Raw genomic sequence first — 144,179 nt, 5'->3', positions numbered from 1 at the left:
ATGAGAGATGTCTCGTTTTGTATATGAATGAGAGATGTCTTGTTTTGTATATGAATGGGAGATGTCTCGTTTTGTATATGAATGAGAGATGTCTCGTTATGTATATGAATGGGAGATGTCTCGTTTTGTATATGAATGAGAGATGTCTCGTTATGTTTATAAATGGGAGATGTCTCGTTATGTATATGAATGGGAGATGTCTCGTTATGTATATGAATGGGAGATATCTCGTTATGTATATGAATGGGAGATGTCTGGTTTTGTATATGAATAGGAGATGTCTCGTTAGGTATATGAATGGGAGATGTCTGGTTTTGTATATGAATTGGAGATGTCTCGTTATGTATATGAATGGGAGATGTCTGGTTTTGTATATGAATTGGAGATATCTCGTTATGTTTATGAATAGAAGATGTCTCGTTATGTATATGAATGGGAGATGTCTCGTTTTGTATATGAATGGGAGATGTCTCGTTATGTACATGAATGGGAGATGTCTCGTTTTGTATATGAATGGGAGATGTCTCGTTTTGTATATGAATGAGAGATGTCTCGTTTTGTATATGAATGGGAGATGTCTCGTTTTGTATATGATTGGGAGATGTCTCGTTTTGTATATGAATGGGAGATGTCTCGTTTTGTATATGAATGAGAGATGTCTCGTTATGTATATGAATGAGAGATGTCTCGTTTTGTATATGAATGGGAGATGTCTCGTTTTGTATATGAATGAGAGATGTCTCGTTTTGTATATGAATGGGAGATGTCTCGTTTTGTATATGAATGAGAGATGTCTCGTTTTGTATATGAATGGGAGATGTCTCGTTTTGTATATGAATGAGAGATGTCTTGTTTTGTATATGAATGGGAGATGTCTCGTTTTGTATATGAATGAGAGATGTCTTGTTATGTATATGAATGGGAAATGTCTCGTTTTGTATATGAATGAGAGATGTCTCGTTATGTTTATAAATGGGAGATGTCTCGTTATGTATATGAATGGGAGATGTCTCGTTATGTATATGAATGGGAGATATCTCGTTATGTATATGAATGGGAGATGTCTGGTTTTGTATATGAATAGGAGATGTCTCGTTAGGTATATGAATGGGAGATGTCTGGTTTTGTATATGAATTGGAGATGTCTCGTTATGTATATGAATGAGAGATGTCTCGTTTTGTATATGAATGGAAGATGTCTCGTTATGTATATGAATGGGAGATGTCTCGTTATGTATATGAATGGTAGATGTCTCGTTATGTATATGAATGGTAGATGTCTCGTTATGTATATGAATGGTAGATGTCTCGTTATGTATATGAATAGGAGATGTCTCGTTATGTATATGAATGATAGATATCTCGTTATGTATATGAATGGTAGATGTCTCGTTATGTATATGAATAGGAGATGTCTCGTTATGTATATGAATAGGAGATGTCTCGTTATGTATATGAATGATAGATATCTCGTTATGTATATGAATAGTAGATGTCTCGTTATGTATATGGGAGATCATTCACTATGTATGAATAGTAAATGTTTCATTATGTACATCAATAGAAGATAATCCATTATTAATAAAAGATTATTCATTGTGAATGAGATTATTCATTAAGTAAACTAGAAGAAAATTATCCATTATGCATATTAATAAGAAATGTTCCATTATGTACGAATAAAATATTACAGGGAGATGTTCCCTTATGTATATGATCCATTAGTCCATAGTGATTATCCATTCTGTATAAATAGGATAAGATTTTTTATGCATATCAACAGTATAAGATTCTTTATGTATATGGATAGGAGATAATCCATCATGAATATTTATAGGAAACGTTCAATTCGAATAGGATATACTGTAATCATTTATGTATATGGATATATGATCCATTTTTTATATGAAAAGGAGATGTTCCATTACAATTTATGCATATGAATATTAGATGTTCCATTGTGTATGATTAAGATATGTATATGAATAGGAGATTATTCATTATGTATATGAATAGGAGATGTTCTATGACGTTCACGATTCATTTACAGTTGGGTGACGATCCAACATCGATATCGATACAAAATTGTTATGTATCGTTTATATTAGGACACTATTGCTTCTACACTTAATGTTTTAATCAAAATATAGTGTCTTGTATGTTACAGATATTGTCCTTTTTGCACCACTTAAATATTCAACGAAGCAAATCAAAATAAACATTTTAAAAACATCAGAAGCGTTGTTGCCATTCTTACGTAATCAGTGTATTGATAAGTTTGGATAAAGTTTGCCTGGAAAACTTGCTTCAGAGTACCTCACACGAAACAAACCTTATCATTGCGCACCTGGGCCATGGAATGCCATGATCACAGGTGCACTCTGGGATATCAGGGACCCACAATTTAGGGGTCACATACAGAACGCTAGAAGGACCATGCCAGTTAAACGGGGTAGCGAGTAAGGTCACGGAAACATGTGATTTTATCTGCGAACATGCTAGATTCCAAGGCATATGTTTCATTCATGGCAAAACGAATAAAAAAATCAATAGTTTTCGTTCCAAAGCACGACTGCATGTTTTCCAAAACAACCAATCTTTGTGAAGATGCAACTATTTACTGTGTTGCACGGTTTTCACGTGCAAGATTAAAGTTACATGGTATTTACGGATCAATTCTTGTAAACGTATATCACAAATCTGAATAAATTTATATAAGACAAATAAGACAAATGTCTTGAAATCAAGAACACATGTTTGAGAACTTAATCAGTGGTAAATGAGTGAGATTTGAGTGAAAAGTTTTAAATATTATGTTAAATCACGAATTACGTCATGTTTTATTCGTTTATTCGTTATTTCTAATTTTACATACTATTCAACAGTTGGCACTTTCAAATTCACAGCCGGACAAATACATATAGCAAATTTAACAAGGTAATAAACATATTTAAAGTTGTCACTTCCTGTACACTTTGACATTATATTCTTCTGGCGACATGGCCTAGTGGTTAACGCGTTGGCCTAGTTATCCAAAGATCGCTATCCGCATGAATTAAAACCCCATCAGCGACAAGCCGAGCAAAAAACGTTACAAACACCCGGTGTTACGCTCATTGCTCAGTACTGGTTGGTTCCAGAAACTTATTCAAAAGTGTGTCTATCTGCTTTGAGCTTCCTACACAATCGAACTCAATTAATACTGTATTCAATATATTCTTGTATTGAATGAAAGTGGATTGCCGATTTGTCTACAATGGGCACATTTTTCAGAAGTATTTCAAATTTTGATAAATACAATAGAGATTTATCACGCGGATATTCTTATTCAATACCAATTGATATAAAAAAAACGATAAAGTTTAAGTGATTTAGAATGAACATGTACATGTATATGATGATGATTAATACTATTTTGTTCTAGAACAAATATATAACATATATAAATATATGTAATATCGGACTATGTATCTTACACTTGTGACATATATCTATATGTAATTATTTCAGGTATGTTGTGATGTCTGGCATAAAGTACTATCAACGTTATTATTTATTGTATTGCAAACCAATTTTCTTTAAACGCCTTTTGTATGAGTAGAACATATTTTAATGATGTAGAATTCATATTAAACTGTAAATTATTTGTTATCTTCATGTAACAAATTGCATTAACGTAAACGATGGCAACAAACGATAACCTTGATTCTATTTCATTATAAAAATTATCATTAATGATAAATATAAACACGTAATTGTGACGTTATCATCACACTGTGTATATTGCACGTGATAAATATGCAGAAAAGGATAAGCATATATACGTAGTGGAAAGACGCTTGCAGACAATTCCAAGTTTTTTCTTTCCTTGTATCATAGTTTTGGGACCTTTATGTTGAAAAAGTGTCAGAGTTAAATCGTATACATAACATGACAGTGCAGGAAACTGGAAGTGCAGGTATCAGTTACCCGCACTCCAGATAATGCCGTTGATTGGTTTCATTTTTGCTGGGTGATTACTTATTGCTGACGGCAGAAAAGGGAAGGGGCAGAAATATTTATATACAAAATGCTGTTCATTGGTTTTTTTTCTGGGGTTTCATATTATGACACAGGGAACGTTGCTGTCATGCTACGCCCCCTCGTACAAATCAGATAGCCTCGTGTTTCGGTGCTCTTTCTATTACTTAAAATGTATTTTCACTACCACAAAACAATTGTGCTTTAAGTTTCTGCATTATTTCACCTTGAAATTAATTGTACAAAAATGGTAATTGAATTGCAACAAATTTTTGGAAACGTAACAGTTTTGGCTTAACTAACAATTACATATATTTGGTTTGAATTTCATTATTTATTTAAAAATGAGTATGTTTTCAAGACAGTGTATCAGATATTAAGAAATGGATTAACCGTGTCCTCTGATCCTGGAAATGGGAAACATTTAGTAGTAATCAGCCTAAGAAAAAGTGTAATATATCTTCACTGCATTTTCTTTGGCGGATATTCTTTTAAATATCATACAAGTGCGTAAATCAAGTTCGGCAACTTCGCAATAATCAAAAGAATCAATAATCGGCAAAAGATTTTACCCACGTGACCAGGCCAATATCAGCAGACACGGTCCATTGTTTGCACATGGACTGTCGCTTTTAGCCAGTACTTATTTTGAAAAAAGTTTGTCCATATTGAAAGATGGACATGTCCACTAACGGTAATTAGCATGGTAAAGGTTCAATATTTTAAGGTTTAAAAAGTAAAAAAATGCATTTTTTTAATACAATCTAAACACAAATGCATTTCTATTTTTTTTAAATCTTTCTTTGATCCGCTGCCAATGGTATAACCGAATACATGTACATGTATCTACATTATTTAAATGGAAAATAAATATTCTACAAATATCAAAACAATTTTGCTCCCGAAATATATTTAGAAACAAATTACTTTCAATAAAACATGTAACAAATCATTCAAATTTATAAATTAATGGCTATAAAATTCAAGAGTTAAATTACATGCACATCATATGTAAAATGTACATACAAACTTGCGGAAAGCTTTTTAAACGCAAAACTACGCTAATAAGAATCATTGGGGAAATGACATTTTCCACATTGCTGTTGTTTTTGTCGAACAAGAGACTTGTTCTCAGATGTAGCTATAAACAATGGACCATTTATGTCAAAATACCTAGAACAGGTCTATGTCTTTCTACATTCTTAATGGATGAACATAATTTATTATGACTGTCAAAGAATGCCTCAAACATGGCAGATTTTGTAACTTTAATGCTTGGGAAAATATTTTGGTTTCTTGGATGAAACGGGTTTGCGTAAAGCAATATTTTGACCAAACAAACGAATAGAAAAATAACTAACTGAGTTTTTGCATCGATAATTATGATGAAATATTATGGATCATGTTATATGTGATTTCTTTTAGTTAAATTTACAGCAGTCGCCTCTTTAAAACCTTTTTTTCTTCTTTTCATGTTCACAAAATGCTAAGAAATATTCACTGTCATTTAACGCAAAGTTAAACCTGTTGGAACCAAAAGCGGTTATAGTCTCTACAACCAGTATACAGTACGTACGTGTATTCTAACCAGACTCTATAATGGTGGTACCTCATTTTTGTATTTTGTAACTTTAAACGGACTTCTCCAGATTCAAAGTAAGGCAATTTCGTTACGAAAATTCATCAGGTTAAGAATGAATCTTGAAGAATTTGGTCAATCTTGTTTATGTGAGAGTTTTTAAAACAATATTAGAGAATGCAATAAGCCGTTAACTGACTGATTTAACGTTTGCTTCTCAAAGGTTCCACAATTTCATAAATGGCGTTTCATAAATCATCAATTAATTACAACGTGCATGGTTCTGATAAAACTATGGCATGAATTATGAATAAATTCCGTTCCAATTTTCGAGACACCTTGTGCTCGTCATAAATATAACTTCTGGGCGTAAAGAAAGCCATTTCTTGACGTTGTTTGAAAGCCGCGCAAAGCATCATGGTTGATTGGCAAAGACATGCGCAGATAACAGGTTATTTAGTGAATTAACGCGCTGGAAAAATGTGTTATGAATGACTAACATAATGACAATTTTAATTCTTAACTTAATTTCAATTGTGTAGAAAACTGCAAGTTCTCGTATGTCACGTGACTTCGTGTATAACTTTATACTTTTTTCCAAAGAATTAACTTAAATTGACATTATGCCCATCCAAATGTAAAAATAACTTTACATTTGGCATAAATGTGTTCAATTTGCAAAAATAGTCAATAATCCACGTGAAACAAGGATATTTCTATAAATAACGTTTTGAATGTATAGGTAACGCTAAATTTTTAAAGAGTTGGGAAGTCTTTTAAGTAATTTTGGTAGTTTTTTTATAGTTTAACCTACACATTTTCATTATCAATTATTGATCTATCACCATTATAATAGTAAATTTCTTGAAATAACTATATTACTTATTCAACACAGCCTGACTGCGAAAAATGAGCACAGTGTCTCTTTAAGGGCAAAGTTGAACTTTGATTTAAGTATATTTCATTGCAAAAGAAAAAAAAAAGAAAAAAGAAAAACAAACTTATACATAGTACATGTAAAGACAGTTACAATACAATAATATAACATATTTGGCCACAAGTTCTCTCAACATTAGCAACAAGTCTTCCAGTATGCAATAAGTTACAAGAACACACATGTATTTTACAAGAATGACTATCTGTTAGATAGAAGAAACAAAACACACACACATAATTATAAATATAGTACTTTACTTTTAAAAAATGATTTTTGGTAAGAAAGAACAATAAAAAAATGGTTGGTTGAACTATTTATAGAATGAACCTATTACCACGTTTCTTTACATAAGGCTTTCACCTTTTGTTCAACACGTGAGCAATTTATCAATTTTATCATAAATTGCTATTTACTAGACATCGTTTTGGATTAGTAAATTAAAAGGCATTTGCGACACGTGAATATAAACGTTCATAATTACGTCCCAGACGGTCTCTGCTCTATATCTCTAACATACTAAATGCACGGCCCTATCTCACCACGGCCATAATGATAATGTACGGCTTCAACAGGTGGACTGATTAAGACTAATTTTCTTTTACTGCATTAATTAGCTTTATTTCTGTTCTTTTATGTTCCGTGGGAGTCGGCTGCTAGAAAAATAAAAGTTTTTTAACCAAAGTTGTCTTGGTTAAATTTACAGAGTTTATACAGGCTTAACGAGTGGTATCCGTCACGAAAGCAAGGTGTCGTAATCTCAGCACAATTTACACAAGATACATTACCGTCCAGTTAGCTCAATAGATATGTAAAGCGTTAGCTTGCGAATCGGGGGACCCGGGTTCGATTCTTGGATTGCGCAGGTCATTTTCGCTGTGATTGATCATGAGAACATTTCTATGGTCATTCTCATTGTACCTCTGCTCTGGTATGTGCAGAAGTTATCAGTTCCTTGTGAAAGTGAAGGCACAAGAACTACCATGTCCAGGAACGATGCGGCGGCTGAACTGTGATCAGGTGAAGTCAAAGTGCTAACTGCTGTCATTTTAGGGTAAACTGCCAACACAAACATCACAAGTTCTCTTTCAAACGCCAACTTGGTGGTCAAGGAATATAATGGCACAGGTACAAAACGGTCACATTGATAAAGTCGCCTTCAAAGAAGTCCGTCGTTGAATATTTTCAGTATTTTCTTTTTTAAATATTTTTTTTTTAATTATTATTATAAAAAAGAAAAGAAAATGCCACCCTTATTCAAATTATAATATATTTTGATACAATCATGTCAAAAATTATACAATTGCATACTACAGGTGCTTAATAAAATAGTTTTATATTTGTTCAATTCCTATGTAAAATTTTCTGCAGAAAGAAATGATTATATATATTTGATAAAGCCTTATCTAAAACAAAAATGAAACATTACAATAATTATATTTTAATTATATTTGTTTTATTTTGAGTTGTTTGTTCAACATGGTTTGGATTGCTAGCATTTAACAACAATTCAATTCAATTTTTATTAAGCAATCGGCATAAATATGCATTTGGCCAGTTAACTAATAAACATATTTTTTTTCAAAGAAAATGACGACCAAGTAAAATACAATGCAAGTACAATAACATTATATAATTTCTTGTTTACATCACGATCTTCTTTTTTTTTATATCGAAATTGCCACTATATAAAAACCAGAAAGATAATTCGAGAACAATTTGTGCCTCCTGTCAGTCAAAGTGTAATTTTTCACTTCCGGTACAAGAAGTTATCTGAGTAATCGCCCTTGTTATCGATTTTTATCGAGTATTGTTACACTTTATCGATAATTGTGTTGCAAAAACGATAAACTCCGATAAAACCGTTTGCAGGTTAATTAATTAATTTGCATTACCAGGTTTAAGATCATGGGAAATTGGAATTCTTAGTTTTTACTTCTTTATGCTCTACGAATTAATTTTGATAAAAATATATACTTTGGATTAATTTTAGGAAAAATGCCAAAGTTTGCAGGGAAAAAAAAGCAAAGATGGGTAAATGAACAAAGGCAATTACCTAGATATGGAGTTTATTCTCATCGTAAAATTTACGTTATGGGACATTGACTTTATGAGCTTTTTTAACATGTTGACATTGAGTTTACCTGTTGACATAACATGTTTGTTTTTATTAGTGTTGCTGAAAGGCGCAGTCAATTTAAGACATATTAAACAAAAATGACTAAATTGTATTGTTAAATAACCCGGAAGAATGGTGGGTGTAGGGGTTCAAAACCCAAAAATAGCACAGTTTATTAATACATTAAATATAAAAGATATTTTTCATTCAAAGTGAAATTGTACATATAATTTAGAGTTAAAGTGTATAAAGTTATTTATCTGCTGACTGTACTTGAATAATTCAAAAATACCCGGAATGAATAAAATATAACAAATTGATAATCTCACGTATGTATTAATTTAATAGTAGATTTACATTGTACATTGTTGAGGGCCTCATGGAAGATTGATATGTTGTTCAAATGAGTTCTCTCGTTAAATAACGTCCTTTATTATTATTATTATTATTATTATTATTATTATTATTATATTATTATTTAAACAGTTCAAATAGTCTTAAAGTCACTTAACTGGGAAGGTCCTATAGATGATTATATTTTGTTATCTGAAATCATTCAAATTTAAGTTATTAAATAAACTTACAATTCACCGATATTGATAATACCAAATGTGAAATATACATGTATATAGTTATGATTGCAGACAAAAAAAAAATAGATATTCTATCCGGTGTTTTGTTAAATGTCATCAGCATTAATACTTAAATATATGTACACATATATGTCTGAATAAAAGTAATATATTACAGGAAAAAATACAGGTAGGAAAAAATCAAAACAAGTATTTTTATACATGTATAATTATGTACATTTGAGAGCGAACGAAAAACAAATCTAATTTGCAAAATATATTTGTTTATTATAACAATCGCAAGAAAAAAATGTAACAATAACGATATGGCAATAAAAACGTGATCATGAGAATGAAAATGTTAGTGAAGATATGAATTATGTATTATAGATAAATGATAATTAGCTTTACAACCAATGGTCATTTTTTAATGTTTTGCACGATTTTAACGTGTAATACATAGTATGAAAGGTGTTTTTTCTGCCATTTTTTGCGGTATATTTTTACACCACAGAACGTGCTAAATCCTGATATACACAAACAATTGGAGGACATAAATCTCCGCACATAATTCACATGTCAGAATAGCCTGATAAGCCCGGCGTTTTTGATCAACTCAGGCACTATTTTATGCTCATTTATTGTGGTAAATTCTCCCCCCTAGATAAGACAAAAATTGCATTAACGTAGATGTATATTACTTTTCATTTTTTTGCAAAGCCAAACTTGTTATTAGTAAAGTGTATCGCACGATTGGAAAATGCCCTAATAACACCTTCTCATGTATTCTAAACATACAAGTCGACAACAATGTTTTTAAAAATTGAAATTATGGTTATGTATCAATAAAAATAATAAATGATCATTTTGGTTATAGTTGGGTGTCAAAAAACAACAACAAAAAAAAAAACAAAAACCCCAAAAAACAAAAAACATTTTATTTATTATGTTCAATTTATTAAGTTATACGCATTTTTATTTATTAATATGTTTTGTTTTGTGAATGGTGATACATTGTATATCGATGAAGGTCATGCGAGATTCTTATAACCTGAAGAAAATAGGGTTAAACGTGAAATTACTTGAGATAGAATCTAAATATAGCAAAATGTAAAGAAAGTGAACTTTGACTTCCATACAAAATTCTAATCCACTATAACTGTACTAATTGAAAGTAAATGAGGGTCCAAGAGTAAAATTTTGGAAACTGTGACAGGGCACACACAAAATATTAAAAGCTATCATAACATTTTTTCGACTGAACATGTTTTTAATCTAACCATAGTTGCTGTCAAATTTGAGTATAAAATAAAGAGTGGCACTTGTAACAAAAAAGTAATATGTGAACTTGTGGAATGTTCTTCAGTATTTTAAGTGTTTTTATACTTAAAAACTATTTTGTTTCCTTTTACGAACGCAGTCGCTTATTTTGTCATCAATTTCTATATGTAGATTGACTGTGACATATATTATCGAAAAATCAACTTAGTTATCGCCGACTTAGGACCGTCCAAGATTAAGTACGATTACCCGAGATAACGCGAGATTATGAAAAGCCCGTATGTACTCGCTAAAAGTCAGCGTTCAATAGCGTTCAGACTTTGATATCTAAATCTGTTTGTTTTACTGATTTCATATCAAAATTATGCCAGATTCAGTCTGTACCCTTGATAACCCAAGCATAAGTTTTTGTTTCTTTCTTAAATACGTTTCTTATTTTGTATCCACCGTAATCTTCGTGGGGCTGCCCGCTTTTTGTTCGTTCTGATTACACATGAAAGTCAAATTGATAAGTTTTTACCTATATGAAATTAATTTTGCGCTGCTGTTTTCTGTATTCAAAGAAGGTTTGAACTTGTTTTCTGGCAGGCAAAAGCACGCAGATTTTTTTCTTTTTATAAGTGGAACACTTTAAACAAAGAATATTTAAATAACAGTTTGTGGGCGGTATATATATTAATTCAACATTTATAAAGGGGCGGTGACATAAATAGGGGGACACTATTATCAACAGAAATTAGCAATGTTAAAGAACTTAATTATATTATGGAAGTTTTAGTTTTTTTACAAAGACAAAAACAGGTACATTTCCACTACTTAAAGGTTGTATCATCATACAAACCACATAATCAATTGATCTATGAAATGAAATGGTGGGGGTAAGAATGTAAGTTTTTGTTCTTTAAGGGGACTAATACCATAAAAGGCTCTTTATTATAAAGTTATATAATAAAAAACGATAATGTTTTACACGGAAAATAAGGATACAATGCAATAGCTTCAGGTTTGCATGTGATTCGATACTTATCTTCATGCCACACAATATTATGCTTATGTGTTTAAAGCGTAAAAAAACGTAACAACATTACGAGCCTATACCAGCATTTGTTATAATGCCAAGTGTTTTTTTGTACTTGTATCTAGTTATAGTACCTGTTTGAATATAGAAATTATCTTTGAATAAATAACATACTATGCCAGCTAAATCCATTCGACATCAAATGTATAATTCATAAAGTATCGCGAAGTGTTCTGATTTAATTCAAGCACAGCTTAAAAGTCGTGATTTAAATTATTTGGCTATATAACACTTCTTTGACTGAAAATTAAAAGACAAGTAATTGTTTTCAAGTCAACTTTAACGTGCCCCAAGACGCTAAATGACCTTTCTAATTAATTTTACCCCTTGTTAAATTGAGGCACTGGTGCGGGCACGAGACATTTGCGATAAGGACGTTACGGAAAATAAAACTTGAATGTCAATCAAATTCGGTTTGATAAAGTTGGCGTTACGCGGCGTTTAAATTACTAAAACACCGGATGACGGATTTAGTTACATGATAAATTTAACATGACATTTCGGCCAATAGATGTCGCAGTAGCAAGACAGTGACTCCTGCGAGTTCCTATCGCTTGCTTCTCCATTAGAAAACCAGGAAAGACAAATTAAAATACAATCTAATCTAGTAGTGGAACTGTTTCCTTTCCTTTAGATACAATATGTGCCGTTCACACAAAGTGTATGATTTTTTTCACGTCAAATTAACACGTCAATGGCTGTTACGTCAACAATATCAATTAAGGAAGTTAAAAGTGCGTACATGTTAACCATTCGTATTTTTCCCAACCACGCGTGTACATTCATCGTGACATCGTATTAAAATGTGAATAAATTCCATATTCCTTTGCTACGATTTAATAAGAATAGTAGCAACAATTAGGCAAGTTTATTGTATGGTTGCACAGTATAGGGACATCGAAAATATATATATGAAAATATAATTAACATCTTTATGATCTTTTTTTTTAGAAAAACATCTTGAACTTAAGATTTTTTTTGTCAAACCATACATAGATTTTAAAATGTTCATTTAAGTCTATTTTTTATTTATTTTTGTAGAAACTGTAAATTATTACATATTCTAAAAGCATTGTACAATATACAAAACATCACACTATATCTGTAAATGAAATATTTATTTTTACCTTTTTTGTTTATACTTGTAAACGTTTTAAATGAGATTTATAAAACATAAAAATAAATATGTCGGCGTCCTCCTTTGAGATAGAATCAATGGAGCAAGTTAAATAGCGATAATTGAATGATATATTACGTAGCTTAATTTGCAGACGACATGTTAACGTTTATTTTCAAGAGTATATTTATAAATAAACTGTCTTTTAGTGAACATAACGGTATCGCAAGATGCCTTTCTTATCTTCATAAAGAAAACTTTTTTAAATGATTAAAATCTCCAGGCATCATCCGCAAGAAGAATTATCGACTAGGATATATCTCTCCATCGGGCTGGGCTTATCGGGAAGTATTTAAACCATGCTGCCTGTACACACGATTTTCATTACATAATCTTGCGTTTTAGTCAACATGGTGAAATGCAACAGTCTTGTTGATTTGTTATCTGATTAGAAATGATAAAATGATTGAAGATTATCTCTAAAAAAACGTTCTTCCGTTCCCCCGGGGAAAAAATCATGGGAATGAATTTCTGTTCTTCCCAAAAACCCCGGCCAAAGGGAAAACCGGGCAAAATGTAAAAAGGACAGATACTTCCTTTTTGAGCTCTTGGGTTTTTTGAAAAAAAATTTTAGATATTCTAGACTTCATTTCTTAAACGGATAGTTGTGATCAAGTCCTTCTAAGTTTCATAGTTATGATATTAAGCAATCTTATTTCATCATCGATATTCATTTCGTCAGAGTTAGGAAAAAGTCCGGAGAAAAAAATGTTGCCTTCCCTTCGAGTATTAGATTTCAAATTCGGGGCAATTTCACTGCTCATGTAATGTAATTATACCATTAATTCTTTAAAATTTCAATCACCTGGCTTTTTACTGAATTTCACGGGTAACTTGTTTCTTAAGACACCGTGTTACTGGTAAAGCGTTTCTGCTACATGGATATACATTTGCAGACGGCCGTCTGGGTTTCGCCTCATTTGTTGCATCAAATAAATTCGGGATAAAATTCAAATTTCAACGTTTTCTGCACATTCTTGCGAGAAACTCACCTGAATCTTCGCCATTTTTCTGAAAATTTGCCAACATCCTTCTTGACTACTTTCGCGCATGATTTAAAATCACGTGACCCTTAGTCGCCCGGATGGAATTTCAAAGCGTCCATGAGAAACAGAAGCTAAGCACAATTTCTGGATTCCCTAAGCAGACACATTTGGTATATGATGTCAAAATGTGTTCGGCAAGAGATAAAAAAATATTTTCTTTTAAATAAATTTGTTACATTTATTTCTATTTATCATAATGTAGATTTATCAGCATTTCCGACAGTATGAACAATATGTTTGTTTCTAAGCAAAGAAAAGCTGCTGGAATGTAGATTACGTATGAAGGTTTTGATGACTTCTCCCCGGCGACCTTCCAGTGCCTTTATCGGGACAATTCTCTGGCCTATTACATTAGATATGTTTTTTCAAGACTTTTAATGTTATTCTAAATAGGAAGAATATCGTATTATCGCACAGCAAATAGGTAAAGATAAGCACTCCCCAGATATATTTGATAAAACCATTGAACAAGCAGAGCGAAACTGTGAATGGATTTCGCACATGCTGCGCGCGCCGGTTAAACGCACGTGCAACGCACGAGCGGAGTGAGAAATCATTGGTCCAGAACTCTGATAACATTCGCAGAAAATGTCTTATCCTTAGAGGCCATCTTTAGAGTGTAAATACATGATTGAAATAGAATGAGCCTGCAATAATGAATTTCTTTATCTCAAGGGACAATGAAAGTAGATGAATGAAACCAGTGTTTTGCGCGCATTTATCAGAATTCCATGTGAGCTATTTAATATAAATTATGTGACCTATTTTCATTCGCCACGAAGACTGTAAGCAAACGTCCACTTTATACTCGAAATTAAATGGATTATTACCACAGGCGTTCGGCACATTTGCCATGCCAAAAATGGTCTAATTATCAATTACTATCCAGATATAAAATATATACATATATAGTAAACGGGTGCGGGATAGTAATTTTGTTCTTGATGATCAAGGGGTGATTATTTTATGATAATCTGGCCATTATTGGCATAGCAAATGTGCCAAACGCCTGTGATTATAACAAGAAATGTTTTCTCTTTTTGCATCAATCTTAACTATCTAGAAGCTTTATTCTTTAGAGGTCTGAGATCTAGCTCGTAATATTTCGGACAAAGAGTTGTCATTGGTCATTAAATGGTTATTTTTATTTGAGGTAGGCCTCTCGAACAAGTAATGTGTTGTTTCCCTCTGCAGATAAAGGCGTCAGTACCTTTTTGTTTACTGTCACTCATAAAGCATATGATCACATCAGTTTTAAAATGCCGCATAAATTGAATTAAAAAAAAAGTTTCGGATTTCTTGAAAATATTATTTCGCTTGGTATTTTCTCTTCATACAGAAATCTAAGAGTGTTATGCGAATTTCTGGCAGCTACAAACCAGCTCCTGTTTGGATCTATCAAATTCCAATATAAATAACTAATTTGACACATTGATTACAATCAAATGCATAAACGTGCCGCCATTTTGGATTCAGCTGTTCTCACGTGACTGATTTATGTGTCACGTGAATAAATTTATTGTGTGGCGGACTAATTTCACTAAATGTCGCTGATTCCTTGCACGCGGTATTCTTGTGCTATTTATTCAACAGTAGTCTAATTATTTCAATAAAACCTGATATCAGCAGTAAAAGAAATTCCGCAAGCCTACCCTGTCACCGTATATCAAGAATTATATGCGTTAACTATAGAAGTTTTTTGTGACATTTGATTTGTTAATATATTAGTTTTTTCTTGAAAGCTGAACATCGTGTAAGACCGTCAGACGTTGATAAAAGAATTACTTACATTGAAAGTTTATGGATTATAGCAAGAAGTGTATATACATCATCAGTAAGAATTTCAGATTTATTGAAGTGCAATAGAGTAAACATGGGCAATTCTTGGAAACGGAGATTCTGAAAAACATAATCAAAGTACTGCAAGTACTGATGAAATGCAATTTTCAAAATACAATGATTATTTAGAGCAGGGTCTTTCAAATATTTGAAAGACTATGTTTAGAGATATCTTTTAGTTCTTTCATTGAAGGATTTTTTCTTTGAAGGACAGGTTCGAATGAAGCCTTTCAGAAAAGCTTTTCGTTCCTACATTCTGGCCCCACCCCTCTGACATTGAATATGTTACGCTAAGCGACGGACTAATCAGGGGAAGTAAATGCACGAATAGTTAGAATTCTAGGTGACGCGTTCTGTATTTCTATTCGACGCATATAAAAGATGCTTTTTTGTATTTTAACAAACGCGAAAAACATGCTCTTTTTATAATATCAATTACTTTGAACATTTTGTTTTTCGTTTTGTTCTAATTTACTTAAATAATATCGAATTATATTTTTACCGCGTATGGATGTTGTTGTTCTTTGAGAAACGACGACATCAGTCATATACCGGACTATTTTTAACTGGAAGTAACTTTAATATATGTGCAGATACATTTGTGAAGACTAAAATATTTATATTAATATGGGTAAGTGTATAGATTTTAATGGCTATAAAATGTATGTAGATAATTTTGTGAACATAATTATAAATGTGTAAAAATATATGCCTGACTAGACTGTTTCGATCAATATGTGTAGATTCATATGTAAAGGTCCATATGCGAAGATCCATATATTTTGGATCCATATGCATATAATCCTATGAGTCGATACATTTATTTATGTAGAAACACAACACATGTATGTGTAGATATTCATATCAATGTGCGTTCTCCCTTAACATGTATGACTTTGATGGAAAATTTATTTATTTACTGAAACAAAACCCTTTCTGGCCAATAAAATGCTAGTACATAAACTTAATTCCTTTGTACAAAAATTGACACAAAATTTATACAAAAGTATGGACATGTAGTTACAATACATTAAACAATACGTTCTTCTCCTTTGTTTCAAATAAAAGCTAAAATAGTGAAACACATTTTTGCCAAATTTTTGTTTGAGTCATTTTAAGTTAAAGGTTATTAAAATTTCCAAAAATCTCTGGTCAACATTTGCATGTTTCATTATAGATTACTACAGGAGAAGGCTTTTTAAAATTATCTTTCACTTCAGCCTCTTTTTCATTTTTCAAAACCACTTGGTAGTAATATTCACAAATATCACTTGCAAGCAATGAAAATAATTTGCTCTGTAATAGTTAGTTAGGGAAATATGAAAATTTCATTCTTAATGCCATATATGTTAAAAGCTGTCTGTTTATTAAAGCGACCTTAACTAATACCATGTTTAATACACGTATCCTAATTTTGTCAAGGCTTTTCATCATATTCACGGAATATTTTAAAAAATGCACTGACTGAATAGTGGACAGTACATACGATGATCAGACATCACGGATGTTCGAGGTAATGTTGGGCTGCATTGGTGGCATGGGTAGAATCTGTTGCCGCTAGCAGGCAAAACGTTAATGCCATTAGCGTTTAAGTTGCCTATTTGTTGTAGCGACCTTAAAAGAGAACAAGGCTTTTCGCATGCTTTGTTGGAGGAGTGTTGTAGAACCCGACCAATCGCGAGTATTTACAAGACTAGTTTTGAAGAAACTCTATGTGAAAACTTATATGTTTGAAATCTTTTTCGGAACGTTGAATTGATGAAATAATCTATATTTTTAACCATCACAACGCCTGTCAATCAGGACTTTCATTTGTGCTAAACAATTATTTCTATATGTTGATGCGACTCCATATCAATGAATAACAAATTTGTTGACTATTTAAAGAAAACAGTTTGCTTCCTATTAACAAAAACTTAAATTTCGTTTACGAAGGAAAATTTCAGGCGTTTCTATAAACAATGCAGAATCATCGCTCCACGTGTGTAGGTTTATTTTCTTTCGCGTAATAACTTCCGATCTTTATCACCGCCTTATCACAACATTCCAAGTTAATAGCCACTTTACTCCCAGCGGGTATAATATCCTAACGCGGTATAAAATTCTTATTTATGTAGGGGTCGTGTGCTTAATAACTAAATCATTTATTGAAAATAATAATAAAAACATAATAGACAGACTGTTATGATACTTGCGAAGTTTAGATTTGAAAAAATAGAATATTCCCGCCGCCCTCCCCTGCCAACATTGCGGTTAGGGAGTATTTTAAACATGCTTAATTGTTTTGCTGATATACACCAATTCTTGAGCAATGCAACAAAAACCTTTATAGCAACTAAGTTTGCAACATTTTTCTTTTCACAGAAGATTCCCGGACTGGTCACTGCAAAACGTGACGGTCAAATAACAGGAAATGGCAAGTCAAGTACTTGCTGGTCACGTGATATTCCGTTTCTTTGCTATCTGTGTAATATATAGTCGCCCATACAATCGTAGACAATACGTTAACGTATTTTTAATTGGACTAGTACATGTATTCAATAAAATTAAAAAAACATAAAAAACAACAAAAGAAACAAAAAAAAAAACAACAACAACAAAAAAAAAAAACAAAAAAAAAAAAAAAAAAAAACAAAACAAAGGAAAACGTTAATCGCAGCTGTCGGTGTTTTTCAGACTCATTCAGAATACATATACATATATACATACATATGCATATATTGAGACGTAAATGTATCGTTGCCTTATTACTTTTAAAGCAAATACAATTTGAAATATCATTTAAATGTCATTGACTGACAGTTTGCCGAATGTTCCCGGAACGTTACAAATTGTTGACGATTATACTGCTTACTTCTTCACATGTACTCTTGATATTGTGAAAGACTAGCCATAGACATGATTTCTGAAGAATAAAATGCACAGCAGTGTCGACTAGTGTCCTGAACTCTTTGGTAAAGTGCAACTATATGCACCGTAAGTTTGTGGCACTGGTACAAAATCTACTTGCGTACATCAGTATCATTCAGTGAATGACTGGATGCAAAATCAATGAATCACCTTTTGGTAAATTATAACCTTTAAGGACAATAATGATGACATGTACAAGTTTCGTACTCAGTGCCTGAACGGGCGCATTGGCCCTTATTAAGCCTAGAATACACAAATACATACTTTAATATACATACACACATGCACTCGTACATAAACACATTAAGGCCATGACGCAAGGTTCTACGGTAGTACTGCGTGACATGATTAATGTCTTACTAAAAAAAGTTTACATTTGTTCCGAAAACATCTAATTCTGATGACGTGCATTAATTTATTTTTGTATACGTAAACCTCTTTTTTTCTGTGAAAGTTTAGATTAATTTAGTTGGCGGCGTGGGAGGGTTGACAAGAACTATGACATTCATCTTAAATGTCACTTCACGATCAGAACTATTTATTTGTAGATTTTGTCGTAAAAATCGTAAATATCAATGTCCTACTTTTTTCCTACTGCTTGTTAAATTATTAATGGGTGTGTTAAGCGATTTTTGTTTTAATTAAGTAGTTTATATTGAAAATTGACACTGGAGAAATACCACGTGACAACGTGACGTCATACATGAGCAAAGCACCTCTCTTCCCCTCGGTACGTGCTCGTTGTTGAGAAGATCCACTGCAACGAGTAAGACTGCAAGTTTACATGGGGTAGCGTTCAAGGTGGCACGACTTAGTGTGTATGAAGTTAGCTGCCGGTGTCTTGACTTATGCCGATGGGATTGACCCTAAATTTGACAGAGACGGAGAGGAAGGGTACTTGGGTGCCTAGTACGAAGAGACGACTTGAACGGTGGCGCATTTTGCCAGCATAAACAGCCCTTTTCAGGGCGAAGCTCCTTTCATTATTGTCTATTGTTACTGTACGTTTAGGTGCTCGTTGACCGCTGTGCAGAGACCTACTTTCGACACGAAGTTTATTTCTCCGGAAATTGCACATGGTTCATACTCGGCAGCGAACTTGCTTTTGTGCCTTAATGTCCTCTTAATGATGGTCTCAAATTAAGCATAGACTACATACATACTTTCGAAATAAATGTAAATGAAACAATTTTCTAAGAGTTTTCTAACAGCGTTAGATTAAAATTTTCTAAAGTTTATCATGTGAATTAATTACATTAAATATATAGATTTGAAATTATTTCAAAATATCAATGACCTGTCCACTTCAATCCCACCTTTCTAATAATAAAGTATTTTATGCTGTAACATAATCACGTGACATCGTGTCAAACTGGCATGCGCAATGGTTCATTTCCTAAGCAACAAAATGTTTAGCAATGATTTATTACGTGACCGTTAAATCAACACATCCGTGAGATTCACTAGCGTAATTTATGCATTTCCGGTCAGTCAGTAGCCCTCGGTTCGGTAAATTCAGCATTTCTGAAATGTTTCGGTCTCATGAAAATGTCGTTCAGATGTCAATGTCGTTTTCTCTGGCAATGGGGCATGGAGGCATGGCATGATTAAAAGCTGACGTAAAGATAAACAAGATTTAACGCTCGTCATTACTGGTAAACACCGGGCGAAAATTTTTCACTTACATGCTAGAAAAAAATTACAGTGTAATATTTTACTATTTACTTTTTGTTCCTGCCTATTGCTTTTTTTTCGCATTTTTGATCTTTTGTTTGCATTTTGCTTTAGACGAGATTTCCAATAAGCTTCTGAGTCCATCCGCATGTCTGCCCTTCTGTTCGTCCACCCGTATGTCTGTCCTTTTGTCCACCTGTATGTCAGTTTATATGTTCGTGGCCTTTTTGTCCACGAGGTATGTATGACATTCTTTTCGTTCCCCTGTATGTCTTGACATCTTTCTGTACACCCTTATATTTTTCCTTCTCGTCGCGCACCGTAAAATAATTTTTTATGTCATTTATGTCATTCTGTTCGTCCATCTGTATGTCTCCCCGTCTGTTCATTTACCTTGTTCGTCAACCCATATAATTGTTCTTATGTTTCCTTATCCGTTTGCAAGCCTGGTTGGTCCGTTTGAATATACTTTCGTTTGCCCGTAACTCTGTCCTTCTGTCCGTCAGCACGTACGCATGCCATTATATGTCCACTTGCTGGTCTGTTTTTCTGCTAATTCCTGTCTATGATTGTCATTGTGTTTTTCTATCCTTATGCAAGTCCTGGTGGTCCGCACGTTTATTTCTACTTAAGAAATCATGAGCCTTTAAGTATGTCTTTCTGTTCGTCCGTCTGTGTGTCTTTTTATACTTTTCGTTCGTATGTCTATCCAAAGTGTAAGAATAATGCCAAGAAAAAAATTACCTTGTATATAATTGATCCATATATCAATTTCAATTAATTGACTATAAACATTTCTTACTGTGTGATGTATTTTTTTGGATTGATTTTCTTTTAATATCTAAAATGACCCTCAGGCACATTATGAGATCTGAGTATAACCAACAACTCTTTGGTAACAAGCTGGATAGCTTCCCCAAACAAAATAATCCAAAATCCCCAACGGGATTCGAACTGATAGCGGTGTATTGTGTATTTTAAAACCCGACTGTATGTAACGTTCAATTGTCTAATGTATGTGAATTTTGTAAAAAGTAAAATGCTAAATTATGTTGTTTTTTTTTGCAGACATATGTTCGTTCTCTTCTAATTTGTTTTATTAAGCCCGGTTTTAGTCACCATGAATTCGGTATGTCTCTTAAACCACATAAATTATTCCTCGTTTACTTACTAATGTAATGTGCATAATTAACAAATACCTTAATGTCAAAACGTTATCCTCTCAAAGGTTATAGGTTACATTAACTTAACTGAACTTAATTTAAGCTTGATTGGATAATTATTTCTCCCGCAACGAAGAAATTGGTTAATTGCTTCTCCCTGCGAGGGAGGCGGGGCGATGCGCATGTCTTGCGCGCATGTAATGCTAATAATCGTAAATCTCGGGAATTAGTGTCACCGCGAGGTAATTCGAGATTTTGGCGTGAAAGCGGTTTATGTTTATGTTCGATCGTGTTTTTGTAGAAGGTGTTGCGATTCTTCCACCAACTCGATCTGTGGGTCACAAGCCATGATGTTGTTGTTGTTTTTTGTTATTGTTTGTATGTGTTTAATTTAATGCCAGATTCACATAATTATGTATGTAAAAAATATTCAACATACATACATGTATATATCAATGAAAATATGCTTGTTAAATGACATTACATACTATATAAATCTAGCTTACCGGCTGCAACTAAATTTTAGAATGCGACCAAAACAGATCAAAATCAAGCTGCATATTTGTACCTTCTGAATAATGTTTGATCTCAGAACTTATTTTGAAATTACTCATTAGATGATGGTTGGTTTTGTTTAGATTGAAAGATGGACAAGTCCATTTCAGATATCTTCGGACACAGGTAGGATTGCTTCTATTGTGTCAACTTTGAAATCTTTGTCTGAAAACTGCTTCAAACTAAAATTGTATTTATGACCTTACTTTTGCAATGATTTGTGTGATTCTAAACTTGAACAGATTGCTGTCGACCAAGAAAAATTTTTCAGGTAAAAAGCAATTACACTTTTTCAAAGACATTTTCAATCTAAAATTAATGTTAAAGCAAAACAATGTCATCGAAAATTAGAAAATATTATTTATATATGTTCATGGTGTGCGTTTCGTGTGCGTGTTTGAGGTGATGGGGTGGGTTGGGGTGGAGTGGGTGGGGTGGGGAAGAGAATTAAGAGATAAGCAAGAACTTGTATGACGGTATAATAATACCAGGCTCAAACTTTAAAAATAATATTTATGTATCGTCATTATTTAAACATATTTTTTTATTTGAGATCGATTATAATACAAGTTCTTGCAACTTATATTATCCACGTTAGTCCTATTTATGGAACTGATCGTAAATGAACTTTAAAGGACTCTTTTCATAAAAGAGCGTTTGGTGTTCTCTATGTGGTCTAAACGCTTGATCCTTATGCCACGCAAAACATTGCGATCTTTGCTGATATTACAACAGAATGTGGTTGATCCATTTCCAAAAATAGCATTTTATCATTACCCTCGGATACATTAACATGTTTCAGTTTTTTTAGAGTAATTATTCATTTTCTTTCTTAATACTTGTATATCATCATAATTTTTTACAATTGGAATAATTTTATGTATGGATTTAATGAAAGGCAAATGGTATCACTAATTGGACATGGCACTCGGGTAATTTTATACTCTAACACCGCCCTTCTAGGCGTGGGCAAAGAAATAGAGAAACATGTTTACTGTTTATATTAATGACACGGTTATAAATTCCGAATTTCTTACCACAGAAACCTGTTAACAGTTAGAAAAGAAATTTGAGAAAAAGAAATCTGCATTCGGGGAAACGCATTAGGCGTGTGACGAAACCTATGAACATGTGAGACAACCCTGCACTCTGGCCGACCTCGTCTTTAACGGACGTCATTTTATATATCTTATCTTTAAACAGTGATGTTTTTTTCGTTTAATAAAATTTAATACCACATTGACAGGGCGACATATTGGCTTCTCCACCAAGACTTAATACAACGCAATGACACCCAGATAAAGCGGTAAATAGCGTGTCTTAGTTAGAGATACATGTATATGTATATACTTTTGTACACAGGTTATCGGCGTGGGACCAAGCCCTACCCCTAAGGTACCACCCCCAGGACCCTCTATACTACCCAAATATACTTCAATACATTCAAAATACATGTCAATACAAAATCAAACAATTCTATCAAAAAATATAATACTGATACTATAAACATAGATTTTAAAGGGAGAGTTACATACCTTTACATAGTTTATAGTATCAATATTATATTTTTTGATAGAGAATTGTTTGATTTTGTATTGACATGTAATTTGAATGTATTGAAGTATATTTGGGTAGTATAGATGGTCCTGGGGGTGGTACCTTAGGGGTAGGGCTTGGTCCCACGCCGATAACCTGTGCTTTTGTACAGCGGTTAAATTTTTTCTTTACTATTACAAGGGGGTGGGGGGGGGCGTGGTGGAAGAAGAAGAAAAAAAAACAACAAAAAAACGAAAGTCAGGAAAGTTAAATTTCATTTTTATTGAGAACTCATTTTCCGCATTTGTCGTGTAAAAACATTTGAGATTTGGTACAAATATCAAAACACTATAAAAGACAAAGAGATACAAATGAACGAACATGCATCAAATTATTTACCTGTTATGCCAATGTAATTTCCTTCTATTATAGAAAAAGCTTGAGCCACGACGGCCTACTTTTTATAACAAAAATATTTCGTGCAGAAAAATAGTAATGTAAATACAAATGATAATAAAATTATGTGGAGATTTTGTTTAAAAGTACTGCAGTATAATTATATGGTTTAGAATAAGAAATAAAGTATTGTTACAAATCATATTAAAATTGGTATAATTATGTTTAACAGAATGTGAAATTGGTCGTTATGGCTCTTTAATGTAATGGTAACAAAACAAATATTTGATACATTATAGTATCAGTTACTGGGGCTTTTACATCTGGCATCATTATTTATACATTTTATCAATAAAGAATATATTATCATTTATCTACTGGAAACGATATTTCCATAATTAATTTATGAAAATCTTTGTTAATTTTTTCTCGAAAATATATACACCAGTGAAGATTAATTGAAAAATGCACTATGCATTTTATTCACTTTAAATTCTATCTACTTATCTAGGCTATGAAAATGTTTTCTATTTACACTAAATGGCACTTAACATCACGGTCCATAAACACAAACGCACTTTTAAACATAGTTAATGCTGAAATACACATATCAATCATAAATAGGAGCTCTTTTTAAGTAGCTACAATGCCCATATTTAGTCCAGCGTTCTGACTTGCTGCATATAGTTGCTGCGCATGCGCACTCAAATGCTGATAGTGTCCATCTTTGTCAATGTTGTCTCCTAATGCTTTAGGTGGTGTCAGTGTAAGAAAAGACGATGAATAACCGTTGTGAGCTTCTTTTGGACTTTCACGATCTGATTTTACAGAAACAGGATATGACGTCATTTGATGCATTCTTCCGGAACCGGAAATAGAGTCATCGACAACGCTTTCTCTTGGCCCACTGTTTTCCTGGGGTGGAGACACAGTCGTACGCTTTTCTACAAGTGAAAATATATAATTAGCTATGATTCAGGACAATATTGTAGTACTATATTAAAAAAATAATAATAATGCTTAAGCAGATCACTTGGTCTCCCTTTTTCAAGATTGCAAAGCAAGAAACCAATAGAAAAAAGTATGGCAAAAGTTTTCGTTTCAATTTCTTTGGATTTTTAACACGTACAGCATTCAATTTTTTTTCTCCAAAAAATCAGTAATTACAAAACACTTTCTGAATAATTTCTAAATAAAAATCTTCATATAAACTTACCACTTGGTTCGGATTTGACGGTGTTGTTGTTGTCAGAATTGTTGCTATTTCCAGCTGACTTCAGGTTCTTTGGTTTACGTTTTCTAGTCTGAATACCGTCTTTCTTCATTGCCAGAGGTCGGTTTACCTGCATTCACAAAAAATATAATAGTTTTACACCTTTAACCACTTGATCAGTGACGGCATTTTTACCTTAACAAAAATCGAAATTAAAAAAAAAAAAATTGGTTGTTTATAACTAATTCCTAATACATTTTGTATTGGCTATAAGAAATTCCGGATATAACGTACCGACTGGTTCGCTATAACCGAGTTTTAATGTAACACCTCTAACTCCCTGACCACTGACGACAACTCTGACTTGTCAATGATACAAGTTAAGCATGGCCAGAAATCTTCACAGAGAAGTCCGACATGATTTTATACAATTGTTGTCAAAACAACATTCTGATGTTGAAATCCCTTGAATTCACAATGTACAGTATCAAATTTTATTGATTTTGAAGAAAAAAAAGAACCCCTTAAAACTGTTCAGAAAAATAACCCGGATATATAAATGCAATGAGTTACTTTTCTGACATCGAAAAACAACATTTTGATAAAAAAAAGTGTGTGCTTGTTTGAAGGTAGAGTGTACGATATTTTGGCTTATTTTTCTGTCCATTAAAAGTTGTTTAACTTAAAGCTACAGTAAGGAATAATAACAACTATTGATTTACAGAAGCAAATGATCCAGTTACCTCAAAGTAAAAAAACAACAACAACCAAGAACTGAGCCGTAGAAATTGTATATATCTTACATGAGCTGCCCAGAATGTATCATATAAATTTTTAAGTGTTGAGTTATATGACTTGGATATAAAAACGTAAGCAGAAATGAGTGATTTACAACGTGATGTCAGGATGAAAAATGGCGGCATCACTTCGAGACAGTTTGCCGATAACACCCGCTGATTTTTATAACATAAAAACACAACTTTTTGAATAATGATACATATAAAAAAGCTGATGTTTTGCTCTGTATAATTACATACTATATTCGAACTTTGCACTTTTTTTTCAATTTTTCAAGAAGCCTTAGATTAGTAATAAATGAACAGTTCACAGAGATCAGGTATTAAGGTGGGTTCAAACGGACAGTACAGTATTCTAGCTGTTTTTAACGTTTATATGCTATTAATTTTGTTCTTGAACTTGCAAATGTGTCTATTTCAGAAATACCCTTTTCACATTTAATTAACAAAGAAATATATGCGTATGTATTTGTATTATAGATTGATAGACATACCCCGTGAAGTTTGTAGTAGAGCCCACAAGCGTTACATACTGGTTCACCCTCACTGTTGCGACGCCATAACGTCGTCGTCGTTGTATGACAGTTGGCACAAGCTAGACCGACCCGTCGGGAGGCACTCTGTGAGGAATTGAAATTGATATTTAAGTAAATGAAGAAAATCTATCAAAACAATGATGTCATGTAAAAATCACGAGATTTGAAAGAGTACCCTGCATTCTTCTTTGAACATTGGAAAATGTATACATGTTGACAAATGAACTTTTCTTGGAAATTTCACGATTTAATTTTATTCTTCGTTTCTTAAAATGTGTTGCTTATTTTAAATGTTTTTCTTTCTTCAAGTTTTCATAACCATTGCCATAACTTTACAAGTTAAGAAAATTCGATGATCTTCGTTTGCTTCCGTAAGACTAGGAATTGTATAGCTTGTGGTATTCAAACAATTATTTGTTTAAACAGAGACCTTGCAAATAAAAAACAAATTGCCTTAATTTAAAATTGACTTGGCTCTGATTCAGAGTTTAAAGAACTTGACTTTAAAAAAACAACAACATATTTTAGAACCTACTTTTCCTCTATTTATAAACTGTCCATTATTCATCCACGGGCCCATGCCGGTCATATAAGGGTGGGTGGGGTAAAATGATTGGTAGTCGCCGTCACTCTACAACAGAAAGAGGTAAAACAGATTGTTAGTCATTCAAACAGTTAAAAAGAAGGATTTCGAGACAGATAAACAGAGAAATTAGTTAAATTCTACGGTATACTACAGCTACAGTGATTTTTTTTATAATTTTTTGCTTAAATTCGAATGTTGCCAACAATTTATATACATATATATACACAGTATAGAAAAAAAGGACACACATTAACTGTTAGCCTGCTAGCGGTAACTGATTCTACCCATTTGGTCAGTGCATACCAAGTTCAGCCTCTTGGCCGTCTGATCATAATCTGCACTGTTCGCTATTCAGGCCATACTTATTTTGAGAATTTTCCAATAATGATGGTTATTGTCCAGATTGAAATATAGACAAATCCATGTTAGACATATTGTGTGGTAACGGGTTAAATCATTAGTCTTTATTACAATATTAACAGTTAGATAAATGCATAATATGTTTATTTTAACTGGTAGCGTGTCTGTGCCTTCTCTTACAAAAGGGTACCATGCAGTCAACTTACATTATGTGCGCAATAAAGTACATTTACAAAAGAGTAAGTTTTCTTTTCTTTCATATTAACTCATAGGTCACATATAGGTAAAAAAGAAAATCTGACATTAATTCCAGTGTTTCATTTATGAAAATGTGCACTTAATATTGAGTATATATATCTTGTCTAAATCATTTCATCTTTCATTAATTCAAGTTGCATCCGAAATGAAAATAAAAAGATAAAAATCTGACACGCGATTAAAATACGCGCTGAAAGTGAGTAATAAATATCTATTAAAGTAGGATAGAGGTTTTTAGAGACTATAAAGTAGGGTAGTGGTTTTCTTAAAAAATAAAAACATACTAAATACTGTATCTAAATTCACAGACGATGTTGAATATCTGATTTAGATAAAGTTTTCTGATAATTTAACTAATTTGAATATTGAATCAGAGCCAAAATTGAGGACTAAATCAATTAATTTCAACACAGAGTTTACCATTTCTATATTATGTGAACTGCGACGAACTTAAATACATTTTAAAGTCTAAATGCTTTAATGTGCAATCGTTTGACTACTCCTTTAAACCAATTTTATTTTATTTCAGGATGTAAAAGCATGGTTTCATTTAACATTTTACAACAGTATCGTTTAATTGTTTAAAAAAAGAGTCTTCAATTTAATGCAAGTGTAATTTGCTAGAAGATTTAATAAAAACATTTTCCCATAGCGTTTGGGAATGCCTATCAACAGTTCTAGTTAAAGAAAATGCATCATGTGTGAAGCAAGCGGTAGTAATTCGTAATTAAACGTTCTATTTTTCTCATAATCTAAGCAAAATTTCGTTTTTTTCTTTAATTCACTAATTGGTTGGTATTGAATAATGCACTTACAAGTCTTTTCTGTGGTTTAAGTAGGGGCCGATTTAGACCTCCGTTCATTTTATGATACAATCCACAGGCATTGCAAAGATAGTGTCCGGTTCCGTCACGGCGCCAGAGAGGTGTGGATATAGCCCCGCAGTTCACGCACTCACGTGCTTCGATGTCAGCGAAATATTCTTGTCCGTCTGCAAATATAGAAAAAAAGAGTTGTAAAATATCTCAGCTCCACATATGTTCAATGTCCCTATTTTAATGTTATCTCTTCTGACTTATTTTAAGTTTTTATTTTCGCAGTTAATAAGAGGTTGGTCTTCTAGCTTGTTCCTTAGGATACAAAAATAATCACTTTTCTAATGATTCGAGACTTAAACTTCATTTGATTTCCATAAATTATCTTAAATACAGTCTGAATACTTTCGATGTCTTTAATTTGATAAACTTCGCAATTTAAGCTTTGCTTTCAATAATTTTAAAAACTTTTATTTTTTCAAGTAAGATTGTGAGTTTTTGTTTTTGTAAATATTTTTTTATTTTAAAATCCTTCAATTCTTAACAGATCTTGTTTAATCATAACTTACCGGCTCCGATCCTATGAAGTCCCTGTTGAATGGCCATACTCCATGGTGAGATATCGGCGCCCATGTAGGAAGGGTACGGGTTTGGACGGGCGATTCCCCCGGTAGATGGATATGCCATGCCTTCAGCACGAGATGTTGGTGAAGTGGAGTTCTGTGCTGGGTCAAATGAAAATGGCTTTGTTAAAGGAGAAACATTCCCTGAACCGTGTGCGTGACTATATCCAAGATCTGAATGCTGCATTCCCCAAAACGAGGCTGAAGAAGCTTGATTACCGTTGCTAAGATACTGCATGGACGGAAGTACGGATCTTGATCCCGGTACATACATTGAACTAGAATATCCAAGGTTATTTGTTGTCTGTGGGTCCTGGTAGGACGGTGATGAGGTGGGTGGAGTTGACATTGCTGGTACTGAAGGTTGAAACATGGTAGGTGAACCAGAATTCAAGTCCTGGACTGGTTCCGGTTTTGTGTAAAGTTTCTCGTAATTGTCGTCTGCTTCCGTTTTCTGAAGGTACTGATTCTCGTCCTGATCTGGTACTTTATACAACATAATCACAGTCGTTGTTCACTATATAAATCTAAAACTACAACACTAGCGTTAGATTAGTAAAATCTTAACTTTCACTTTTTTTACGTAATCCAAATTGCACACAAGACTCAAATTACTTTTTAGTGTATTTTTTCCTTCTTCTAGGAGAGCACTTTGTTTATCAACGTTATCGCTCAAACAGTTTATCTGAAATGATAAGGAAAATTTTATTTTCATACGTTTTATCACAAAGATGAAATGGCTTTGGATTCTGTCTAAAACCACGTGATACAAGTCATCCAATCAAATCCGATAACTTTGCATATTTTCTGTTGCGTCATCACACTGGCAAGTCACGTGGTGTTCCGCTTAATCAAACTGACCGTATCTGATCCGGATCAATTAACGGTAACATCAAAGGCATTAGTGGATGCAAATTATATAATTGCGTTTATGTTAATATATTGATTAACCCGAAAAGAAATATTTCGTCGCAAATATTAGTTCATATTTCAGACATTCACCTGAGTATTTTTCTTTGTGTCTTTTTCTTTAATATATCAAATATATGCATGTATAGCAATGGCCATTTACTTTTATCCCTCTTTCATTAAACGATAACTTTGTATTACCTTAAAGTGATTGAATTAAGTGAATAAATTAACTCGATCGTATCTATTGACTTAAGTTATTGACTAATTCATGCGCAAGAACATGCCTCGGTTGATTCAAAATAATAAAAAAAACCCCAAATGATACAATATAAATCTATTTCATTAAAGAAAAAAAAACAACAACATAAAAACAAATAAACAAACCAAAAGACATTCTGATTTACTTGAAAATGAAAGAAAGAAAGAAAGAAAGAAAGAATAGAAAGAAAGAAAGAAAGAAAGAAAGAAAGAAAGAAAAGAAAGAAAGAAAGAAAGAAAGAAAGAAAGAAAGAAAGAAAGAAAGAAAAGACGCTCAAATGACTCTTTTAACCCAGAAACGTACACAACGTAAAACAACAAACAAACAAAAAATCGGCTGCTGATGAGACAAGGTTTATAAAAAAAAGACAATTTAGTTAATAAAGAAATGTTACACATTCTAAATCATTTTGTAAAGTAAAATAAAGATGCAGCTTAATTGCAAAGCATGCAATATTAATAATGATTTCAAAAAGATCAATATGTATTGCTTAGATGCGAATTGACCTCATATACATTTTGATTATATCATATAATATTATATCATAAAATAATGAATTCAATATACATACAAGATAATAAGCTATAAAGACAAAACAACTAAAACGAAGATATAGGAATAAATTCTTAAAAAAAAACAACATTTATAAAGATAAATAAATAAAGATATTTGTATTTGAATTTTCAAGAAGACTAAATGACAAAAACGCCTTATCAAAAGAACCGCTTAGTTGTGTTGAGTAGACCAAAACGTACGGTAGATGGTATTAGCCGAATTACTGATCTTAAAAGGTGAGAAATCCGATTATGGTCACGTGCAAACATAAAAGAAACAAGCCGACATAAGACAATGGCTTCGTAATCTTCCAACCATTGTTTGTCTAATTGTTGTGAAAATATTTATTTTATGTATTTATTGAGTAGGGAAATCCACCGTTACGTCTTCGTTTGCCAAAAATTGATTGTAAGAAAAATGTATTCCTACTCAGAAGAAAAAAATGTCATCATATCTTGTCTCATTTTTTTTAAAATTATTATTTTTTTTTTTTTCTAGATATTTTTTCATTTTATTTTTTATTATTTTATATTTCATTTCATTTATTTTATAAAAATAATACTGCCTTACAGGTATGCAATGCTTAATAAAACGTTGTTGTTGTATTCTAGATTCATAAAAAATATGAAAATTCTAAAAAAAAAAAAAGAATTATATTCTTTAAAAAAATGAAGAGAAAGAAACGTCCATGTTAAAGATATCTAAGCATGAATTGTCATTTAAATTGTTTGTAGGCGTATAAACGAGAATTCTAGTCAAAATTCGAAACTGCGCCTCTAAAAAATCAAGATTAACGAGGATTTAGATATTAAATTGAGATATGATGTTGTTTTCTAAACTTCATGAACGATCTGATGTATCAAATTACTATAAATTATAGACCTTGCCTTCAATTTGACTCCAAAACAAAGAAAGAAATTGCTTCTTGTTTCAATACTACGCCCCACGTGCACGTATGCATCATGCACGCGTCAATCGTGCATGCAACCTGAAAGATACACTAGTAGATAGTAATGCCTCGTTCCAAATATTTTCGCAGATAGAGATGTAACATGGCACAAAAAACTGCAGACCATTTTTTTCCGTTTTTTTCCTGGATTTCCCCACTCTTTGTGAATGTGAAAATGATAAGATCTTGTGAATGGGAAGACTTGGTGTGAAGTTTTAGTGCACAAGTCAATCAATTAATTCCAAGACATACAATTTACAAATTAAAATTAGTTTTAAATCTTCTTGAGTTAAAGAACCGCTTGTATGTTTAAGCTGGCTTAAGGTTAACTATATTTTGCTTAAAAAGGATTTTAAACGCATTTTAGCTCTTGTTTGGTGTCAAAGGACATCCACAGGTTTTTTTTGACATCACGGGACTCGAAATATTCTTTTGAGATAAATGTTCCATTTGATGTAGGTCTAGACCAATAACTTGAGTACAAATTTTCAGGTTTTTACAGAAAACTATTCTAATTGCGAAATATGTTCCAAAATTGAAAATCGTTGCAACGCTTTCACTTAAATCTAGCTAAGAACTGCACGAACATACCCTTTTCAATATATATCTGGGTGTATTTCTTTCTTATATTTCTCATATCTTTCTGTTGTAAGTGTCCCAGGTGATCTGTGTAAGAAATTCAAATTTGAGCCGCGTCACGACAAAACCAACATAATGGGTTTGCGACCAGCATGGATCCAGACCAGCCTGCGCATCCGCGCAGTCTGATCAGGATCCATGCTGTTCGCTTTACCAACCCTATTAAAAGTTGAGAAACTGATAGCGAACAGCATGTATCGCGGTTTGCGGGCGAAAAAGGTTTTGCGTCACGGCTCTTTGTTGATTTACCATTGGACTAGTCGCAAATGACAACTATTGTTAAAAGTTTATTTTCGTGAGAAGGCTCTACTTTTAATACAAAAAATAAAAAACGGGATTTAATATTCTGATTCATTTATTTCTTAAAAATAAAATTTACATTGTTCGGACAAATTTCGACATTAAAAATAAATTCAACCGCATTCTACAAGTTATACAATTCTATCAAATGTCGGATTCGGCTAACTGTGACACTCGACGAGATGTCTTACGATGAAACGTCATGGAAGCAACATTTACGTTTACAAAATCTCAGATATATACACAAGTTAGCTTCATGACAAAATGGACTAAAGGTTTGGAATAAGCTCTGCAAAACAAGTTTAATTGAATTCTTAACAAAATACTTTACATCTAATCAGCAGAATCTAGTTTGAATTTCACCTTTAAATATATGAGTGCCACAAAATATAAGTTAGGGAGCTTAGATATGCGCAAGTTGAACATTCATGTTTTAGATAAATTTTGAATTACGGGGATTTAACAATTTTCTAGGAAAAAATAAAACCCACTTAATGATATATTCTTTTAATATCACTTCTCATGGGTATTAAAATGTCAGTTCAGATAACATTATCCCCTGCTTTTCTTACATTCGCTAGGTCAATGAGGTCGACAGATTTAAGCCTGCATAATTCAGCCAGCCGTTTGTAAGATTCTTTAAAATAAATGTTCACAGTTCCATAAAGTGAATGGGGAATAGGGAAAACAAAACTCCACCGAACACTAAAAAAAAGTACTCGTACATTTTACAAGGTGGACAATTATCCACTTTTCCACTCTGTGGTTATGGAATAATATTTATATGCTTAAATATGTAGAGATTGAATAAATTTATATGAATATTAAAAATTAAAATTGAAATACATACATGGGTTGATGGATTGGTGGAGTAAAGGGTTGGATAATAATAATAATAATAATAATAATAATAATAATAATAATAATAATAATAATAATAATAATAATAATAATAATAATGATAATAATAATAATAATAATACAAGATTTCGCTGAATATTTTCAAAAGACTCTTGACTCAGCTACACTTTATTTCATTCTACAAGCATGACAGGACTTTTTTCCTCCAAAATTTAGAATTCGTGATGGCACACAGACGCTTGATTGATGTAAAACAAGCACCTGTTAACACTGAATCTTAATTAAGCCGTCAAAACTTGTACAAGTGTACACTGAACAGTAGTGACGGGCCCTGAAATCTGAACAGTTTTAGATACAATGATAAAGGCAGGGTATATAACTATTTTATGACATTTATTAACAATTATGTCACGAGTAGAAATATGATATACTTTACATACTAATCTGTAGATACATTCCGTAACAGAATTCCGCAAAAATAACTATCTAGTATATTACGTATATTACATGTATTCACAAATACGACTAAGGCCCGTAGCTTCGTGTAAATTTATATGTAGGCCAACTTCGAAGCGGAGGGGATGGGGGACATGAAGGACAAGCACCGCAGCAATTTCCGTATGCTTTGGATTGTTAGAGATGCGTTACTGTTGGAAATCTCATGTAGGCCCTCTCATGTAAACCAAAATATTTTTCTATATTTTAAAAAAAAAGGTCGGAAGCGGTCTAGCGGCTTACGTGCAAATTTAAGACGCTTCGCAACTACCAATTTTGATATGATAATGTTGTTTCTATATAATGAAATAAAATAAGAAATGTCTAAGAATTGATACCGTTTACCATATAAAAAAGAGAACTCAATATAATGCCATAGTTAAGACAATATTAATATAGTAATTTCACAGCACATTATTGATATATGAGTGCTAGTATTCAAATTAAATGTGGAGCGGTAATTTCTCTTTCTTCCTAAAAAATTATTACAGCTACACAAGATAACTTCATTAAGCAATTCTTTCCAGGGCATCAAGTTTCTAAAAATATTCTGAACAATGTCGACATTTCTTACGTTTTGCACTGGTCAATGAACATTCTGTGCTAGTTCTGACCAAACAAATACCTTAGATCTGACACTGAGCTCATAAAATGAGCCGCGTCACGACAAAACCAACATAATGGGTTTGCGACCAGCATGGATCCAGACAAGCCTGCGCATCCGCGCAGTCTGATCAGGATCCACGCTGTTCGCTTACCAACTCTATTACAAGTAGAGAAACCGATAGCGAACAGCATGGATCCTGATCAGACTGCGCGGATGCGCAGGCTGGTCTGGATCCATGCTGATCGCAAACCCACTATGTTGGTTTTGTCGTGACGCGGCTCAAATGTCTTCTTTACCTCGAACCCAGAATTGTACACATGCGTTTCTTTCAACGTAGCAGATCGTGACTGCACGACGATTTTAATTGCTTTTATTCCATGACTTTAAACTTGAGATTGTTTTTTTTCTGGTATTTAAAGACCTGTCTTAGATCAATCTTGTTTCACACTGTGACCATCATTCTTACACTTCAACATTTTGACGTAGATTTTATCCACCATTTAAAAACAATTATTGGACTAAGTTTGGATTGTATAGCGTGCAAAACTGATTTTCCGTAGAACAAAGACTCTATTTTACATTCATAAATTTCCGCTTCGAATTTGATTTTATAATTAATGACATGGTAATTTCAATTTTACATTTTTTATATAAATAATTGAATTTAGAATGCCAACATTATCAGGGGTTTGCCAGGTTGTTGAAGGGGGAAAACAACAACAGCCTTTGACCTATATTAGACAAACGATATAAATATTCATATTATGGATATATCGACATAATTATATTACAATTTCAAATTACAAATGTATTGATATTCGCAAATTCATATATTTTATAAAACCATTTTTTTATCTAGAATTCTATATATTCCATGCTTTTTACAAAGCAATTATTACCTCCACTGGCCACCATTTTGAGGGTCATTTCGGGGCATGATTTCCGATGTATTTCAATTACGCTTAATATAAGATAAAAAACTTTCATAATTATATCATCTTCATAAGTTCTGATAAATATTTTACATATTGGTGATATAATAATACAACTCTTCAAAATAAAAAAAAAGAATTTGACAGTTTAATTATATCAGCTGTTTATATTGATATTCTCATACCTTGTCTATAGATTATTGACCCCCTAAATGGCTGCTTGTTTTGGCAAGGGAGGTAAATATTGTAAAAAATGTGAACTACATGTATCTCAACTCTAAAACGGCTGATATCAACTGCAGCAGACGACCCTTGATCGCGGAAATAATAATAATATTACCAACTGCGCAATTACATTCTACAAAGCCGCATTACATCAAGAAATGGCGCAGGAATATACAGAATGCCAACAGGTGCTCCATGAGTTACGTGTAAATCTCATTTTCTCTGCAAATTGCTTCTGTTTCAAATGCAAACCAGTTTACTCAGGGGACTGAGCATACAAGAAATGATGGGGCCCTGGAGGAGCATTATTAATTTTTCACCAAGAAAGAAGCGCTCACACACCATGCATGCATGCCTCTGTGGCTAAATTAACTTCATACAATATAAATACCATCACATTTATTGTGTATGCAATATAAATGGTGAAGTTTACAGATACGGCGGAAGAAGACAACTGTGGGAATATCTATCTTATTGAAGCATCCATGGACTTTTTTAAACAATAACTTAAACGTTCAAAATAAGTTGAATGGCAAATGCTCACATATATGTTGGAAACTGCAATGAAACACCAAACCCAAAAACCTTTTGAAAAGTAAAAATGATATCTTTCATTCATTCATTCATTCATTCATTCATTCATTCATTCATTCATTCATTCATTCATTCATTCATTCATTCATTATTTTTTTATTGGGGTCGGGGTTGGATTTATTTATTTATTTATTGAGGTTGGGTTGGATGGGGTTTAAACGGAGGAATTTACCTAATAAGCCGCCAGAAATGATTTCGATGTTTAGAGTTATTGTTTGTCGGATGAATATTCATGGCGGGGAATTATCAAATTATTAAAATTTGTTTTTTTATCATTATATTATAACTGTGTTCTTGGAATTATATCCAGAGATAAAAAGTCACGTTATATAAGCTCTTTTTTAAATTTCCCAAAGATATAATCACCGTAACGGTAATGTATTGACAATCTCGGATTATTTGAGATTACACGAGATTACGCGAGGTTAGGAAAGATAAAGAAATACATGGAGCATTGTTTATAAATATTTATCCTGGAATTAACATAGATGTATGTCAAAATGATGAAAGGTTAATCCATTGTTTTAAGTATATTTCAAACATTAAAACATGGCGGTTTATACTGACAGGTGCCCGATAGACCACACGAAGTAAATAAACTGAGAATTTTTTTACGAGTTTATTTTTCTGTTGCTTTTTTTCTGATTTTTATTTATAAAAAATATGTATAAAATATTAAATAGCATGAGAAAAAATCCTGACAATGAATTTCGGCCTAACATTTTAACATCAAACAACTCTTTCTTGTACGTTCATAATTCATACTCACTTCGGACTGACCATTAAAGAAATGTTTAGATGTATTTGAAAGTTGTCTAAATGAACAAATTATATTTAATATTTAGTTATTTTCTGACTAATAAATGTTTACTGATATAAATATGACATATGGAATAAATTGCACTCTTCCAAGTACGACACCGGACGATTAATGAATGCTACGAGTTTTCAATTTTTACATTTTTTTTACATTCAATAAATCGATCTTTTTTTCCTATTTGATTATTTTTAGACAAACTTCAGACATATGAGACGGATATGGTACGTTTTTTGACGCTAAACTTTCAAAAATAGACATTAACTGCAGTCTATAATAAGAAATTTCATGAGAAATAAATTATTCGGTGGTTTACCAGGCGTGTTTTCTTTGCAGTTTTCTGTCATTAGCGAGAACTGTAACCAGCGACCATGTACAAACAATTCCTAGAAAACAATGCCACCATCTGGAGCAATAGGTGCAATTTAACTCCGTACGTTCATTTGTATAAATATTTATTTAGCAGTAACTTAAGCGGCCCCATGAGTGGCGCTCAAGATTGGCACTTCTCGGCGCGATATCGGAACGTCTCGGCTTTCACCGTTTAGTGTCAAATAATTGTCAAGATTTTGTTAATATTCTTTTTTTTCCTTCTATACTTAATTTTAAATGATGAAGTTAATATAGTTTAGATTTTTGGCTAGTTTAAACGAATGTTAGAATGATGTGTTTCAAAACGATTTTCCGACAAATATCGCAATTCGAAGGCATTATATAAACTTTGCAAACTGACTGGAACTTCGGACGCATTCAAAAGAAATATAACACTGATTTCTTAAATCAATAAAAACTTTTTTTGAGTGAAAACGTGTGGATGGTGATGTGTAGAATAAAACAAATCATTTTGCATTAAAAAAGAAAGAAAGAAAGAAAGAAAGAAAGAAAGAAAGAAAGAAAGAAAAAAGTCAGATAAGATCATTAGAAGCATGGGTTGCTGGTCCATAGCAAGGTGTAAGGTTAATTTACATCTACATGAAACGTCTTTGTTTATTCAGCGTTTGAAGAAAACACCAAAAGTAACTGTAAATTAATCCATAAGCTTGTTAAGCCCAACTGACACACCGGAAGAAATGCAAATAGACGCGTAACCGTCTAATTGATAGGAAATTCTAGCTAATTGGCCCAATCATTACTGCTAAACACTTGTAATTGTATCTTTTATGTATAAACTAAACCCCCATGTCTTTATGATGCACCCCTCTTGCTTACTGATAACAATTTGTGTCAGGTTTGTTTGGCTCAAGAGGTTTCCACGAGATTTCTAAACGTTTTTATTGAATGATGTGCCTTATTTGCGTCCTTACTATTTCGCAACGACTGTTTTAGTACTGGAAAATCCAAACTAAAAAAGTTTACTCCTTTTAAATTTTTAATATAATTGTCTGTCTACTAGTATACTGTCGATACCATTTAAATTATTGAAATTTTATATTCTTGAATGAATGAATGAAAGAAAGAAAGAAAGAAAGATAGATAGAAAGAAAGAAAGAAAGAAAGAATGAATGAATGAATGAATGAATGAATGAATGAATGAATGAAAGGATGACTGAATGAAAGAAAAATGAATAAATGATTGATTGAATGAACGAACGAACAATTGATTGATTGATTGATTGAATGAACGGACAAACGGTTGGATGAATGAATGAATAAATGAACGAACGAAAAAAAAATGAATAAATAAATGAATAAACGAACGATCGAGCGGACGAACAAGAGAATGAATGAATGGATGTATGAATGAATGAATGAATGAACGAACGAACGAACGAACGAACGAACGAACGAACGAACGAACGAACGATCTAACTAACGAACGAGTGAATGAATAAATGAACGAACGAGCGAATGAATGAATGAATAAATATATGAATGAATGAATGAATAAATGAAGGAAGGAAGGAACCAACAAACGAGTAAATAAAAAATTTACAGTGTAAATGAATAAATAAATAAATAAATAAATAAATGAATAAATATATAATGAATAAATAAACAAATAAATTTATATAGTATTGAGGATTGAATTGTATTGAATATTGATTATGTATTGCTCATTGCTTTAACTTCGATCAATTAACAAAGCACAAGAAAATTGTACAGAATTTCTTACAGTTGGGGTGATGATATTTGTCATGTCATATTTTTGCACGAATTTCGCGTGTTTTACTTAAATGCGCTCTAGCTAACTTTAACCTGGTCTGAGGTCAACAAACGATGTTTTTATTTTAGGCCTTAAACTGGTTTATTGTAACATAGGTCAGTTATCGCGAAATCTCAGAATCCGTGAGATTTGCAGGTGGCACGGTGATAGGGATCTATTCTGCTCATATGTAGATGTTACGATAAAGTAATAAGCGATTTATTGCCCTCACTGAGTAGAGTTAAGGAAACATCAAAGGCCCTATGTAGATCCATTCACAAGAAACAGTCACATTTTACCTTAGAAATCCAGATTGATATATGTTTATGGCCAGAATTTGATCGGCATACGCCCGTGCAGAACAAAATTCGAAAATGACATTAACTGTTATCGAATAAAAAATAATAAAAATCATCATGGTCTTTATCAAGTTCAAGAGTCTTACTTTCAAATTTTGATCTCGTTACTTCATTTTTTAAGGGTTCGCTTTTTTAATTTGCGTTTATAATGCGAGAGAAAGTCAACTGAGAAAAAAATGTTAATGAAAAAACAACAACAACAAACAACAAAACAAAACTCAACAACAACAAAAAGCTGCGTTTCAAACGTTATATTTGTTGAAATGTTTTTTATTAGATTGTCACAGTCATTTTTAGGTTTTTTTTTAATTGTAATTTTGTCAGAAGTTATATCATTCTTATACTTAAGGAAGGCGCAACAAATTAAAGAAAATGTTTTAAAGACTTTTGCCAGAAACCGTGTATAAATTTCAGTTGTAACATATATCCTCAAGTTTTTCAATCTACTTTTAACACCATATATCATACATATTCAGATTTGGACATCTTTTGCGTACAAAATTACACACTAATTGATTTGATGTTAAAGTTGTGATATCTTTATTTTATCAATATAATTAAGCATTCTCAGTTACATAAAAAATAAGAAAGATGAAGTTAAGTTTTTTCCCCTAAGTTTAGATACAAGTAATCATGGAAATACAGACCACTTTGACATGTCCGTATCGTTATCATCATATTTTTCCTTAACTTTATCACTTTACTCACTTACTTTCCTTTCTACAATAAATTAATTCCATTCCAGAATTGATCATGCAGATATAAGTCACTCGGAATATTTTATTACATGCATAATTAAAGAAAACAAAAGCATTTTACTCACCTTGATAATAATTTTCCATCAAATCGTTTTTATTTTCGCTTAGAAGTTTCTTATTACAATAAAGTCTGTAAATTCTTTCCTTTATCTTGCCCATTCAATGTATTTTGATAAAATCTTGGCTAAAAGACTTTCTGAGTACGAAGAGCTGATTTTTGATAAAACTTGCAGATTAGTCTACCGTTTTCTAAACCGACTGCACGGTTTAATCAGAATGATATCACGGAAATATCAGGCGTTCTTATCTTATTTCAATTTATTCAGAGATTTTCAGGAATCATTTTAGCCTAAGGTACCGCCTTACAGCCAATAATCCAATAGCATAGACGACAGATGTAACAGCGGCGAACGAAAGTGAGACTGATTCACGCGCTGGAGGTTTTAGCACCGCCCACTTCGGATAATATTTCCCGGCAAAGCCGTCATTTCGTATTGTTTATTTTGGAACCAACGGTGGAATGTTTTTGTAAATAAACTCAAGAAATTTAAGATGATTTGTAAATTGTGTGGCCAAACAACTTAGGTACTTTATGAGCAATTAAGTAAAGAAGGTGTATTTAATTGACATGTGCGTAAACTTCTAAATGTCCGCATTGTACGTTGCTTTCCCTGTAGATAGAAAAAATGAACTGTAATAAAACGGATGAAATTGGAATTTGTCAAAGAAAAATAAAATGTACGGCATTACACTTTACATGTATATATATATTTTTTTTAATAACAAACGCAATTGAAATATTGCCACTAGTTAAATTCTTGTTAAATTTCACTGTAAAAACAGCAACTTGTTTGGGCTGTGACAAAATAAAAAAAACCCAACAACAACATGAAATTCCTCGTGCGCAACAGACGTTTGCTTTTAATTGCAACCTTGCGTGCAAGCACATACATGTAATTAAGTTAATTTGAGATTTACTTAGACCTATTTCTATTTAGATAAAAAAAATTACATGCCTATTTTGTAGCGATTAACTGGGATAAAAACTTGAAATTTCAGGGCTAATTAACATAACGTTATTCATTGTTGAAAAGGACAGTGGGTGACCACACGCACCAAGAAATGATGCACTAGTTGTCTGAACCCTTTGACTTGTGTTTAGAGAACAAGTAGATTTGAACCATGTTTCTAAAACGAAAGCACTGGGTGTCAGAATACCATACTGTTTTTATTAGGAATAATTCGGTCAAAAATTAAAGATATACTATGCTCAAATTTGATATTTGGAAATATTGATACTTGCTACACAGAATCTTTGTATAAATAAAATAAACATGTTTTGCCTTTACACATAGTAGATATGTTGTGTTTAAAATTCAACACATAATATGTGGTCAAAATATGAATATATAGTGTCATTTAAAAAACTGGCAGTTTTTATTTAAGGAATGACCAACTTTACTTGACCTGTAATAGGGAATGCAGCTATCTAATATATTATTATACAGTAGGAATTTCATAGATTTCAATACATTTCTGTGATTAGATATCTTAGTCAAGGATGAGCATAGTAGAAATCTATATCTTTAAAAAAAATAGTTCGTGAATAAAATAAGTTTGAAACAAAGATATAAAGTGAGGAACACGCTATACCCTTTGTACAATTATAGTTTGACCAGAGTAAGACATTTTTTAAACATTACAATCTGAATGAATATCATATGCATTTAGGAGGAAAAAGCAAGCATAAATGATCATAAGAATAAATGTGTTGATAGTATATAGACCTTCCATTTAGGGGCCTATGTTCAGAAAACTACAGAATTTGAAACGGAAGTGATGTAAATATCAATCTAGGTTATAAAATGACGTAATTTGAAATATTTAAAATAAGATTATTAAACGCAAGGGAATGAGCGTCTTTTCACTAACTTTCAGCACTCAATGAATTCTCATTACATTTTCATTTCAAGCATGCAATCATTTCTTTCATGTAGCCTCGTTTCAACTAACATGAACGCGTTTATTCCCCGGCGCCATATTGTTACGCCATTGCACGCGCTAGATTACGTCACAAAACGCTATCATGTTGAACGAATGAATTGAGCGTGAAGTTATATTCGACGTTTGATAGTTTTCTTACAAATTAGTCTGTAAGATAGTTTTATTTTATATGAGATCTTATTGCCGTTTTATCCCTTACTTGAAATTAAAGTCCACGTAGTGTCACTTCCGGAAATAGTATAAATCTAAATTTGAATTCTAATTTTATTTGAATAGAAAGGTGCATTATATCTAAATCTATGTAAGTTTACTTAAAACACGTTATACTTAGTACTAATTTCATTAGTAATAAAGATTTTCATTAAAAAAACAACAACAACAACAAAAATGTCTAATCGTTTGAATGTGAAAGGTGTCAAGGCATTTATTTTTGACTAAGATTAATGGACAGAGAGAGAAAGTTCTAACATTTCAACTAAATCCTGATTGTAATTTATATGTAATAATTTTGAAATAGATAATGTTTAAACCAAATGACTGTAGAGTCCTTTTACTTTTAGAATATTCAGTTACACGTGCTATATAATAGCTTCACGAAATATCACTGTATAGTCTGTAAAACTGACTCTATTATGTGAAACAATACAAAAGTACATAATCCAATAATTTTTATTATCAAATATCTTAAGTGGTTGTTTTTTTTATTATTTTTTTTCTAAAATTTTTAAGAATTTCATGTCTAAATCAAACCTTATTTCCGAAAATAATCAATTCTTTAGAGTTCTGATTACATATGGATAAACCAAACAAGAATATCTTTCATAAACTATGCTCAATACAATGCAATTCAATACAATACAATACAATACAATACAATACAATACAATACAATACAATGTACAATACAATTCAATACAATACAATGTACAATACAATACAATGTACAATACAACACAATGCAATGCAATACAATACAATACAATACAATACACAACACAATATAATGTACAATACAATACAATACAATACAATACAATACACAGCACAATACAATACAATAAAATGTACAATATGATACAATATAATATTATCTCGGTCTCACAAGGAACGTATAATTCATGCTCTGGCCTCTACAAGTATATTGGACATACAATTTACATATAATAAAAGCATGAAACAAGTTTCAGTTAAAAAAAGAATGCTTCAAAATTGGTTTATATGAAAGCCATAAAAGCAAATGACGATTACACTTATTACTATTTTGTTACAGAACATTTTATTTTGTTTAATATTGTTTTAATATTTATGTGTGTTAAATAACAGATAACCTTTTCAAAAACCGACCATAAGATTATAGAAACAATACAATTTTACTGTTGATAAATTATATAAGAATATTTCAAAAGATAATTGAAATATAAAAAAAATATATTTTTAAAAATGAAGAGTACAACTGGATTTTTTCTTGCAAGATCTGTTCACCATTTAGTGAAGGCCTGGGTCAATAAATTGATTTCAAAAATTTAGATCAATCCCTCGCTAATCCGTTTTTTGATCAGAGTGGAAAAAATAGTTTAATTCTGCAAAGTTGCCCTTTAAATGAAAAAGCGTTTAAACGTCTTTGATTCAGATCGGGTAAAGAAATATATATTTCTTATCTTTTAACATATAATTTCCAGTTTTAAGTGCCCCAGTTGATCTTAAGTTCTTTTTAACATAAATACAAATGAAAATCATAAAACATATTTATTAAATTTGCATCTTTATTAAAAAGAACACCGTCAACACCCTGATTCCAATGTTTAACACAAAAAGTTGAAAACGCACACAAGTTGAAATATTTATGTTAGTTATTTTAAAATGAAAACATTAAAACATAAGATTTTTCATTTTTATCACTATTAAAACATATGTAAGTATAATATCTTTTTTTATATAACATTACAATATAATGTCCCATAAAGCCACGGACCACCGGTGTTTTCCGCGTGCATTTAACCTTTCAACAGCCCACTTGAAAAGGCATTCGTCTTAGCACATTTAACTCCAAGCTTAATCGCTTTATCTTAAAAAATTCCAAACAAGACGTCAACATTAAAGTAAACACATCGGAACGGGACCTGAGCGTTTCTAAATAATACATTTTGTATCTTGTATAAAATCTGTGATGATCCAAAGTTTTTGTTGTGTATCGGGACACCAGTCGTCTTGCCGACATCCTGCACATAAATTTCATGGGTTTGGACTTGGTAAAGTGTAAGATGTGAGTTTGATTTTCGTCGGATGGTTGGTCTTGGTAATAACAAGAATTAGTCACAAATCGTACAACCATTACTCTTGTCTGTATATGCTTTGTTTATTCAATTCTTTTGAAATGATTACATATAATGTTGACAGACAGCAGGAACAATTTGAATTTTTTTATTGACATTTGACAAACTGTTGCATATCATAATCTGAATAACTTTACTTAGCTCTGAGATGATGAGTTACAAAAATTACATATATATACAAAATGCATAACACGTTACTAGAAATGTATGTGTGCCTGTCGGTCTGTACGTACACCTGTCCGGGACACATTCAAGACTGCATAATAGACAGTTCCGCTGTAATCACAATGTATGTGACATATTGTTCTGTTTCATCAGACTAGATTTACGGTTATAAAGAAAAACAACAAACAACAATAACAACAATCAACCTGAAATAATAAAGGAAACCCGCATAAGCTATATTCATAAGCACGTCAAATTACAACTTGAACAACTTCGGTTAGAATATTTTGTTTTGTTTCTTATATATCTACGTATATTGAACATTTAAGTGTACATTTTTTTTCTTTGCCGTCTCTTATATCAGCCGAATTACTTAAATCATATAAAATGTATATGAAAAACAACAACAACAACAAACACTTTTACTTATTATGACAACTGAGAGAAAACGGAAAATTGTTAAAGAAATGAGAATATTTCATAACTAGGAAGTATTTTATAACCAATACAATGTACTTTTCATGTTCGTTTGTCTTTAACCCCCCCATTTGCATTATTTTAATATGCACATGAAATAATTTGAAAATGAAAACAATTTTGCTTCCTACTTTTTATGGTCAGTGTACTTGTTACTGTGTGGTACTCATTATTTATATACAGTTTTTCCCCGAAATTTGCACTAATAACGGTTCCTTTAAAATACCGCTGGCATTTTGTTTGAGAAATTTATGAAAATTCAGTGGTATGGTAACAATAACACACACTCTTTCCAAATCTCCTTTTTTAATCACAAAATTTATGGTACATGAGAAAAGTATGTAAAAAAACGCTTTCTTCGTTGAACATTTTTTTTTATCTAAGTGTAATTTTAAATTATTTTACAAAAATAGAATTAAAAAAAAGAAATGTTTTGCACCTTCATTGAAAAGATAAGGATCACAGGGAAGTCCCAGAGCTCCGTGAAGAGGTACCACTTCAGTACAACACCGCCAGTTTATGGGCTTATCAGCTGAATCGCTCGTATCGTTCTATCAACTGTAGACCATGATAAGAAAGATCAAAATGATAACATCATTCATAGCGTGCTCCTAACTCGCAGCTGCTTTAATTATTTCGTTTTATTAACAAGTTGTGTCACTTTACGCAACAGGGTGTCGTGACTTTACGAAATCATATTTCAAACGAACTCTTTTAACTTAAATTTTGTTTTTCTTTCTATTTTTTATTTTCTTGGAAAAAAAGTTAAATTGATGGTCCGTCTGTAGAAAGGTTTTTAGTGGGGGAGGAATGCTTTGAAGTTAGAATAAAATGGATGTTTAGACAGTAAGTTGGACAGTTTATGTCATATTTAACAGTTTCTTTAAAGGTTCTATGGATAATGAAGAAATAATGGCGACTTCTTTTTACATGTTTACTTAAAGCACTATTTTTACCCGATTTTTTTTTACTTATAACTTTGAATTTTGTATATTACATGAATTGTAAAAGCCAAGAAACAAATTATTTACGGATATATTAGATGCAAATTAAGGTACAAGTTGTACTAGTACATTATAAGGAATAAGAATATTTCACGTAATATAAAAAACAGGGAATCAAACGAACGAATGGACCGAAACGAAAATCAAATTAATCGAACCAAATAAAGTCAAATCAAAAGAAAAGAAAAAAATCATTTAGCCCTCAGTGTCTCTTGCTTTTGAAAAAAAGTACAATTTCTTGAAGGTGCTTTATATTACGATTGCAAAAACGAAAACTTTTGACTGCATTAGTTTTAGGCTTCATAACTAGAAAATCGTGGCTGCTGCCCGAAATTTTTTTTGTGAAATGGTGAAGAAATTTTATTCCCTAAAACTAATCGAAGAACTCTTGTAAATACATATTATGAGGCATGGTCGTGGCCCCAGAATAGATCGAACCCACGATCTTTTGATTGAGAGTAAGACAACGACAATGTCACCCTTTCAACACCTCTTATAGTTTGATAATTTGTTGCAGACTGTGATTGTTGGTTTGTTCAATTCTAGGCGGTGCCAAACCAGAAACCTAAGACTAGTTTATTTTATTTAGAAATTATTATGACATACTTAAGCACATATTTGGAAGCACTCGCGTGGTTCGTGCATTACATACAAAAGCCATTCCTTTCCTTTAAAGACGGATATAAACTCTTATATAAAGACAAAAAAAAGAAATGAAGTGTACAGCATTCCATTCGGCAACTAAAGGGATGTAACTCCAATAAACAGTGGTTCAGAGAAAACCTAAGTTATCCCTAATTTTTAAGGATATAATGTGAAAGTGAATTTACAAACACTGAGACCTTCCATGCCCTAGGATTTTTAAACTAGTACGTTTAGAAATGCAAATAAAAGATAAATATCTCAATTAATTGGCCTTGAGCATTATTTAAACATTATATTATTTTAATAGAACGCGTTTTTGAGCTTTGCTGAACATGGTCAAAGGGGAGTAATGAATGAATGAAATGCATTATTGGAAGCAAAGGTTACGCCCCTTAGACAATGCTAGTGGATGGGACGGTGGTTGGATTTTTTTTTGGGGGGGGGGGGGGTATCTACTACGGTAAATATCTTTTCATGAATTTATTCAATTTTACGTTATTCTACAATACTGTAATAAAACATAGTAAATAACAAAATTTATGTTTCCAAGAGTGAGACGGAGGTTATAAGTTTGTTTGTTTGTCACATCGACACAGTATAGGTCATTTGGCGACGTTCCAGCTTTACTGGTGGATGAAGACCTCAAGTGCCCCTCCGTGCATTATTTCAGGCACGAACGGGCACCTGAGTAGAAGCACTGACGTTCCGTAAGCTAGCTGGATAGCTTCCTCACATGAAAGAATCCAAAGTCCCTGTCGGGATTCGAACCCACAGCGGTGAGGGGCCAGTGGAGGTTATAAGCAAAGAACAAAACGTGTATTAGGTACATAAATTTATTTAATTAGAATTTAATATATGAAATAAGATTACACAAGTAGTCATTCTTGCAATGTTCGTAAGTATTTATTTCCTGTCTTTTTTAACTAAATAAAAACCAACACTGTGTTGAATGTGACTCACGATGTTGCCGTGCCAACAATATGACTAGCCTTCAGCTGAAATAATAAATAAATAAATAAATAAATAAATAAATAAATAAATAAATAAATAAATAAATAAATAAATACCATGTTATAAGAATGGAATTAGAATATTATGATAGACTTTAATTTGTACGAAAGGTGTGTTTGATAGAATCATCGTTAATTAATATAAAATGGCTCTATAAAGTTGACCGGGTTAATTCCTATCCGTACTGACGTGAAATCAAGAGTTATTGCAACAAGACATACGTGTTTTAATATTGTTAAGCAAATTTTAAATTCAAAAGAACAATATTTTAAATTATCCTAAAGAGAATGTTAATCTTCATTTCAATGTGGCTTTGTTTCATATATGACTCTTTTTGAAAAAAAAAATCAGATTCAAAGAACATACTATATTAAACTTAAATACATCTGAATCTTGAATTAAAGTTACAGTAAATTTGTGCTATTTAAAAACACAATTTTATATTGAATTATATGAAAATAATTGTAGAGGTAACTTACGTCATCATCTTTATCATAGAGGTATGTTTTGACTTCACTTCCGGTTCCCCACGTGTATACATCAGTGGCAACAAAATCAGTTGCTGTAGCATTTTCGGACCATTTGTTAGCAACGATCTGAAATTCACCGTGTTGAAAAGTTCATATCCTTCTACATTTTCAAAATTAACCCCCAATACAACGAAATGCCATGGAATTGTTTTTCAGTGAATATATATACAATAAGGAAAACAAAAAGCATTATTTTTAAAGAGGTCCATAGTAGCAGTAGCAATTGTAAACAATACCATCTTGGTTTTAGGAAATTTGTTAAGAAACTATCTGTGAGAAACTTCATCAATATCAAAATGGATTCGTACATTTGATATCTTCAACTCAGTCAGAAAAGCAATGTCACCAACTTTGTGCCTCGTTTATTTTAAACAACAGTAGTACATCTGATTCCATGTATGGCTACTTTGGTACCATATATTGAAGAATTGGTATCATATAATGTGATAATCAACTTATATATTCCTACTTCGGTTCCATACATTGATAAATTGGTTTCATATATTGTCAAATGAATTAATATATTAATAATTTGGTTTCATATAAGGATATCTAGTTCCATAAATGACTACTTTGGTACAATATATTGAAGAATTCGTATCATATTGAGAAAATAAAATTATATATTGCTACCTTGATTTCATACACTGACGGTATGGTTTCATATATTGTAACTGTGGATTAATATAATGGCTTCCAGTTTCTAAATGGTTTGGTCAAGACATTTAAGCTTATGGTTTTTATTCAAAACCTCTTAACAGTGACCACATGGAACTTAACATTTGTTTTTTTTAAAGCCACACTTTAACATAAAGTGACAATATATTCAGTTTCTCATTGTCAAGACGGGTTGAATTAGTAAAATATTTCAATAGTCAATAGATTTGTAATTATAATGGTAAGTGACCAGTAATTGATAATGAAAATGTTAACGATACAATATACGATACTACCTAAATTATAGAAAGACTGCCATGTAGGAGCACATTTGTCTCGGAGCACATTTGTCTTACGTAAGACAAATGCGGTCGCATTTGTCCCACATGAGACAAATGGGACCTCAAATGTCTACCCCAAAAAACTCATTTGTGTGACAAATGTGCTCCGATCAAGTTTTTTAAGGGACAAGAAAGCACATTTGTCTCATGTTTTTTAAGGGACAAGAAAGCACATTTGTCTCATGTCATTTTTTATGAATTATTTGTCACATTATTCCCACGGCAGAAATTCTTTTTTTAGAATCGAGGTTCGTCGTTTTACCTCATGTCAAGTGTAATCATCAATAGGTTTGCTTATGCTTTCTTTATGAAAACCTAATGTGAACTATTAATCATAATATCTCGAATTCAAGTATTTGATTGGCTTAACCTGAATGCGTACACTAAATCCCGTTCACGATGGTACAATGGTGACAGCGCGATGGCACGATGGTACGTTGATGAAAACGCGATGGTGCGATGGTGAAAACATAATGGTACGAACGTGAAACAACGACTGTACGATGGTGAAACAACGATTGTACGATGGTGAAACAACGAAGGTTCGATGGTGAAATCGTAATAGTACTATGGTTAAAGACGATGTTACGATGGTGAAAATACGATGGTAATAATAATAATAATAATAATAATATCTTTATTTAAAGAAGGTTACACATTAAGAACATACAATAACAATCATATATATCTTATTTCCAAAGTGGCCTTCTGAAAAAGAAAACAACAACAACAACAACAACAACAACAACAACAACAGGACATTCATAGGTAGAAAAATGAATGTATAATATGTAATTTTTAGAATAATACAACTCATATACTTTCGACAGGCACTCAACAATTTTTGTTTAAACATATATGTATATTGCATCATTTGTTCGTTCGTTCATTCGTTCGTTCATATATTTATTCAATCATTCATTCACTCACTCATTCATTCATTTGAACATCAAGATATGCTTTGTATTTTTCTTTAAAACATTTAAGGTTATTAACATTACGAATATTTAAAGGTATATTGTTCCAAATGTTCATGCCATAATAAGAAAATGTGTCTTTAATATAATTTGTTTTAGGTCTTGTCCATTTAATACAATATCTTTCCGTGACCTAGATTTTAAGTTATATATTTTGTTGTCGGATAAAGTCATCAGTTCTGTCATATACGTCGGTGCCATGTTATTTAAAGTTTTAAAAACAAGCACCGCCGTGTGGTATTTACATCTGTCAAGGAACGGTAACCAATTAAGAGTTTCGAATAGATTTGTTGACGGAGATCTTTGAGGTTGCTGTAAAATGATTTTAGCAATTCGTTTTTGTAACTTACAAACATTACGATATGATGAAACTGCGATGGCATGATGATGAAAACGCGATATTATTTTCTCTATCGTGTCATCGTATCATCGTGATTTAACCATCGTGCCATCGTGTTTTAATCATCGTACCATCGTACCGTCTCAATTTCACCTTTGTACCATTGTGCATAGCTGTTCAGGGAGACAAAAATGTTACTTATGTCCAAACGAACACCGTAATCGGTTGATATTGAATGATACAATATCGTGACTCGTTTCGCATCTCGCCGAAATCTCGCGTCTCGCTTCGCATCTCGTTCGTCGACGCGAGGCAAGAAATTGATTCCAGGTCATATACCGCTAAGTAGTATTCAATTTATAGTCTACATAAAATCACTTAAAGGCCCATTATGCCTGAGAAATGCTTTTATTTGTATTCCTCAAAAGCTTTGTATTTTTGGTATATTTTTATAGCTCCAAAAAGTTACTCATTGGCTAATTACCTGAAACATTTTTTCAACTGCTGCTTTTTTGCAGTACAGTTGAAGTGATTTAGAATAATGTAATGAAGTCAAAATACCACTTTGTTTACTTTTTGCTACTTTTATGACGCATTATTTCACATTTATCGCGAATTTCTTTAGGTTACAAGCATCTAACTTCCTCAGAAATCATTATTTGAATATTAATAAATTCATACTTGCTCTATCTAAAGAAGTAAAAATCTATTCATTTCTGAAATCTTGTGGTAGGGATACTTCGACATTGCGAGATCTCGTGTTACAATATCGTGCCTCGCTTCGTGTCTCATCGGAATGTCTCGTCTCGCCCGATTCTGAGTGGCCCGATATTCTATAATTATGGCATTACCCGGATTATTTTAGGAACTCATGCACGTTGTAAGTGCTTTTTCAACGGCGGATCTGAAAGCCGTAATTTTTACATACATACATTTTTTATTAAAATAAAAAACGTGTGTAATGGTCTTCTTATTTTCTTCCATTGATCATTTAAGGGCCTCCGTGGCCGAGTGATTTCAAAAAACCACTTGTCCCTAACCGCTGTAGGTTCGATATATACACGGGGCGTCGAACTATTCATGCGAGGTTCCCGGTCAGGGTCCAAATCCGGAATACATATCCGCGTGCGCACGTCATAAATATCGCGTGCGCACGTAATAGTGTCGCGTGGCCACGTTAAAGCTATCGTGTACGCACGTAATAAATTAGAAAATTGTATGTCCCCTTTATGCCACCGTAGATACTACCTTGTTTTTGCTTAGAGTATTTCTAGTGCCATAAATCATTTATAAAACTTTAAGCATTGAAAACAAACGTATCACAATTAATAACGATTAGAATAGACTTGCTGCATATGTATTTAGGTTCTGGATGCTGCACTTGTAGAAATTTTCATTGTGACATGCAGAACGGGGAAATTCTTTAATTTAATATAGGACTCCTATGCAGAGGCAGGAAGTTTTTGACTGACCGGAAATGACCTTAAAACGGTATTATAAATACAGAAAACACAGAACAATGGCTGGTAGCCGGTATACAGGTGGACATAATTAATACCTTTTAAGAATTTTATGGAAAAATGTGAGACAAATGTGCTTCGAGTGTCCTTTCTTTTGTGTGTCGAACACATCTGTCTCATTTCCAATTTGTCGCAAATATGAATGTTTACGAACACATCGGTCACACTTCGTGAGACAAATGTGCTCCGAGACAAATGTGCTCCTACACTGCCACGTTCTTTACAAGAATTGAGCGCGAATGACACATTTTGAAGATATTTATAGAAATTTCTGATGGTCACGTGGATTATTATTTTTTTTTCATCGTAAAATATAAAATTGAACACATTTATGACAGAATGTCAAATTATTATTTTTATTACTGACCATTTACACCTGCATGGACATAATTTCACTTTAATGTTTGAATTTGAATAAAGGCGTTTAAAGCAGCATGCCTTCAGATTTATGCTATTTTTTAAATGAAAATTTTCAAAATGTATTAAAAGTAAAATATTGTCATGCAAACAAAGAAAGTTATTTACAAATTGCAAACGGCACTTAAAATCCATGTAAATTACCAAAAATAGGTCAGAAAATGCAGTAATAGCTAATACTGCGTTAGTCACGCAATAGAAATATGGTGATATATACAATGTACTGCAAAATCAGTTACTGTTTGCATAATTATAGAATGAATGTAAATTATTTCTTGAATTTTGAATATGTTTACTTTTCTTTGAATCTTAGTTCCTTTTTCTCAAGTTTGATTTTCGTGAAATATTTTGGCTCGTCTGGAGGCATGTAGCTTTAAAGTGGATTGGTTTATAGTGGGAACATTTTCTGTAATTATTTCAAGTATTGATAAAAAAAACAATAGAAATGTATCATTTGGATATACTTATAAAATGTTGCTTGAAAAACTTGTCGGTGAAGTGATGTGAAATTTACATTTATATCATGAATTATAATATTTTGGTCTAGAACATTTTATTATCCGCAATATAAATATCTGAAATACCCTATCATGTATCTCACACTAGGTATAATTCTTCGTTTGTTATAATGTCTACTACTAAATACTAGAGACATTATTTATTGTATTACAGATCTACTTTTATAGACCAATTTACTTTAAAATTATGTTTTCCATTTATGACACATGTACTGTTAAGACAACGGAACAGACACGGAAGTGAATCAAGTAAGCTTCGAGATTTCTACATAAATATGTTAACAATGTATATCGGGAAATGATTACCTTTCTCTTATGATGTGGAGCGATGGAACAAAATTCAAACATGTATGGTTCACGAAGGCGACCGTCAATCTTCTGTTGTATTTTCCAGCCATTCAGATATTCCTGTTAAATAAAAAAATAATGAAACAATTATCATGACTGTCGTCTACGGTGGCATAAAGGTGACATGTTTGTGTTTTCACTTATCTCGTGCGCATGAGATACTATGTCGTGGCCACGAGATAGTTAAGTCGTGGTATCGAGATAATATGTCGAGGCCACGAGTTACTAAGTCGTGGCCAAGAGATAATTAAGTCGTGGGCATGAGATGCTATATCGTGGGCACGAGATGCTATGTCGTGGCCACGAGATACTATGTCTTGGCCACGAGTAACTAAATCGTAGGCACTAGATAAATAAGTCGTGGGAACGAGATACTATGTCGTGGCCACGAGTTACTAAGTCATGGGCACGAGATAATTTAGTCGTGGGAACGAGATACTATGTCGTGGCCACGAGTTACTAAGTTACGAGTTACTATAGAACATGTCTAGTTAATTAGGAAAATTCATATAAATGGTGTAATCTGATTGGTTATTTATTTCGTTCCCAAGACTTCGTATCTCGTGGCCACGACATAGTGTCTCGTGCGCACGAGATAAATAAAAACACAAAACTGTGACTAGTCGTCTGCTGAAACTTTGTGTATTTGTAACAAATTACCATTTGTTATAAGAAAATTGCAAAATTACTACTGAGAAATCGTGCATATTAAGTAATCTAAAATAGGTTATCATTTTGTCCTAGAAATTATTTATATTTTCACTACCATATAATAATCTTCTAGACAGATTTATGTGGTCTAGACTGGTTTATAAAGTCGTCCGGTAAGCTCAATAGGTAGAGCGTTTGACTGTGAATCGGGCGACATGGGCTCGATTCCCGAACGGTGCAGTGATTGATCACGTTATTACTGGTTAACTTGACGGCCTGCCAGGAACGATGCGGTGACTGAACTGTGCACTGGTAAATTCAATGTTGCTTACTGCCGTGATCTGGAGTGAAAACTACCAACATCACCAATATATAAATATACTTACCCTCTCATCCGAGATATTTTCCAGAATTATAAATTCACCTTCAGGTTGAATACCGGCTATCACAAACGGTCCCTGTGATGATGACTCCACATAGATACTGGACCAGTACAAGCTATCCTCACGTTTCACGTGTCTTCCAACTTTGCAATAATAAAAATAAACATGATTGAAAAAAAATAACCCACAAGGATTGTCTGGCGATTTGGATCGTTTTCAATTTATTTATTTTCTAATGAAATATTTTTGGTTGGTATAAAAGTGATAACTTTCTAGAGGCACTACTCAGATTTACTTGACCACAGGTGCCCCTCGGGCTACACGAGCGGGCACCAGAGAAGGACCACATACCGCACGTGGGGTATCTTCCTAATAATTATGAGATAATCCAAAGTCCCTGGTAAGATTTGAACCCAAAAAGAAGACATAAAGTACATGTAATATGAAACTTGCCGATAAGAATATTTACTTCTAGTACATGTATTACGTCATATACACTCGGTTAACTCCGTTTCTTACCTATCTAATATTTCCAATGTAAATATCTGAACTTATTTTTTTAATGTCTATCTAAAACGAATCGAATTATGCCGATGTACAAGCTTGTAAAAGAATTATTACTTAAATGCCTTACAATATGCGTCCTAGAATTATTCCCTATAATCCAGATCTACTTCTAGAATATACAAAACAATTGCATTATTTACCCCCATACGGAACAATCACCAACAGGGAAACAATAATTCGCAGGTACATCGCTCTTAAATAAATAATGCGCCAACTCGCATCCAAAATACGTATTTAAAAATGATACAAATCACAGCTTTTGAAGTCACGTGATACTTTAATCGAATTATAAAAGAAACATCTGTGCGTTTTCAGGTTAAGATTTCCATTTTTCGTATCAATAGCCTCCAAGATGTTGCATGTTTTTGTTACATGAATTAGACAACATGGATATATGTATGTAAACATATCTTATCTTTTGTTTAAGCCTACACATGTCACACACGTTTTCAAGCATGTTTCAAGAAAAATCGAAGGAACAAAAAACATATAATATTCTTTTCGTTCAAATACTGAATAAAATGTATATAAAAATAATGCTACTGAATATCGTATATTAAATAATTAACCCTATCAACGTTAAATGTATTAAATAGACTTGTTCATCAAAAACAGTCATCAATCTTAAGAATTATTTTATAATTAATATTGAATTAATAGCGAGCAGTGCAGACTATGATCAGGTGGTGGTGGTGGTGGTAGTTTTCACTCCGGATCACGGCATTAAGCCACATTGAATTTACCAGAGCACTGTAGGAGCACATTTGTCTCGGAGCACATTTGTCTCACGAAGTGTGACCGATGTGTTCGTTAACATTCATATTTGCGACAAATTGGAAATGAGACAGATGTGTTCGACACACAATAGAAAGGACACTCGAAGCACATTTGTCTCACAGTTTTTCATAAAATTCTTAAAAGGTAATAACCAGCCATTGTTCTGTGTTTTCTGTTTTTATAATACCGTTTTTAAGTGACTTCCAGTTAGTCAAAAACTTCCTTAAAAAATATCCCTGTTCTGCATGTCATAATGAAAATTTCTACAAGTGCAGCATCAATACCTAAACACATATGCAGCAAGTCTATTCTTATCGTTATTAGTGATACGTTTATATTAAATGCTTAAAGTTTTATAAATGATTTATGGCACTAGAAATATTCTTAGCAAAACAAGGTAGTATCTACGGTGGCATAAAGGGGACATAGAATTTTCTTATTAATTACGTGCGCACGCGATAGCTATTACATGCGCACGCGGATCTGTATTCCGCATTTGGAACCTGACCGGGATCCTCGCATGAATAGTTCGACGCCCCGTGTATGTGTCGAACCTACAGCGGTTAGGGGCTTGTGGTTTTTTTAATCACTCGGCCACGGAGGCCCTTAAATGATCTATGGAAGAAAATAAGAAGACATTTACACACGTATTTTGTTTTCATCAGAAATATATGTAGAAAAAATAGTCATTTTCCAAGAATTGCGGCTTTCAGATCCGCCATTGAAAAAAGCACTTACAACGCATGAGTTTCTAAAATAATCCGGGTGATGCCATAATTAAGGAATATCGGGCCACTCAGAATCGGGCGAGACGCGACTTTTCAATGAGACAAGAAGCGAGGCACGATATTGTAACACGAGATCTCGCAATGTCGAAGTATCCCGTACCACGAGATTTCAGAAATGAATAATTTTTTACTTCTTTAGATAGGGCAAGTATGAATTTATTAGTATTCTGAGGTAGTTAGATGCTTGTAACCCAAATAAATGACCCGATAAATGTGAAATGATGTGATATAAAAGTAGCAAATTGTAAACATAGTAATTGATAAATCACTTCAAGTGTACAAACTGCAAAAAAGCAGCAGATGAAAAAATGCTTCAGGTAATTAGCCAATGAGAACCTTTTTGGAGCTATAAATGTATACCAAAAAATAAAAAGCTTTTAAGGAATACAAATAAAAGCATTTCTCAGGCATAATGGGCCTTTAAGTGATTCTATGTAGACTATAAAGGGAATACTACTTAGCGGTATATGACCTGGAATCAATTTCTTGTCTCACGTCGACGAACGAGATGCGAAGCGAGACGCGAGATTTCGGCGAGATGCGAAACGAGTTACGATATAATATCATTCAATATCAACCGATTACGGTGTTCTGTTTGGACATAAGTAACATTTTTGTCTCCCTGGACAGCTATGCACAATGGTACAAAGGTGAAATTGAGATGGTACGATGGTATGATGATTAAAACACGATGGCACGATGGTGAAATCACGATGATGCGCTGTCACGATTGAGAAAAACATATTGCGTTTTCATCATCATCCAATCGCAGTTTCATCATATCGTATCACCGTATTTTCATCATCGTAACACCGTCTTTCACCATAGTACCATCACGTTTTCATCATCGAGCCTTCGTTGTTTCACAATCGTACACTCGCTTTTTCACCATCGTACCGTTGTGTTTTCACCATCGCACTATCGTGTTTTCATCAACGTACCATCGTGCCATCGCGCTGTCACCATTGTACCATCGTGAACGGGATTTAGTATGTTTCAGTGTACGCCTTTAGGTTAAGCCAATCAATTTCTTGAATTAGAGATATTATAATTAATATTTACTTTAGGTTTTCATAAAGAAAGCATAAGCAAACCTATTGATGATTACAATTGACATGAGGTAATACGGCGAACCTCGATTGTAAAAAAGAATTTCTGCCGTGGGGAAATATGTGACAAATAATTCATAAAAATGACATGAGACAAATGTGCTTTCTTATCCCTTAAAAACACATGAGACAAATGTGCTTTCTTGTCCCTTAAAAAACTTGATCGGAGCACATTTGTCACACAAATAAGTTTTTTGGGGTAGATATTTGAGGTCCCATTTGTCTCATGTGGGACAGATGCGACCGCATCGGTCTTACGTAAGACAAATGTGCTCCGAGACAAATGTGCTCCTACAGAGCACAGTTCAGCCACCGAGTCCTTCCTGGGCAGACTGTCAAGCAGTTTACCAGTATTAGTTGCCTTCACTTTCGCAAGTAACTGAAACTTCTGCACATGCAAGAGCAAAGGTACAGTGCGAATGACCGAAGAAAGGATTTCATGATCAATCACAACGAAAGTGACCAGCGCCGTCCGGGAATCGAACCCGGGTCGCCCGATTTATCACGTGGCACTGACGTATCGGCTTTTAAAGTCTGCAGTGAAGAATCAGTTGTCAACAGCAGCAAGATAAGGTTCGGAATATTTTCCCCATCAATACGGTTCAATTAGTATAATAACCAAAGGTGTATTCCACATGTAATGAGTATTTGTAATTGAGGCTTAATTTCGATAATTTTTCTAATATTATAAAGTTATCGTAAAACACTTATGCAATTAATGTATTAAATATTATAATCTAACAATCATAATAAAATCGGTTGTTTCATTGCGCTTCTCTAAGATACATGTACAATTTTATATTCGAGCAAAGTCATAACAAATATGGCGGCGCCTTCGGTACCATTGTACTTAGTTAAATTAGGCCAATCAATAAGGGCCAACAGTGCCCCAGAACTCCTTATTCTTTTTTTCTCAACAGCTCTTTCGCTTAACTGTCCTGTTAAAATTTCTAAATAGTTACTCACTGGCCAGGTGCATGAACCACCTTTTGCTTCTGTTGCTTCTTTGGCAATTATTACAATTATAGTGCTTTATTATCTTGTATGGAAGTCAAAATACTACTTTGTTTACATTTTGCGACTTTTGTGACAAATAGTTTCACATTCAGCGCTAGTTTCTTCAGATGATAAGCATCTAACATACCCTAAAAGCGTTATTTGAACGTTATAAAACTCATATTTGCCATTTCTATAGAAAGAAAGAATTAGTCATTTCTGAGGCATGTTGTACCTATTTAAGTATGGAAGTATATCTGTCATAATTTTAGAAGGTGCTATGTTTGCCAGTTAGCACTCATTCAGAATACCATGGTTCCTCGGGGACGTTGTTGCTCAGTTAGTTCATTTTAATGAAGCACCATCCGCACGTTCAGGCACAAAAAGTTGCTTTCGCTATCGAGTACGGACTAAGAACATATCACCAATCATGTTCCTGCAGGTTTAATTTTGAAGTGGTGATTATTTATCCAGAGTATTAGCAAAAGAGATTTAAATTTAAACACAAAAGTATTTTACTGTACGACCAATGGGACCGAGAGCTTTCAGTAACTTAGACAATAATAAAGAGGTAGGTCAGATAAGGCTTGTTGTTGCCAAGCAAAGTGCCTGCCTTTCAAGCCGTCACATCGTCTGCCCATGCATTCAAAACCCTTTATCGGCGGCCCTCACACTTTGTAAGGCAACTCCCTTCGGCTTTTGCAAGGGCATCGACAGCTGGTCCGCAGGATGCAAGTTTCGATTTCCTTTTTCGTCGTCACAAGTTCTTCAAACTTCATTTTAAATTGTAACAATTACCCATATATGCTGCAATAATGATCGGATAAGACATGCTCTATGGTTTATTTAAAACTTTATTCAAATCAGGCAAGTAACAACTTACGATAAAACGTAACAAAAATATCAAACGAAAAGTAAACATTTCAAACGGTTTTTAAAATATATAAAAACAGAAATAAAATATGTATTATCATGTAGACATTTTATGTTTAAACAGACAGACAGACATTCTGTCTTTTATGTTTAAACGTTTCTTGTAATTTCATAACGTAATTAATGATTAACTTAGCTTATACTACAAGGTTAAAACATCCACGTAATAAATTATTTGATCATTTTATATCACGTAGTTAACGATTCAGTCATTAATTAATGATTAACTCATTATATACATCATGCCTAATGATTCACTTATATGCCGTGTGATAACAATAAACATAAATTACATACAACGTGATTTATAATTCAATCATAGAATTAAAGGAAATATAGCACAATGAATAAGTACTTTTACCTTTGAAACAACGTGTTTTTACAGTGAAACAGTATTTTCTGTTTTGTTCTGTATCTCTCTCAAATTTTGTTTAACGATTAAAAAGGATCATGGTCGGATACCCGCAGCCAAACCATTAAGTTATGTTACATGTTAATCAACCCTGGGTAAAAATGTATTTTTTTTCTTTTATGATATGATCTGTTTTCTACTTTGAATACATTAATAGCTGTATGAACTATATTTGTTAAAAAGTTGTATGTTTATATATCCCTACTGTAATATAATGTTGATATATTTGATCAATAAAAAACCAACCTTGGGTATCCGACAATGAAAAACGATCAGAAGATTATGCATCTCTGAAACGTACACAAAACGCAACATAGCAGTAGGTATTGATTAAAATATTTTGATTCCTTATAAAGTACAAATACTAACATATTGAGAGACATCATGTCGATTCATTATCAAAACCAATAAATTACGCAACATGTATCGAAAACAATTATCACGCTAAGATATATAGCAGAACTTGTTCTGACAAATAAAATAATGCCCAGAAAGTGTAATAAATAAAGTCAATAATTGTAATAAAAAATTATGTAAGGGGAGACATCATTATTAAACAATAACAACATTTGTTCAGCAATTTTTTTTATCTATCTATATATCTATACTGTATATCTTTATCTGTTTTATAACTGAATAATGATTACAATTACTTCTCTATAAGCCCATATACCGTAACACAGCACTGTTATGTCACTACAACAGACAGCATGTCCATACAACGCATAAGATATCCGACACACAAAACATGCTTCAACACATAGCATGCCTCAACAGAGATCTTGCCTCAACACACAACCTGCTTCAATGCACAACATGCCTCAACACAGAGTACACCTCAACACAGCACAAAGAATACCTCAATACAGAACAAATCTAAACACAGAGTACATCACAACACAGAGCATGCCTCAACAAAGAGTAAGTTTTAACACAGTACACCTCAACACAGCACAACAAATGCCTCAACACAAAGCAGGACTCAACACTTAGTACATTTCAACACACCACAACGAATACCGTAACACAGAGCATAGATGCCTCAGCACAAAGCATGCCTAAACACAACACAAAGAATGTCTCAACACAGAGTACATCTCAACAAGCACAAACATGCCACAATACAGAGCAAGCCTCAACAAAGTGTATACTTCAAAACAGCATACACAGAGCATGCCCAAACACAGAGTACTAGTACTTCTGAGCACAGCAAAAACGCCTCAACATAGAGCATGCACGCCGTAACTCAGAGTATTAAAACTGAGGAGAAACACAAAACAACGAAAAAGTATTTCGCAAAGATGGCGATTGACATATATAGCGATGATTATACTTTAAAATTCAGTTCCAATATGTTACTGAGATATTTATATCTGTAAGTAAAAATATTGAAACACAATACGTGTTTGTAAAACATTATTACATGTACTCGTATAAGTAGATCTACATATCGTGTTCCTGAAGATTACAACTCATTTCATAAAACATAACATAAAAACAGAAACAATACAAAACCAAAAACATCAAAATATCAAATGGAATGGAAAAATGTAGATGAGAGTTTATGACAAAGATAATCACAAAAAAACATCATGAACTAGTAGTGGAACCTTGAATTTAAACTAAATCATAACTATTCATCATAATATAAGCATTCAGTTATAAAGGGCATCCTATTACCTAAATGGCATTTTGTTCATGCAAATGACCGTGTTATAACTAGCATTTTTTTAATGCACATGCAACTGACCGTATAAAAAAACTATCAAAAATATTTTTTTTTCAATGACAATAATCACTAGTAGTCTATCAAACAACACATTCAATTAAGAGTGATTTTAGTAACCTGATCGTGTTTATGGTGATAAAATTGCCAATTATTAAACACTACGAACTCCTGTTAGGATTGAGAATAAACTTTTTACAGATATCGAAAATAATGTTTGACATTGACAGATATATCGAAATTAAAAAGAATACCATTGATACAATATCACCTTGTATAACGACATACTAGTCAACCTTAGTGTAAGCAACAATTAATATTGTGTGAAATGAATACTATTTGACTAGTGTTAAAACATATTTGTTAGAAAAAAAGAAAGAAAAAAACCCAGCTAATTAGTATTTATAAATAAATAATCAATTACAACAAAATATTTCTATGAAGAATAGATAACACATGTCACTTTGACAAATTGAATTGTGTCAAAATTCCTACACATGGCGATTCGAATTCACGTTGATGACTTTATCCATACCAATCGTCTTTATTTAAACTCTTATTTCCTTCTATGTCTTCGTCTTTTACCAGGTTTCATCCATGGCGGTCGCTTGTTTTGTCCTTGGGAGTTTATTTTAGCTAGACCTAACGAAGTAATTGAAGATAATTGTATCAACAACATAACGTATGATTAATTCATGCAACTGCTCAATATTTAATGACTATGGACACTGTTTTGTTTACATGATGGAAGTATTATTTCCTATGATTGTATATGGATGTATCTTGGGATTTTACTAAGGTATTAAACTATCAAACAGTATGTTAAATCATCACAACCATCATAGACGGCTGCATTATTAAACAAAACAAACTTTGAAAGTATTTTCAAGACAATGTTTTAAACATGTTTGTACTTTGAAAGTAAATACAATAATCAGTCATCGTATGTTACCTTTTTCCGATTTATATTCATCGACGCTTTCTCGGTGTCTTGCGTTTTCTTTCTCCTTACAATTATCTACAGTACCATCTTCCGTTCCACCACAAGCACTTAGTACATGATCTATAACACCTACTTCTGTTCCACCACAAGCACCTTGTATATGATCTCTAACAACTTCTTCTGTTCCACCACAAGCACCTTGTATATGACCTTGAACACGATTGTTGTCTTTCTCATCATCATTTCCAGCAACAGTTTCTATGCTACTTGGCTGGTCATCAAAGTCCAAAACAGATACAAACGTCTCAATTCTCTGCCCTATTCGACGAAAAAAAAACTATATATACAATGTAAATCCATTTAAAACCTTTTAATAAATATAAACAACATATAAGAAATTCCAGACTTCATTTATCATTACTTATTGATCGACATATTTAATAAAACTACATGTATTATGATATTAAAACATTACATACCACCGCGATCCTTTTCATCAACATCTAATGCCGTTGGTCCTCTCCAAGTAAACCCTAAAACAAAGGTCACCGGTCGATTACTGTGTTGGCTGCATGGGTAATACGTCTTTATCCTAAATGTTTGTGTCCCATGTTGTGAATATTCAACCTGTGTTATTAAAACCAATTAACACTCATATACTAGCAGACAAATGAAAACAGATTCATACACGAGTGAAATATACTGTGGGTATCGGAAATCGTATTGTATAACAATTTTTCAAGAAAGAACCATTACGTATTAAATACTAGTATAAATGTAAAATCAGCTTGTGCAAACTTCAAAAACGTATTATTTTATTTTATCGAATTCGGTAAGTAAATTTTAGGCTACCTTATGTAAAATTTGGTGCCCTGTTCCATCAACGATTCCAGTAAGTCGTTCTAACCGCTCAACAACAAATCCTTCTTTCCAAAAGTTATCTCTGAAAACTGGCCTACGACTTCGGCCATTTTCCTTTTTCATTTCCTTCCATTGTCGTCTGATTGATTCGAGGTCAATAATGTCATTTCCAGGAGATCCTTTACCAAGTGCAAAATAATTCTTTGGTCTGTTTTTCTTAATCTGTTCATTAGATTTTAGAAAGAAATTTTCGTCGTATGCCGTCTCCCAATTTCCCATTTTTTCTAAGTATGTGACAGGACCTGACAAGTTCTCTGGATTTATTTCCAGTCTATTCCTTGAAGGCCAGTGAAGCATAGCATAGTATAGGTATGACTCAAGGTAAGGCCTATTTGATGTGTTTTTTGGAGTCTGCATATCTACCAGATATTTACTGTATTTCAAGAGTTTGGTATATTCTTCCTCCTGTAACTCCTCTGCTCTTTCATTTAGATTTGACAGTGTAATAATTTTTGTTCCGAGATAAACTAGGAAATCTCTTTCATCCACTTCTGATAAACGTTTGTTTCTAAGATTCTCTTCTGCTTCCTTTACACGTTTTTCTAAAACGTCAGGATCCTTTTCTTTTGCATGTTGCAGCGGCTTAAGACCGATTCCATACAGGAATTTATAGCGTGATGTACTATATGTAGTTCCGTAAAACCGCTCAAATCTTTCTCGTAGTTTTAATAAAAGTACATCTTTGTCGGAATGTATAGGATATAGATGATGCTTAACTTGGTAAAATCTTTCCTGTAGACTTCGTAATGAAGTATCCACATGCCTTTGTTCTTCTCGTCCGGATCTTATTCCATCAAGTGTAGGACATAAAGCCACAATATTTTCAAAGGAGGAGCCATTAATCTCAAAATTATCATCGTTTAAGAAATTTAAGAAATTTCTTCTGTCGCAGTAACATGAAAATTTTGAGAATTTTTCTAAGAGAGTAAGCCAAGTAATCACTTCCATGCGAAAACATATCCAGTTTTTGTCTTCATCTTGTTTAATGGCCAATGACTGCCCCTCTCTAAACTTAAGTATGGCTGTAAAAGCATTATCAACTATAGCTGCAGCTGTATCATCTGGAATTTTGCCGTCTATACGTAATGAAGATTCAAACATATATTCCATTTTGCTTTTGAATATTTGTCCGTGTGTATCAAGAAGATAAGAACTCTGTGGTATTTTACTGATTGACCGTAAAATAGCTTTTTCAGCAGCTTCAAACTCCTTGATATGAATGTTGAATCTAGCAAGTTGTTGACCAACCATTGCATCGTCAGTAATGTCAACACATCGCTGCATTACGCGAATAACTCTTTGTCTTGCGTCATCATCTTTTTCTGTCTCCATCGTTTGTTCAAGTTCTAGAACCAAATCAGAAAACTTTAGCTTTGCTTCCCCTTTTTCACCATCAAGAGGCTGTCTGGTCTTAAACAAGCTGCAAACGATTCTGACAAATTGCTTCGACATCGGGTTTGACTCTGACATCTGTTGTTCAACAAGTTCTAATACGTAGATAACAACTTCTTCTAGCGAAATATTCTCTGTGTCCATGATATGAAATAGAACTGCTTTTGCTAGAAGCTTGGATACTATGCAAACTCCGCTGTGGTAAAATGATTCATGATCACGCTTAGTCAATAAAAGCTGCATTGCATCTGTAAGGTTTACGTTCCATGTTTTTGGTGTTTGTTTTGCAAGTCTGTCTAGTTCTTTGATGTGGTGTTTTATTCCAAAAGGTTGCCGAGTTATCAGTTCTAAATCAAACTCCTTATTCATCATTCTGTCAAATATATTTTGGGGTATCGGAGTGTCACTTTCGTAACTACTTATAAGCGCAAGACACTTAAGAACCTCGAGTTCGGACGTCGTAATCCCTTGCATTATCCTTTGTATTGTTTCATGAATATATTTTTCATCAAAAGAATTACGCATACAGTTAAAAGCAATCAGGGTGTTCACATCATAGTCATTTTTTCTTTCCATTTCTTCGAATTTGTCTTCGAACCAGTTTTTCTCCCTATATGTTAGTTGATGCTTTAAGAGATGTTTTCCTCGTCTTTTCTCATATGTTATCGACATTCTGTTTATAAGAATGAGTAAACAAAACAGCTTGCCAGGGGTTGCCATTTTATATGCTAACTCATAGAGATTTGTTTTCAACAATATAATACTTTCCTCACTTTCATTATCTATCAGAACAATGAAAGGCCTTGTATCATCTATATCTTTAAAGCTTCGAAATCTGTCTAACTGGGCAACAGTTTCTTCTGTAATAGTGTGTACTACGCAACATCTATAGGCTGAATCAGGATCACCCTTGAACTGACTAAATTCCCAAAGTAAATGTCGACCAAGAGTGCTTCCCCCAGCACCAGGGTGGTGTTCAATCTCGTGAATTTCCACTATGTCATCACCTTTATCATTTGATAGTAATTCTTTGATTTCCTTTTTATGTGTTTCGAACTGATCTCGTTTACCAACTTGATTTCTGTAATAGAAATTCCACCATGACACTGAGCCTCCTTTGTAAAACAACTCTTGAGACTCTCGTCGTTTTGCTTTTCTATCATGATCGCCCATTGTTTCCTCTTCCATAATACACTGTTCTCCACTGAGTATTTCTATATCGCTCAATTTAAGCTCGCCCTTTTCTCTCGCAGTCATTTCTACCAAATGTCCATTACTACAGGGAAGGCGGCAGACCACATCTTCGTTTACACGAAATACAGACTTCATAACCGTTGAAACTTCATCCCAGACTAGACCCGATACGAAACACGATTCCAAAGCGGAATCGTCAAGCGTTCGGGAAACTTCCTGTTTAAGATACGCTACGTGCTCGTTTGTGGTGCTTATAATGAGGCACTCTCCTCTGAATGTAAAGAGTAAAGCATCTCTTGCTATTTCAAACAAAGGGTCCTGATATATCATCGGGGTATCAAATACTAAAAAAATCAAAATTCCCCTGTCCTTTGGTATCATTTTTCTTTGTTTGCAAAGGGAAGCTTTTATTCCATTAGATCGTTCTCTCATCCATTCTCTCAATCGAAAAGGTGGTGACTGTATTTCGTCATTGCCATTACAGTATAGCCATGTTAGAAGAGGTGGTGCCGGGTCAGCCTTATCAAGCATCTGTGTCTTTTGCTCCACTTCTGAAAGGTTCTCAGCTATTTTAACTAAAAACTTGGAAAACTTGGATCTACTACCTTCAACTTTATCACGAAGTTTAATCGATGAATCAAAGTCAAGAACAAGCTCTGCAGAAGAGAATACTCTATCAATATCTAATTTTTGTCGAATTTCCATTTCATTTGCGCTACCCGAAATGCGCCCAGAAATAATAATTGGAATAAGTTCATCCTTCACGTATCTATTACCTCTTGTCAACAACTTTTTCAGTTTGCTCTGAATACCATATCCCTTCTTTTCATCAACCAATGCATTATCCTCCAAATACTCTCTATGTTTTAATAACTTTACGCAAGCATCACACACATCGTCAAGTTTTGTGTTACTAACGGTAACAATTTCATTGCTGTCGAACATAAAGTACTTCCTACATTGACAGCCTTTTGGTGGGTATGTTATATAAAACATTTGTGGATTTAAATGACAAGAAAACGGTACCACATCAATTTCTATAACATAGGTACCTGACTCGACTGGAACTATCTGAACAGGACGAATACATTGTTTTGCAGCTGAAACATTCTCCCCAAAACATGTAGTAAGTGTTGTTGTTATTTCTTCATTCAAATTGATGTCGTTGAAGCTGTTTTTTGGAATCCCTATAATTTTGCCTAATCCGTTCTGTAACGGTACGATTCCGAAATGGATTGTGCCATTCTGCCTACCGTTCATACAAGCAGCAGTAAACTGAAGAACATCCTTTGTGATGAAATGTATAAAGTGTTTTCTATACTGTGACACGTTTACAAATTCATGTCGAGGAATAAGTAAATTGCCTGTCGAAGCTTTTACTACGGCAATCTTATACTGTTTTTTCCCAACTGGTGAGTCAAATATTCTTAAAGTTTCGTTTACAGAATCTTCGCTGACATTTACTTCAGTGACAGATTTTCTAATTTGACTCTGTATCATTTGCATATCCATCTTCATACCTTCACCATATTTTATTGAACCCAAGTATGGCGTAAATATTATTTCCATTTGTTCTTGAGTCATTGCTACGAAAGTTGTTGCTGATAAACTTTCATCAAGTATTGCATTTCGGAGTATATCTTCCAGTACTGCCCTTCGTTTGTTAAAATACTTGCCGATATAATCTGCGAATTCCTCGCAAGAAAGTTCATGAAAATTAGGTTCCTTTTCTGTTGAAACAGTAAGGTAATATGAATATTCAGATATAGCCTTGCTCAAAACTGCCCTTATATGGATAATACGTTAAAACGAAGGAAGTTTTATAATGCTTCAATAATTAAGCAAAATAATTTCAATATTTTATCAAATAACAAAACTTACTAAAGATATATGCATTTAGATATTGAACTTTTCACGACATGCATCATTTCTATTTTACAAATAAATCTATGACATATAAAGAACAAGAAATGAATAAACCCATCAATAGAACTTACCTGTTTCGCTTACTGCAATTTCTGTCGTTAAATTTCTTTTCCATGTCACTCCGCTGAAGCTTTTAAATGGAAGAATTCAGCTAATTTTTGTCAACGAAATATTTTTTTGTCACAGATCAAAATCGCGCAGATATTGCTTAGATTAATATAGAAACATAAAAAGATTGCAGCAGACAATTTTCATCGTTTAAGAAATTTGACAATGTGGTCCACATAAAACCTTTAGGCATCCAAAAGTTAAATATTGCTTATCACGAAATATAATAAACTGTGTTATAAAGTGTGCAATGGTCAGTTTTTAAACGATATTGGAATCAGTAATTCTCAAATCTAACTTGATTTTGAATTCGCCCAATCAATGTGCTTAATCTATATGCTATTTTTTTAACTAGTCAGTGATTTTGTTCGTCATCATTATATATATATGAAATCTAAAAACTAACGGCACTTACCTACAGTCAGGAGACGTGTAATGTACAAAAGGAAACTCGATTAGTAAACAATCCTTTACAATTTCGAAGTTGACCAAATCTCCAACGGTTTCCTCTACGTAAATGTGAACTTCTTCTGTTGGAATACATTCGTTACAGAGATTTTCAAAGCTTTTTGTAAAACTTTTCTAACATTTTCTTTTGCCTCCATGTTCAAGTACCGCTCTGCATATAAAGAAAAAATCTCAAAATATGGCATATCTGTACAATTTTATCATCAGAAGGTTTGATTTTATCAACTTCTTTTTCAAAGTACACTTATTTTAGAAAGTTATATTTTAAAAAGATTTCCACTACCGATAATCAGTTTAACAAGGTCTTTTTTCTATTACATAAAAACATTTGTTAGCAAAATTAGTTCAGACAAAGTAGATAATCAAAGAGTAGAAACCCTACTATTCATAAAGAAAGAAAATAAAAAACAAAAAGAAAAAAGAAAAAAAGAGCCAACATATTAAGTCATACAAAAGAAGTAATCTATATAGAGGTGTAAACAAACATGGAATACCAATTTCTTGACCGTCACACTCAGAGTTTTCGACAATATCTGCAAGTTGAGGTGAAACCTGTCTCAAACATCGACACATTTTGTACAGATTGTCTTTACTGGCACAATTCACCATGTAAAGAACTAGACGCCTTATTTGTCCCCCGTTTGAGTACTCTTGTTCAAATTCTCTTTTCTCTTGGTTGCTTATAATGTTCTGACTTTTCAAAGTATTTAAAAATTCCGCTGCGTCTATCCCTCGACATAGTTGCTTAATCCATTTTGTGAGGCCAAATTTAATCAGCAGCTCATTATCCTTGTCCCCTTTATAAGATAAAATAACAAATATAAGTATTAATGTAACCATGCAATAATATTCTGAAACAAGAGAAACTGATATGATTATAACTAATTTAGATCATGAATACCATGAGTTCTTATTTAAGAATACAATGAAATTCATTAATTTGGAAAAAAAAATTATTTGAAAAAAAAAAAGTAAATGGAATAAATGGAAAGTAAGCTCACCTTGTTCTGTACAACAGCCTTCTACTAACTTTAAAATGTATACGTCATTATTAATAAGTATCCTGTCTAAACTGCTGTACGTGTTAACAAGTTCCCGCCTTCGCAATTCATTTATTTGTTTGACAACGTTCTTTTTGTATGTTGAATCGATAGATTTAGAGATTTGAAGTATAAAGTGACATGACTCTTTGAACAGGGTATCATCATTGAGTTCTGCTCTAGGTTGATGTGACAATTCGTTCCGTTTTTCACGTAGTCCCTCCACAAAGGACTTGTCTGCTGCTGTCAATTGTCCAGGGAATGTATAGAGAAGTAAAATTATAATTAAAGATACATCCATAGCATTCAGTTGCGGATCTGGACCATTTAAGATCTGTTTTTGATCTGGAAACAATTTCAACTGTCCAAGACATTGTCTGACATGAGGCTCTTGAATGTGTTGTACTAATGTTACCCCTTTGTCTCTAAGGTATTTTTGTACTAGCGAACGCAGACATTCTGAGCCGACAGAAAAATTTAGTTCAACTGCTCTATGAAAGTGTTGCGACTTCTCCATATTGTTGGTTGTTTAAAGTTACCTTTTATAATACATTAACAGTTAGTCCTGAAAATAAAATGTTTGCATACATATGAAAGAATATTTGCATCTATAAACAAAGTGCCTGATTATATATTATCTGTAAATATTTCGTGGTGAATATTGATGTTTTTTACTGAAATAATGGTATTTAATGTGGCGAGAGAACCTTCTAGGAAAGAAAAATTATTATTATTAGCTGTCACATGATAATAACAACAAGAGCGGCGCTGCAAGGAACGCCGCTGTTTGTAGCGTCTAAACAGATAGGGACTTATCTTCATTAAACAGCTATTTAACACAGCGTTCCTTATATGGTTATAAAAATATTTAAGAATGCTATAATCTTTGCGTCTCAATAAATAATGTACCTATATCAATGAATTCCACAATACATTTTCCATGCATTTGTGATTTTTAATTACTTATACATCATTAGTTAAAACGGGGTATCCATGATATATGTCTAAAAAAACATTAAAAAAATAATAAGAATTTAAAGTTATATAAGTGAATTATCATTTTTCCTTAATTAAATAAATATTAACTCATTTCCGTAAACATCATTGCTTTGGCTCATCGTCTCGTCGCTTTGGTGTATTGTCTCGTCGCTTTAAAGTATGATTTCGTCGGTTTTGCGTATTAAAGTATATTAGAAGTCGCCGATGCGAATAAACGATGGCCGCATTAGAGCACCATATTGTACAGCTATCTGTACAGTCTAACTCGTTCATCAGTGATAACATTTTCATTTGTATACAGTTTGAAGCTAAAAACAACAACAAGTAACTAAGTAATAACCTGACTGCAATGTTTAATCTTCATTGTAAGCGTTTACTTTGTTATCCGTCTTACATATATTAGCTTATTATTTACTTTAATAGGTTAATACTCGGTTGCTCCTCCCCACTTTGCGATAATGTCCCAAAAATAACCATAACCATAATCAAGAAAATTATGGATCCGCATAATGGGGAGCAGCAAACAAGTATTAGCGTCTTTAATACCTATGTTAGGAATACGGCATATCTAAGTTGTCACCCTTTCTAAGAAACGGATATTTGACAACATGAACATGATAAACAAATATCTTTCATTCAGTTTAACAAATTAGCAAGAAAATTGCCGTCATCTTAGAAATAAATCATAATAACACAAGATAAAAAGATGAAAACATGTTTTATTGCTGTTTATAATTATAAATGATCTTTATTTGTAAAAATAACATTATAACGTTAAGTGTTATTTTAGTTTAAGGACCTATCAGCAGTTTTAGCACAAGATCTAACTTTATGTATGACTAATTCTTTGGCTAAAATTGTTTTTTTACAATTTCTGCTGTCTTCATGTCTGTCTTTACAGTAATACTAGATCTACCGACTATCTGAAAACATTTTGGGAATTTCTTTGAATTTTAGCTTTGGCACAGTTTTTGGATTTATTTCTTGTTCTTATGATAATATTCATTGATTGCGATTGATTATCTCACTTTAGCCTAACATTTGCTTGCAAGGCACTGTAATTCATTCAACGACTGGAGCCATCGTGAAACGCCCATTTTGGAAAAATGCCAAGTAGCAAGGTGGCAGAAATTGCATAGTAGACAAGATTTTGCTAAAACGACATTGAAATACTGGTACTCTTAATTGTGTAACTTTATGTAGTGAAATAGGTATTAATCAGGCATTAAGCTATGCCAAATTACTCTGTCACGACGTTTCAATTACTTGTAACAATGCAAATCAATTACTTCCGCTCAATATGGCTATTTAGATTTAAAAGGAGATATAGCTTAAATGATAAAATCTCATAGTTAACTATGGTTGAAAGTCGATTCCTCGATACTTCATTAATTACATGTGCATATATTTATATGACCGTGTTAGCGACTTATTATATACCATAAAAGATCAACTACACGATCCAACTCACCAGACACAGACGTTCGACACTTTGTCAATATATATATTATATAATAGTAAAATGGTGCTTAATCATGATCAAAATTATTTTATGATAATTTGACCATTATTGGCAAGACAGATGTGCCGAACGTCTGTGTTACCAGCCGGATTCAATTAAAAAACTAACAAACATGGTAAATGACTTACCTTAAAGGTGTTATATCATTTTCAGTCATTCCGCTGGCGTGCGACACGATCTAATCAATCGTTGCTCATCCAAATATAGAACATTGGATTTTCCGTCCGCTTTGAAAATCAATATTGTTACGACACAGTTCAAAATGCATGTTCCTCATAGTTAAAGCCTATCTTCTTTATAAAGCGTTTCATGTTATATGCATTTAACCAATAGTTTATTTCTTAATAATAATAAACGACGAAAGTGTTTTAGTTATGTTTAATAGTTATTAATTAAAAAGTAAAAAAGTGGATAGGATCTATGTACAAAATATATTTATCGGAACTGATTTTCGGAAAATAATAGGTTGAATATATTATCTAATATCGATCGGATTACCAGTATGCACTTCAAATAATTGTTTACAATTCGCCCAAATGGCATCTTTTCTCGGCCTTTTCCGCCAACCTTCGGAAAGGGACCACGAACACAATAGTAAGAATATACAGAACGGATACGGTATTTAAGTACAACCTACGCATGTAAACATATAATACTTTAATGCTGGGAGTTGTTGACGAAGAATATTCCAATGTATCGAGTAAAAGGCCATCTAAATTAAGTAAAACTATAGATATAAATATAAACCGTGCTTATATTAATGGTTGAAGAAACAGAAAAATACAAAATATCATCCTGCAGACATTATTCAGATTTGTATTATAGTGTCCATCAGTGGGCATTTTAAAATTGATTATGAAATATCGTTTTTTAATCATAATTTTACCTTTGAATGTCAAATATATACGTTCATTATACATTATCAGAGATTTAAAACTACTTTCAATCCGCATTAAATTCGAGGTTATTATAATAATAACTGAAGAGTTCCTATGCTAAGGTCCCATACCGTATTTGTGAAAGGAGTGAAGTTATTAATACAAGGCTGTTTGTTAAAAAATGTAATCAGATAGAAGTGTATCGTAATTCTAGAGTGATAACAGTTTATCCGGTTTTAACGACACTATGAATTATCAGTGCAAGTATTAATGATGAAAAACACACTTGGCATTATAAAAATTTAAGATATTGTAGAATAGGAACCGGTTATACAGTTTTTTGGACTGTTTCCCTTCATCTTGTAAGCGACTGGTTAGATTTGAAAAGTTATGGTTTTTAATCACATGGGCATGTGCATCTTATGTTTTTAACTGAACCGTAATATTCACAGCGCAACCTAAAATTAGTTTAAAAATTATAATTTTAAGGCTTTTCTTGAATAACTATATTAATAAACGCATTTCTTTACAAAAAATAACCCGAGTCTTGGGTGATAGTTCGCATGGTTATTGTAATGATAACATACAACAGGCAGGCATTTTACATTGATCCATTATCATCATGAAGGTGAACGTAAATATTGTTATTTCTGTAACATGCTGAAAATTTACTTATACCAGAAGGCTTTAGATCTCCGATGTCAAACCTTGATTCGTTTGTTTGCGATGTCAAGTCTTCATTTGTTTTTTTAAACTTTTTGTTTCGTTTGGCTTTACGGTCAACACAGTTTATGTCACATGGCGCCGAAACCTTTGTTTTGAGTTAACACGTAGTCATAATTGTAACCAATAAGCACTGTCTGACTTTTCATTAAATATCCATATAAATAGGTGGTACCATAAAAATCACTTTACTTATCTAGAAAACGTATCAACACCGACTGCAACACATTGAAAGGAATCACATACAGACATACAGACGCCAGCATGTTAAGCATATACAAGTGCAACTGACCCGTCGAAGACACTCATTTCGGCCTCGGTGAATATCAAATAAGCGGTCCATAAACTTTGCATCATTAAATAATAATCTTACTATTAAGCTATTTTGAAGTTCAGTATGTCCAAATTACGAAACAAAATATTTCAAAATATTTTACACAAGCAGTTAACAAGTTGTACAGCATTTGTTTCAGAAAATATGACATACTCACATTGAAGAAATTTACAGTTTGCATTCACTGCTCCAAATAATAAAGACTGACAACAATTTATATTTAAGCCCTACCACCCAAAATAACATCTGATATGTAATAATATGAGCAATATTGAATCAGAACCAGGATACAAAAGAATACACCCGATTCCTTTAAAATTATCACTTACCCTCAGTGCAATTAATGACAATTTAAAAAATGCCCACAATTTAATTTATTTAAAGTTTCTTTTTTTTTCTGGTGCCAACTGTAAATAACAGCTATCCTAAAAAATACATAATTCGATATTGTGTAGCTTAGTATGGACATGCAGTAATTAAAAACCTAGACATATTATGAAGAAAAAAAAAACTCTTAGCAAACGCATTAAAGTGTTACGTGGTATACTACTTTTTCACAGGAAATTTCTCCATTCATTTTAATTTGATTTTTGTCTTTAGCAGATTTTTTTAAGCAGATAATGAACAGTGCAAAGAGTACTGTTTCAAGAGAGTACCGAGTTTAATACTCGCTGTGGCTATGGGCAATGAAGACGGGCAATCTTATTAAAATCATATTTAGTATCCTAACTGACGTTTCATAACTACGTCACCTAGCGAAAAAGATAATCGGAATTTTATGTGATTAAACAACGTGTAATAATAAAAACTGTGATGAGTACTTAAAGTGCTCTGGAGGTAGGTCGGGTAACACAATTATCAGGATCCCGGAAAACATTTAGTAGAACTGTATAGAATTAGATCTATAAAGATAGTTCGATCATTTGTAGAAACAAACCGTAAGTAAATGTATATACTTACAAGAGAGCTGTTTTAAGCAAGGTTACTATGCCATTTACAGAGAGGTGAAAATAAAGTAAAACAAAACATTCTGTTACATATGTGATTTATTTTAACATCTATATGTATATAGTTCAATTTAATTACAGAATCTTCAGCAAAAATACAAACAGGAAAGTCAAAAGTTCATGAAACTGTTGTTCAATGAAAACTACAGACAAACTTTGAATTATGAAGTTAATCAGGGCAATCATAACAACGTTATTCTTGTGGTCTCTATGGTTTAAATATAACTCTTTAGAACCAAGTACTACATGTTAATTTATTGCTTCAGCAAAGGGGTGCGTAAATTCAAGATCTGAAAACCTGGTTTAATTGCTCTTAATCATAATAATTACAGCATGTGCTTCTTACGTATCTAGTCTTGTTTGTTCGTTGTTTTGTGGTAGTAAAAATGAAAAAAAAGCATAATGCTTAAACAAAGTCTAAAACGACAAAATCGGAAATAATTCAGGCTTTGATTACCTGTTCATGGACGATACTAGAAAAAGCATTTCCGTCCAAGCCCCATAGCTCCCGCCTAAGCAGATTTCGGCGTTTAAACATAAAAATGATGAAAGATTTAATTCAGAAACATCTGCAGATGTGTTCATACGGCGGTTATCATTCAACCTTTGATGTGACACGTAACATTCGTTCAGAGGAAACTGTTTCTGGAATGGTCTAAGATGTTCTTAAATATCTAAGATCGTCCATTAACAGGCTCTATCAAGCCGAGCCTGCAATATGTTTTCAACTATGTCGTATTTGGCATTCTTTACGGGTTCTGTTTTCTCTTCTTCTTTATTTTGCAAATCAATACAACTTTGTGAATCTTGACTGATTCTCTCCACCAAAGTAGGGTATTGGACGGGATGAATGTGACTGTCGTCCAATCGTTTCCTTGGTTTCATTGGGTATTGTGTTTAAATTTTAGATCGTTTTTCCCTGAGATACCGCTACCAAGATAAATGTTACAATTTTGTTTTCTGCTTGTCAAGCAGGAGAGTGAAAAGCTGATTTTGTTGCCATATTTAAAATGCATGTATATACAAGAAAGAAGTTTCAAGTTTTAGAAATATAATCACTGGGTATAAAATTTCTAACCGTCCAAATCTCATGCATGACTATTAATTACCTTTCATACTTTTTATTCTTACATGTGAAAATTTCACCATCTTCATAATCAAATGTTGAATAAGCCGTTGCTAATGTGGCTGTGGCGAAGACGGTAGATTTCATTTACTACTACCGTCCATAAACAGGCACAATCAAAACGGGAGTACACCATTTTTAAGTTTGCCGTTTTGGGCGTCCTTTGAGTTCTTGCATAGGTTATTTCAGAGTTTTGTATAGAAGAAATGGAAGCTCAGCGTTTGGTTAATAATGTCACTAATTACTTGTGAAAATTCTCAGATGCTGATGAGCTTTTTCAGACCAGGAAATTGAGTTATAAACACAATATAAATAGATCTATATAGAAGAACTTCTTCCCTGATTGTATTAGTATCAGGAAACTTCCATATACATATAACTTTTCAATTTAAGCGTTCAACTCTTATAGTTGACATTACGTACTCTTCTTTTGATAACATCTGACGGACGCAAGTGAAGGCAAATGTTGTTTTTACAGTTCTTAAAGCCTTTTGAACTGTATTGTTCTAGTTCAATCCGGTGATGTCATATCTTGTCAATTGTTTTCAATGGTAATATTTCTTTCCCCTTATTCCTCATACACCCCCTACCCCATTCCCTTTCAGTACATCCTTGTCCCTTAAATCAAATATTGTATAAGCTCTTTCGGTTTTGTATTTCGTATAGTTTTTTTATAAAATTGATAATTGTAGCAATTGTTCGCAATACCCTTTCCGTTTCTCCTTTCCCAGCCTATTTTCCCTCTCCCATTTTTTGTGTTCGACGCCTATTATGACGCCTGCCAGTGTGGCTAGGGTTGCAGTGGGGACTGCGCTCTGCGTTAATCTTTGTTTTAATCACATATGTTTTTAAAAACCAGTTGCAACCAGTAGCAACATTCATGGCGCTTATGATAAAAAAGAAAAAAAATGTTTTGATTTAGATTTGCAATCAACATTTTTCAACATGTTTATTTTGACCAATTTTATTTATTATCATTAATAAAAACCAGATGTTACACAAAATGGTCTTAAAGTGATCAAAGTACACATATTTTGCCTCAATTTTTAAATAAAGCAACCATAGGTGCACTATATATAGACTTAACTGGTTGTAAAAATATGTGTGCCTGTTTACTGCAGATGCAAAATGGTTCGTCAAACTCAAAATCTGAAGCAAACAGTTTGCAGATTGACATAGAGAACGGGATACATTGGTTTACTTTTTTACAACACTTTTTCGGCCTTTTTTATAAAAGCTTCAGTTAGTAAACATATATGACTAGGTCCTTATTGTTAAAATTACAAAAAAACTCAAAGGCAATCCTTATACTTGTCGATATTTTAACCAATCTTCTGAATATTTACGAATAAATTGCCTCCATTAATCATATAGTACACGTTCTGAAAAACGTTGTCTTGGAATAGGTAAGTATATGTTGTAATGAAAATTTCTGTAAAATTCGCGACAAAGCAATACTAACTATTTCTTGCATATAAACAAGCACTTTTCAATGAGATGTATACCAAACAAAGGAGCAAAGCCAATAAAAATACATCTGGTAAAAAGTGTACCTCATTTGTTACCAAGAGTAGCTCGTTCAAGTTTACTATCTATCTTTATATAAGATGAAACTATTTGCACTACTCCTTTAAAATTATTAGGATTATTAATGAAAGACTATACTCACAAATTGACACGTGTGCTTTTTTTATTCATGATTCTTTATCACTTAAATAAACGACAAATCTTAAAATGAGAAATATACATAATTATATAAGTAACATAACTTTATCACATACCCTGCGTCATTTCCAGGTCACGGGAATAGCGTAAAGACGCGCTAAATGTTAACGTTAAACTTCATACGCGTCAATGAAAATTAATTTTGATAGTTCACTGTTTTCTTTTTTTTGATGTGATAATAAATTTATTATATTTGTGTATCTTCATTACTAATTTCTTTATATATTTTAGCTCGTTGAATAAAATAACATTACGCTAGCAACTGACTAACATAATAAAATACATTTTATTTAACTTATTCAATAAATTTTGTTCAATATGCGCTATGTTTAACCGATGCAACAATAAAAATAATATAAAAGATTGGTGTATATTTCATAAACACAAGAGGTCAGCCATATGTATACATTTTAAGACAAAAATGTTATAACAGTTCCATTTGTACCACAGTCATTTTTCAAGACACAGAAATACATGTCATTAGCAATAAGTTACATTTTCATTTTGAGGCAGATTTGTTTTTTTTTTGTATTACATGTATTTCTAAGACAGAAATACGTCGTTGTTGAACTCTCTCTTGCAGGAATCTTGAAGGAAATACAAGGGATAGATAGGTCAGTCCTTGCAGACGGCATTCTCGAAATTTCCAGAAGTATATCAAGGGATCAATAGCGGAGTTCAGCAACAGAAATTGTACGGTGTACAGATGTTCTATGTGTACTTCTTTGCACTCTTGTATCATGCTTTCTACAACAAGTGGAACGTGGAGTACAACGGACAAAAGACAACATACGGATAGTATCGCTTTTGCCCTGCTTATGTTCCTTATCTTGCGTGTAATGTTAATGGACGCTACATGCACTCGTAATGAAGTCTTTCTGAAAATGACCAATGCTCTACAACTGCAGAAGAAGCATATGGCTGTTAATGCTACATTTACTGATGACGACACCCAGCAATCAGTGACGTCTTGTTCATGACACCAGTCTGTGCCCACAATGAGACAAATTATTGATACATTCAAAAGGACTTGTAGTACAATAAACACCTTCACGTAAGGAGTTTTGAAATATTTACAATATTCATATGGCGAATTAATGGCTATAAGTCTCTCAACAGAAAAGCCTGCGGTAGCTATTAACTGAAATGTTATGCTTTGTTCTGTAATGCGTGAGAAATACTTTAGTGAATCAATTTCCATGTTGTGAATAGCAAACATAGTGAGAAAACAAATGTTCTGACAAATTATGTTGCTACATAAGCACCGTATGTTTGTTGCAATTCTTGAAGCCTTTATGAAGACATATAGTGAAATAATGCTGTACACGGCAATAACACCGGAAATGACGATATGATAGAATGATGTAGTGTGTCCGTCATACAAAGATGTTGTCGTCATGGTAGTGTTTGTAGCATTCATTGTTTGAATCTGTTAAAAGAAGTTATCATTAGAATTACTGTTGATCACATGATCATAATATATTGATAGAAATAAATAATTATACATTTTCTAATGCAATAAATGATATCTGTTCATACTATTTGTTGAAAATTAGTTATTCAAGAAGATCGTGAATCTTTGGAAAAAAATAAATAAGATTATGTAAAACATGTTCAAACAGTCAAGAAGAAATTACATACCTTTATAAAAGTTCAGTATTCTTTTGATGAAAACTAAAATCTGAATTCCAAACGTTCGTTCAAACGCTTTTCAATCCTCTTTAGTGGTGAGTAGATAAACAATATGATATTTATTTCAATATGCCTAATCGGGATTTTTATATTCGACTTATTATGACACCCCTACAGTTAATTCTAATTATTGTCGGGTTTGTTTTTTGTATTGCTGTGATTTTCAGTCAATCATGATTGAAAATTAAGGATTGGCAGGTGTGTAAATATTTATCTCAGTTATTTGATTAAAAAGGTTTATACCTTTTTTGTCGTTCAAATATATTTCTTTTTTTGTACAGACTATTGGATCCCATATTTTAATTATAAAACTGCACCTACAATACAGGTTTTTAATTACGAAAACATATACTATAACAATAAAACCTATCCTTGTCTAGAAAATTGGGACCTGATAATTGTTCTTTAAATGGATAATATAAATAAACTGACATTGACCATCGTTACATAGAGGATAATTTACAGTTTGTAAGGTAGAACACGTCTTCATATTTTAAGTCTGTTTATGAAGTTAAAACGATATATTATATCAATTTAAGACTTAAATTTTAAAATTTTCGTGTTAGTTAGTAAAACAAACAATAATATATAAGAACAAGTTGCAATTTTCACTTTTTACAATGTTGCTTATAATGTTACAAAATTCAAAAATGACATAAATAACTCTGGTAGAATGCATATTCATATGCACTTTTTACACATAACTTTGAATAAGAAAAGGTTTTAAGGTAAAATACCCTCTAATTGACACCATTTAAATAAAATTTACCGTATGATTTATGAGTTATCGACATTTTTCTGAACTAAAACTTTGCTGTTAGAAGGGTTCTTTTTCTGAACTAAAACTTTGCTGTTAGAAGGGTTCTTTTTCTTTTTCTGAACTAAAACTTTGCTGTTAGAAGGGTTCTTTTTCTTTTTCTGAACTAAAACTTTGCTGTTAGAAGGGTTCTTTTTCTGAACTAAAACTTTGCTGTTAGAAGGGTTCTTTTTCTGAACTAAAACTTTGCTGTTAGAAGGGTTCTTTTTCTTTTTCTGAACTAAAACTTTGCTGTTAGAAGGGTTCTTTTTCAGAAATGGGGAAACTCTAAATAATCTATAATATCATCATTATGAATAATGTTTTTCTATTGATCATTGTTAAGAAACAAATAATAGCTTTCAGATAACTTATCACACGAGAAAAATTATTGTTTCTACACAAAATATTTCAATATGGATAAAATTGTTACCCTGCCCCATAAAATGTAAACATTTATTTGACCATTTTCCTACTTAGAGGACCTTATTAAAGATATCTCTTAAATTTACCACAATGAGGGCTGTTTTCAAAGTTTGCCTAAATTTACTTAAAAGTATATATATATTTTTTTTTATATTTTACAAGCTTTGAGCTTGTAAAATATAAAAAAATATAAAATACTTTTACCTAGTAGATTTTATTTTATGAAACTTTGAAAATATCTGGTATCATATTTGCTATTAAATTTGGCATTATTTAGCAAGTAAATACCTACAATAATTATATAATTAAAAATAAACACTTTTTTCTTTCCCTAAGGGATTTTAAAGAAACATAAATATTTTGTAATATGCCAAAAATTAATAGATTTGAAACTATTTATTCCACCACAACCAGTAAAACTTTGAATGATTCATTTACTCAGCAATGAGAAAAAGAAACACATAACTAACATATTCTACATCATTTCTAGCATACGGTCAGTTTTGTTTTTATATGATGCGACAATATTGTTAAAATTGATTTCAATTCATTTTTTTTATCTCTTCTGAAAATATTTTATATACTCTCTGTGAAATATTAAATTGTATTGTTCTATAGGCATTGCATTTACATGATTTATGCAATAAACTTTTGAATTGAATTGAAATATCTTGCTAGTGTTGAAAAGCTGCTCTCGTTTGCCCTCTCCATAAAAAGTGTGTGGATTCAATAACTTATACGAATAAAAAGTAAATTGTACCTCGAAACATATGTATGTCTTTCAGTTTTTGCAGACTATATATATATTACAGTCATTATAGTAAATGCCAATATTCATAGATTATTAAACATTTAACTACACAATGCGGAAATATATTTGGAAAAGGAAAACAGGTGGTGAAACCATATTGGTCGAGCAGCCAGACGAGTCTAATTTGATTTCTCAAAAGTGGTGGCAACATAAAGTGATGACTTCTTTGTCGTTTGTCTGTCCGTTTGTTGTCTGTCTGTCTTTTCTTCCGTCACAAAACTTGACCGGACTACACCTTAAAATGTACTAGTGCAATTTTATCAAATCTTTACAGGAATGGTCAGTGCAAATTCTAATTTTGCATATTTTCGCCATTTTCTAGGTCAATGATTTTTGTCAGAGTGGTGGCCCTTTAGTAGTTTTTTTTACAAAAGTTTGACTTGACTTCTTCTCTTATAATAATAATGCATTGTGAACGAAACTGTACAGGCTTGATTAGTTCTTCGAGTACATGCGCTGATTTAACGGGTTTACGGTTGAATGATTTTAATTATATTTAGTTTTGGTCCTTGAATATAAAAGTCGTTTTGGCCTGTCAACGATTATTTGTCGCTTGTTACACATTAGCTGTAACAAAGTATTCTTGATATATAGGGATAAACCTTAGTACAACTGCTTAATTGGCTATCATCATGTGACACATGTAATCAGTGATCGTTCTATTTAAAAATCTGGAAACAAAGTGATCCCTAAGAAGCATTAATCACAACAAAATTACAAGAGAATTGCACACTCGGTTTGATTGAGTCTGTACATGAGGGATAATCAATACGTGCAACAAACTTTTCATGAAAAATGTCCCCTTCCCTCTCTCACACTGCCAGTGTTAAATTGTATATCACTCCTAAAAGTCATTTTTGTATATAATATTCATTAATTCATCACATTTACCCTGCCCACTGTTTTAACATATTATTTCACAGAGAATCACAGTTTAATTGTCATATTGGGCCAGTAGATCAGATCTATAAAAAACTTGTTGCGAAATTAAGGAAGGTCTAATGTAAATGTATTTATATTAACACACGTTATAACACGTGTTTATTCTACCATATTACTAACAGAATTAGGGATACTTCTTATGTCAATTTTGATACCATGACGACCGCATTTGTGTAAGTTATAGATGAAGATAGTAAGTACCACTTGAGTATTCACTTGAAATATTTCTAATATTTAAATTCATTCTTCTTCAGAAGAAATTAGAACTATATCTGTGACCTTGTTTAAGGCAATGCATGAGCAAAATGAGTCTAAAGCAAATCATTTGTATAGAAAACAATGGCTACATGATTTGAAATGATGTTTAAAGTAGACCTTAGATGAACTCATATTAGCAATAAGAAATTATTCTGCACGCAAAAATCAACGAGTGAAGAAATATTCGAGAAGTTAAGTCACTACATAGCCTCTGAAAACAACATCGGCCTTTGAGCCAGGCCTAAAATAAGCAATCAAAAGACAAGCGTTGTCCCTAGTTGGTTGATGAGACTATTCTATCTGCTATGGTCAGAGATGACTTTTCTGGAAAGGAAATATATATCGAGAGCAATTAAAGCAAAATATTGTACACGTAGTAGAAAAATGTATTGGCTGTTCATACAAACACGCAGATGCTATTCATGAGATATTATAATAATCTTTTATACCCCATTACATCGATTTAATTTAACACCTTTATCACTTTGAATTTTAAGTGGGAAAGACTAGAAAATTACATTAACACTAGGATACTTTACAGTGTCCAACAGCACCTAACTCTAGGTGATGTAAGCATAAAGACAGAATTTAGCCATGCTTAATGTTGTTGATAAGGCTATGACGGACTGGAGCATCCTAAAAAAGCAAAACTTACCTTATTATACACTTCTGAAGTTGGTGGCAAATGTGGTTCAAACCTCTTGCTGATTTTAAGTCTTCATAAATACTACTACATTTGTCAAAATATCAGTCATATATTTTTTTAACATTTTTACTGTACGGCAATATTTTCTCTTTTTAGAATCAATGATCCCGAAGGACCAGAAAAAACAATAAAGTGAAGTACGGAACAACTTCTTAAGGCTGCCACACGACATTTGACATCTTCTGTTGTGATGTATGAATATCTGAAAAAAGTAATCCCTCGGAATCATTCAAATAAGCAAAATTACATAAGTCGGTTTAATTGAGTTACTTTTAACCCATTAATCAACTTTTTGTAGCCTGCAGAATGGCTTCTGAATTATCAGGTTCTATAATATGTTGTCTTAAAATCATGTAAAAAGGGCAATAAAGATTCAGTATTAAAGTGTATAATCTAAATTTACAAATCTAAAAAAAAATCAGGAAAATCTTAACATTAAATTACTTAAAGTAGCAAAATATTGTGTGTCCCGTTCTCTATTGACTGGATTGTTAGAAAATGCGTCTAAATTGTCTGCTAGGACTTGATGTTCTGTTCTTCGTATTTGTTTAAATTTTATCATAATCGGTACACTCACCTGATAAATATAGAAAAAAAATCATTCATCATTGATTTAGTTCAAGAGGATCTCGAAATGAAAATACCTAGGGAAGGACGATTGCACCTCAGACATGCCAGAATAGACACGTGGACCGACCTTTCCGTCGGGACAGACCCCCGGATCGGGGCTAGGGTAGGAGACTAGAGGTACAGGACGCTCTTGTTATGGGAGTAAAGCATTATCACGGAAGAGTGATGCGTCTCGGGAAAAATGCCCTACAGCAGGATAACCCTCAACTTTCACCAAAAGCAGTACGAAATCTGGTTGGAAGGGTGTGGACACAAGTTCAGATTGACGCTATAGGCTTGCAAGAAAATATTGAATGTAAATCAGGACAGAAGGGTTAAACACTTTTAGCACAGTACTACATGTTCACTCTAAACAATTTCATACCACACATTCGCTAATTAGTACAATTGATGATGGTATTAGCTTCCATATTCCTATGCATATGAAAAAAAGAAATTGGGCAGGGAAGTATATTATATTGGCGATATTTTTAAAATCTTCAGATGAGCTACATGCTAGTCAATGGTCTCAATTAATTTTGTCGGAAGAGGGCATCATAAAAACTCGTCCAAAAGTTTCATCTAAAAAAGGTAAAAAATAAAGAGTTATGGTCAGACGCATTTTTGATCTTTATAGATACATATTTGATACAAAAACAAGAGGCCTGCTCAGAACTGCTGACTTATATGGCAAATATTTGTTAAGCTGCATCGCGTAGGAATGCCTCCGCGTAGTTCATTCATAATGGCCAGTTTCGCCTAAAGCATGTTTTCCTCGGTCTTGGGGAAAGCTCAGTCATGATCTTTGCATACAAATTATGACACTGCCGGTATTTCAGGTGGATAAAATCGTTAGCCGTGTGTAACACATCTAAGACTGCAGTTTGTGTGCAGTTTAATCAGGAATGTTGCAAGTCCGACCAACATTCTAAGTTTCATTGTACATGTTGTAAGCATTTCTAATTTTCTACCCAAACTACGGTAATTAACACCCAAGCTTAAAATCGTTTTCGTTTCGTGGAAAGTTTGAGCCTGAGTCTTATCCTAAACGATATATACAAGTTAGGAAAATCTCAAAGTAATGTTAAAATGTTAGCCGTTGAATTATCATTTTATCCAGATCGTGTTTCAGCTAAAGAATTTTCATTTGACTTACCTAAAGGGTTATCGATTTATTTCCATTCCTAAGAGAAAAAAAAAAGATCTTTGACATCTGAATATGTTTCTAACTATACAAAATTACCTTATAATACAGCTTTGCACTCATATATTCAGTTCTGTATTTGTTATGGTGTAAGGCTACAAGAAAATCATGCTACATCAGACATCCGTAAGCCAATCACGATTGATATGCGTGAAAAGATACATCTTGTATTAACTTCAATATATCTTAAAAGCATTGTAGTTGATGGTATTTTTCGGGTTATTTTGCATAAGCGAACTTGCGTTTACAACCCAGATTCAAAGTGATCTCCAACTTATGTCAGACTTTGAATTTTACAGGATGGATGGATATTGTCAAGTTGCGAATAAGGCGTTCGAAAATTAATCAAAGCAGTATACCACATACTATATCGATATTATCGATAGAGAAGAGCCTGCTATGTATTGTCTCTGCACTCAGAAAATATATATCTACCAAACCTTATTCTTTGTACTTATACTGCCATTCAAATGGTCTCCTATTACAGGATATCCATTCGTGGTAGTTTTAAAAAATGCACACTTTATGTGGGACTCCCTTGCAACAAATTACTGTCGGATAGTTTTCGTATGGGAGCAGTAACTTACCTTGAATCGCGAGGGATACCTTATGATATCATCGTGGAAAGAAGGTGGTCGTCAACAGCATGTATCAATTAATTTCGGAAAGATTAATATTTAATTGTTTGCTTTTTGTTTTGCCCTCTATATATTTTGTATATGGAGCCAGAAATAACAAATACGCACAACAATATCTAATTATATATGATAGGGATGATGACATGAATAAAATGAGAAAAGGAATCTCTAGCTAAGATGCATATAGCATGTATAGACTGAATTGACAACGCCAAGATTCTGAAGCTATCGCAATAAGGTTAACATGCCGTGAAACTATATATGGGAATACATTCATAAAGCAAGGAAATACCAGTAAGGAAATGAGGCTAATATGTACAACACTTCCTCTTTAAAAATGAAATGATATACATATAGAGCTTCCTTTATCAATGTAACATGTAATGTTTGTGCCTACCGAAATATACCTAGTGTGTTGAGGGCCACTAAATATTTTCTGCGTTAAATTCGTCCGTAGCATTAAAGTTGGATTGATTAATCAAAGTAAGGAATATTTTTTTCCATCGAATAAAATTTATTCAGTTCTTTACACGAGGAAAGAAGAATATCCAAACCCTTATCAGAAAGATGCACCCCAATCATACAAGAATAAACCAGGCGTATTATTAGTAAATTCTTATTTTTTATCTTTCGACCACCGAGGGACAAAGTATGGCGTGCTATAGAATGATTAATGGATTTAATAACTGAATTATTCAAAGTATTTGGTAGAGCCGACAACCAATTAAGCCTGGGCAAGATACTGGACTAAGCAATTGTAGTTGTTGGGCCCTAACAGGCAATACGATTTTAAGAAAACTTTTTAATAGTTTTTACATGTAAACCTTTCCATACCAATGATACTGAATTCTCTCCGCAGTATATAATAAGAATATCAGGGGTATACTCGGATGGGATTATTTTGCGTCTAATTGTTGGCAGTACTTCATCCGCCAGTTTACCATGGAATCTAACAATGCCCGTTTTTCCAAACAAATATTTACTGTCGAACGCTTGCTTTTTCTACTTTTTGGCAAAAAGGAAAAGAAGAGCAAACAATGCTTGCCATTTATGACTATTGGATTTCTGATCATTAACGTCACGACCTTATTCCACTGAAACATGTTTTGGTTATTATTTTAGAATTATTAAGAGAAGCTGCTGGCAGTATTTGCATCAATTTTATTTCAAACTTAAGGTCATATTAGTATCGTCAATTGAAAGCTGAATAAAGAGTGTACATGTTATTTGTTCTTATTCATTTCAGTCAATAAAAAACCATTTGATTATTTATTATTCATACTCTTTTTGACCAGTTTTCAATGACTTTTGGCAGGCCTGGGATTAATTCTCAACGTTGTGTTGAAGAATTGACTCAGTGACATTTTGGTGTGGAGAATTAACCCATGTGTTTATTATTCAGCGCCATGAAAATATCCATGGTAGTGACTAGCAAAGTGCTTTTGATACTTCATGATTCAGGAACTCCTGATTTCTCGATGATAGTCTGGTCTCTGCCTATCATTTTCAAAGATATTTACGTCCCTTGATTACTTAAGCTGTACCGACATATCATTTCAGTGTTGGTTATTCTTCTGACAGTCATTCCTGATCAAGCTATAAAATTTTAACAGAAAAACAATACTCAATTCAATTATTTTCGCATGAGAATTAAGCGAAAAAGGTGAAATTAAAACGGTGCGACAGTAAATTTAATTGTCACAACTTCCTCCGGTTACAGTGCAGGTCATATCAATTTTCTATCTCACAAATAGGTGTTTATTATACTCCCTAGTTGTAGTAGAATATCAAAACAAATTCTCGTATGAATATAATGTGACAAAGCATTTTAATATTGTTTTTACCACATGATGTTTAGACCAATCCCAGAAATTTTATGTCAGATTATTTTTTTAGTTGGTGACTTACTTAGTTTTACTCCGAGGAAGTCTAAAAACATAAAACATAAAGTTTGAATATCTAACATAGATCAGCTGGATCTCTTAAAACAGAGAGATTTGCAAGAGATAGTAAAAAAATATACTGAAAGTCATATTTTTGTGCTCTTCTTTGCCAGATTTGAGTCAAAAACATTGCAACGCTTTTCATTTTTGGGTCATTTTCCACAATTTGAATAATTATTCTGGAATAACATAGTGAGCAAAATTCAATGATTTGAAATTTAACACACAACGTGTTTGTGTAGATCCAGATCAAATGGAAAATTCGTCTCGAAAATTATTTTTAGTCCCGTCATGTCAAATAAACCTCAGTGTCGTCATTTAATTTCAGTGTTTTTTTCAGTTTCCGGTCCGCTGGGAATATTGATACCTATACTAAAAGTTGAATATTGAATATCGCAAGCCGATGCTGTATGGATGAAAGAGTTTACACTTTCATGTACAGTATAGAAAAGAACATAACTGAGACAGCTACATTCAACCATATGTCTTGTTTTCATTGCTTTCAAGGGATCATTTTATCTGATAAGTTGTGTTTTTAAAAAATATTTTAACAATTGGTTCCTGGCATACAGATACAAAATGATAATGATACCTTTTCTTGTAAGGACTCCAGAGAAAAGATGACTTACGATGGTCTTATTAGAATTTATTCTGAGAATTTTTATAAAAAGAACGTTTCTTTTTTATGTCCAAAATAATAATTATGATCATTCGAACTTATGAGAAAGAATTGTGTATTTTTTTTATTTTCAAAATGAATATGGAATATTATTTTTTTCTAATATATTGGTGTTTTTGAACTTCTTTTAGTTATCAGAATGACATATAGAACAAACAATATGTCATCATTTGCCATTCTTAAGATCATGTGAATCTTAATTATTTTATTTTTCATCATAATCCATCAAGTAAGTATATATTTGCACATTGGCGGCGTGAAATGATGTTTCAAGTAGAAACCGGAATTGTGTAATATTTAGTGTTTCTTACAAACACCGTCCGTAAGATTAAAATCTGAACTTGTTTTCTAATTTTGTTTTTCTTCAATGCATCCCAAACTGTTTCAGCTCAACACGTGTTGATGCATATTGTGAGTATACCGCCATTTTATCCATGAAGTCCAAAACAGGGAACACAAATAATCATTTATATAATTTGAATGTTCTGTCCATTTTGGTGATGGGAACACAGAAGCTGAATAATTTAACTTGATTATACTTCCATAACAGCATCTCACGCTGAAAATAGTTCTACATTAAATGAATGCTTGGGATTTTATTAGAATTGATATAGATCGTTGTCATTTCTTTGGGATATATTTCTGAGGTTTTTATATACATTTTATATACGCATACCATTCTTAAATGTAAATGTTAATTAATTTGCGAAGGGAGACATTTACACATGATACTGTTGTAACCTGTAATAAATCTCTAAACGGTTATTAGTCGCCGGTAGAAACCGGCGACTATATTTGTAACAGTTTAATATTATAGCTATGGTAGGAGAAGGCCTTAAAATCTGTAAATAAAAGCAAATCAATTACTGAACATTTAAAGACTACCATTGTTTTCAGTAATCTCAAAAATTCAAACATACAATAACGTTGCTCAATGAAATGAAATATTCAAATATTGACATCTTAAAAAGCAACATTACAAATTTTTATAAAATGAATTAATGATGTATCCCTAAGGATAAGTCATTGAATTTAGGGATACTTTTACTTATTTCAAAGTGTCAAATCGTTGCTATTTTATGATAAATAAATCATGCATGATATTTGAAATAAAACTTTAAATTATCTGGTTGTTTATTTCTTATGAGACCTATTCTATTTTATTATTTTATTTAGTTATAAACTATTTCTCCCTGTTTCTTTGTGAGAATCACGTGACTACACGTTGTATGTTATTGTTATAAAATCTATTAATAGTAACAGATGGCTGATAAGACAGACATACAGGTAAGGCACAAGGTGTAGAAGCTGATAAAGTGCAAATCAAAGTAATTTTGTATGAATAATTACAAAATCTCGGTATGACGGTAGGGGACCGGAATCGTATTGGATACACAGAGAAAACTAATAAACTATCTTTGTGTTGATAGTTTATCGCACTGAAAGACAATTAATAACTACGACGAGAATATTGATTTCAACTAAGTTATATATTTTTTCGATAGCGCATAAGAATAATTTTTTATGCGGATACCACTTTTTACAGTAGAATTGCATTGTTTTATGCAAAAATTAAGCATATATATTTTCATAGTCACTTTGCAAATATTCGATGATCAGTAATTATTTGTCGGTATTTATCGGATTCTGAAGTAAACCATACGGATTTCAATGTATGGTACAACGGTATATGTATAAAGTAGAATAACAAGTAGAATTACAAGCATATCATTTGCTTTACAAGCCTCGATGACAAGGTGTTAGATTTTCAGTTAGTTTCAAATTGAAGACTGTAGGTTCGATAAAGTGATTTTTTAATGTTTTCTTTTATGATATTTTTTGTATTTTGCAAAACTTGACCATTTATCACAATTATGAAATAAAAAAGTGCTAGAAATGAAACACACGATTTATCAACTTGTGTTTCATATAGTTAAAAGCTATAATAAAAATCAAATTATGAAAACTACAAACAGAATTTGTCCAAGATTCGAACTTGCGCCTACTAGGTTACAATTTCGTCATACTTACCACTAGGCCATCGAGCAGTATTAATTGATATATACATGTAATTATACTTACAATAAAATCGTTAACATTAATCATAATAAGTTATGAAAACTAACGAAACACCTCCCAAAAATTAATGAGTCTCGGGTCAAACAATACTTTGCTTATTTAATAATGATAACAGTTTCTTGACAAAATAGCTAAGCAAGTTTGCTTCAAATATGATGTTTTATTATATCATAACATAAATCTATTGCATAAACTCTTTTACAAAGTTTAAAGCAAGAAATATTTAATTGTGGCAAGTTCATGAAAACATGTTTATGAATAAACATTACTCAACTTATTGTTCCTCTTTTCTTTATACTCGAACCATTTCACTGATATTTTCTTTAATTTATGATAATACAATCATATTTCTATCCGGCGACTTGATGCTTTAGCATCAAAAACTCTACTTGTAATATATTGTCTTTAAATAAAACTTCCTCCTTTTTTGATAATGGCATATGATCTATTTTTGTTTCACACTGCAAGTTAAACGTTTAACTGTATATATGAACTGACGATAATAGCCGAGATTTTCCGATCGTGCAGATTTTCGGAAAATTGTAAACAAATTTTCCCCTGATACATTGATCATTTCATTTTTCAGTAACGTTTTTTAAAAAGAAAGGTCTTTAAAATTTTGGTTTAAACAATTTTAAAAAAGTTAAAGCCCCCCCAATAAAAAACGGGGAAAAAATTAAAACCGGAAAGGGGATTAATTTTGGACATGGGAAAATTTCTTTTTTTTTAGGAAGGGGGGAAATTTTTAAACGTAAAAGAAATTCGGATAAAGAAATCGGATATGTTTGACCTAAAAACATGGACTTCAAAGGTAAGAAAAGATACAAACATAGACTTGCAATTAAATAAGTTAACTTTTTAGGACAGATTTACATTTCATTTATCAAATTTGTTAACATAATATAATCATTCATCTATGGTGTTGTTAACTTATCAATTTTCGTGTTCTATTTGTAGACACATTTCTAAAAATAGGTTAGCAGTGGATTTACCAAAACAGCTAATTTTAGATTATAACCGCGGTGATTTCCTTAGGATTTTTTTTACCAGTTATTTATAATGCAGTATCGAGAAACGTCTTTTTACTTCTATCTTTGTTCATAAATGTTTTTTATTTCATGTTATGCATTATCATTTTTGGGATAAAATGGATAACGATGACATTGAAGAAGTTAACCGAGTCATATTCAAGAGGTTGTAAACATTTAAATCAACAATGTCACATATAGTTCAAAGTGCTAAAACTACACTCGTCAATATGGAGAAGCGACAACATTTCAACAGAGCTATGGAACTTAATATGAGTATAGGTTCCGATACAATGAGAGATTTGATAAAATCATATCTCGACAAAAAAGGCGTGACTTTGAAACAGCATTTAAACGAGGAATTTGTCAAGATAAAAGTAGAACAGTTTAAGCACCTATGTACTGAAAACTTTAACACGCTGCGTTCCCAGTCTTGATCTTATGGACGTGTCAGTATTGACAGTTCTTATTTTAAACACTTTTCCTACACAGTTAACAAAGGAAGCTAAAAGGTTAGTTACAGCTTTGCGGGAAAATCGAAACAAACTGGCTCATTCAGTAAAAGCTGAGTTAGATGACGCTGTTCTTTTCAAGGACTCATTTCAGAACATTGTAGGTCTTGCAAAAGAGGTGACAAATATAAAGGAGTATGCATTTGCGTTAATCAAATGCATAAACGAACTGAAAAACAGAGAACTTGTCAACTGTTGCAGTAATATAGAACGCGTTAAGATTAACAATGAATATTTCCTTATTAAGCTTGTTGAATCACAAGGATCAGAAAGGGGTAAGTTTTTATTGAAAATAAGCAACTTTAGCAATGAATCTATTAGTTTTTGTGAACGGATTTCTATGGTGGCTGATTTGTGCCATTCGTGTTTTCGTCCTGCGACCCCCACTTAGCCAAAAGTCGAGAATTTACAAATTAAAATGGCGGGGTGCGGAGCGAAACATGCTAATTAGCTGGGGCGCGGTACGAAGTTTAATAAATAAAATTCACCCGTGGACGCACGGAGCGAGATTAAAGAAGTAAAACAGAGGGATCGCAGAGCAAAAACACGCCAATTAGCGGGGTCGCGGCGCGAATTTAAATAAAAAACTTCGCCCCGCGCCCCACTAATAAGTGTGTTTTCGTCCCGCGACCCTGCCAAGAGAATAGTCGAGAATTTACAACTAAAAATGGCGGGGGCTGAGCGAAAACACGCGGGGCGTAATTAGCGTGTTTTTGCTCTGCGCCCCGCAGTTTTATTCCTTAAATCTTTCTGCGCGCCCCGAAGGGGCAAAATTTAATTTATTAAACTTCACCCCGTGCCCCGCTTATAAGCGTGTTTTCGCTCCGCCCCCGCCATTTTATCTTGTTAATTTTCGACTTTTGGCTCAGCTGGGTCGCGGGGCGAAAACACGAATTGTATAAATCAGCCACCATAGATTTGTATAGTCACGATTTTCAAATCTGCCTTGTTTATAATTGGAAATAAATCCGTCATAGGTGCAAAAGATGAATTATATAACATGATTCGCGTAAACTCAGGATTTGTTCGCTACTTAAGGTTTACCATATGTTGGAAAAATATGTTTAAGTTGATAAATATCTCTCACTTAAGGTAAGGCATGTAAATTAAATCGCATTTTACAAAAAAAAACAAAAAAAAAAAAAACAACGATTAATAAAAATTATTCTGAATGATTAAACGTATAACGATTCATTCGGGTGTAAGTGTTCAAAAATCAAATACATTTTTTTTCAGTTGATGCAGACGGAACAATTCAGATGAAAATCGGCTTGACGAAATGGGTGAGGCAACTATCAAGGGGTTTAGATGTTGGTATTTTCATCCGTATGTTGAAGAACGAAGAAGTTATAAACGATACGATGAAACGCAAAATTGAGCAAGAATACACATACGAAGAACAAATGCGTGTACTTATCTTACACATGATTAATGAAACGAAATTTAACCTGTGCAAAATGTGCCGATGTTTGAGAAATTTATCACCGCAGCTCGCCGATCTAATAGAAGATACTAACACAGATGGAAATGAAGTTGGTAGGGCTTACACATTTCTAAAAGAAGTATAACTTTTATATCGTTGATTTTGTAATAATTTCATCTTTAACATATATGAAACCATTAAAGTTGTGTTCATTTTATTCCACAGAAAAGTACCTGCAGCAATATGAAGAAGAAAATGTGATTCGGATCTTAAAAGAGACATTTACAGAAGCTACTGGCAATTCTGTGTTAACGGATCAAATTCATATTTGTTTAGAAAAGAGGATGGATGTGACACTAGATTTTAAGATGATAAGTAACTGCGTTTTGAAATGTTTTACGACTGCAAGGCACCTAGAGAATGATGATAGGTAAACATTTTATTATTAGTGTCGTGAGCAGTTTAGAAATCGTTTCTTAATTATCCGATTGTTTCTTTGCAATAGCCTTTACTAAAATAGACAACAATAAAAAGAATCCTTAAAGAAGGACCAAAACGACTTAATTGAATATGTTGTAGGCTCGTTTTATATTGAGCCTGTTAATGGACGGTACTTGATAGTGCAAACCACAGTATAGGTACCCAGCACCGGAAATCAATATTTAGTATAAACATGGTGAAATTTTGAATTGGGAAACATCCGCAGATGTGTTCATACAGAGGTTATCATTGAACTTTAAATGTGACACATTCTTACCTTCCATTCCATGAAAAGTGACGTATGGTCCCTAAATAAAAATGCATGTGCCCCTAACGAGCAAACAATAGGCGAAACTAAATAAAAAAGAAATTTTGAACTAACAATTCACACTGAATTTAACACAGCAAATAATAATAAAAATGTGTCTTCTGTCACTTTAAAGGTAACTCGAGTGCTACTCTATAGTAAATATATAATTAAGATTTTAAGATATTTATAGTCATATGGGAAAAAAGAAATAGATTAAATTTTGTTATATAAAATGTAATGATATAAAATCTTATCTTTAAAGCTTTGCCGGATTAACATGGAAGACAGAAGAATGCAAAGTCGGAACGATGATACAAAGAGGTAAGCACGAAATTTGTAGATTAAGTACGGTTTCCTCCCAAGTTTGATAAATCTAAGACATGGTTTTAGAAAAGTGATATGTTTGATCATCGAAAACGCCTAATCTATTTAAAAGTAATATAAGATGAAACCACTCACACTTTAAAATAACGGCCCGTCCGTTCTTTGCTCTTATGCCCTCTCCTGTTTTTGTTTTGTGTCCTGCTTGGCCCCTTGCCAGTGTCGTGTGTAGCTTGGTTTTGTTTGCAGATGCATTTAATGACTGCCAGCCTTTCTCGATGATCTTTGTTTTCAAGTTTCATGTAGACAATTTTCAAATACGACTGAAATAACCGAAAAAGTAAACTTAATCTACTTTATAATTTAAGAAACTACAAAAGAGACAAATATTTCTGGTATGCCGTGCGAAGAGTTTGCAAATTTTGTGGCTGAAACTTTATCGAAGGTAAGCTTGTCTTTATACGAACCTTTCAAAAAGGCGTTTATTGATGAAAGTATATCGCCACGAGCATTTGTTGATATGACAAAAGAAGAAATGAAAGATACATTTGAGTTATATCTAGGGCATATTAAATTTGGTATTGGTCTGCGGAAGGAATTGTTTTCAATTCAACGACAAATTACAAATGAAAAAGACACAAACCATTCCGAAAATATTGGTTCTTTGCGACCATTTGATACATCGTGTGGAAAATTGACTTACAGAAAATGCCATTTCCGACCTATGACAGGTAATCTTCTTATTCCCAAACATGAATTTAGATGGCTTTCAACTAACAACATGTATTCGCCATACTATGTTGCGAAAGAAATAGTGAGGTTTATACTTGCTTGCATCAATGGACGTAAGAATGGGACAATACATTTTGGAATTAAACCCACATTATGCCAGACAGGTCTTGTAGTCGGGTTAGTAGCAAATGACAAATATATTGACCGTTTGAATCATGAAATAGCTACATCAGTTGAAGCTTGTTTCAAGGAGCATTCTTCTATTGCATTCAGATGTTTGCGTCCATTACAAATAGTTCCAGTAGAAGACGACGATCAAGTTGTAATTGAAGCTGATGTGTGTCCATATTCTCAGCACATAGGCCCTAAGTTGCTAACTATTGATTTCCCCCCAAAGGGATTTCAACACAGACAGTGCTTTGTTTATGATATCAAACCAGATTGCCAAATATTACCGATTGCTCCAAGTAAGGTGCAGCAAGTTGAAGAAATGTATTCCAAAGTTTTGAAGGAGCGGGTTGTTATGGAAGAGGAAAATGATAGAAAAGGAGACAATCAAATCGTTCTGAAGAAAGATCTGGTAAAAATGCTTACTGGTGGTAATAAGTACATCACAGACGAATTCATCCCAATAATTGTTTCAGGCAAGATAACTGGGTCACCAAATGAAAATTATTTAAAAAACATAGTGGACATGACACGTGCGTTTACTTCAGCAAAATTAGTATTAGACTGTGATAGTTCTGTTCAGCTACGTAATAAAGTTGAGGATGACAAAATGCTTTACACTGTAAAAACAGCAGAGGACTTAATACATCAAGCTGATATTTCTCATACAAGCCCAACATGGGTATATTGTAATGGAAATGAAGAATTGTCAAAAGAAACTATGGCTTTGGAAGACTGGTTAGAAGCAAGGTCTGATGGAGTTCAAAATGCACTAGACGTTATGAAAAAACTTATCCCTAAGACAAGGGCGAAAGTTGTTTTTCTAATGTTCCAAGATAATGAGGGTAGAAGGGATCCATTGCATGAAATTGCAAGAATGGCATTTGTTTCATCTTTCAGAAACCAGTGTATAGTCATCGCTGAAGATAAGGATGTTGTCGCAAATTTAAAGAAAGAGTTGATGGACACAATAGGTGCAAACAAGATTGAGAAATCTTTCCACACAGGCTTGTCTTGGGATCAGATTTCAAATGTCATGAATAGTGTTTGTAGAAGGAATCCAGATGTTGTTTGTAAATTACCAAGATGTGACGGGCACTATGCAGAAATGACGAATATGGAGAGAGAAGAGTTAAAATTCACAGAACTTGATATACTAGGTGGAGAAGAATGTTTTGAGCAAGAAATAAAAATGTCTGACCATGAGCGAAAGGCTAACAGAAATGATACACAGGAACGATTTTATCGGGGTGGTGAAGTCACTTGGTGGAACTTTTATTACAAGTCTCATGTTGCAAAAAGAGATCTCTTTGACCGTCATAAAACTGAGATAAATGATAAACTTCTTGGGAATAAAGGAGAAGCTTTGATAGAAATCCATGATATTGAGCACCATCCTGGTGCTGGTGGAAGTACACTTGGTAGGCATTTACTTTGGTACTATAGTCAATTCAAGCAAACACCAGAAAAGGCTTATCGTTGCTGTGCTATCAGAAATACAAGTATCACTGAGGAAACTATTAACCAGATAGACAGGTTTCGGAATTTCAAAGATGGAGAATGTCCAAAACCACTGATTATATTAGCGGACAATAAAAGTGAGGATAGTATCATTTTGCTAAAGACAAAACTGCATGAGCTTGCCTACAAGACTGGATCTCCTGGTAGGTTGTTTTGTTTGATAATTATTGTTGGCAGAATGCCAATAACACATGACGAAACAGAAGGAAAGCTTTTGTTGAAGCATAAACTGAGCACTACTGAACAAAACTGGTTTGAGTCTAAGCACAAAGAAATGGAACAGTTAGACAACATAGATGTCAAGACATTACTTGCTTTCAACTGTATGAGAAAATCGTTTGATTCATCATACATGAAGAAAACAATCGACGAAATTATGAAGGGGGTATCAAAAAGAGAAGTAAATGTACTGAAATCTCTTGCATTGATAAGCTCTTTCGAAAGCGACCACCCCGTACCAGAAAATGTATTCGATTACATGATGAATGATCAAATTGATCTTGAAATGAGACTTCGACAACCCTGGGGTATAGCTCATTCTATACCAGAATTACAAAACCTTAGACAATTACGAAATGAAACATGGAACATGTATATGTCAGATGCAATGAGTCTTTTGATTACAAAGAAAGAAGATTGTGATTTTTACAACAGTGGTGTTTGCCTCATATCACAGATGCTTGCAAAAACTGTGCTTGAATATATAAAAGTTCATGAAAATTTAACACTGGAGAATATTGTCAATAGTTTGCTGGATTTAGTAGAACAACAACACAAAGAATCAAATCCAATGTCTAAGCGATTCGTAAAAATTGTTTGCAGTCTTTTTAAAACAAGACAGCTCTTGGAAAGTGAAAGAGGCGACTTGAAAGAGAAATTTTCTGATTTGGTCTTAGAACTAGATCACGAAGAAGAAAATGACACTGAGCAAGAGAACAGTCACAGAGTACTGCGGGTGATGCAGCGTTGTTTTACCATAACAGATGATGCAATGGTAGGTCAACAGTTAGCTAGATTCAACATTCACATAAGAGAATTCACAGACGCAATATCTGCTATTAAACTTTCTCTGGAGAAGCGACCAAACAGGTTCTTATTTGCTTGATACGTATGGGCAAATATTCAAGTCACAAATGGAATTCCTCATAGAAAATGCCACAATGAATAAAGATAAGATAACCAACGACGATGGTGCGAAAATTATAGATCTTGCTTTCCAAGCAATGGAAAAATTTAAGGAAGGTCAGGATATTGCTGTTTCACAAGAAGAAGATACAAACTGGGGCTGTTTTCATACAGAAGTTAAAACGGCACTATTTCTACTTGAAAAGTTTGAAAAGTTCGAGTGTTACACAAGTCGTGAGGAGTTTTTGAGCTTTTTGAACGAAAAGAATTTTGAACTTAACCATTCCCAATTGTTAGAACTAATGAAATTATGCCCTTCTCTGGAAAATCTTAAATCAGACACACCCTCTCAAAGTCACTTAGAAACGTCACTGAGAAGTCTAGAGGAGAGAAATTACCAAGTCAAAAGGCAGTTGTACACTATATATTCTGAGGATGAAACACTTTTGTTGAGACTTAGAGAAAGATTTGAAAGATTTTACGGCAGTCGGGATAAAACATCAAAATATCAATTCACATATGGAATCGGTTTAAAACCACTTATGGTGGCCAAAGAGAAAAAGCCAAGATTGTTAAAACAGCGTGTAGAAGAAGCAAAGAACAATCTCGAGGGTCATGATATTGAAACTGTAGATGAAAGAGATCTGCTTGTTTATCTTGGTAACAAAATTATAAACCTTTCTAGTCAAGTTGGGAGTAAAGAAACAGACACATGTAATGGACACGAGTATAAACGGCTTCTGTCCTACAGTACAAAGCTGGTTTCTATTCAAACAACATCTCCGAGATCTAAGAGACTCTATCTGGAATCATTTCTATATTATGCAATGCTACATTGGCCTTTGAAGACTAGAACAAGCTTAGACTTAGATGTTCTTGCTCGTCCGAGAAGTTATGAGCAACTTATCAAAGATTGGGAAGAAGCGTACAATGCAAACTTCTACATTAAGAGTTCTGAGCAGTGCCGCAAAAACAGACCAAAGAACTATTTTGCCTTAGGAAAAGGGAGCCCAGGTAATGATATTGTTGATTTAGAATCAATTAGAAAGGAGTGGATGAACCGAAAAAAGAAAGCATCGGGTCGTGTTCGGAGACCAGTATTTGCAGATTTCTTTTGGAGAGAAAGTTTTGTAGAAGATAGACTAGAACGATTAGACGGAACAGTCGATGGCACAGGTCATGTTGTGATTCACAAGGTACTTTAATACATATAATTTATATCACATTGTATTTAAAATAGTTTCATTTCTTATTATTTAGTAAGACAATTAAAAGAATTAAATGAGCAAACTTTTGTTTTTATTTGCTTTAATCTTGTAAAATGGTTTTGTTTCGAAAAAAAATCTTTAGATAAAATGTTAATGAAAAAATTTTAAAAAAGGGGGAATATCCCAAATGGAAACGCAAAACATTTAGGATTAAAACCTACTACCTTGTACAGTTTTTGAGTAATAAAAGTGGTCCCCGTTTGTTCTTTTGGGTTTACATGAAAGGGGCCAAAAGCGTTATTTTAGAGGAAAAAAGGGACCAATTTTGGAAAAAAATTTAAAATAAGAAGATATGCTTTTAATTAAGTTTCAAAAGATTTTCATATCTATTTAATTTTGTATTTTAAAGTTTTTTGTTGGGTTTTTTAAATACCCGTAAATTCCCAGACGACTGGTACAGTTTTTTTTCAGGTAAATTATAAAGGCTGATTTGCAAATTAAATTTGTAATTTTTAGCCATTCCTTTGAAAATACTTTGTTTCTTTGAAGAGTCAAAATAAGTGCCCTTTGAAATTTGTCTAACATGTTTTTATTTTGCATATCGTTTTAGGCAAAACAGCCTCTCGCAGTTCGCCTGTTTTTGACGGCGGACCAAGTAGTCTAAACTCGGAGCATGAGGCCGACACTATGACAAGCGATGCTCAAAATGATATGGGAAAGGCTGATGTTAAAACTGACTTAAAAACGCAACCAAAATCTGCAAATTCATTTCCCAAGGAAGCTGCATCGGAAAGTTGTCAGTCTTATCTGGCATCTGGGGGTCAAGGTGAAATTATTGTCTTTAAAAAGTTTTTTCTCTTCATTTAAGGTATTTTTTCACGCTTTTCTGTATAAATGAATGCTTCGTTATTTTGTTTTCGAAAACAAAATGTGGTTAATAAGGGATACTCTTAAATATCAAGTAATAAAACTTCAACATCACTTAATAAGCATTATTTGGCACGATTACATTGTTAGTAGTTTATGTTATGTGTGTGTGTAGCGTTTCTTTTAAAACTAAAACCTACTGTTATTTTGAAATGATAATAAATAAATTGCACTCTGTTTTATTTAATTGTAGCCGAGGCTGACTTTGATACAAAAATTGTGGCTGGAAATTGTGTACAACAGCCTGCCAAAGTGACTGAAAAATGTTGGCAGGAGCCTTCAAAAGTGGCGCCTGACAAATGTGTGCAACATAGTGCAAAGGAAACTAGCAAACGTGTGCAGCAGCCTGCCAAAGTGAAACACAAACGTGAGCAGCAGCCTGCCAAAGTGACACACAAACGTGAGCAGCAGCCTGCAAAAGCGACTGGTAAATGTGGGTTCGCACCTCCCCCCCCCAAAGGGGGAAACCCCGAAATTTTAAATTTTTGGGAAAAAAAAAAAACCTGAAAAAGGGTGTCACGGCGCCAAAGGGAAAAAAGTAACAGAAAAAAAAAGAAAAAATTTGGGGAATTTTCAAATGAAAGGGTCTTTTGTTTATTATACCCCCAAAACGAAGTTTGAGGGGGTATATAGGAGTCACCCGGTGGTCGGTTGGTCGGTCGGCCGGTTGGTCGGTCGGTCGGTCCAGACGTCAGTTGCATTTTCCTTGTCATGCACAATCAAAACTCTATCTAATGTAATTTCAGAGTTCTTCCCCTTTATTACTTTTCCATTGCTTTCTTTTGTCCGGACCATAACTTGAAGACTAATGGTTGGAATTCAATATTACTTCATACGATGGTCAAACACATTGAGAGGAAGTGCAGTGCACAAGAAAATAACTCCATCATGACTCATTATAGAGTTATTGCCTTTAGTTACTTTTCCTTGTCCGGGGCATAACTTGAAAACTACTGCTTGGAATTCAAAACAACTTCATACAATAGTCAAGCACATTGAGAGGAAGTGCAGTGCACAAGAACCATAACTCCATCTTGACTTATTACAGAGTTATTGTCCTTTGTTACTTTTCCTTGTCCGGAGCATAACTTGAAAACTACTAGTTGGAATTTAATACAACTTCATACAATCGCCAAGCACATTAAGAGGAAGTGCAGTGCACAAGAACCATAACTCTGTCTAGAGTAATTATTGAGTTACTGCCCTTTGTTAGTTTTCCTTTGCTTTTTCTTGTCTAGAGCATAACTTGATAAGTACTATTTGGATTTCAATACAATTTCATTCAATAGTCAAGTATATTGAGAGGAAGCGCAGTGCACAGAAACCATAACTCCTTCTTGGCTCATTTAAGAGTTTTTGCCCTTTGTTACTTTTTAATATCCAGTGCATAACTTGAAAATTAATGTTTGGAATTCAATGAAACTTCATACAATGGTCAAGGGCAGTGAGATGAAGTGCAGTGCAGAAGAAGCATAACTCTATTTTGACTAATTACAGTTATTGCCCTTTGTTACTTTGTGTCCAGTGCATAACTTGAAAACTAGTAGTTGGAATTCAATACAACTTCATATAATGGTCAAGCACAATGAGAGGAAGTGCAGTGTACAATAACTATAACTCCATCTTCAGTATTTGTAGGGATATTGTCCTTTGTTCCTTTTCCTTGTCCGGCGCATCACTGTTTAGAATTCAATGCAACTTCATACAATGGTCAAGCGCAATGAGAGGAAGTGCAGTGATCAAGAAGCGTAACTCTTTCTGGATTTATTACAGAGTAATTCAATAAAACTTCATGAATGGTCAACCATATTGTAAGGAAATGCAACATGCAAAAACCACAACTATCTTTAATTGCCCACAACCATAACTCTATTTCAATTCTTTTACAAGGTATTCTGTTACATGTAACTTCCTCATTTCCGAAGCAGTCTTGGGGTCGTATTAATCACATTTAGTGATAGTTCTAGTTTGTTTTGTTTTGCTTTTTTGTTTGTTTACTTGTCTAGTTGTAACGCCGATTTAAACACATTTGTCTCGGCGGTCGATTCAACAAACCGGCATTCCTGGAAAACTAAATAGTCATTTTAGATTTTACCGATTTCTTCGCAAAGTACCGACCACTAATCACGCATGCTTTCTGAATCAGCTTTTAAAGTTAAATGACCATTTGGCTTAATGTTAGAGATTAATGGTAACGAAGAAATTACTCCTCGCCCGCGGATCATTGGATTACTAATCCGAAGCTCTTGCCATTGAGCCAATTAGTCGCACCAAAAAGTAACTATTTATATCGGAAATATCATATTCTTCAAAGACTTATACATGTATATTTAATTTGGATATATTCGTTGAATGTTTATGTTCCGTAAATATGTTGACACGTTTGATAACTTTGATTAAAAATGTGTGTATAAAAGTGTAAAAGAGAACATAAACCTGTACATATTTTGCTTAATGTGCTTTGCTGTTTGACGATTTGTTGAATTATAAATTACGACGGCGCCATGAGATATAGTGTTAGCTACATTTAACGTAAATGACATTTCAGAAGATGCCCTTGACTCTCATTTTGATTGTAAGATTAAATGAAATTAAACATAAACTATATGGAAATTTGAAAAAAAAGTTATTTTATTCGACAGTTGTTTTGCAAACCATTATGTAAGCGGAGAGAAAATGCCCTCGAAATGCCACAATCTATGTTGTAGATTATTGTTAGAATTGATGTGTTTTTCAAAATCAAATTAATTTTTTATAACTTTTAGCATATTTTAATGTTGTTTTTTTGTATTTCAACAGATTTCTAGGAAATTCCTTTAATACATATATTATTAAATGATCTAAATAGAGATCTTAAAAAGTTCTGCAAAGTAGTCTGAAGTAGAGCATGTTATGTGTAAATAAACATTTTTAACATAATATTTAACTTTTGTAGTCATCTTAAGATTTTTAAAAAATCTCTAAATTGTATATATCTATGTACAGTACAATGTTGTTATTTCGATTTTTATTGTTGATTTTATATATCTATAGAATGTAAATACTTAAACAGATGTTGAGGTTTATCAAGTCACAACAATTGTTCGAGAGAAGACAATTTGTATTTCTACTGTATTCTGTGTATCATTCTGGATACATTTGTAGTTCTGCTGTTTTCTGTGTATCATTAAATATTGCTCCATTCTGGTTACATGTGTACCTTTGTTGTTTTTGTGATTATCATTGATTATTACATATATGTATATGACAATATGACATGTAGTAACGCTTCTTGATTCCTTGTTTTAAGAATCATAAAACAGATCATGGCAGCTAATTTAAACATATTTTCATTAGACAATACAAATAAAAAATTGTCTTAAATAGTTTTATTTACTTCACAAGTGCATTCATTATGTCTTGATATGCGTTACAAGAAAGCAAAAAAGTGTTTCATTTTCAACATGAGTCTAACAAATTGGGCATGTTTTTTTTCCTCTCTCAATATTTTCTATATATACCGGAAAACTGTGATAACATATATGTAATTTATTTGATTAATATTTGTTTGTTTATTTTTATTATGAAATCATGCTATATTCCAATGCCTTCAAATTTTCGAATTATTTTATTGTATGTTTCATCAAACTGATATGCTGTGTGCAAAAATAAACCATATCAAAATGACATACTCATATTTTATCAAAACCTTTTTCCATTCTGTATTTACTTAATTATTCAAATTTACATCAAATGTTTGTATTATTAAGCACGCAAGTTAAAACAATACTGTAAGGATCTGATATTTTAGCATAATTCAGAAATGTACTTAAAACAGTACTTGTAACGAAATCCAAGTGACATTGTGAAATCCTATAGCTTCATATATTGTTGACTTCTACAAGAAAAAGATTCACTTACTTGATTGATCAAGGAACATTGTATTGACACTTATTGACTTTGCAATTTAAGCTGATAGAAATGTTAACTTACCTTTATGTATAGCAGAAAACTGATTTACTTTTTATATTTCCTCTGTAGCAGACGTCCAATGACAGACATCTTTGAAATCTGTAACTTCATATTTTATATTGAAGATTTTTTATTGTTAATATCAATTTCAGTCAAATTCAATTCAGGAACGTAATTTATGCAAAGTTTATGATTGATTAAGGTCAGAAATCCTTAAGTATTCACTTCATGTTTTTTTTATATTAACGATTTTCCTATGCAGATTTTATATGAGATTTCAATATGGCCGCCATTGAAATCAAAGATTTCAGATTCAGAAATCCGGCCGTCTGTCCATTTGAGGTTTCTGTATTTGATTTCGATGTTTATTAAAAATGCAAAAGGAACAAAATATTCATTTGAATTCGACGTTTATCAATAATGCAAAAAGAGCAACGATATTTCGTAATACAATTGCAAAAGTAACAAAACACAAAGTCAACGTGTAGTATTAGAAATGCCTAGAATAACAAAATGTGAATTTGAATTCAACGTTCATGAAGGATGCAAGAGAAACAAAATAAAAAGTTAAACATAGATCATCCATTACTTAGTTTACAATATTTTTGTTATTCATTTTTTTGTGTGGATTTCCGAGGATTTTTATGCTCGGATTATCTGTTGCTTTTGTTAAATGTTACATTGGTTTTACTTTGAATTGTACTATTTTTATGATTCAATTGATCTCAGATGTTATTATTATACTATTTCACGTTCTGACAATTAAAAGATTTTGTTTGGGTTATTATGTAGGCTCTACTGTGTAAAGTGTGTTCAACTATTACAAAATGAAAAAAAAAGTATCATTTATTAGAAATTAGTAATCAGTTATAGGGTTAAATTGCTTATCATTAAACAGTTAAAGCGTATTTTGTTTATCATTAAACATTTATATACCGTAATTTGGTTGTCATCAAACAGTTATAGTCTATTTTGATTATAATTAAACATGTATATGGTATTTTGTTTATTATAAAACAGTTACAACGTTTTTGGTTATCATGAAACAGTTATAGCGTAGTTTGGTCTTATTTTAGGTGTTTTTTCCCATCCAGCATCAAACAGTTATATAGTGTATTATGATGATTATCAAACATGTATAGGGTCTTTTGTTTATCCTCTTATAATTGTAACGTGTTTAATTTTTGTTTACTAGTATCAAGAAACAGTTATGGTGTAGTTTGGTTACAATCACACGGTTAAAGCGCAGTTTGGTCATAAAACACAGTTAAAACTTATTTAAGTTTTCATTTAACAGATGAAGCTTTTTTTGGTTATCATGAAACATTAACAGCGTATTTTGGCTTATTTAGTTACCATCAAACAGTTATAGAAGGTGTTTTTGGTTATCATCAAACAGTTATTTTTTTAGTGTCTTTTTGTTGTAATAAAATAATTATAAGGTATTTTAGTTAATTAAATGAGCACCTAAATCTGATAAGTTGAATAATATCTTAAAATTACACAACGCTAAAGAATAGTTACACGGTATATCTGTAGTAAATTATTTGTTCGTTGAGTAACAAGTTGAATAAAAAGAATCCAGATAAATAATAATAATTAAATTTACTAAATTGATTGGTGTTGTTTTTCTCGTTAACCCGATCTGTAACACTGTTGTCAGTTATTCGTGTGAAGATAAGATGATTTAAAATCTTATACAATAGATGCTTCAGCACAACATTATTGTTGTGTTTGTGGTATTTTAGTTCATTTTATTAGATCATCCAGTCTTCCTACTTGAAAAATGCTGCTTCGACTTTGTCGTCTGTCTGTGATATGCAGGCTTCATAACCTCAGAAATTCTTTATTTAGTTCCGCCAATTGTTTTCTGTTAAGGACACTCGCTTACTTTTATTTGTTGATCTTACGCCGCCTTTCATGAAATTGAACAACGTATCACAATGAAAGTTCTACGAAAAGCGTCATATGAACACATTTGTTTCTAAGTTAAAAATGTTACCATGTCATGGTGAATTCTGCTTATGCCTGTGCTTGGGAGCGTGGACGGTACCTCTACCGTCCATGAACAGGCCCAATTAAACCGAGCCTACAATATTTTCAATTTTGCCGTTTCGGATACAACTTTCACAGCTTACATTATATAGATTGAAAATTTTTATGATTATTCTTGATTATACATTAACTAGGACATACTGCCGGTCGAACATTTCACCATGCCTTGCAAAACTTGCGGAAACAACGAACATCGTAAAATATTATCAATAATGCTAAAATTTCAATAAATTATCTCATTATACAACGTTCGTACTCAGTACGTTACACATGTATACTTCACGAAATATATAATATGTAGTGACATTCTGAAGTTTATTTTTTATCAAATGATATCTTTTTGCTAATATTTGCTAATATATACAGTGTAATAATTATATACATATTAATATACAAGAAACAACAGGTTTTTGAAATAATAAATAATAAAAGGGTTTGCCCCAAGTTCTTCCAACAATGACCATCAAAAATGATAATAATTTTTTAAGTATCGTACATGTATATAAACATCTACTAAATCATGTTTCATATATGGGTGCTTTTTAAAGCAACATGACCACAGATTCATGCTAATTTTCATGAAGATTGTGAATTTTTTTTTAGAATTAAGGTATTGTCAAGTTAGTAACTTGCAAACAATGTACAATCCAGGTAAATTACCAAAACAGATGTCAAAATATGTAAAGACAGCCTTTACTGCGTTAGTCACGCAGTAGAAATAGAAATATGGTGATAACATTAGCAAAATCCGTAATTAAATCACTAATTTTATTTTGAATCTTTTTACCTTTCTTAAAATCTTAGTACATTTTCCTCAAGTTGATATATTGTTTTCTTGATACATTTTGGCTCATCTGGAGGCAATCAGCTTTAGCACAATAAATGCGTGGTTACACAATAAATATGCGGTACAGACGTTTATTTTTAAATGATTTTATTGTCACTTTAATTTGTTTAACACATGACTGAATATGAAGAAGTTTATAAACTATTTATACAAAAAAATTGGGTCTTTACAATCGACAAGCGAGGTACATGCATTGGTTTATATTCTAAAGCTTTTATAATTCACTTAAAAGACGTTTTTTAGATTCTGATGTAAAACTCGAGTTTCATTTAAAAGAGGATTCAGAAAAAAATGTTTAAAATCTATATTTAAAGGGGCAAATCTACATAGGATACCTCAAAGAAGATGTCCTTTTAGTTCAGAGAAGCCTTATTAAAGTTATTTTTTTTCAATAACTTTAATTGTACAAGAAACAGAATCTGATAGCAATTTATTTACCCCAAGCCCCAATAGTCATTATGTGTACTCACAGTCATCATTGACCTTTTTTGTTTTATAAAAACTAAATAAAATGTATGAATGTATGCCATACGTTTAGTTTTGTTGTTGTTTTTTTTTTCAAAGCTCCTTACTTGTTAAAGTGATTTGGTCCTTACTGGAAGATCTGTTATACCATGAATAATTATGTTGATAGTATTTAGTGTAATACTTGACAACGTATGATGGATGCTGTTGATTAGTTGATCAACATTTTATTTTAACAAATAGGCCTTTTTATAAGAACATTCCAAAAATACATTTCTATTGTTTTACATGTATCAATAGTTGACAATGTCTCTATTGCAGACCAATCCACTTTAAAGTTTTGATTTTCGATTTTCGAACTTCCGTTTGGAGAGTTACAAATACAACGCTACCTTAATGCTTATTTTCTATGTTAACATGTACAATACTGCTAATTCGATACTCTAAAACTTAAAGGAATAATAAAAAAAAATTTTTTTCCCTGTCCCCTGAACAATATAGATTTTTTTTAAAATTTCTATTTGTATTGTGGAATCAAAAGCAATAAACACAGTTTTTTTCTGTTTTCATGTTTGTTTTATTTATTTTCAATAATTTCAGCAGAAAAAAAGAGTTATCAATACAAGGTATTGTAAGACTTAGAAATAAGTATGACTCTGTATAAATAATCATGAAGATAATATACAAAAATATATATTTAAATGTATACACAAATGTTTATAAATATAATTTTGCGGTTAAAACAATTACATCTCATCGTTACAATAAGCCAATTAGTTAATTCATATTTCGATCTTAATATGACTTTCAAGAATACATTAAAAAGAAATCCTTAACTAAAAAAAAAATGTAGTATTTAAGATATATAGTTTTGTTTTGTTTTAAATAACTTGTAATTTATATGTAGAAATTGTTATTAAGTTCGGATAACTTTGGTTCTTCATGATGGTCCTCCACTTTCAATCTTTTGTTCGATACACAATAGCAGATCGATTATAGAGTATACAAAAAAGTTCAAAACGTTTGTTAGTAAACATGAGTTTGCTGTGCAACATCTATGACAGAGGTTTATAATACTTGTACCGAGCGTCAGCCTGTTATCTTATGAACCACCCTCAAAAATATCCGCAGGGGGTCTGGCAACGGAAACGGTGTAAACATTTGAAATATGTCCCGCATTTTATCGTACCATTTCAATACAAAGTTTTCTACTTTTTGGATTTGTCGCCTCATACTTATCCCTTTTTGAAGTCTCTGAACACTCTAACGTGAACAATTAAATATCCTTATATAGTTTAAACAGAATATATCCAAATTAAAAAATAATATTCAGTTTCTTTTTTTCCAGGTATATATCATACAGTTATATATGAGTATCTACAACAGTGAAGTAGTTCAACACGTCAATCCTTATATCACTAAAATTTCAACAAAATCGTACCCCATCCGTTTCAGTTAGGCCCGGCGCAGTCTTCGTATTTAAAAAGTTAAACTTTTTCACTTTTTTTTTGGTTTCACTTCATATACTTTCAAAGAATATTATAATTTAACGAATATAAATATCTATATTTCAACACTTGATAAATATCAAAATCAATAATTAGAGCGTTTATTTAATGGTTTCTAATTCCTTATATCAACTCCTTCTCAAATATTTGACATAAATTAATGACCTATATCCGGAGAATCAAGTAACACGAGCAAAACACCAAATTGAATCGAATATATACAGATATACAATGTAGTTCATAAACCATCTATACAACTGTAGAAAATAGGATGCATTTAACCTTTTCCCCCTACAGTATGTGGGAGGAATGTACTAATGTTACGGTACGGTAAAGTAGGGAGGGGATATTGTAAAACATGATAAATAATTGACTGACCTATATTCACCTGCTACACAAATATGGCTAAATTCATATTTCTGTAAGGTTTTGTCAGGTATGCGCGGGTGACATTTATCATCTGTGTTGAAATCAAGTCAAGTGTTTGCTTTTCTATACGTAAATATAAACACCGCAAAGCTAACTACTTTCATATCGCATTAGTATTTCAATTGATATTGCCGTCATTTGATAAAAGGGTTTTATGGTTTATATTATATTAGAACTCCTTCATAAACATAATTAGTATATTTAACTTGGTCACGATTGACCGTGTCTATTTTCGATAGGCATTTCTCTCACTAGTTCTTCACATATCGTATAAAGCTCACTAAATAATAATATAACTTTTGCGCATGATGTTGATATTAGAATTAGTAACATTAATTACATATATCTATATAGGATATAAATATATAAATAGGATATAATATAGGATTTGCTTGTTTTTCGTGAATTTGTTATATACTGTGACAACAATGTAATAATGGGGACGATTTCTCACTTTGTTGTGTTTTATATATAGCATATTCTTGGATATCAGACAGGATTTTTATCTGTCATGTATTGTATTTCAGAGATGGTACCCGTTTACTGGGCAGTTACGAGGCTTGTCATGTTGACGTCCATGGGCGGGTACCCGAGGAGTGGTTTTACGGACCTTTACTGCAAACAAGAGTCAAATAAATTTTCTTGCATAGTCTACCATATTCTTTAGTATTCTAAATGGTTTGTCTCAATAAATTAACTTTTTTTCTGGAAAATTAATGTTATCTAATCCTTTACCACTTTATTACACTAGCATAAGAATTTATAACTTCATTCATAATCGCGAAATGACTTTAATATTAAGATATGTAGCCCCTTGTAGCCACAATTTAAAACAACTTGCTGTAATTACTATTCAACTAATTATTGAGTGCGAAAATACTAAACCGGGGAAGGCACTACATCGTAACCATCTCCTGCTGAAAATAACTACCCGTGAATTTTATCCGTGGTGGAGTCAAACGAATTCTTGTTTCATTGATGCCGTTTTTACGAAGGGAGACAATTCTGACATATTATCATGTTCATATTTTTTACTAGTTTTCTCCCTTCACAAGTCCCGTATTCGTTTATTCTCTTTCTTTTGCAATTTATCTGAGATGCAGTGTCTATTACTTTTCATACGGTGCTTACAAAATAGCGATAACAAATATGTTTCTATCTCTTTATCTCATACCCGATTATTTATTTATTTATTTTATTTATTTATTTATTTATCTATTTATTTATTTATTTATATTTACAATGTATTTATTTATTTATTCAGGGTGTCTGTTCGACCCTTGAAATGACTCTTTGACCCTTCAAATTTCCAAAAGGTCTGACTTGCCCCTAAGGATTTTAACTGGAGGGTCAAATTTTGTTAAAATCATGGGGATTTGGCCTTGTAGTCGGTAAAACTTAGTCAAATGACCCTTCTGGATTTCATAGCTAGTGAACATCCTGTTTATTTATTTATTATTATTTTTTTTTTTTTTTTTGGGGGGGGGGGGGAGTGTTGTTGTTGATTTTATTACTTACTAGACCTGCATTTAAATACACTTTATTAAATTTATTAAATATAGTTAAAATGATTACCTTGATAATTATGTTATACACAGATTGAAAGCAAACATACATGGACCTTGTCAAGCTCCCTTGTAAATATTGCGTAGAAGGCTAGTATTCTTTAAACAAATATAAGGTCGAATCTGTTAGAGGAATTGTTCTAGCTTGAACTGTTTTGGACAATGCACGGCAGTTTTGATCGTGATATGATTATTACAATATTGATCCTTTACTTTTACATATATTCATAGTGGCTGTAATAATTTGTCTTTTTTTTCAACATGTAATTAATTTTAATTGATTACAACGAATGAAATAACATAATTATTAAGTTACTGATATCGGCCTAACTGATGTGTTGAATTTCACGAAACCACTACTACAACTACTACTTCTACGGCTACAGCTACTTCTGCTGCTGCTGCTGTTACTACTACTACCGGTGCTGCTGCAGCTACTGTTATTGCTACTACTGCTACCTGTGCTACTACTACTGCAGCTACTGCTACTTCTTCTATTACTACAGCTACTTTCTTTTTTTCTTTCTGTAACTACTACTTCTACTGCTATTGCTTCTGCTACTACTACTGCTACTGCTACTGCTACTGCTACTGCTACTGCTACTGCTACTGCTACTGCTGCTGCTGCTGCTACTGCTTCTACTACTACTACTACTACTACTACTACTACTACTACTACTACTACTACTACTACTTACTACTACTTACTACTACTACTACTACTACTACTAGCACTAGTACTACTACTAGCACTAGTACTAGCACTAGTACTACTACTACTACACTACTACTACTACTACTACTACACTACTACTACTAGTACTACTAGTACTACTACTACTACTAGTACTACTAGTACTACTTCTACTACTACTAGTACTAGTACTACTACTACTACTACTAGTACTACTACTACTACTACTAGTACTACTAGTACTACTACTACTAGTACTACTACTACTACTACTAGTACTACTAGTACTACTACTACTAGTACTAGTACTACTACTAGTACTACTAGTACTACTACTAGTACTACCAGTCCTACTAGTACTACTACTAGTACTACTAGTACTACTAGTACTACTACTACTAGTACTACTACTAGTACTACTAGTACTACTAGTACTACTACTACTAGTACTACTACTAGTACTACTAGTACTACTACTAGTACTAGTAGTACTACTAGTAGTAGTAGTATTACTACTACCACTACTACTACTAGTACTAGTACTACTACTACTACTACTACTACTACTACTACTACTACTACTACTACTACTACTACTACTACCACTACCACTACCACTACCACTACCACTACCACTACCACTACCACTACCACTACCACTACTACTACTACTACTACTACTACTACTACTACTACCACTACCACTACCACTACCACTACCACTACCACTACCACTACCACTACCACTACCACTACCACTACCACTACCACTACTACTACTACTACTACTACTACTACTACTACTACTACTACTACTACTACTACTACTACTACATGACTTGCAGGGTATTTGTACAGCTTAAACCCCGATCCAGATAAAATGAATGTAAACTTAAAATGAGTTCACTGAATTTGGTTATTTTACTTCTGTTATAACTTTGAAGTAGGGTGATGGAAGTCCTTGACCGAATTAAAAAGGTCGTTGACTTCAAACCACCTGTCCCAAACGGCTTTAGGCTCGAGTCCCGCTAGGGACTTTGGATTCTTTCATGTGAGGAAACTATCCAGCTAGGTTACGGAACGTCGGAGACTTAGGTGCCCGCCCGTGTCTGTGGTCTTTCTAGGAATATCGCCGTATGACCACTACTGTGTTGTTGCGGCGAAAAACCTAGCATAAAACCTTTGAAGTATATTTTTATGTTTTTACTCTTCGCCCTCTCGGATAAAGTCGCTTAAACTGTGCAGACATATTCCTTGTATAGTACCTATTACATTAGTTATTTGAGCTTGATAATAATTATATTGTTTCTCAGTAACACGGTATATCAAGTTAAAGGTATAGGCTATGGTCACATAGCAAATAAAAACAACTAACATTTAGTATGATCTTGAAATATAATAAAAAAAAACAAACAAAAAAAAAAAACTTTTAGGCGGAAAATAACACTGGGAGGTCATTGATCTGACCTTGAATATTTCAAGTGATTTCAATAGCAGATTAATACGCACAAGTCTTATTTTTTCCATTTTATCCCTAGTCACAATAAACTCATTGGGAATTCTTAAAATTTTGCAAAACTACCAGAAAGAGACACGAAAAGCGGAAAAAATAAGTTATACTAAATTTTATGATGACTTATCTGCTCTTGGATTAAGCAAATTTACAAATTTAATGGCAGATAACTCGAAATGGAGGTAAATACGTTTATAATTCTCTAAGATCTTGCAAATTTTAATAATATTCTATTATGTAATTTTCATTCTGCTATATGTGTATTTGCTACCCTAGCATACGCTGTTTAAACAGCATGCCCCCAGCTTCATGCTAATTTTCATGATTTTTTTAAAGAAATGTATATAAAAGTAAGATATTGAGGAGCGAAAAAAAAAGAGTAAGTAATTAACACATTTTAATCTGCACTTACAATATACGACAATTACCATAACGATGTCAAAATATGCAAAAATAACCATTATTGCGTTAGTCACGCAATAGAAATATGGTGATAAATACAGCAAAGTCAGTTTTTAATTGCACATTAGATTAACTTGAATGTGCACATAATATTAACTTGAATATTGAATCTTTTTAACTTTTCTTAAACTTTTATTATTACATTTTTCTCAAGTTTGTTTTTCTTATGAATATTTTGTCTCATTCGAAGGCACACGCCTTTAATGTACATATATGAATGTAATTAATTATGATATAAATGTAGAGTAAAAAATACTTCAATTTTCACGTTGCCGTATTATACATACACACCTTAAATAAATATAGATAGAACTGTTATCTTATTCATCACCTTTCAAGGAATAATTTAATTAAATGGGTTTCACGTGGTGTGTACAGTGTATTAATTTGCGCTACTTGGTGTTTACATCTATGATTAAATGACACCTGTCACACTACTGCTGGCGCCATAAAATAATGTTTCAAGTTTCCAGTATACTTATATAAAATTATATACCAAAAAAAAAAATGAACATAAAATTGTGAACTAAATCCTACAGCAATGAACAGCAATATCGAGAAAGAAAGATAAAAAAGGAACGAACTAGCCACATGACCATTCAGTGTATTGGTGCGACGTTCAACCTATAAAAATGAATTTTAATTGTTCATTTTAAATTTCCATTGTCATTCATGAATTTTTATTGTCTATTTAAAATGTTCGTTATTTATCGATTTATACGTTGTCAATTTATAATTATGAAAATGTAGACGAGTTTGCAATATCAAAGTTATATTACATAAGCGGTTGACAGTACTGGTAACGTAACGTTTCTATCGACAAGAAGACTAAATGACTCTATAATTTATGCTATTACTAAAATATGAAATTTAGTATGTATTATTTCAAAATGTACTTTTCACTCTTACTTGCTAAAGTTTTTATATCGGATTTGCCGTGTTTTAGATATAGAACAGTACATTTGACCTGGCTCTACACTAGTCGTCGCCTCAATTCCAGACAATTAATTTTTTATTTAAATATTCGAGTTTCGGTATATATCATTTGAAAAAGGTTTGACCAAGTTCTATAGTTTTAAAGCATTTAGAACGTTTGCTTTGTATTTTCAAACAAGTTTATTAATCATTCAATTATGGTCTATAAGGCTATTACATGTATATCATTTCGTAAATGTCTCAGTGTGTCAATTGCGAATACTGCTGATACCACTATGTGACACGATGTAAGGGGAAATTTATAAGATTCTACATTTTTTTTTTAAATCTTCAAGTACACGGCACTCTGAGTGTAATATTTTATCTAAATGTTGATTTTGCGTAGTTATTTACACAAGAATTCTATTATTACTGCTTTTTAGCTCACATAAACATGAACGTGCTCAAGGTGGGGTATTGTGATACACCTGTGTCCGCCGTCCGTCATCCGTCGTTTACATTTTAAATGAAATAAACTTTTGCTAGGTTTTTACTATTTTCTATTTCTTGGAGACAACAAACCACTTGTTAAATCTAAAAAAAATGTACAAAACAAGTTTATATCTTCAATAACTTCGTAATATGAGAAGTTTTGAAGCTGAGACCTTAAACCGAGTGTGCCTTTATCATTGCATAGTAAGCATATTAAAGAATTTCAAAATAGCATACATACCCACTTACCTGAAGAAAATACGTGCGGATGTTGTAAATATTCATGACTCGGTAGTTTGCAACCAATCGCTTGAACCAAGTGTGCAACCATGTCACGTCCTGCCCCTTGATGTATATTTTTTGTTGCCGCAAGTATGCCAGTGTGTGTTTTGAGATATGACTGGATGCACTATCCTGGTGGAAGACCATGTCTTTAATTTGGTCCAGGAAACATTCTGGGAAGATCTTTGTTAACAAAGACTTCAGAACTTTATTGATATGACTTTTATACCTTTATGAATAATACGGATATCCGTTTTACCATGGAAGCTTACGTTTGCCCAGGCGATGAATCCTGGAGAAAAGTTTTGAAACATCATGTACTCCTTTACCGTAATAACAAACCCGACGACGACCATAACTGCAACCGAGATAGAACATTGCCTCGTCGGCCGTGACAATGTTTCCCCCTAATTGTTATCATCTAAACATGGATACAGACGCCATGAACGTTGACGTTTTTTCTCAGTTTGATATGCATTGGGCTTATAAACTTTCTTGCGAAGTTTACATCGCATAATTCTGTTAATAGTATCCTGAGATACACCTAAACGTTGTGCCATCGCTCTCTGGGTTGGAGGATTTACCCTTCGAATAAAAAAGGCAATTTATGAACGATGTCATCAGTTCACTTAGTAGGTCGACTTCAAAACTTACCTGGTTTCGGCTCTTTAGTATGAGGATTTCTAGATTTGCCGATGGAATGTTTACTCTATGTAATGACAAAGATACATCATGGCCCTGTCCCTTTTTTATTCTTGTATAGGAATTTCCTGTCTTCAACAGGTATTCTATAACACCCTCTAAACTTGAGTCAATTTTACGTCTACCCATGCTGAAATCACAACTACGTGTAAGATAAATGTGTAGTTTGCTTAAGAAAGGATAAGACACCACTTGCGTTGCAGGCGTTCGCGAGAAACAAAACTACAAGGTGTTTCAAAATTCGCGAATCACCTCTTGTATTTTACCTTGAAAATCAATTCTGTGAAGATTTGCCATAGCTTTATTTTTGAAATGTGATTGATATCCTCTATGTCCTCTTAGAACATTAAGGTATTAATGCGACATGATGACAAAGGCTCGTTACAAAAAAAAAAAAAAAAAAAAAAAAAAAAAAATAAAGAGTTCCAGCGGCATAAGCGTTGAACACAATCATGTTAGTCCAACTTTTCTATAGAATTTAATATAAATGTTCACTCGACCAGTTTATTAACCAAATATATATCAGCGCGTGAAACTATTCTATTGATATTCATTATTAACTGTGTTTGTAAGTGTCAGTATTTTCAGCATTCGATTGACGCAAGGAATAATGTAACCCTCTCATGTTTTGTGATAATTCATAATATTACCGACGAAAGCTGATTCCTATAGCTGTAACCTCCAATTAATGATATACATTATGAATGATCGAGTTTCCACCTTGATTTGATGATCACTTTAATTAATATTCTTCACTTCATTGTATTTTTTCGAAGGTTAAAAATCTTTCTGTGATCGCTCAAAAAAATTATTCGACCATTTCTCCGAAATCTTACAAAGCTTTGAGACACTACTTCAACAGAAATCTGAAGGTAAGTGTTAAATTTTTATGTAACATTTTGGATAGATTAAAATATTATGAAAAACAATTTAACTTTGAATATTTTGCATATTTTTTTTATTAAGAATAACAAACTGTTGTCATCCAACGAGAAGCTAAAAGCTTTTCATTTAACTATTGTGATGGTTACATAAGTTATACACACGACTTCCGACGATTTGTCAAATAATTTCTTTTTCTTTTCTCTAATATAAATTCATTATAAATATTCGTTACATACGGTAGTATATGGTTGATATATAAGCTTGATATATAGCGTTTAATTAAAATTTTGTTGAACCTGGGCAGGGTCTTTCAAATAGAATATTTGAGAGACCCTGATTTGAATGATAATTCTTTTTTACTGTTTACAAATGTTTTAGTAATTTCACCATTGTTCACCTTCTTGATATCGTCGATTTAATCAACATTTGGTTCAAATTGAATGCGTGGCTGCAGTTACCCACGACTTTTACTGGTCAATAAGAGTTATACTATGTATAAAATGTATATACTCAACTCACATTATAATTTATTAAATACTTATAAATAACATTTCTTTTTAATTCAGCCAATACACCAAATTAAAGTCTTAAAGTTGCACGCATCCAGAGCAGCCAAAATATTTCAAGAAAATTATTAATGAGAAAAATGTACTAAAATTTTAAGATAGTTGCATCATTCAAGATCCTAGTGATAATTTTTATGTTATTTAGGGTTTAAAAATGTCTTTGAGTATTTTATCACCATATTTCTACTGCGTTTCTAACGCAGTAATGGCTGTTTTTGGATATGTTGACCAGCCGATTGCAATATGTAAATTCCTTTATTTATTCACCTCTCAATATCTTACTTTTAAATACATTTTCAAAATTTTCATGAAAATTAACATGACACAGGAGGCGTGTACCACCACTCGTGACATGTTTAATTTTATACCACTCCATGAATAAAAAACCTGCGTTAATAGAAAAACACTTGAACATTTCCGATATATATATTTCATCTAAAAACCTTGAGAAGGGTATAAATCTATATCTTATGAATTATTTTTATAAAATCTATCATCATTTACATTATATTGGTTCCATTATTATATGGTTGATTCCGGAAAAGTTGTAACATAGAATGTCTCTGTTATTTAACACACATGAATATTGTACGTTAACAGAATAAAATAGAATTAAATGTTCCGGTTGCTATTTTAAGTAGAGCAATGATTTTGTTCATGCGCCATTCGCTTTTAAGGCAATCATCTATCATGTTTATTTCATACAAACATTTTGGAAGATTTTTTTTAAATATGCAAATAAGAATTTATGCAGCAATAAATAGCTTTATACGCTTTAATAAATTAATCAATTCAAAATTGGCTTCGACAAATTCTAAATGTATTAGGCATTTAACACTTGCAACTACAGGCATATAACATTACATAATGTACATTCATTGAGAAATAAACTGTGGATATGAAATGTTCTGCTTTTTTATTTTTCGGATTTATTCATTTTACGTAAACTCAAGGTAAGGCTTTTCAAAACTTACACGACGGCCTGGTGCTGACCCTATTAACTCTTTTCTTAATTCGAATTTCAATCTAAAATGACTGACACTTTTTTCTGCTTTTACCCTTATTGCTACTTATTAACTATATTTACAAAACCAATTTATTTGATTTTTGTATCATTATTCAGAATGAATTTCACCAACTCATCCGTTACGTCACCAAGGACGCCACCAGTTACATCACAAGGAGGGGAAAACGAGATTCCTTATATTCTGATCGTCATTTGCGGATTCATTGTAATATTTGGGATCATCTCTTTCATTTTTGGCATAAAAACACCGACAGTTGCCCCGAACATACGTTATACAAGTAGCAACATTATTTTTTATGACATATGTGTAGTAATTTTTTACGTACTGCATTACACACTGCTTGATTCGCCCAACTGGTTTTATTACCGTGCAACGCAATACAGTGTTTTAGGACAATGGTTTTCCGTCATGGGTTTTACCGTGGAAAGGTTTATTGCTATATACTCGCCTTTAAAGTATCGCGTCTATTTTAGAAAAGCATACATTAAGGCTTATATCTTAGTTGAGTTCTTATGTTTAACGGCGATACTTGTGTTTACCGCTTTTTTCCCACGAAATCCAAAACGGGCAACCCGTGTTTGCTGGGTAGCCATATCCTTACACACAACCTTTAGCGTTATTACTGTTGTGAGTTGTATCAAAACTATTATACTTTTCAAAAGCAGTTTATCTAAAGGACTTGCATGTAATATCAGAATAATCAGCAGAAGTAAAGAGACAATTTCGATATTCTGTATCCTCTTTGTAATTTTACATATACCAATAGGAATTGAAACAATTGTTCTAAAATGTGAATTTGATCCAAATAAACGTTTGTACACAAGCTACCTGATTATAGTCAACAGTGCTATAGATCCGTTGATTTACGTTTGGAAATTTAAAAAGTGTCGTCTGCAAGCCTTGAAGTGTCTGTCACGACTTCCCTGCTTCAAGTCAATCAGGATTTCAGATGACTCCAGAAGCAATTCAATACCCAAAGTCGTAAATACAGACCGTAAAGCGTCTCAAATTTCAAACCTTTCAACCCGTCGTTTTTCAAACATTGCTGACTGTACAACTTTAGATAGAGAAGAACAGAGTGTGTCATATATTGAATGTAACAAGTTGTCTCACACACTAAACAATCATGTTTCCATCCTTGAAAACATTAATGAATCAAATATTGAATACATTAAAGTTAATGGTATAGCAAAACATAATGTTTTAAGCATTTCAGATAGTAACGCATCTAACAATACAAACAATGCAGATAGTAAAGGGTTTAACAAAACAGGCAGTAAAGCATCTGACAACAATGCAGACAGTGATGCGCGTAACAATGTAGACAGTGATGCGTGTAACAATACAGACAGTGATGCGTGTAACAATACAGACAGTGATGCATGTAACAATGCAGACAGTGATGCGCGTAACAATGCAGACAGTGTAATGTTTAACAAAACAGGCAGTAAATCTAACAATACAGACAGTAATGCGTGTAACAATGCAGACAGTGATGCGTGTAACAATACAGACAGTGATGCATGTAACAATGCAGACAGTGTAATGTTTAACAAAACAGGCAGTAAAGCATTTAACAATGCAGACAGTGTAATGTTTAACAAAACAGGCAGTAAAGGATCTAACAATACAGATAGTGATGCATGTAACAATACAGACAGTGATGCGTGTAACAATACAGACAGTGATGCGTGTAACAATACAGACAGTGATGCGTGCAACAATACAGGCAGTGATGCGTGTAACAATACAGACAGTGTAATGTTTAACAATACAAACAGTAAAGCATCTAACAATACAGACAGTGACGCATGTTACAAAACTAACAGTGACGCGTCTCACAATACAGACAGTGAAGCATCTTACAATGCAGACAGTGACGCGTGTAACAAAACAGGCAGTGAAACATCTAACAATACACACAGTAAACCATCTAACAATGTAGACAGTGAAATGTTTGACAAAACAGGCAGTAAAACATCTAATAATAAAGACAGTAAAAAATCTAACAATACAGACAGTGACGCGTGTATCAAAACAGATTGTAACACGTCTCACAATACAGAAAGTAAACCATCTAACAATACAGACAGTGACGCGTGTAAAAATGCAGACAGTGATGCGAATAACAATGCAGACAGTGAAATGTTTAACAAAAGAGGTAGTAAAGCATCTAACAATACAGACAGTAAAGCATCTGATAATTCAGAAAGTAAATCGTTTAGCCATATAGATATAAAAGAGTCTGAAACATAGTCAGATAAGTTTCCAACATAATACTACTAAACAGTAAAGCGTTTTATAATACGGACAGTAAAACGACCAACAAATCAAACACTTGATTGAAGTGCAATACAGATCATTAAGCATTTGACAATATCTGACAGTCAAAAGAAATTCAGCAATGTTTTAACGCATTACAAATAGTAATTTTCTAAGGCATAACAGATAGTAATATTTCTAATGCATTACATATACCGGTAGTAATGTTTCTAACGCAGTGCAGATAGTAAAGTTTGTAACGCATTACATATAGATAGTAATGTGTCTAATGCTTTACAGGCAGATTTTAGGCTTTTAATATTACACAAAAATATGCGACTTAATGTACTGAAATAATTTTATTAGACATTACTGACAGTTTTTGAGCATTATGGATAGAAGCCATTTTAGATAGAAATCTGTCAGGTATTATAGATAGAAATTTGTCAGGCATTATAGATAGAACTTTGTCAGGCATTATAGATAGAAATGTGTCAGGCATTGTAGATAGAAATGTGTCAGGCATTATAGATAGAACTTTGTCAAGCATTGTAAATAGAAATGTGTCAGGCATTGTAGATAGAAATGTGTAAGGCATTATAGATAGAAACTTGTCAGGCATTGTAGATAGAACTTTGTCAAGCATTGTAGATAGAACTTTGTCAAGCATTGTAGATAGAAATTTGTCAGGCATTGTAGATAGAACTTTGTCAGGCATTATAGATAGAAATCTGTCAGGCATTATAGATAGAAATATGTCAGGCATTATAGATAGAAATTAGTCAGGCATTGTAGATAGAACTTTGTCAGGCATTATAGATAGAAATTTGTCAGGCATTGTAGATAGAAATGTGTCAGGCATTATAGATAGAAATTTGTCAGGCATTATAGATAGAAATGTGTCAGGCATTGTAGATAGAAATTTGTCAGGCATTGTAGATAGAAATGTGTCAGGCATTGTAGATAGAAATGTGTCAGGCATTATAGATAGAAATGTGTCAGGCATTATAGATAGAACTTTGTCAAGCATTATAGATAGAAATGTGTCAGGCATTATAGATAGAAATGTGTCAGGCATTATAGATAGAACTTTGTCAGGCATTATAGATAGAAATGTGTCAGGCATTATAGATAGAAATTAGTCAGGCATTATAGATAGAAATTTGTCAGGCATTGTAGATAGAACTTTGTCAAGCATTATAGATAGAAATTTGTCAGGCATTATAGATAGAAATGTGTCAGGCATTGTAGATAGAAATTTGTCAAGCATTGTAGATAGAACTTTGTCAAGCATTGTAGATAGAACTTTGTCAAGCATTGTAGATAGAAATGTGTCAGGCATTGTAGATAGAAATGTGTCAGGTATTATAGATAGAAATTTGTCAAGCATTGTAGATAGAACTTTGTCAAGCATTGTAGATAGAAATGTGTCAGGCATTGTAGATAGAAATGTGTCAGGTATTATAGATAGAAATTTGTCAAGCATTATAAATAGAAATATGTCAGGCATTATAGATAGAAATATGTCAGGCATTGTAGATAGAAATGTGTCAGGCATTATAGGTAGAAACTTGTCAGGCATTATAAAGAGAGACATTTGTCGGGCATTATAGATAGACATTTGTCGGGCATAATAAGTAGAACTTTGTCAGGCATTATATATAGAAATGTGTCAGGTATTATATAAAGAAATGTGTCAGGTATTATAGATAGAACTTTGTCAGGCACTACAGATAGAACAAAAATTCAAGCATTAAAGATAGAAATTTGTCGGGCATTATAGATAGAAATTTGTTGGGCATTATCGAAAGAAATTTTTCAGGCATTAAAGATAAAAAAATTATCAGGCATTATAGATAGAAATTTGTCAGATATTTTAAATAGAAATGTGTCAGGCATTATAGATAGAAATGTGTCAGGTATTATAGACTCAGGCATTATAGATAGAAATTTGTCAGGCATTACAAAGAGAAATGTGTTTTGCATTTCAGATGGTATTGATATGTCTAGCATTTCAGCTATCATATTACATTGTGATATTGCCAACATTTCAGGTACCATTTTTATTGCATTACAGACAAGAATAGCCTTATTTTGCAAATTGTGTTTTGTCTATTGTTGTTGATCCAGGCATCAATTAATCTAAGTAAAGCTGTATTTCAAGAATTTTTTTTTTCCGAAACCCTGATTGTCTGTCATGTATAATTTTTGTATTTTGAAAAAAAATCTGAAGATGTGACTCATATGTCAAGTGTTCGTTCAGGCAAATTTTGTTTTGAAAAACTGGCATTGTCAGATTCGATGGTTAACTTGGAGCGGCATGACCTGGGATGAAGTACTGCCAACAATTAGACGCAAAATAATTCCATCCGAGTATACCCCTGATATTTTACTTGTGAAATGTCAGATTTTAAATAACTTACTTGAACTGTCTGTTTTCTGTTTGATAAATAGGAACGAAAAAAAGTTACGGCTTTTTCAGAAAAATGATATAATTTCAATTTGTGTATCAAAATTTCATGATCGACAAGATCAAACGCTTTTCTTAAATCAAGGAAAATAGCACCTATCATTTTACCATTATCAATATCTTTGATCCAGGCATCAATTAATCTAAGTAAAGCTGTATTACAAGAATGTTTTTTTTCCGAAACCCTGATTGTCTGTCATGTATAATTTTTGTATTTTGAAAAAAATTCTGAAGATGTGACTCAATATGTCGTTCAAATATTTTAAATATGGTGGGTAGAATTGAAATTGAGCGATAATTTTCAGAAAAGTCCCTACTTCCTCTTCCTGATTTAAAGACAGGCAAGACACGAGCTTCCTTAAGTTTATCAGAAAAATACCTAAATGAATGCTATTATTAATAATAGATGTTATGCAAGGAATAATAGTATCCCCAGAAATTTTTAAAATTGCGAGGCCAATACCATCAAGGCCTGTAGATTTATTTGTGTTCAGTTTTGAAATAATTTGCTTTACTTCCATGGTCGTTATATAAGGAATACCAAATAAGCGAGACCCTAGCAATGTATCCATTTTTTCTTTAAAAATGGAAAAATTGTTTTCAGAAAAAGTGGTTTTGGTAATGATATTTGAAATATTTATAAAATGTTTATTTAGTTCATTGATAATTTCTAATTCATTCTTAATTACTCTATCATTTTTTCTATTTTAGACGGAAGTGTTATCCGTTTAGTTTGATTGATGTTAGAAGCTAATTTCAAGTTTTTCCATACATATTTTGAGTCCTTATTCTCTTCAATGGCATTTTTAAAGAAATTTTTCTTAGCCTTTCTAATTAACGATCTTAAAATTTTGTACTGATCGAAATCTCCTTTATTATGACACTTATTTCGCAAATTTATCGTTTTTTAATTTCATCTGTAAACCAGTTAGGTTGGTGCTCCCGTTTTACGCATTTTTCTTTCATTGGCGCATGTTTTGCTAATACATCATTTAAAACAGAGTAAAAGAAATTTAAAGATTTATTTGGATTTGTAATTGTTTCAGTAATATCTATACCAGATGTTAAAAGATCACGTTGAAAATTTTCTTCACAAAAAGTTTAAGTCATTCTATATTTTATCATCTTATGCAACCCAAATTTTTTATTTTTGTTAGTTTTAGTTGAATAAACCATGCATACAGGAAAATGATCACTCATAGATAGAGATGAGACGAAAGTGTTTTTCACGTTCTCATTATTACTTGCATATATATAATCAATTATATATGAACTTTTTTTGTTGTTCTCGTCGGATGTTTTATTAATTGTATTAAACCGAACTTAGTTATTGTGTTCTTCCATTTTGTGTTTCTAAATATTTCCGTTTCCTGCCCTGGTAAATAAGGGATATTTAAATCGCCCATTATAAAATATTCAATAAGTGAAGCTCTTCGTACAAATTAATCCAGGACTGAGGAGAAGTGGGAGGCCGATAAACAAAATTTAAAAGGAAGGATTTGCAGTTTGGCATAAAAATCTGTAACCAGATTGACTCAATATCATTTATTTCAAAGTCATTCCGACGTTTATATGTAATCTCTTCGGAAATATAAGAAATTATTCCCTACCCTTCCCATTTGATCTATCTCGTCTCTCGCAGTTATAATTTCGTATGTAAACGTAATCATTATTAATATTATCATTTAAGAATGTCTCACATAAGCCAATGATTTTTGGTGATTTACAATTGTGTAAAATATGTTTAATTTCATCCAACTTTGGTAATAAATGTTGTATATTGAGACTGGCAATAACAAGTCCGATTCCATCAAAAAGTAATGAGTTGGCTACTGAACTTTGTATTTCTGTGTGTTGTTTAGTTGTTTTACATACATGTGTGTGATAACTTATTAATAAATTGTTTTTCGGATGATTATTAGAACGAATGCGGCCCTCATGAGTGCATGTAGTACATGGCGTTTCTAACAATAGCTCGAAATTATTTATAATATTCGATGTTTTATCTTTACAATTCATATTTTCATCTAAAACATTTGTTATATATATTGGAGAGTTTGTGATATTAAAAGATCGATTTACACATAAGCATTTATCCAATACTATTTTGCATTTAATACATGTCTTATTTTTATTATTAAGTGAGATTTGAGTTTTCGAAATAGTTTCATTAGAACCGACTGATATATTAGTTTGAAAATCGCTATAAAGATCTTGTTTTAATATAGATTTATGAGTAGTTACCTCATTATGAATACAATTGCATGTTTCAAATTGTTGATTTTCAAAATTTGAGTGCCTGTCGGATATTTCCTAATTCCTATTTATTCTGACGCTATTCTGTCCATAATAATAATTTTCACTTACGGATCTTCTGTCGATCTCAAATACACTTCCGGTTCTGGTGTGGCGAAGGGTATTATTAAGTGAAGTTTCACTCCATGAAGTTTGGTCATAGTACCTAGGTCTAAAAAAGTTGTGAACCTTTTCATGTCTGTTTAAATTATATTTTCTGTATTTTGGACTGCCTGCAACTGAGTTTTCTTTTCCATTGTATCTCGCTCGCATTTCTCCCTTATCATTATTCATTTTCCTTTTTACGATGTATACGCACCGATTTATTGCTGCCACAAGTGTTTTGAATCCATATTTATTGTGATGTATCAATAGTGCTTCACTATGCTACCATCACTATAAACGAACGATGAATATGTGTCTATAAGTTCAGCACCTGTTTTAATACAGATGTCCCTCATATTTTCGAGTCGCGGCGAAATCGTGCAGAGATGCACTTTACATTTGTGATGTAGAATAGAGCGAGTGAGTTCTAAGAGTTTTGAATGTGACGCATCAGGGCGTTTTCCTAAACTGACGTCATTTCCCCCGACAAAAATAATTACGTGTTGATATCGTGTCAAATCTAGTTGGTTGATTTTACGTCCGATGTCTGTCAGAATGGCACCGCTGCATACATATCGATCGACCTTTAGGTTGTATTCCTCTAACGATGGAGTCACCAATCAGAAGTGTTCGGTCCCTATTTGGAAAAAAGCCAGATTTTTGAGAATTTCCCTTCATTGTTGAATTAGAAGACCCAATAATATTAGTATCGTAAATTGAAAGCTGATTAAAGAGAGTATATGTTGTTTGTTCTTATTCATTTCAGTCAATTAAAACCATTAGATTATGATTCATACACATTTTGACCAGTTTTCAATGACTTTTGGTGAACATTTAGCAGGTCTGGAATTAATTCTAAACGTTGTGTTTTGAATTGACTCAGTGACATTTAAGTGTGGAGTATTAACCCATGTATTCATTATTCAGCGCCATGAAAATATCCATGGTAGTGACTAGCAAAGTGCTTTTGATACTTCTTGATTCAGTAGCTCAATGTTAACAATTCTTGATTTCTTGGTGATATGCTGGTCTCTGCATATCATTTTCAAGGATATTAACGTCCCTTGATTACTTAAGCTGTACCGACATAACAGTGTTTCAGTGTTGGTTATTCTTCTGACAGTCATTGCTGACCAGGCTATAAAATTTTAACAGAAAATCAATACTCAATTAAATTATTTGCGCAAGAAAATTAAGCGAAAAAGGTGAAATTAAAACGGCACAACAGTAAATTTAACGGCCAGAGATTTGAGTCAGAAGTTCGTTCTGTTCCAGTGCAGGCCATATCAAAATTCTATCTCACAAATAGATGTGTATGATACTCCCTAGTTGAAGTTGAATATCAAAACAAATTCTGATATGAATGTAGTATGACAAAGCATTTTAACATTGTTTTTACCACATGATGTTTAGACCAATCCCAGAAATTTTATGTCAGATTATTTTTAGTTGGTGACTTGGTTGAGTTTTGCCGAAATTAAAGAAACTCCGCTGAAGTCTAAAACATAAAACATAAAAATTTGAATATCTTACATAGATCAGCTGGATCCCTTAAAACAGAGAGATTTGCAAGAGATAGTAAAAAAATATACTGAAAGTCATATTTTTGTGCTATTCTTTGCCAGATTTGAGTCAAAAACATTGCAACGCTTTTCTTTTTTGGGTCATTATCCACAATTAGAATAAATATTTTGGAATAACATAGTGAGCAAATTTCAATGATCTGAAAGTTTACTTACAACGTATTTGTTTAGATCCAGATCAAATGGAAAATTCGTCTCGAAAAATTATTTTCAGTCCCGTCATGTCAAAGTGTAGTCATTTAATTTCAGTGTTTTTTTAGTTTCCGGTCCGCTGGGAATATTGATACCTATACTAAAGGTTGAATATTGAATATCGCAAGCCGATGCTGTATGGATGAAAAGAAAAGTATAGAAAAGAACATAACTGAGACAGCTACATTCAACCATATGTCTTGTTTTCATTGCTTTCAAGGGATCTTTTTATCTGATAAGTTGTGTTTGTAAGTTCGTTTTTTTAATGTTTTAACAATTTGTTACTGGCATACAGATACAAAATGATAATGATACCTTTTCTTGTAAGGACCCCAGAGAATGGATGGCTTACAATTGGTCTTATTAGAATTTATTCTGAGAAATTTTATGAAAAAGATCGTTTCTTTTTCATGTCCGAAAAAATGTTATGATCATTCAAACTTATGAGATAGAATTGTGTATTTTTTTATTTTCAAAATGAATATGGAATATTATTTTTTCTAATATATTGGTGGTTTTGAACTTCTTTTAGTTATCAGAATGACATACCAAAGAACAAACAATAGGTCATCATTTGCCATTCCTAAGATCATGTGAATCTGATTTTTTTTATTTTTCATCATAATCCATCCGAAATTATATACTTGCACATTGGCGGCGTGAAACGATGTTTCAAGTAGAAACCGGAATTGTATAATAGTGTTTCTTACAAACACCGTGCTTAAGATTAAAATCTGAACTTGTTTTCTAATTTTGTTTTTCTTTAATGCATCCCAAACTATATCAGCTCAACAATGGCGGACACTTGTTGATGCAACTTGCAGAGTATACTGCCATTTTTTCCCTGAAATCCACGACAATCATTAATTTATTTTGGATGTTCTATCCATTTTGGTGATTGGAACAAAGAAGCTGAAAAGTTTAACTTGATAATACTTCCATAACAGCATCTCACGCTGCAAATAGTTCTACAGTGAATGAATGCTTGGGGTTTTATTAGAATTTATATAAATCGATGTCTTTTCTTTCAAAAGCCCTTTTCTAAGGGACTACTTCTGAGTGTTTTTTATATACATTTATACGCATACCATTCTTAAATAGAAATGTTAAATAATTTGCGAAGGGAGACTTTTACACATGATACTGTTGTAACATGTCGGTTATAATATCTTGTCTTTAAATAATACTTCCTCCTTTATTTGATAATGCTTGGCAAATGATCTATTTTTGTTTCACACTGCAAGTTAAATATGAACTGACGATAATAGCCGGGGTTTTCCGATTGTGCGGATTTTCGGAAAATTGTAAACAAATGTTCCCCGGATATATTGATCATTTCATTTTTGAGTAACGTTTATTAAAGTCAAAAATACTGGTTATAATGACAGCATAGTCGTGAAAAATTATAAATCGTATAAGATTAATTTTGACATGGACACTCTTTCTTTTAGGAAGAGGTAGGAAATTTTCTTAACTTAAGGTGATTCCGCTTTGTCACCCATGTTTGTTTTCACAAGGTCTGTCCAAAGTGAAAATAGGCCAAAATTCATATAACAACAAAACTCACATTGTTATATGATGAGCCATTTGCAAGTACACTTCCAGTTCTATGTTTTAAAGACTATTTTAAACAAAAGTAAAATGATAACAATAAAAAGAAATTACCTTGAGTGGGCTAAATTTCTGAAGACCGAAAACATTCTGTTGCAAAGTTTTATGCACATTTCATGAATGGCAAAATTCAGTTTAAAGTCTATTTTAGTGCCAACAAATGCTATTTTTGCAGAAAATAAAAAAACTTTAAAAAACATAAATCTTAGTAAAGTAGTTTATCTGACCTTGAAAAAAAAATGGCCACCATGACATGTGTAAAAAAGTAGTACCATGAAAATAAACATCATTTACCTATTTCTTGTGTACATTACAAACAGACACACTTCACTGTTACACATAAAAAGGTTAGATTTTAAAGTTTGATTGTGTTTTCATTTTAATTGTAGTTCATAAGGTTATAAATGGTGATTGTTTTCTCGCACTACTTTTTTTACAAAAAATAATGGAGGCCATGTGCTTAGAAGGACATGAGATACTGATTTATTTGGAGTTAAGTTTTGAAAGATTTTTGTATTTGCTGCAAAAAATAGCTTTTGTTAGCACTAAAACAGACTTTAAAAAGGATTTTGCCATTCATGAAATGTGCATAAAACTTTGCAACAGAATGTTTTGGTCTTCAGAAATGTAGCACATTCAAGGTAAATATTCTTATTGTTATCATTTTTAATTTTGTATATAATTGTCCTTAAAATATAAACCTGGAAGTGTACTTTCAAATGGTTCATCATTTTACAATCAGAGCTTTGTTGTTATATAAATTTTGGCCTACTTTCACTTTAGACAGACTTTAGTGAAAACAAACATGGCTTACAAAGCGGAATCACCTTAAAAGAAATTCGGATAAAGTAAATCGGATATGTTTGACCTAAAAACATGGACTTCAAAGGGTGGAAAAGAAACAAACATAGACTAGCAATTATGTAAGTTAACTTTCTAGGAAAGATTTACATTTCATTTATCAAATTTTACTAAAAATAATATGATCATTCATATGTGGTGTTGTTTACGGATCAATGTTCTAAAAATAGGTTAGCAGTGGATTTACCAAAAAAGTCAATTTTAGATTATAACCGCGGTGATTTCCTTTGGATTTTTATCAGTTATTTATAATGTAGTATTGAGAAACGTCTTTTTACTACTATCTTTGTTCATAATTGTTTTTATAGGCATTACATTAATTAATTATCGTTTTATGGATAAAAATAGATAACGATGACATTGAAGAAGTTAACAGAGACATATTCAAGAGGTTGTAAGCATTAAAATCAATAATGTCACATATATCAAAGTGCTTAAACGTGTCAGTTTTAACGGTTCTTATTCTAAACACATTCCCTTAATAGTTAACGCAGGAAGCTCAAAGGTTAGTTACAACTTTGCAGGATAATCGAAACAAACTGGCTTATTCAGTAAAAGCTGAGTTAGATGACGCTGCTCTTTTCAAGGAATCATTTCAGAACATTGTAGGTCTTGCAAAAGAGGTGACAACAATTAAAGAGTATGCATTTGCGTTAATCAAAAGCATAAACGAACTGAAAAACAGATAACTTGCCAACTTTTGCAGCAATTTAAAACGCTTTAAGATTAACAATGAATATTTCCTAATTAAGCTTGTTGAGTCGCAAGGATCAGAGAGGGGTAAGTATGTATTTAAAATACAAAATAAGCAACATTATCCATGAACCTATAAGTTTTGTGAACGGATTTCTATAACGGTCTGCTGGTTTCACGATTTTCAATATACCTTGTTTATATTTGGAAAGCTATAAGCAATTGTATAAACTATGGTAAAATGTAGCGTGTAGAGGTAATATATTATGTAATTGACAGGCACAAAATTGGATTCTAAGAAAATAAAGATACTGCATATAAATCTGTCATAGATGCAAATTCTGAATCAGATAACATGATTCGCGTAATCTCAGGATTTTTGCGCTACTTTAGATTTACTGGACCACGGCTTTGTCTTGTTTGAAAAGTTTGTTTGAGTTCATATATGTCTCTAACTTTAGGTAAGGCATGTAAAATGAATCGCATTTTAGGAAAAACAATGTATTCATATTATTAATTCTGAATGATTAAGCGAAAAACGATTCTTTCCGGTGTAATTGTTCAAAGTCATATACATGTATTTCCAGTTAATGCAGACGGAACAATTCAGATAAAAATCGGCTTGACGAAATGGGTGAGGCAACTATCAAAGGGTTTAGATGTTGGTATTTTTATCCGTACGATGAAGGACGAAGAAGTTATAAACGATACAATGAAACGCAAAATTCAGCAAGAATACACGTGCGAAGAACAAATGCGTGCCCTTATCTTACACATGATAATGAAACAAAATTCTACCTGTGAAAAATGTGTCGATGTTTGAGAAATTTATCACCACAACTCGCCGATCTGATAGAAGACAATAACACAGATGGAACTGAAGTTGGTAGGGTAAACTTTTAAAATGCTCACGCTTTCTTACTCCTTAAATCTAAATTAAAACTTTAAAAAAAAGAAGTATAATTTTTATATTGTTGATTTTGTAAAAAGTTCATCTTTTATATATATGGAACCAGTTATGATGAGTTAATTTTATTCCACAGAAAAGTACCTGAAACAATATGAAGAAGAAAATGTGATTCGGATCTTAAAAGAAATTTTTACAGAAGATATTGATAGTTCTGTGTCAACTGACCAAGTTCATATTTGTTTAGAACAGAGGATGGATGTGACACTAGATTTAAAGATGATAAGTAACTGCGTTTTGAAATGTTTTACGACTGCAAGGCACCAAGAGAATGATAATAGGTGAACATTTTATTATAAGTGTCGTGTGAAAATAATAAGTAGATTAGAAATTGTTTCTTTGATTATTACATTGTTTCTTTGCAATAGCCTTTACTAAAATAGACAACAATAAAAAGAATCCTTAAAGAAGGACCAAAACGACTTAATTGAATATGTTGTAGGCTCGTTTTATATTGAGCCTGTTAATGGACGGTACTTGATAGTGCAAACCACAGTATAGGTACCCAGCACCGGAAATCAATATTTAGTATAAACATGGTGAAATTTTGAATTGGGAAACATCCGCAGATGTGTTCATACAGAGGTTATCATTGAACTTTAAATGTGACACATTCTTACCTTCCATTCCATGAAAAGTGACGTATGGTCCCTAAATAAAAATGCATGTGCCCCTAACGAGCAAACAATAGGCGAAACTAAATAAAAAAGAAATTTTGAACTAACAATTCACACTGAATTTAACACAGCAAATAATAATAAAAATGTGTCTTCTGTCACTTTAAAGGTAACTCGAGTGCTACTCTATAGTAAATATATAATTAAGATTTTAAGATATTTATAGTCATATGGGAAAAAAGAAATAGATTAAATTTTGTTATATAAAATGTAATGATATAAAATCTTATCTTTAAAGCTTTGCCGGATTAACATGGAAGACAGAAGAATGCAAAGTCGGAACGATGATACAAAGAGGTAAGCACGAAATTTGTAGATTAAGTACGGTTTCCTCCCAAGTTTGATAAATCTAAGACATGGTTTTAGAAAGTGATATGTTTGATCATAGAAACGCCTAATCTATTTAAAAGTAATATAAGATGAAACCACTCACACTTTAAAATAACGGCCCGTCCGTTCTTTGCTCTTATGCCTTCTCCTGTTTTTGTTTTGTGTCCTGCTTGGCCCCATTGCCAGTGTCGTGTGTAGCTTGGTTTTGTATGCAGATGCGTTCACTGACTGCCAGCTTTCCTCGATGATCTTTTATTTTCAAATTTCATGTAGACAATTTTCAAATGCGTCTGAAATAACCGAAAAAGTAAATTATAATCTATTTGATATTTTTAGAATCTAGAAAAGAGACAGTAATTCTGGTATGGCATGCGAAGAGTTTGCAAATTTTGTCGCTGAAACCTTATCAAGGATAAATTTGTCTTTATACGAACCTTTCAAAAAGGCATTTGTTGATGAAAGTATATCGCCACGAGCATTTGTTGATATGACAAAAGAAGAAATGAAAGGTATATTTGAGTTATACCTAGTACCTATTAAATTTGGTATTGGTTTACGAAAGGAATTGATTTCAATTCAACAACAAATTAGAAATGAAAAAGACACAAACAATTCCGAAAATATTGGTTCTTTGCGACAATTTGATACATCGTGTGGAAAATTGACTTACAGCAAATGCCATGTCCGACCTATGACGGGTAATCTTCTTGTTCCCAAACATGAATTTAGATGGCTTTCTACTAACAATATGTATTCGCCATACTATGTTGCAAAAGAAATAATGAGGTTTATAGTTGCTTGCATCAATGGACGTAAGAACGGGACAATACATTTTGGAATTAAACCCACATTATGCCAGACAGGTCTTGTAGTCGGGTTAGTAGCGAATGATAAATATGTTGACCGTTTGAATCATGAAATAGCTATATCAGTTGAAGCATGTTTCTTCTTCTATAGCATTCAGATGTTTGCGTTCATTACAAATAGTTCCAGTAGAAGACGACGATCGAGTTGTAATTAAAGCTGATGTTGTTCCATCATATTGGCCCTAAGTTGCTTTCTATTGATTTTCCCCCAAAGGGATTTCAACATAGTCAGTGCTTTGTTTATGATATCAAGCCAGATTGCCAAATATTACCGATTGCTCCAAGTAAGTTGCAGCAAGTTGAAGAAATGTATTCCAAAATTTTGAAGGAGCGGGTTGTTATGGAAGAGGAAAATGATAGAAAAGGAAACAAACAAATTGTTTTGTAGAAAGAACTGGTAAAATGCCTACTGGTAGAAATAAATACATCACAGACGAATTCATCCCAATAATTGTTTCAGGTAAGATAACTGGGTCATCAGATGAAAATTATTTAAGAAGCGCAGTTGACATGACACGTGCGTTTACTTCAGCAAAATTAGTATTAGACTGTGATAGTTCTGTCAAGCTACGTAATAGAGTTGAGGGTGACAAAATGCTTTACACTGTAAAAACAGCAGAGGACCTAATTTATCAAGCTGATATTTCTCATAGAAGCCCAACATGGGTATATTGCAATGGAAATGAAGAATTGTCGAAAGAAACTATGACTTTGGAAGACTGGTTAGAAGCAAGGTCTGATAGGGCTCAAAATGCACTGGACGTTATGAAAAAACTTATTCCTAAGACAAGGGCGAAATTAGTTTTTCTATTGTTCCAAGAAAATGACGGTAAAAGGAATCAATTGCATGAAATTGCAAGAATGGCATTTGTTTCCTCTTTCAGAAACCAGTGTATAGTCATCGCTGAAAATAAGGATGTTGTCGCAAATTTAAAAAAGAGTTAATGGACACAATAGGTGCAAAAAAGATTGAGAAATCATTCCACACAGACTTGTCCTGGGATCAGATTTCAAATGTGATGAATAGTGTTTCTAGAAGAAATCCCGATGTTGTTTGTAAATTACCACGATATGACGGGCACTATGCAGAAATGACAAATAGGGAGAGAGAGAAAGGTTTACAAAAACGAGGCACAGGAACGATTTTATCGGGGTGGTGAAGTCACTTGGTGGAACTTTAATTACCAGTCTCATGTTGCAAAAAGAGATCTCTTTGACCGTCATAAAACTGAGATAAATGATAAACTTCTTGGGAATAAAGGAGAAGCGTTGATTGAAATCCATGATATTGAGCACCATCCCGGTGCTGGTGGAAGAACACTTGGTAGGCATTTACTTTGGTACTATAGTCAATTCAAACAAACCCTAGAAAAGGCTTATCGTTGCTGTGCAATCAGAAATACAAGTATCACCGAGGAAACTATTAATCAGATAGAACGGTTTCGGAATTTCAAAGATGGAGAATGTCCAAAAGCACTGATAATATTAACTGACAATAAAAGTGAGGATAGAATCATTTTGTTAAAGACAAAACTGCATGAGCTTGCCTACAAAACTGGATCTCCTGGTAGACTGTTTTGTTTGATAATTATTGTTGGCAGAATGCCAATAACACATGCCAAAACAGAAGGAAAGCTTTTGTTGAAACATACACTGAGCACTTCTGAACAAAACTGGTTTGAGTCTAAGCACAATGAAATGGAACAGTCAGAAAACATAGATGTCAAGACTTTACTTGCTTTTAACTGTATGAGAAAATCGTTCGATATATCATGCATGAAGAAAACAATCGACAGAATTATAAAAAGGGTATCAAAAAGAGAAGTAAATGTACTGAAATCTCTTGCATTGATAAGCTCTTTCGAAAGCGACCATCCCGTACCAGAAAATGTATTCGATTACATGATGAATGATCAAATTGATCTTGAAATGGTATTTCGACAACCCTGGGGTATAGCTCATTCTATACCAGAATTACAAAACCTTAGACAATTACGAAATGAAACATGGAACATGTATATGTCAGATGCAATGAGTCTTTTGATTACAAAGAAAGAAGATTGTGATTTTTACAACAGTGGTGTTTGCTTCATATCACAGATGCTTGCAAAAACTGTGCTCGAATACATAAAAATTCATGAAAATTTAACACTGGAGAATGTTGTCAATAGTTTGCTAGATTTAGTAGAACAACAAATGAAAGAATCAAATCCAATGTCTAAGCGTTTCGTAAAAATTGTTTGCAGTCTTTCCAAAACAAGACAGCTCTTGGAAAGTGAAAGGGGCGACTTGAAAGAGAAATTTTCTGACTTGGTCTTAGAACTAGATCACGAAGAAGAAAATAACACTGAGCAAGAGAACAGTCACAGAGTACTGCGGGTGATGCAGCGTTGTTTTACCATAACATATGATGCAATGGTTGGTCAGCAGTTAGCTAGAATCAACATTCACATAAGAGAATTCACAGACGCAGAGGCTGCTATTAAACTTTCCCTGGAGAAGCGACCAAACAGTTCTTATTTGCTTGATACGTATGGGCAAATATTCAAGTCACAAATGGAGTTCCTCATAGAAAATGCCACAATAAATAAGGAAAAGATAACTAACGGTGATGGTGCGAAAATTATTAATCTTGCTTTCCAAGCAATGTAAAAATTTAAGGAAGGTCAGGATATTGCTGTTTCACAAGAAGAAGATACAAACTTGGGTTGTTTTCATACAGAAAATAAAAACGGCACTTTTTCTACTTGAGAAGTTTGAAAGGTTCGAGTGTTACACTAGCCGTGAAGAATTTTTGAGCTTTTTGAATGTATAGAATTTTGAACTTTACCATTCTCCATTGTTAGAACTAATGGAATCATGCCCTTCACTGCAAAATCTAAAACCAGACACACCCTCTCAAAGTCACTTAGAAACGTCACTGAGAAGAGAAATTACCAAGTCAAAAGGCAGTTGTACACTATAAATTCTGAAGATGAAACACTTTTGTTGAGACTTAGAGAAAGATTTGAAGGATTTTACGGCAGTCGGGATAAAACATCAAAATTTCAATTCACATATGGAATCGGTTTAAAACCACTTATGGTGGCCAAGGAGAAAAAGCCAAGATTGGTAAAACAGCGTGTGGAAGAAGCAAAGCACAATCTCGAGGGTCATGATATTGAAACAGTAGATGAAAGAGATCTGCTTGTTTATCATGGTAACAAAATTATAAACCTTTCTAGTCAAGTTGGGAGTAAAGAAACAGATACATGTAATGGACACGAGTATAAACGGCTTCTGTCCTACAGTACAAAGCTGGTTTCTATTCAAACAACATCTCCGAGATCTAAGAGACTCTATCTTGAATCATTTCTATATTATGCAATGCTACATTGGCCTTTGAAGACTAGAACAAGCTTAGACTTAGATGTTCTTGCTACGAGGAGCTACGAGCAACTTATCAAAGATTGGGAGGAAGCGTACAATGCAAACTTCTACATTAAGAGTTCTGAGCAGTGCCGCAAAAACAGACCAAAGAACTATTTTGCCTTAGGAAAAGGTAGCCCAGGTAATGATATTGTTGATTAAGATTCAATTAGGAAGGAGTGGATGAACAGAAGAAGAAAGCATCGGGTCGTGTCCGGAGACCAGTATATGCAGATTTCTTTTGTAGAGAAAGATTTGTAGAAGATAGACTAGAACGATTAGACGAAACAGTCGATGGCACAGGACATGTTGTGATTCACAAGATACTATATTAGATATAATTCATATCCCATTGTTTTAGAATAATTTCATTATTTTATTAAATAGAACAATTAAAAAAATTTTATGAGCAAAATATTTTTTACATTTGCTTTAATCTTGTAAAATGCTTTATGTACAAAAAAACTCTTTAGATATCAATGTTGATGAAACTATATAACAGGCTGAATATCCCACTGGAACGCACACATTCAGGATTAACACCTACTACCCTTGTACAGTATTGAGTAATAGAGTGGTCACGTTTGTTCTTGGCTTTACATGGAAAGGTCCAACAGCGTTTGATGTAGAAGAAAAAGGTATGCCAATTTTGGAAAAACTGAAAATAAGAAGATATGCTTCAATTGAAGTTTCAAAAGATGTTTCATATGCTATTTATACATTTTGTATTTCAATGTTTTTATGTTTGCTTTTTTAAATACTTGTACTTCCTAGTACGACTGGTACAGTTATTTTTCAGGTAAATTATATGGCTGATAGCTTAAATACTCGTAATTTTCAGCCATTCCTTTGGAAATACATTGTTTCTTTGAAGAATCAAAATAAGTGCACTTTGAAAATTATCTAACATGTTTTATTTTGCATATCGTTATAGGAAAAACATCCTCTCGCAGTTCGCCTGTTTGTGACGGCGGACCAAGTAGTCTAAACTCGGAGTATGAGGCCGACACTATGACAAGTGATGCTAAAAATGATATGGGAAAGGCGGCTGGCGTTAAAACTGACTTACATACGCAACCAATATCTGCGAATTCATTTCCCAAAGAAGCTGCATCAGAAAGTTGTCAGTCTCATCTGGCATCTGGGGGTCAAGGTGAAATTGTCTTTAAAAAGTTTTTTTTCTCTTCATTTAAGGTATTTTTTATGCTCTTCTGTATAAATGTATGCTTCGTCATTTTGTTTTCGAAAACAAATGTGGTTAATAAGGTTTACTCTTAAATATCAAGTAAGCGATGGGTAAAAGTGTGCAGCAGCCTGCCAAAATGACAGATAAATGTGAACATCCGTCTGAAAAGGCGCCAGAGGAAAAACCGTAACAATAAAATATGAAAATCTGAGCATAGTAAAAGGCTTTCCAGTAAAAGGCTTTTTTTTTAAATTTTAATTTTTAACCTTTTAAATTTTGCTTTGCTTTGGGGGTTATTTGGCGGCCGAAAAACCAAAAATTGGCCTTTAAACTAAAAATCGTTTTTGTTAAAATTAAAAAAGCTGTTTTATAGTTTAAAAAAAAAATTGTTTTTAAAAGAGAATAATTTTAAAAGAAGAATTTTATTTGGGGAAATTTGGAAAAATTTTGGGGTTATTAAAATGAAAATGAGGGGGCCCAAAAAGGGTTATTTTAATTTGGTTTATTTCCCAAAATTAATTGTTTATTTGGGATTATTTTTGAATTTTTAAACCTAACTGTTGACAATTTTTTAAAAAAACCAAAAAAATTTTGTAAAATTTAAAAAATGATTAAGGGAAAGCTTCTTTCTTGAATTCCTTTGTTTTTAAGTAAATTAAAGAGGGCCCAAGAGTTATTTTTTGAAATTTCTTAGGGTTTATAAAATTTTTTAAATTTAAAACAAAATTTAATTTAAAATTTCCAAAAATAAATTAAAAAAATTTTTTTTTGGGAAATTGTTTTAAAACCAATATTTTAAGAAAAGGGGAATATTTAAAATTTTAAAACCAATTTTTAAGATATTTTAAAAATTTGGGTGTGAAAATTGTTGTTCTTAATTTTTATAATATTTTTTATATTTTCAACAAATTTCTAGGAAAATTACATATAATCATTAATGATGCTAAATTGAGATCATATAAATTACTGCAAAAGTAGTTCATAATATTTAGATTTTGTAGTCTCTTAAGATGTTTTAATCTCTAAATTGTAATGTAACCGATATCTCGCTAAAACCGATCTCGTTATAAAACGATAAAAAATGAAAGGAAAATAGAAGGAAAAAGGCCGGGACACAGTAGAATGTACGTTGTAAGCGGTATCTCGTTAAAACCGATCTCGTTATAAGTGAAGTAGACTGTATCTATGTACAATATAATGTTATTACCGGTATTTCATTTTTTATTGTTGATTTTATATATCTATAGAATGTAAATATTTATACAGATGTTGAGTTTTATCAATTCACCATTGCTCGAGAGACGATAATTTGTATTTCTGGTGTATTTCTGCTGTTTTCTGTGTATCATTTAACATTGTTCCATTTATTTGATTATCGTTGTACTATAATATTTATAAAAATATATAGTTATATATATATTCATTTATTTTACATGAAGTAACGCTTCTAAGTTCCTTGTTTTAAGAATCATAAAGCATGTCATGGCAGCTAATTTGAAATTAAACATATTTTTATTACACTATTCAAATAAAAAAAAATGTTTTAAATAGTTTTCATTTACTTCACAAGTGCATTAACTTTAATTAACTTGTATAAAATAGTTTTCATTTACTTCAAAGGTGCATGCATTATGACTTGATATGCGTCACAAGGAAACAAAAAAAATGTGTTTCATTTTCAACATGTGTCTAACATATTCGGCACGTTTTTTCCTATATATACCGGTTTATACATGTTTTATATAAAAACTGTGATAACATGATTATATGTAATTTATTAAATCAATTTTTGTTTGTGTATTTTTATGCTATATTCCAATGTCTTCAAATTTTTTGATTATTTTATCGTATGTTTCATGAAACTGATATGCTGTGTACAAAAATAAACTATACAAAAATGGCAAAGTAATATTTTATCAAAACCTTTTGGCATCCTGTATTTACTTAATTATTTAAGTTTACATTAAATGTTTGTATAATAAAGCAATGTCCGTAAAAGTGCACGTAGAATTACATGCACGACCGTTTAACACCAATTTTACGGAGTCGCAAAAGCGGCACGGGTGTAGAACCCTTTTAGCTTATTATGTTGTAAATGATTGTCAGGTTCTATGTCAACTATTTCATCATCTGAAACATCTAGCATGTGAAAAGTAGGTATTTTCTTTTAAAGACAAATTATAGACATTTTCCCTTGTTTTATAGCATTTTTTTGGGAAAAAATTTTTTTTTTTTTTTAATTTTTTTAAAAAATTTTTTTTTTTTTTTTTTTTTTTTAAAAAAAAACAAATTTTTTTTTAATTTTTTTTTTTAAAAAAAAAATTTTTTTGTTTTTTTTAAATTTTTTTTTTTTTAATTTTTTTTTAAAAAAAATTAATTTAAAATTTTTAAAAAAAAACAAAAAAACCCCCAAAATTTTTTTAAAAAAAAATTTTTTTTTTTTTTTAAAAAAAATTAAAAAAAAAAAAAAAAAAAATTAAATTTAAAAAGGTTTTTGTTTTTTTTTTTTTTTTCCCCCAAATTTTTTAAAAAATTTTTTTTTTTTTCTTTAAAAAATTTTTTAAAATTTTTAAAAAAAAGGAAAAACCCTTTTTTTTTTTTTTTTTTTTTTTTTTTTTTTTTAAATTTTTTTTTAAAATTTTTGGTTTTTTTTCCCTTTTAAATTCCCCTTTTAAAAAATTTTTTTTTTTTAAATTTTTTTCTTTTTTTGGGTTTTTTTTTAATTTTTTTCCCCCTTTTTTTTAAAAAATTTTTTTTAAAAAAAAAAAAAAAAGGGTTTTTTTAAAAAAATTTTTTTTTTTTCAAATTTTTAAAAAACCTTTTTTTCCCCCAAAAAAAAAAAAGGGGTTTTTTTGGGGGCCCCCCCCAAAAAATTTTTAAAATTTTTTTAAAAAAACCCCCTTTTTTTTTTCCCCAAAAAAGGGGGGGGTTTTTTTTTGTTTTTTTTAAAAAAAAAAAAAATTTTTATTTTTTTCCGGAAATTTTTTTTCCCCCCAAAAAAAAATTTTTTTTTTTTTAAAAAAAAAAAAAGAAAAAAAAATTTTTTTTTAAAAAAAAGGGGTTTTTTTTTAAGGAAAAATTTAAAAAATTTAAATTTTTTTAAAAAAAAAAGGGAAAATTAAAAAAAGGGAAAATTAAATTAAAAAAAATGGGTTTTTTCCCAAAAAAAAATTTTTTTTTTTTTGAAAAGGGGTTTTTTTTCCAGGAAAAAATTTCCAATTTTTTAAAAAAAAAAAAAACCCCCCAAAAAATTTTTTTTAAAAAAAAAAAATTTAATTTTTTTTTTTTTTTTCCCCGGGGGGAAAAAAAAATTTTTTTGGGGGGGTTTTTAATTTTGGGCCCAAATTTTTTAAAAAAAAAATTTAAAATTTAAAAAACCTTTTTAAAAAAAATAAAAAAAAAAAAAAAAATTTTAAAAAAAAAAAAAAAAAATTTAATTTTTTTTTTTTTTTTTTTTTTAAAAATTTTTTTTTTCCAAAAAAAAGGGGGAAAAAAAAAAAATTTAAAAATTTTTTTAAAAAGGGGGGCCCCTTTTTTTTTTTTAAAAAGAAATTTAAAAATTTTTTTAAAACCCCCCTTGGGCCCCTTAAATTTTTTAAAACCGGGGGGGTTTTTTAAAAAAAAAAATATAAAAAATTTTTTAAAAAAAAAAAAATTAAAAAGGGGAAAAAAAAAAAAAAAGGGGCCCCTTTTTTTTTAAAAAAAATTTTTAAAAAAAAAAATTAAAAATTTTTAAAAAAAAAGAAAAAAAAATTGGGGGTTTTAAAAAAAAAAATTTTTTTTTTTTTTTAAAAAAAGGTTTTTATTAAAAAAAAAAACCCCAAAAAAAATTTTTTCCCAAAATTTTTAGGGGTTTAAAAAAAATTTTTTGGGGTTTTTAAAAGGTTTTAAAAAATTTTAAATTTTTTTAAATTTAAAAAATTAAAAAAGGGAAAAAAAAAAAAAATTTTTTTTTTTTAAAACCGGCCCGAAAAAAAAAAAAAATTTTTTGTTTAAAAAAAAAATTTTTTCAAAAAATTTTTTTAAAAAAACCCTTTTTTAAACCTTTTAAAAAAAAAAAAAAAAAATTTTAAAAAAAACCCCCCCCGGGGTTTTTTCCTTAAAAAAAAAAAAAAAAAAAATTTAAATTGAAATTTTTTCCCCCCAAAAAAAAAACCCCCCGGGGAAAAAATTTTCCCCCCCCCTTTTTCCCAAAAAAGGAAAATTTTTAAAAAAAAAAAAAAGGGGGAAAAAAAAAAAAAATTTTTTTTTTTTTTTTTAAAAAAAATTTTTTTTAAAAAAATTTTTTTAAAAAATTTTTTTTATTTTGGGGGGGTTTTCCCCCCGGGGAAAAAAGGGGGGGTTTTTAAAAAAAAAAAAAATTTTTTTTAAAAAATTTTTTCCCAAAACAAAAAAGGGGCCCGGTTTTAAAAAAAATTTTTTTAAAAAAAAAGAATTTTTTTTTTTTTTTAAAAAAAAAATTTTTTAAAAAAAAATTTTTTAAAAAAAAAAGGGGGGGGTTTTTTTAAAAGTAATTTCCTTTTTTAAATTTTTTTTTTAAAAAAAAAAAAAGGGTTTTAAAAAGGGGGGAAATTGGGGTTTAAAAAAAAAATTTTAAAAATTTTTTTTTTAAAAAAAAAATTTTTTTTTTTTCCCAAAAAAAAAATTTTTTTATTTAAACCCCTTAAATTTTTAAAAAAAAATTTTTTTTAAAAAAAATTTAAAAAAATTTAAAAAACCCCCCCTTTTTTTTCCCAAGTGTTAAAAAAAACCTTTTAAAAAAAAAAAAAAAAATTATTTTTTTTTATTTTTGGGGAAAAAAAGGAAAGGGGAAAAAAGGTTTTTTTTAAAAAACCCAAAAAAACCCCCAAAAAAAAATTTTTTTTTTTTAAAGGGGGGGGGCCCCCCCCAAAAATTTTTTTTAAAAAAGTTTAAAAAATTTAAATTTTTTTAAAAAAAAATTTGGGAAAAAATTTCCCAACATTTTTAAAAATTTAAATTTTTTTCAAAAAAAGGGGGGGGGTTTTAAAAAAAACGGGGCCCTTTAAAAAAAATTTTTGGGGCATTTTTTAAAAAAAGGGGGTTTTTTGGGGGGAAAAATTTTTTTTTTAAAAAAAACCTTTTTTAAAAAAAATTTTTTAAAAAGGGGAAAAATTTTTTTAAAAAAAAAAAAGGGGTTAAAAATTTTTTTTTTTATAAAAATAAAAGTTTTTAAAAAAAAAAATTTTGGTTTTTAAAAATTTTTTTAAATTTTTTTTTAAAAAAAAAAAAAAAAAAAAAAAAGGGTTTTTTAAAAAAAAAAAGGGAATTTTTTTTTCCCGGGTTTTTGGGCCCCCCCCAAACCCTTTTTTAAGGGGTTTGTTTTTATTTTTAAAAAAGGGGAAAAAAAA

At 32.2% G+C, this 144,179-nt stretch overlaps 6 protein-coding genes and 1 long non-coding RNA gene across 7 annotated transcripts; 3 read left to right on the top strand and 4 right to left on the bottom strand.

Annotated features, from left to right (window-relative positions):
* Positions 1-23,744: 23,744 nt before the first annotated feature.
* On the bottom strand, positions 23,745-40,826 carry LOC132760214 (transcription factor GATA-4-like). Its single transcript, XM_060752132.1, has 7 exons — positions 40,538-40,826; positions 29,014-29,752; positions 28,445-28,620; positions 26,961-27,056; positions 26,384-26,509; positions 25,096-25,222; positions 23,745-24,823 (listed from the first exon to the last, which is right to left on the bottom strand). The coding sequence occupies exons 2-7, from the start codon at positions 29,564-29,566 to the stop codon at positions 24,513-24,515; spliced, it is 1,389 nt and encodes a 462-aa protein (XP_060608115.1). The 5' UTR covers positions 29,567-29,752; positions 40,538-40,826; the 3' UTR covers positions 23,745-24,512.
* Positions 40,827-47,919: 7,093 nt separating this feature from the next.
* Positions 47,920-55,663, bottom strand: LOC132760226 (intermediate filament protein ifa-4-like). Its single transcript, XM_060752161.1, has 5 exons — positions 55,501-55,663; positions 54,797-54,936; positions 53,718-53,819; positions 48,591-48,707; positions 47,920-48,095 (listed from the first exon to the last, which is right to left on the bottom strand). Exons 1-5 carry the CDS (start codon positions 55,547-55,549, stop codon positions 48,057-48,059), a joined length of 447 nt encoding a protein of 148 aa, XP_060608144.1. The 5' UTR covers positions 55,550-55,663; the 3' UTR covers positions 47,920-48,056.
* Positions 55,664-59,866: 4,203 nt separating this feature from the next.
* Positions 59,867-68,461, bottom strand: LOC132760212 (sterile alpha motif domain-containing protein 9-like). Its single transcript, XM_060752129.1, has 4 exons — positions 63,897-68,461; positions 63,524-63,671; positions 63,054-63,362; positions 59,867-62,743 (listed from the first exon to the last, which is right to left on the bottom strand). Exons 1-4 carry the CDS (start codon positions 68,133-68,135, stop codon positions 62,658-62,660), a joined length of 4,782 nt encoding a protein of 1,593 aa, XP_060608112.1. The 5' UTR covers positions 68,136-68,461; the 3' UTR covers positions 59,867-62,657.
* Positions 68,462-68,465: 4 nt separating this feature from the next.
* On the bottom strand, positions 68,466-72,856 carry LOC132760213 (uncharacterized). The gene is made up of 5 exons (XM_060752131.1): positions 72,743-72,856; positions 70,055-70,658; positions 69,548-69,850; positions 69,001-69,204; positions 68,466-68,607 (listed from the first exon to the last, which is right to left on the bottom strand). Exons 2-4 carry the CDS (start codon positions 70,608-70,610, stop codon positions 69,095-69,097), a joined length of 969 nt encoding a protein of 322 aa, XP_060608114.1. The 5' UTR covers positions 70,611-70,658; positions 72,743-72,856; the 3' UTR covers positions 68,466-68,607; positions 69,001-69,094.
* A 19,793-nt stretch (positions 72,857-92,649) lies between these two features.
* On the top strand, positions 92,650-98,790 carry LOC132760209 (sterile alpha motif domain-containing protein 9-like). The gene is made up of 5 exons (XM_060752127.1): positions 92,650-93,005; positions 93,967-94,266; positions 94,379-94,583; positions 95,206-95,264; positions 95,633-98,790. Exons 1-5 carry the CDS (start codon positions 92,660-92,662, stop codon positions 98,788-98,790), a joined length of 4,068 nt encoding a protein of 1,355 aa, XP_060608110.1. The 5' UTR covers positions 92,650-92,659.
* Positions 98,791-98,818: 28 nt separating this feature from the next.
* On the top strand, positions 98,819-139,011 carry LOC132760210 (uncharacterized). The gene is made up of 3 exons (XM_060752128.1): positions 98,819-100,006; positions 138,127-138,262; positions 138,559-139,011. The coding sequence occupies exons 1-3, from the start codon at positions 98,819-98,821 to the stop codon at positions 138,900-138,902; spliced, it is 1,668 nt and encodes a 555-aa protein (XP_060608111.1). The 3' UTR covers positions 138,903-139,011.
* On the top strand, positions 130,573-132,655 carry LOC132760211 (uncharacterized). The gene is made up of 4 exons (XR_009629828.1): positions 130,573-130,745; positions 131,208-131,463; positions 131,964-132,262; positions 132,420-132,655. It is a non-coding gene; the product is annotated as an uncharacterized LOC132760211 (long non-coding RNA).
* Positions 139,012-144,179: the final 5,168 nt, after the last annotated feature.

Source organism: Ruditapes philippinarum, unplaced genomic scaffold, assembly GCF_026571515.1.
Source record: "Ruditapes philippinarum isolate M1 unplaced genomic scaffold, ASM2657151v2 ctg264_1_1_1_1, whole genome shotgun sequence".
Lineage (NCBI taxonomy): Eukaryota > Metazoa > Mollusca > Bivalvia > Venerida > Veneridae > Ruditapes > Ruditapes philippinarum.
The sequence above is the reverse complement of the archived record's forward strand: the minus strand, read 5'-3'. Positions and strand labels throughout refer to the sequence as shown.

What these genes read in the sequence shown, in the direction of transcription:
- LOC132760212 (XM_060752129.1), bottom strand. Translation starts at nt 68,135, where the DNA reads ATGACTCAAGAACAAATGGAAATAATATTTACGCCATACTTGGGTTCA. An exon ending in GGCACCAAATTTTACATAAG is followed by an intron (nt 63,672 to 63,896) that starts GTAGCCTAAAAT and finishes TTAATAACACAG; the next exon opens with GTTGAATATTCACAACATGG. An exon ending in TGATGAAAAGGATCGCGGTG is followed by an intron (nt 63,363 to 63,523) that starts GTATGTAATGTT and finishes TTCGTCGAATAG; the next exon opens with GGCAGAGAATTGAGACGTTT.
- LOC132760213 (XM_060752131.1), bottom strand. Translation starts at nt 70,610, where the DNA reads ATGGAGAAGTCGCAACACTTTCATAGAGCAGTTGAACTAAATTTTTCT. An exon ending in AGGCTGTTGTACAGAACAAG is followed by an intron (nt 69,851 to 70,054) that starts GTGAGCTTACTT and finishes TATCTTATAAAG; the next exon opens with GGGACAAGGATAATGAGCTG. An exon ending in GTGTGACGGTCAAGAAATTG is followed by an intron (nt 69,205 to 69,547) that starts GTATTCCATGTT and finishes CTTTATATGCAG; the next exon opens with AGCGGTACTTGAACATGGAG.
- LOC132760210 (XM_060752128.1), top strand. Translation starts at nt 98,819, where the DNA reads ATGGAATTCCTCATAGAAAATGCCACAATGAATAAAGATAAGATAACC. An exon ending in GTCATGTTGTGATTCACAAG is followed by an intron (nt 100,007 to 138,126) that starts GTACTTTAATAC and finishes ACTATATAACAG; the next exon opens with GCTGAATATCCCACTGGAAC. An exon ending in GTTTGATGTAGAAGAAAAAG is followed by an intron (nt 138,263 to 138,558) that starts GTATGCCAATTT and finishes ATATCGTTATAG; the next exon opens with GAAAAACATCCTCTCGCAGT.
- LOC132760209 (XM_060752127.1), top strand. Translation starts at nt 92,660, where the DNA reads ATGGACGTGTCAGTATTGACAGTTCTTATTTTAAACACTTTTCCTACA. An exon ending in CACAGATGGAAATGAAGTTG is followed by an intron (nt 94,267 to 94,378) that starts GTAGGGCTTACA and finishes TTTATTCCACAG; the next exon opens with AAAAGTACCTGCAGCAATAT. An exon ending in CACCTAGAGAATGATGATAG is followed by an intron (nt 94,584 to 95,205) that starts GTAAACATTTTA and finishes TTATCTTTAAAG; the next exon opens with CTTTGCCGGATTAACATGGA.
- LOC132760226 (XM_060752161.1), bottom strand. Translation starts at nt 55,549, where the DNA reads ATGTACCTGCGAATTATTGTTTCCCTGTTGGTGATTGTTCCGTATGGG. An exon ending in GGTGATTGTTCCGTATGGGG is followed by an intron (nt 54,937 to 55,500) that starts GTAAATAATGCA and finishes ATTATTGCAAAG; the next exon opens with TTGGAAGACACGTGAAACGT. An exon ending in CTCCACATCATAAGAGAAAG is followed by an intron (nt 48,708 to 53,717) that starts GTAATCATTTCC and finishes GGTGAATTTCAG; the next exon opens with ATCGTTGCTAACAAATGGTC.
- LOC132760214 (XM_060752132.1), bottom strand. Translation starts at nt 29,566, where the DNA reads ATGTTGTATAAAGTACCAGATCAGGACGAGAATCAGTACCTTCAGAAA. An exon ending in ACTTCATAGGATCGGAGCCG is followed by an intron (nt 28,621 to 29,013) that starts GTAAGTTATGAT and finishes CTATATTTGCAG; the next exon opens with ACGGACAAGAATATTTCGCT. An exon ending in TCTACTACAAACTTCACGGG is followed by an intron (nt 25,223 to 26,383) that starts GTATGTCTATCA and finishes TTGTGAATGCAG; the next exon opens with GTAAACCGACCTCTGGCAAT.